We start from the raw sequence: 136,314 nt of genomic DNA, 5'->3' as shown, positions 1-136,314 counted from the left end.
TAACATGAAATTGATAAGTATTATTCATGTAATCCACTTTTACTGCCTTGGTTATGTTCTTGCCTCCATCTCTGTTCATTGCACATATAATGTACGTGTATATTTACTATATACGCAACCATGAATACAGAAATAAAGTGATGTATCCAAGTATGCAGGATTGAACCACATTTCCGGACTGAGGATCAAACATGCAACCATGAAGTTACAGATCTAACTCGTTAACCACTGTATAGTTAACATCTGGGTACTGTGACTAAGTGCTTAATTTTCTTCTTTATAAAATGCGAACTATTATTTAGATTCTGTGAACTTATTGACCCCAGCTTGTTTTGATAATAGATGATATCGACTTTTCAACTTTGTATATACTTCTGTTAAGGCACGAACTGGCTATGATCTAATTAAACATGTAATTAATCCCATATGTAATTTACAAACTATATATTATTATGATCTGTGTACAAGGTCGGGATAACTTCAAAGGAATACGCATTGGTCTGTAAGCATATCATGGCGTGATAAATAGACAATTGCATGTATTATCATGAGTCTTATCTATTTTCCATATTGTCGCAGGCTATATAACCAGGAGTTTGCTGACAGACGAAAGACAAGAGGGGGAAAGGAGCAGAGACCGGCGTATGAACTCACCCGAGCTCATCCGCTGTCGTGCCAGGACGGAATAGTTGTCTTAATGTACCATGTTAATTTTATTGTATATATTCCCGTTGTAGTTTAGTTCCGGTTGTATTTATGTAGCTGTTTTATATACCCGATGTACTACACGAAGAAGCCTATCAAATTGTAACACTTTCCAATAATTATACTATTAGAAAAAAACAACCCTTATAGACTTGCTGGACGACCTATCTTTCTTCCACTCAGTATTGAAACAACAGAAACTAGTCTGTCTACATGCTTTATTGCAAGTAATTACACAAGTCCGCAGTGATGACATGACTTTTGTCAACCACTAAAGGGGGGGGGGGGCGCAATGGTTCTTTGAGTAAGACGCTGGATCGCAAATCAGGAGGTCTCGGGTTTGCTGTTGGTGTTGGCCGAGAAGGTTCCTCGGTATCTTCCGTTGCGCAGGACAATGTCTAGTTATTCGGGTGGGACAAAAACCGAAGTCTCATGTACACACTGGAGTGTATGTAACAGATCCTTAGCAGTAGGAATTCGATATAAGATTTTTATTTCATTTCTGTAACGTCGGGTACTTTTCAGAAAAGATATAAAAGCAGTAGAAGACGTGTAGCACCATGGGCCTTCTGTCTGACGTGGAGAGCGAGTGTTGCAGGCCGGTCGCCACATCCTACGTACGACCCATGCATCTTTTCTTACTACATATTTCTGTAGCTTTGTGATCGTCTAGAATTTGTCTCTAGCTGTCTTTGCTTCTCCTTCACGTTGTGTGTTTGCTTCTTACTGGTTTCTTAAGACGTTTGTCTTCTCAGTTATAACAATGCAACAGTTCGTTTTTACATTTTATATAGCATTGCCGGATACATGGTTACAAGCATAGTAAATATTACAATATTAACTAAAGTCATTCTCCACCCTAGCCAGCCAAGCGGCTGTCTAGGAACTCAGAGGGAACCTCTCTGGAATCTAATGGAAGTCTGCTTGAAAGTTTCAAATAGATATCTTATATAGCACTCACGTATATCACGCATAACAGAGCGTGTTCATGGCCCCGAACTTGTGTAATTAACAAATTGATTGGTTAAATTAAACCCAATGACGCAATAGTACTTTTCCTTGCACATGTGCTCTCTGTGGTATTTTATAGACACATGTTTTGGCTAAATAACTCTCTTTTTATATAACAATATGTCATTTATACCCTAAGTTGATTTAAGTACACACTATATATAATATATATGTGAATATGTGTGAAACTATTAATTTGCCAAATACATTAATTAATGAAATATAAAGTCATCTTATTTCTCTATTCTTTGTCTATAAATTTAAAAACAATGTCGCCACGACTATATTGCTACATTTCTTCCCCCTTTAAGAATATATATAAAATATAGATATTCTAACTAACTATTCACGCATCAGGCAAATATAAATGATTGCTATACTATAAAACAAAGCTGTGAAAGAAAACACAAATAATCAAAAGTCAAGAATCAAAAACTTTTTGAATTTAACTTAAAGTTTTTTTTATAGTTAAACTAAAGTGAACTTAGGACTTTGTAAGACAGCTGTGCTGAATTTTTATCATATGGAAATATTTGTATGCATGATATTATATTATGTTGATGTAATCTTATTTTCCTTTGACAGGTTTCCTCGTTCTCCAGTTTTCATTCACTCCCCGTAACACATATATTTTTTTTGCCATGCTGTTACTATAGTATCAACATGTCTTAGCAATGGGAGGAATGTAACACTTTGGACCTTGAGACAATTTTGGGTCTTTATAAAATTGTCTCTTCAATTTTGTCTATAACGTCAAATCACACGTACTTAATGAACGTGGGTATAGTTATACACAAATAAAAACCCAGTGATATTTTGGTCAAATTATAATCATTGTCAAAATAGTCATCAAATTCTGGCTGTTTATTGACCTATGGTTGTTAGACCAAACAGTGGTGGGAAATAAGCAAGTTTATTACGAATTTAAATGGAAAAGTACCAAGGACCTGCCAAAATGAGAGGGGTATAAATTGAAGGCTTAAAGTGAGTTTTAACTAGACTCTAACCAGATTATTCCAAGAAGCCATTATATATTTAAGAACGAGGAACCTGCAAAGTTATTCCAATTTACCAATAAAGCTGTGAAACTATTAATTTGCCAAATATGTTAATTAATGAAATATAAAGTCATCTTATTTCTCTATTCTTTGTCTATTAATTCAAAAACAATGTCGCCACGACTATATTGCTACAGATGACAAAACGTTCGTAAGGTGAGGTCTTGGATAGCTGGATACTAGTGATCGGAGGACATCTATACTGGGATCTCTGCGATCCATAAGGCGTCCAGGAAGAACACGATATATAACGAGACGCAACCCCTGTAACCATTGTAGATTAGACGAAGGACACCTTTTGTCCGAAACATCTAATCAATAAAGCTGTTTATTCTAACCATGGAGTTCGTCTAATCTACACTGGTTACAGGGGTTGCATCTCGTTATAAAATATATAAAATTGAGAAGGAAAAGAAAAGACTTGTTATAAATAGTATCATGTGGAGAAACCCGAAAACAGATTGAAAAAACTTCAATATTGACACGAAAAACAGCGTTATTTACTTGTTCTCTTCACGACCACCAGTTGGAAGTCGAAATAAGAGTAGGGCCTGATGCCGCTGCCAGGGCAAAATGTCCCCATAACACGCTGTATGGCGTAAACCCAGCTTCGTTAGCCCAGTCGGCACAGAAAAGTGGTAGGTTAAATTTCATTTAACGTGAACCACTAGAATAATAACCAAACTCTATGATAAAAACTTTAAAATGTAGGCAATAAGATTAAATCTTTATCTATTTTTTCAATTTCCAGTCTAAATTTATTAGTTTCGTGCAATTTTTCCAAATAAAAACCCCGATCTTTGAACTTAACTAGCCTTCCTTCAAACTTCCCAATTTTCAAATTATTTTCCCGAACTTCGTCACTGTGCCCAAAGACAGCTTTTGATCCGCGAGGGGTTTTCTAATCGTTGTTTTTAATTTTTCGCCTGCATCTGCAACGGTACACCACTCCTAATAACGTGCTCATGGTATTCTCCGCTGGGTTGATGGGGTCTTCATTACCAACTTATTAAGGAAGTGATCAGAAAATGTAACGTTAGCCAAGTCTTCAAAATAACTACATGTATTTACAATGCCACAAGCACTACTGGACATTGGTTTGATTACCGCTTTATTATGATCCATAGTTTGTTCCAGCTGCTGGTTAATTTCACTTTCCACATCACCAATATTTTGTAAGGTATGACCTTGGTGACCTGTTATAAAACATTTATAACAAAGTTTAAGGTTACAGTTCTTGCAAAATAAATCGTTCTCCTTCTTGTGTTGTGGGCAAACAGAAACAGGCTCTTGCCGGACTTCTTCTGTTTTGTGTTGTTGACACCGCGAACCATCTTCTGGCAGTTGTTGCTCATCTATATAAAAATTCACTGGAAATTTGCTCACTCCACCAACAGGAAGTTTGATGGCCCTTCTACACAGTGGACACGGGAACTGGTTGTTCGTGACTGTAGTTTTGACATAATTATCCAGACAGGTTGCACAGAATGTGTGATGACAATCGATTATTTTAGGGTTTGTATAGTAATTTAAGCAGATACAACATTCATTTTTGTTCATTTTTACCGCCATTATTTTTTTTTTAAAAAGTAAACAGTTTCTTTAAACAAATTTATATAATCTTGTTTATGATTGTTATCTTGATGATAGGTAACACGCCATTGTTCCGTCTTCATTAGCCCAGTCGGAGCAAAACAGTAGGATGTTAAACCCCATTTCATTTCATTTCACACGCCATTGTACACTCCTTCAAATACAATAAATATCCACACGATCAGGATTCAGGACACAACACATACCATGGTTGTTATACGTATTGTTGTTGCTATAGGTGTAACTGTCTATATATATACGAGACCCTATGTATTATGGAATATCGCTTCTCTATACAAAGGCGTTTATTGATAATAATCCGTATATAGTCATTGGTCAGGTACACGGGTTTTAAAGTACCTGTAAGGTATTATGTGATATATACCCTTTTAACGAAAACCAATTTCCGAACACAAATACCCAACTTCTCTACCAAGCATGCACAATATAATCATTTCTTTGTCCTTGTAAATGTACGGTCGGATGTTGTCGTAATCTGAACCAATGTACATAACCTTTAGTCACATCACATGATCCATTTTCCACGAAACGCGTATTATACGGTGGCTTATCGTGACCATGCACAATCTCGGTCCCTTTTAATTTCATAACACGTCATCACGAAAATATTAGGGCGAACATATATGACATAACCTTTTGTCACATGATCCATTTTCCACGAAACGGGTATTATACGGTGGCTTATCGTGAACATGCACAATCTCAGTCCCTATTAATTTCATAACAAGTCATCACGACATTATTAGGGCGAACATATGACATGTCTTTTAATTTATCAGTTGAAATTCAAATTACTTTGGTTTCATATTTTAGAAGGGGTTTCCTAGAAACATCATCTAATGTTATAAAATTAAAAAAAAAACAACAACACCTATACTCCGTTTTCCGTATTATCCGAACGACTGGGCACCCTGTTCTGCAGCACTGACATGGGGGAAGCACACCAAAGATAAGCGTAGAAACTTTCAGGGCCATCACTCACCGAGCAACTGGGGTTCCCGCAAGGCAGTCTGGGGTAAATATAAATATAGACAAAATAGACATCTCCAAATCTCATATAACAACTCTGGTTTTCAACAAAATTATCAGTGAAAATCGACTATGTATTTGGTATTGCTCTCTACATGAATTATAACTGTTTTCCTTTCTTCGTCACTCCCGGATTCTGCATTTCGTCTGGAGTGCAAGTAAGTAAACGAACTCTTGACAGTTGGAATTCAAAATAAGGGTAGACCTTAGCGTCGCTGTCCCAGCAACATTGTCTGCATAACAAACTGCATCACGTATGTCCCTCTTCGTTGGCTCAGCGGAGCAGAACAGTAGGACGTTAAACCCCATTTCATTGCATTGCAATAACCAATATCAAAGTCTTATAATCCTTAATATGGCATACACACAAACACTAAATAACACTTTTGTTTTTACAAAATTTGTGCATAAGCTAGGATAAATTACGGAAAACATTATTTACGGTCAGTCGCTTTCAAAAGCAAGGAGTGAACCCAACCGGACCCCAAATACAGTGGGAACCCCTCGCGAGGCGAAATACAGGGACACTCGGTTCCCTGGCGCCCCTTGCTTATGATAAACCGTACTACTGTGGCAATCAGAAATGAACCCGTGTTAACCTTCGGTCTTGATGCTACCTAGAACAGACCCGGGGTCGAGGTTTTTTAAACCCTGATGTTCCACGTATTTCGGATAGACAATGATCTACCCTGTAGTTCAGATTGACTCTCGAAACCATGATATGTCCTGTAGTTCGGATAGAGAGTCTCTCCAAACAATCATGTACCCTGTAGTTTCTAAACCATGAAGTACCCTCTAAACAATCACACTTTTGTAAATAGAAGGTCGATCGTCAAATGAATATGAATTTTACGATATGTTAATCCCGAAATGACATATCTTTTCTTAAATGAATATATTGTTAACGCGCTTTAAATATTTGGCTACAATAGACTTGGTGTCGAAAATTATAGGTACATTAAAATGTTGGCAACAATAGTTTTTAGTTATACACTGTTAACCACCTATAGCTGTTGTAATGACAATAAATCAGATACTTTATTCAGTTCGAAGTAAGACTTAAAATAAATAGATACAGTTGGTTAAATTTGAATATAGATATTTTAATAAAATCATCTACTAAACATTAAAAAAAACGTCAGTATGATTTCAAAACCAGAGAGGCACTTTAATCAAATCATTCTAAAAAACGACTTACTAAATGGATCAAAGCAATTATTTGTGAACAGTATGTTGACACATTACTGATTAATTCATCACAATTCCAAGACATTTCGAGACGGTTTAGAGTCTGTACACAGTCTATACATCAGTATCTGGTGTGTTCACCGCGAGTGTCAACAACAGCAGCAAAGCGTCTGAATATGGAGTGGACCAGACGATTGATGAACGCCATTGGCACCTGGAACCATACTCTCAGAAAAACCATCGGCTGTGTTTGGTCTCGGTACGACGTTATTAAATCTCCTCAGAAATTTATCCCAAAGATGTTCAATCGGGTTTAAGTCAGGACTAAGGGCTGGCCAGTGCATAACGTTGACACCGTTCTGGCGGTGTGGGCACGGGTATTGTCATGCTGGAAAACGTTGTTTCGATGACGTGCGAAATGTGGTATGACGTGGGGTCTGAGAGCTTGATCGATGTAGCGCACTGCTGTGATGCCGCCTCCTCTCCCTGGGCCAAGAATTTGGAACACCACAGGAACCACTCTCTGGTTCAGGCCGATTCCACCCCAAACCATTATGCTTGGACCTCCCCATGAGTCTCGTTCCATAAACACATTGGTCAGAATAACGCTGGCCACGTCGACGCCATATTCTGGTCCTGCCATCTGCAGTTGATACGCAATACCGACTCTCATGTGTGAACAGTACTGCATTGCAATGCGAAGGGTGAAGATCGGTCCACGGTAAGGTCTACGGCAATGGATGTTCTCTCTGGTGAGACGTCGGCGCACTGTATCGGTACTGATGGGTCTTCTGTGTGTTCCCATTGTCTGACGTGCTGTCTCAGATGCCTGTGTGAAGGGAATCTGCACGTGCTGTCGCACACCATGGCAGTCTTGTCGCCTTGTGGAAACCCTTGGTCTACCATTTCAGGGGCGATCATCCGTGGTGTTGGTGGTCCGAAAGCGTTGCTGAAGCCTGTAGATGGTCCGAACATTGACCTGGAAGTAATTGGCAACGGCTTGGGCAGTGTGACCAGCGTTGAGTCTTCCAAGCGCCTGGTTCCTCTGAGATGTCGTTTGTCGTGGCATGCTGCTGACGTTGTAGTGTGAATGATTCAACCAGGTATGGGTCTGCATTTTATAGGGCTGGTCCCGGTGAACAGCACGTGCAGCATGAGTTACATGAAAATCATGGAGAACACATTACCATCTCAGAAGCCAGGTTGCGTTTTTAAGAACATTTCCTGGGTTCAATTCTGTGTTTGGTAAGGAGCCTTATTGCCCAGGTAAAGTTGGAGATGTGGTCACAATATACAATATTCATAGTAACATACCAACCTGACGTTTCTTTTGCTGCTTAGTATATATCACATTTCAGTTGAATCACATTATATATTTTATCAGTTGATATTGATATCATCTTACGTATTTGTCAACATCAAGGTGAACTTGTTCTATCGCCCCATGTAGCCTACTCAGATTTTTTCAGATGAATTTACTCACTCCACCCACCCATAGTTATAAATATTCTTGTTTCACTTGACTAAAGAACATTTTCTAGGAACGTATGATATCATAGAATGAACACGTGTTCGCAATATGATTGTCGGTAGAAACGGGACCTATACCTACAGAATGAACAAATAGCGGAAATGTGGTTTCAGCCGGCTTCTGTAAAGTATTTCTTTAAAGCAGCTAAGTCTCTAACTCAATACCATCCAAAATCTTCGACAATGAAAACACGAATTATTTGTCAATTTTAATCAACATTGATGTTGTGATCTTACCGGAAAAAGATGGGCTTCTGATATCCAATATTTAAGACAAAATAAACATTTTACGATTGGTACACGAATCGTGTACCATAATGCGTTTCAGCGCAATTTCTGACAAGCGACTCGAACAACGAGGTTAGACATATTCCACAAGTCATGTCTAACGGTGACCCCATATTCTTATCTGGAGAACATGCGCAATAAATACTATCGGTGTAGACTGGAATAACCAGACGCTAGAGATTGCCATTCGATTGAGAATTCTGGCGTATTTCGCCGAACATAACTGCTTTGAAATGATAGTAAAAACTGAAACGATTGAATGTAAATCAGTTTATTTACATTCATATTACATTATTGTATGCGTTGCGACCCATTTGTGTTAATTTGTAGGTCCCAAATATTACCGATTTAGCCCCTTTAAACATCGTAAAAGTTCAAAAATTCGTTTTTCACTCTTTAGTATGCTTTTGTAATCAAGTCTTTATTGTAGATTCGGTGACGTATTCCCAAATAAGCGTTAGAAGAAAAAAAAGATATATACCCTTGTGAACATGCTAGAGGCGAATAATTGTAACAAATCTCAGGCACGATATATGTTTGATATCAGCATCAGAACAACATGATTGCTTTCATTGGAAATGGCGCAAATAATAAAATGAGTTGGCCAAATCCCCCCACCCTTCACTGGGCCCTTTCAGTGGGATCCTTTCTGTCTGCCTGTGGATTAATTTTATTATTTACACATAGGCGGAAGGTGATAATGTCTTACCCCAAACAAATTGCAAAAGAAATCAGGAAGTTTCGGAGAGCGATATCTCGTAATCAGTGTGTTTTAGTGGTGAGGAAATAAATAATTCATGTTTAAATTCTTCAAACAGAAACCGGCTATAGAGGCGAAATATGCCGGATATTGAATTTCACAGAAATTCAAAATATGACTTTTACTTTGTTTTTTTAAATGGCTTTCGATGTCTCTTAATTAAAGGTCACCGTCATCGAGTGACGAAGTCGTGAAACGCGCCGTCGGATTTGAGGGAGCATTCCAACTCTTGACTGTGTCAAAAACTGTATTGACACAGTCGATTGGATGACAATTCATTTTCTGGAGCTAAATCCGGAAAAAATTGAATTCTTAATCATTGGTACCAAACAGCAACAAACGAAGTTCCGATCTGAAAATATTACCCTTAACTTTGACAATAAGGAGATCATTCAATCAGCAAAGGTCAAAAATATTGGAGTGGTTATTGATTCCAACTTCAGTTAAAACAACAGAACATGTTCAGATAGTCTGCTCCTCATCCTTCTTCCATCTCCATAATATCAGCAAGATCAAAAAGTATTTAAACAGAGATAATCTAGAAAGATTTGTACATGTTTTCATAACATCTAAACTCAACTACCACAATGCTCTCCTGTATCAACACCCAATAAAACCTCATACAAAAGCTACAATAACTTTTAAAGCTCTACATTCACAATCACCTACCTACATCCAAGACATGGTAACACTTGAGGCTGGAAAACGTGCATATTCATACTCAGCGCCGTTTCTGTGGAATCAGCTCCCATAACACTTACGTCTAGAGTCATATCTTTCTGTTTTTGTAAAAATAAACTGAAAACTTCCATTTTTGAAGGTCCTTTGTGATACTGGCATCGAGAACAAATCTAGTGAACTCGAAGCGCATTAGAAACTGTGGAAGCAGTGTTTATGCACTATACAAATACTGATATTATTATTATTATTATCAAGAACCAAAAAATGTTTTAAAAAATCTACAGAATACTAATGGGAAAGATGGTTTGAAAATTATTTTTAATACCAATAGGTTCAAGAGTTTTAATCCAAAATGTTTCTTTATTTAAAAGTGAATGTGTGGTGGCATTATGGAGCTGGTGAAAGGCGGTGACTCGGAGACGGTATATACTATGAGAGGAGTTGGAATGTCTGGCGATCGGGCAGTATGGTTGTTGATATCTGAGTTATGTCCATATATCCGCTCTTTTGTTCAGTTTCTCCGACGTATTGTTGGTTGCATTTGGTACAGGTAATCAGATAAATAATATTACATGAATTGTTTCTTGGTGCAGTTACTCATAATAGTGTTAGTTTCTTCGGAGTGCCGAGTACATGTAATACATTTCTTACTGCATGTGTAAAATCCTGGTGTCTCTAGGGCTTTAGTTTAGACCTGTCCAATTTATCGCCCAAGTTGCGAGGTCTTTAATACGCTATGACAGGAGGGTTGGGAATAGGCATAGCAGACTTACAATGATGAGATTTGTGACGAATAGGCATGTACATGTATCTTTGTAAACTTTCTCCAATGAATCCTTGGATTGAAGAGTATAACAAATGGGATTCTGTTATCTTTGTTCTACTGGGGTTGTTTTAGAGTATCCGAACGTGGGATTCTAGTAGCTTTCTTGATAGCATAAGTTATAACATTACTTTTGTAACCACGTTTGCGCAAATAGGTGCGTAGTTCATCTAAACGTTTGTTAAGCAATACGGGTAATAATATCTGACGATGAAAACAATGTTAGTGTCGCTTTTGTTTAACTACTTTAATAAACTCCCTCAAAAATAAACGATGAGGAAATATGTGTAACATTGGATATCTGTAGTCTCTATAGCGATATCGCACACAATTTGTACCTGGAGGCAGTCAGTTATTGGATAGATAGATTTACCCCGCTTCGAAATCCCCGTTTTTCAAAAAAAATTATTTTAAAAGCTATCGATATTATTCTCAGGAATAATACTTTCGAATTTGGAAAACGTAATTCTATACAAATTAAAGGCTATGCTATGGGTTCCATGTGTTCACCAGACCTTTTTTTTAGTAACCTCGTTATGCGCTTTTTAGAAGAAAGATTTATATAAAATAACTGAAAACACGTTTGGTACTAACTATAGAAACTACATCGAAGAGAAATTTAAAAGATATTTAGACGATATATTCTTTATATTTTAACTTTTAATTGACCTAGATATTAATAATAAATTCACTATTGAAACTAGTTATAAGTAAATTTTTTTTTAGATGTACTCGTTAAGAGACTTAACAATCGAATCGTATGAAATTTAGTCATGTCACCCTCGTCATGTTAAAAATGATATACCCCTTTCTCTTGCCAGAATACTATGCATTATAATTTTAGACGAAGATCTCAGAATTCGGCGACATGATGAATTGAGATCCAATTTGTTGAAATTTTTTTTATCCACTTGGGGTTATTATTGAAAAAGGTAGGGGCCTAACTACTGAAGCATTAGGAATGTCAAAAGAGAAGAATATCTCTACTTTATTTCGACATACTCCTCGACAAAATAATTTTACATATTTATAATGTTGTTCTTTCTAATGATAATCTTAATAATCAATTTCATGGCATAGAATTGAATAATAGTAAACGTTCCCCCCCCCCTACCCTTAAAGAATTACTCACAATCTCAAGCTTCTACTCTAGTAATGGACCTTTTTCTACTTCTAAGCGCCATAGCCCACTTTGTAAATGTTGCCACCATACGAGAGAGAGAAATGGGGTTTAACGTCCACTTGACACAAACTATGTCATTTCGGGACTAACACATATTTCAATTTTATTTCTATGCGCGTAGGGGTCTTTAGCAATGAGAGGAAACCAAAGGACCCGGAGAAAACCCACGAGATTGGACAGGAGACCCTACTTCTTGTCACGTAGAACCGAGAAACGAAACCACGCTAGTTGACTCAATGACAGACCTTATGATACAGCGCGCACGCTCTAACCATTCGACCATCCAACACCCCGTGCCACCATATGATTATTAATACTAAATTCGCTTTTTCTAATACCAATTATACCTTCAGAATCAATGATAAAATGAACTGTAGCACTAAAATTTAATTTATGTTATTTGTGCAACCAATGTAAAAAAGATTACATAAGGGAATGCGGTACTGAACTACGCGCACGCATCAGAGTACGTGTACATGGGCAACAGAATTTATAAACTAATCCTTTTTTGAAAGTCTCTACACACTTAAATACTTGTGCTAAGAATTTAAATATTAAATTTAGTATTTTTCCTTTTTATAGAGACGGAATATGGAAACATTGACCGGTTCTTACCAGACTTAAATGCTTAATTTGCCCCCTTCCCACCGTCTTAATACTCAAATGATATTTAAATAAATCTATCTTAATATATGTTTTACACGATTTCTTCGACACTGTATAAGGAGATTTTAAACCCTAATTCTTTAGTTTTCTATTATCGTTTTATTAGAGAATAAAATTGATATAAATTCTAATGAAAAGTTAAGTTTTTAGCCAAATAACATTTATTGATCTATTGACATTCAATTCATCTCAATACTTCTGTATTGTACTATTGTCAGATTATACCAGCAACACTTCTGTATTTTACCATTGTCAAATTATACCAGGAAGACTATGTGAATAAATGAAAGGTGAAGTTTTATAGACACGGCCATGAGTTCAATAACAAGCTTGTGAGTGTCGATGAGATAGATAGCCTGTCGTGTCAAGGACTCTTTTACGTGCACGCCAATGTGTATTTTTGTTTAATTTAATTGTATTTTAATATAATGACTAGACACTGTAATGGGTTCGATCACAAGCTTGAAAGTGATGATGAAAAAAATAGCCTGCCAAAGACTCTTTTACGTGCACGCCAATGTGTATCTTTGTTTAATTTAATTTTATTTTAATACAATGATAAAAAAAAAAAAAATACATTTACATTTTATATGAAACATACAACGAAAAACAAATCTCGATCAAGAAATTTCGAAATGCAAATCTCCAAACACCAATCTTGCAAAACCAATGTTAAAGAACATTTCTCTGGCGATTTTACAAATGTGAAAGAACTGCTTTTAAAAACACATTCAAAATATAATTTTATCATAAAGATCCTTGCTATGGTTGAAGACTCGAGGTTAATGCCACTAATTATTTCTCCATTGATCTCAATGTTAATTACACGTCATATCGGACCTGTAACATATCCTGGACATTCCAATTTTTCTAGCACCAAAGAGCCTAATATATCCCGATTATCTTATCAAAATTTTGAAGCGTGGTGACTGGTTCGATTTTTTAGTGCGCGCGGTCTAATGGACATCTACTGGAAACTTTATTTTTTATATAGGATATATTACCCAAGTAGACTTTTGTTTACCGTTGATTAAACCACATTTCATCATTGGGAGTTGGGGGGGGGGGGGGGGTCACGGTGGCTAAGTAGGTAGGAAGGTGGCTCGCTAGCCTGGAGGTCGGGTGTTCGATCCCTGCAATGGTCGAGAAAGTTCATCCAGATTTTCCATTGTGTTCCTCCCTTGTCCGTGATGCAGGAAGGACGCCCTGACAAGGACAGCTGTCTAATCGTTCGAATGAGACAAAAAAAAATACGAGGTCCCGTGTAGACATTGGCATGTAGGTAAAAGATCCCTTGACAGTTGGAATTCGATATACGTAGTGCCGCTGCCCAGGTAAAATTTCCCTCATAGCACACTGTATGGCGTATGCCCGTCTTCATTAGCCCAGTTCGGGGCAGGACAGTAGGACGTTAAACCCCATTTCATTTCATTTCATTTCATCATATTTTGAAATGTTGTGTATTACTATTAGAGTGGTTTCCCTTTAATTACTTCAGGTTTCGTACTTGACTCTCCACACTTTACCATATTGTGTAATATTCATTATACTTAGGAAGTCCACTTTCTATCATTTGTCTAAGGTTAATGCTGCAGTTTGTTTATGTTCATGCTTGATCGGGAGGACGAGGTTATCTTTAATTGCAGAATTATGTTAGTTTTGGATAATAATAAGGTAATATGTGATTGAATTGTTAGATATTTGGTCATATTTGGCTAGACTTTCAGACGCCTGAGCTATCGGGTACTGATACTATAAATAGACTTTTCAAGTTTATCGTAAAAAAATTGCTACTTCCGCGAATTATTTCATTTTTATGTATATATAATTGAAGTATTATGTTAGTTTTTCACAATAATAAGTTAGTTTGTGGTGGTATTGACAGTATGTAATTAGTATTGGGTAGTGTGGGGTAGTATTGGGTAAATCGTGCTGTCGATCTTTAACAGGGAAGTGTTCGATCATTCGACCATTCAACCACCCCTCGTTGTCGGTTGATTCGAAGGGATTGTTTCTGGCGAAGATATGATAAGGAAATGAAATGAAATGAATTTGTGTTTAACGTCCTACTGGATATGATAAGGAAGATTCATAGACGTATTTTAACCGTTCTAGATGGTGACACACCTTTTTGGTGGTTGAATTCACCAATATAATGATAGTTGGACAAGTCTGGTCTTTTACTTTGTAATTTGTGATTTTTACTATAGATCGCATTTGTCCGTGTTAAACGGACCTGTATTCCGTTCTTACATACGTTTTTGATAACCAGGATTAACTAGTGTTTTCAGACGGCGCGAAAATACGCAGATAGTAGCTAAAAAGCTTCTTTCAGTCATCGCATGTCAGACTAGAAATTATTCCGGGCATTTTTCAGACAATCACCGGACCAGTGATTTCCCGCTTAAATCACGCTACACTGTCGATAGATGACGTGTTTATTGCCTGCTGATGTGAAATATTATAACCTCCGACCTCTGTTATAAACTGCATGGCACCACAATCAACGCAAATACGAAATTCTGTAATGCCAGTATGATTTGATTCCATCTCAGAAGCTAGTTTATTGACGTCTGCAGAATCTTCAACCCCAATCATTCTGATGTTCACAGCCAGTCAAAGATATATAAAAACCAATACAGTCTTTATTATCTCAGTCGGAGCATATCAGTAGGACGTTAAACCCCATCTCATTTCATTTAAAAACCAACAATGTCGATAGAAAAAAGCGAATCACACACACACGGGCTTAAATTAAATTGCAAAATTGCATGTACAACGTGTTTGTTTGTTTTTTTTTTGTTTTTTTTTGGGGGGGGGGAGGGATTTGGAACTGAAATGTTTATTTTGATTCGATTTGGGGGCTCAAATATAGAATGACAACTATTGTAACTGGTCGAGCAGGATGTCAGAATGTTCAGGGAAGTTACTCCAATTCTTTTATATCATTTGCTGAACTCATAAACACGACCCTAAGCTTGGGCAAAATAAAAGTGGGGGCGGGGGACAATTTTACAATTCTCATTGGATAATATTATTACGCACTTGCTTAAACTGGTCCAGATCGCAAAAAAGAAATCCCCACCCCACCCCACCCCAATATTCCTAAGACTTCATTATGTCTTGAATAAAAAGAGAAACCAGGAAAGAAACATGAATTTTATTTATATACAAAAGTGCAAGCAATAATAATACATATTCCATGACACTCATTAATATTCATCCGTCTTCATAAATATTCATTAACCTAACTGTAATTAAGTTTGCCACTTATCAACTAATAAAAAACAAAACAACGTGAGAAATATTTGTAATTTTGATACAGTAAATCTGGGGACATGTGACGCAAACACATTTAGTTCTGAAGATAGGGCGCGTTTGATTAATCCGCATCCAAATCTGGTGGTCGGTGGCTTTAATTTTAATAAACTAGCAGACATATTTAAGAAATTTCATTACAATAGAATATTTACACTAGTTACAAAAGAAAATTGACACCATTACCGGCTGTGTGATTATATTGTATTTCGCGGGTGTTGTTTTCACGTGCTGCATATATATAATAATATATAATTAAACTATTATAAACATATATACATGTACAAATAAATCACAGTAAATCACTAAAATATATCATATCATAAAATAAGTTGAACAAAATACGCCTTGTTTTACGATAACCTTATGTTAACCATAAGATAAAGATGCAAGTATATACAGTGTTAATAATTTATAACAATAACATATTTATGCATAATGTCTAACCATAACGATACGAGGGGTATATCTAATCATAACGTTACGAGGAGTATATCGAATCATAAAGTTACGAGGAGTATATCTAACCATGACGTTGCGGGGAGTATATCTAACTATAACGTTTCCAGAAGCATATCTAACCATAAGAGTACGCTTAACATTATGAGGAGTACCCTTCACGTTACACGGAGTATATCTAACCATAACGTTACTAGGAGTACATGTATATCTAATCATAACGTTACTAGGAGTATATTTGATCATAACGCTACGAGGAGCATACCTAACCATAACCTTACGAGCAAAATATCTAACATTAACGTTACGAGGAGTATACGAGAAGTATATAGAAATTAATGTTACGAGGAGTACCGCTAATGTTCCGAGAAGATAACAATAACGTTACGATTAGCATATAACGAGTAGCAGACCTAACCATACATTTACGAGGAGTACTCATACCCTTAACGTTTCAAGAAATCTCATAAAGTTACGAGGATTATATCTATTCATAATGTTTCGAGGTTTATATAACAACATGGTATGTCTTTATGATGTTCATATCAAATAATAACGTTACGATGTTTATACCTAACCATAATGTTACGATTTTCCTATATTTACTGTATATACATGTCTTGCAATAAGTTACGATGACCCTACTTAACCTTTTAATTGATATCCAGTGTCTATGTTTTACCATACCTATGCGGTTTTTATAACCTTTACGATGTTTAAATCTAACCACAATGTTACGCTGGTTGTAACTTCCCATAGCGTTACGACTTTATACCGAATCATATTGCAATAAAGTCTATGCCTTACCATAACGTCAGCATGTTCATAAATAACGATAAATTTTATGTTTAACCATATTATTACAGTGTCTCTGTCATACCATAACGTTACGATGCTTACAATTAACCATGACATAACGATGTTTACATTTAACCATAACATAGCGATGTTTACATTTAACCATAATGTAAAATATAAGATAGCGATGTTTACATTTAACCGTAAGGTAAACCATAACGTAGCGATATTTACATCTATAATAATAAGGTATCGATGTTTACATTTAACCATAAGATAAAATATAAGATAGCAATGTTTACATCTAACCGTAAGGTAAACCATAACGTAGCCATGTTTAATCTAAACATAATGTGGCAACTCTATCGAATTATATAGTTTTACGGCATCGGTACCTTAACATAATTCCACAATGTTTATATCTAACTATAACCTTACGCTGTTTAAACATAACTATAACCCTATGCTGTTTAATACATAACCACACATAAAGGTAGGATGTTTAAACATAAGATTATTTTACGCTGGCTGGTGACGTTATAACATATCACAGTGTTTCATTTCATCATTTCAAATTCACTACGGTTTCCATTGCGACAGTTTTCAAATATTGCCAAAATCACAACTCAATGAGAAACAGAATATACTGCCCCTTTCTACCACCAGGAGTGGGTTATGTTTAATCTTTGCTTTGAACATCTGATAACGTTGTTATAATGAAAATATCGACTTTTGCACCGGATTTCAAATTATCCGCGCCCCGTCCATATCACCCCATTTGTTTATTACATTCTACATTTGGGCTACCGTTGGAGGTCGATTGAATTTCTCTTAAATATTAACCAGAATCGTCCAAGACTTTAACTACTGTGTTCTCCAAAATTTACTTTGTATATTTTTACTGCAAGGGAATCATTTTGTATGTCTTTCGTCCACCATGATCCGTTTTGTGGGTGTTTTGATAATTTCCGCCCCGACCCGTTTATCTCCCCTGACCCGAGCCGTTTTGCTGATGTAGAGCATAATTATATACATGCCAACCTCGTTTTTCCGAACTAAGGAATTAAAATTATGTGTACACAATAAGGATAGATTCACTCAAACTAATTATAATATGTGCCTAAATTCCATATGTACAATCAAAATACTGATAGTAAATTTCACATCACATAAGCAACTTTGTCTTTAGGTGTGTTTTCTTTTCTCGCATTTCGATTTACACACGAATTCTAAATTATAGAGTTCCCTCCCCTGCTTAATTACAATAACATTAATTTGTGTTCCATATGTGGCCCGATCCCACGAAACCAGGCGCTTATCGCCCAACTTCATTTTAGACTACGGGCACAAAAGCATAAACTGTATGCCTTCTTGTTGCTGTGAACGAGCCGAACTCAACTCCAGATGATACGACAAATTAAAAACAATTGCATTTTTGGAAAGCTTAGTCTGCGGACTATTCAAATAAGCTGCCAGCTCTTTTTTTTTTTTTTTATAAAAATGACCAAGAGCCTGGTTTTGTGGGAGCACTCACATATTACCACGCAAATATGTACGCACGTGTGTCTTTTTGTGCAAAGCATACAACTTGTACAAAACACAACTATCTTCTCACTTAAACAAGAAACAAATATTGTATCTTAGAATGAGGATTTAATACACAAAGCTAGTCGAAACTTTCAATCCTGATTTAGCATACAATGTTAATATTCAATTATTTTCCTCCAAATATAATTAGATTATCTATTCTACTAACATTGCATATTGTCATCTGGAGATATACTATTTTACTGGGCTGGAAAATTAAAATTAAAGAACTAAATGACATAATAAGCGGCATTCCTCCAATTTATTTATTTATTTATTTATTTATTTTTCCAAGAGGCATATCATACATGACAATATAGATGATCATATGAAGCTACATGATAATAAGATGAGAAAGTTTTGATGAGAGAAAAAGTAATGATGTCATGGATGACCAGCCTCTTGAGGATAACCCATAAAAACCTGCTTAAAATAAAACTAGGTTTTATTTATAAACAGTTTATTAGGTGATCTGTTCATTATATCTCAAGGTATACTATGTTTAATGGGCATGATAAATAACATAAAGAACTAGATGATACAATAAGCGATCGGCTATTAAATAACACTACACTGAATATGCGCACGTAGTAAATCCGGTGGTGGTGGTGTGTGTGTGTGTGTGGGGGGGGGGGGGGGTCAAAGACGAACAGTCCAGAAAGGGAAAGGCAGAGTCGTTGACTATCTAAATAATAGTGAAATAGCATCAACCGTCAGTGAAAGAGTAAGCATTCATAATGTCAGACACTATAGGATTTTATAATGAAAGAAGTTGGGCCTCGTCAAGTATTTCTCGAGGTATATGCTTTTTAGAATCTAATTATCGAAGATATATATCTCTAAATCTTTAGATTTATACTAATCTGTAGGAGTAAGGTCTGACCAACGTCGTAGATTTTCTCTGGGTCCCCAGGTTTCCTCACTCTGCTAAAGATCCCTACACGCAACAAATTATTGATAGTACATGTATGTGTCATGTGGACGTTAACCTCTCTCTAACCCACGATCGCTCACGCCAGGAATGGTGCCCACGACCAAAAGATGAAGGTGGCCCATCAGCTAAAGCTTATCTTGTCTGTTCTGTTCTATAGCGGACTGAAAGGATAGTCATTGGTTAAATTTAAATCCACTAATGTCAGTTCAACTGAAAGCGAACAGTCTGTGGGGATAGGCTTAAGGCATGCATGCATGAATGGAATGGGGTTTAACGTCCTAACTTTCGGTACCAGCCGCCCTAATGAAGAAGGGTATGATAATGGACAGTGCTTATACTGGTATGAAGTTACTCTATGTGATATAGCGAGCCCAAAGATTTGTTATTGGTTATTGGTTAATGTCAGTTCAACTGAGGATAGGGTTAGGGTTAGGGGGGGTATGATAATGGAAATACTTAATACTGTTATGAAGTTGCTCTATGTTATATAGCGAGCCTAAAGATTTGTTATTGGTTAAAGCCACTAATGTCCGTTCAACTGAACGCGAGCTGTCTGTGAGGATAGGGGAGTATGATAATGGACAGTGCCAATACTGGTATGAAGTTGTTCTATGTGATATAGCGAGCCTAAAGATTTGTTATTGGTTAAATCTACTAATGTCAGTTCAACTGAATGCGAGCTGTCTGTGGGGATGGGGGGGGGGGGGGTACGATAATGGACAATACTTAAACTGTTATGAAGTTGCTCTATGTTATGTCTGTATTATTAACTAACAATTTAGGGTACAGTATGATGCTAGATCTAATTTATGCTTTGTAAGGGTAGTGTCATTCATAAAGATATAATATAACTATATGCTACAATAAACAAGAAAGCCATATTTAACCCCATTTACAGGTGCAGTAATTGACATTTAATGTGACACCAATCTTCATAAATTATGCAATAAATTGTGATTAAATATTCACTTGTTCATATATTAGTATAGTTCATAATATTCATTGTGTTGATCTTCACCACATCTTAGACGGCCATGTTGGGTCGTGAGATACCAGCGATATGATCTCTGTAAAACACGCTGGTATTAGTTCTTTTATATAATATATAGTTTACTTTGTTCGTCGGTTTTGGCAACAAGAAAAAAACAAATGGTTAACATTCATCATTTTGAACGGCAGCCTACATCAGTTCAGGAAACCATTATAGGGGGACTGGTTACATTAGACATTGAATAATAATAACTAATAAAAAAAACCATTCACGTTTTGAACCCTGCATCGGCTTAGGATACCATTATTGGTTATTGGTAACTGGATTTAATAATAATAATAATAATAATATCTTTCCTTGAAGTTTCTGTGTGCTCTTTAATAAAAATCAGCTGGTGCTTATTCATATCACTCACATAAAAAAGGGGTTAATCTATACACAATTATTTAATAAGTTATTTCAATGCATATTAGTAGTATTCCAGTAGTATTGTAGATGTAAATACCGTACTGTCATTGTCATCACATTCTAGAAGGCCTGGTACTACCTCAGTTTTGCTTCGGGAGTTCGTATACAGGTAGCTAACATATATCCAATTTATCAATGGTAGTCCATTATCATTATAAAAGTTCTTATTCTTATAAGCAAAGATGTCGTACCACTACATATATTCACAATACGGGGAAACGCCCCCACCCACCCTCTCTGTGCATTTGATATCTGTACGCTTGTATAAAAAAGTAAACATTTTATATCACTATTTTTATACTCCAAGAAAATGTTTCTTCTCCAATCCTCCAACAACCGCAACTATAATTACCAGGCCTACATATAATCATTAGGCCTACATATAATTACTAGGCCTACATATAATCACTAGGCCAAAATATAATCACTAGGCCTACATATAATCATTGGGCCTACATATAATTACTAGGCCAAAATATAATCACTAGGCCTACATATAATTACCAGGCCTACATTTAATCATTAGGCCTATATATAATCACTAGGCCTACATATATTCACCAGACCTACATATCATCACTGTGATTTCCAGCATATAGTAATTTGTTCTTTTTCATCACGTCATTATATTATTCTAGGAGACGTTTCTGAACCCAGCGAATCATCTTTAAATAATACCACTACGAAACGCCTCACCCCCCCCACCCCCCGTTACAGCAGGATCGTTTTGTCAGTAAATATAGTCAAAATGAAATGTTCCATTCCCACCCGCTTACAACATCATCGTAAGTCTGTAAATAGAGTCATTATCAACCGCTTCATCACATCTATAGTTGGTGTTATTGCATAATATAATAAGCCCAGTAACAGATGATGAACAGTATAAATATGGCGGGAAATAGGATGCGTGATGCCACATCCAAATACATAGCATATACAACGCCTCTTTTGATTGGTTTAGGTGTAGAATATGGATCACGTGGTTCCAATGGTAGGCTAACCTATAATAAAGAGATAAATGAATTTTAAAGTCGGTCAGAGTTATTAACAGATTTTAGATAGAAGGTAGACAGACTGTATACACGCTTTCAGATATCTAAAATCCTTTCAACATAATCTTTCACGGCTATGTCTGACAACCAGATGGCAATCATAGTGTTCTAATAATGTGTAATGGTAATGGATGGTAATGGCCATGTAATGAGTAACTGAAGGTTTCAAAATTGAAGAGGAATGGAAAATGTACAAAATTTGTAATTTCGTAAATTTACAAAACTTGAAATTTCGGAAATTTACAAAACTTGAAATCTCGTAAATTTACAAAACTTGAAATTTCGAAAAAAAATTTGAAAAAAACCCCCCAACCCCTAAGCGAATCGGAAATGTACCAAACTTGAAATTTCGTAAATGTACCAAAATTAAAATTTCGTAAATGTACCAAAATTGAAATTTCGTAAATGTACAAAAAATGAAATTTCATAATGTACAAAAATAAAAATCGTAAATGTACAAAAATTGAAATTTCATAAATGTGGATTTAAGATTGTACGAGTATGTAACTAAAACGCCCCGAGGCTCTATACAGCTGAGGGAAGTACCGCATATCCAAATTATTGCCTTACCTCACCATTCTCAATATCCTTTGGAATTGAAAAAACACCCCTAAGCGAAAACTCGTTTAGGTCATCCTTTCTACTTATAACATTCACTACCGCGAACTCAAGAAGCGCTGCAAACACAAATACAAGGCAAGTCGACATCCACACGTCGATCGCCTTGGTATACGAAACACGTGGTAAGGAGTTGTTGACACCTGTACTCTGTGTCGTCATAGTTAGAACGGTTAAAACACCCAATGAGATTCGACCAGGAACCGAGTTGACTGTTAACCAGAATGAGATCCAAGAAAGCATCACAATTAAAACGCTGGGTATATACATCTGTACCACATAGTATCCTATATTCCGCTCAAGGTAAACATTAGCTTGTAGACAACTCTGATTACCTGCAAATATAAATTATTTATCATGCTTAAAGATGCATTATGTAAAATTTAAATAAAGAGCTGTCCGTTCTTTGTATAATATTTAAAAAAACGGATAAAGAAAAATGAATATAAAGAAAATTTCATTCAAATTACTTTATACAGAGCGAAGTTATCAGTGTTTGAAGATGTAGCGTAAATTGTTTATTTTAGTAGTAACGCCATCGACAATCGAGATTATGCCAAGATTATTAATTTTTAAATTAAATTATTAAATGACAATATAAGTCGCGGCCATCCGATGATCTAGAGAGTTGATTACGCTTGTCATGTTAAATAATAAAGACTTGCAATAAGCACATTTAGCTCTTACATCTTGCTTATTTAAGCACAACACATGGGAAACTATATCCATAGAGTTAGAAGCGTCAATCTGGTTATTTCAAGACAACCATCTTACTTCAAAACAAATTTATTACATTGGTACACATCCGAACTTCGTATGGAAGATACTTACCAGTGCGATGGTAAGTGCGACGACATCTTTCAGGTCCACTATCAATAACTTCAAACTGAGGTAATTCCACGCGTTTATTTATAGAAACAGCTTCAGTATTGGTATTTGATTGGTTCATCCATTCTAACTGTAATTTATCTACCGTGTATCCAACTAAAAGAGATAAAAAAAAAATATCTACAATCCTTCATAATACGTAATGCCCTTTAAATTAGGAAAACTTGGCTATGGCAGTGGTCGGTTAGCTCTAATGACTTCCATTAAGGTAATTCCGCATTTTATATTACTTTTGGCTACACGCTACTTTCAATTGGCAAGTTAACTAACACAGTAATAAGGCTAAACTGAGACTTGACATAATAGTGTGTGAGAGTCAACAAAACGAGAATCAGTGCCTACGATTCATGATTCTCAGTTTTGAAATGAAATAAAATGTGGTTTAACGTTGTACGTTTCTTAAAAGACCGATCAATGAAGACGGAAAACTCCATGCAGTGGACTATGATGGACAGTTTCCTTCTACTCTTCATCAGATTCCATCTGCTAAAGGTTATTTTACGTGCAAGCTTACGTGTACGCAGGAATGTGGTTTGTCGATCCACCCGAACGACTAGACAGTTGTTCTTTGCTAGGTCCTACGCCCTGCACCTCTGACAAGAGAAAACCAGGCTGGAAAATCCAGAGGAACCTGGATGCGAAGAACCTAGAATGAATACTTACAGCTCATTATTTCCACACTACAAGTTTGTTTATCAAAAGGATAATTTCTGAGGTTCATTGGACAACTTAATGTCATCGATAATCTGAAATTAAAAAATACATATACTGTATTATATTATTTTCTTTGGCTTTGAGAATCAGAACAAAGGGACGCATTTATATTATTTTGTCGACACAGCCTTTTAAGTTTGGAACTTTTCGGTGATAGGGTTCTGTTGTTAAAGCAAAGAGGATGTTGACGATTGCACAAAGGACAAAGGGAGACGTTTCAATATGGTGTCATATTAGAGTGGTGTAGTGGTGCTTTAAGGAAATTCTCTAATGCAGTGAAATTGTTAATTTTCACCTTCAAATTACAAATTAATTTCGTTTGCTTCTACTAAGGTAATGTTATAAAAAAAGACTGATTAACGGTTTCATTTATTTTTGCTGTTATTTCTAGACTGATTATAATATTATTGTGGACGGAATCCGAGGTAAGACAGGAGAATTAAAGCCGTGTTACCGATCATCGCCTATAGCTTTACCCGATATATATCTATGTATGAAACGTGACCAATATAAATGATTTGCCTCTTTAATTGACTATTAATTCACATTTAGTTCATTTCTAGAGTCTCTAGTTAATTGATTAGTAAGCTTGAATACATCAGACCTAATAATGGCTGCTTACACAAACTTGGTCTGTTTGTTCTGGGATACTTGCCATAGAAATAGACACATAGTGTTTGTAAAGGCAATGTTGACGTGACAGAAGCTGAAAATGTCCATTTCACGATAATCTCCACAGGGACGATCGTTTACTATCAGTAATATGTTCGGTAATCATAATAATCTGAAAGGTGTACATCTTGGCGAAAATAAAAGTAGCAAATATATGCTCGTTCACAATGCTCAGATGTCGTGTTCTTGAAACCGTATCATTTCGAGACCAATGAGAGTGGAACTGTTCACAATGCAATGCCAATGAAATGTGGTTTAACGTCCTTCTTTTCTGCACCAACCGGGATAACGAAGATAGGCGTGCGTCATGCAGTGTACTATGACGGAAAATATGCTCGGACAGCAATTGAATTATATCTGTCAAGTTTAGTGTCCTATTTATGTGTACTCCAAACTGTATAACTGACCCCAGTTTTCCGTCCGATTCGAACGACTAGACAATATCCATTGTCAAACCCTCTGTCCTGTGTCTCTGACAAGGGTAAGCCAAGCTGTATAATCACGGGGCTCTTTCTCGGCCAACACCGAAATCGAACCTTAGAGGCCCTGGTTACTCACTGAGCTACCGTGACTTTCGAATCGTGATATATACAATATTTACTTACCGTGATATATACAGTATTTACTCACCGTGATATATACAATATTTTGCCTGAGGGATAAAGACGCATCATTTGATTAGCCATCATTACGTCATGGAAAGAAGCTTTCTTTTCATTGGGGAAGAAAATATCTGGAACCCATATTCGTTTACTATTGGTTGAATCTATTTCCAGGAAGGAAAGGTTTCCGAAGAGTTGCTGGAAGTTGTATGGAACTAACCTACTGTCCGTCCATTGTAGATGCAACAGTATGCTCACGGTAAAATCCTGGAATATAAGAAAAACCTAGTGAAATAGAAACCCCAAATATATGTAGTTTACCAGACAACGAAGCACAGTCCACAACCACTGCACCAGCACTGTACTTGTAGAGCGATTATAACGTAGGAAATTCATTGGGTCTTGATTTTGTTTCAGTCATGGTGTTCCGTATTGTCTGAACACCTATTTCAAGACCTACTTCAGGTAATTAATTGGTTTCAGCAGGTGTTAGGTTATTAATCGTTGGCTTCATTCACAGGCGACATTTTTGTAGGAACCAAACCAATTAGATCTAATTATTTTACAGCAGAGGGACCGGTTATTTGTTAATATGAAAAGCGTTTGAAAAATATATGAATGTAGCTATATGGGTGCATTAAATACAAAGTTAGGACACAAGTTCTCTTTTTAAAAAAAACCCCCAAAAAACCCTTTGCACTGAATATAAGAAAGAATTAATGCAAATGATGCGATCGGTCTGCCGGATGAGATATTAAAAAGCATAAACTATCAGCGTCGTCCATTGGGAGTTTCATTAATTGAAAGTTGAAAGAAAAAAAATCCGAGTAATCAGAAAATGTAATCAACAATTAATTGTATGCTTTTATCCTGTATACATCTGAACTACCCACGATCCGCAACAAATTGTATTAGCTAATTATCAACTCCCTGAAGGGCCCAATTGTATGAAAGGTCGTGCATGTCACCATCTTCTAGATTAATGGTGACGGCATGCGGCGTGTAAAATAGAACTCTTGCTTCTGAAAACAGCTAGTCGTTACATGAGAAGATATCTCTAGGGACAGTCGTTAAGGAGTGGGTGTCCGATCAACTAGCCGCTCCTCATACATCTTTATTTCTATTAAAGAAACCGTACCCATACATTTTATATGTGTGTGTATGGCCCGGTGTGGGGAATGGGGCCAACTATCGATTCAAATGTCGTGGATTCGATCTCAAGTGACAAGAGTCGCCGTGTTCTCCAATCTGCATGTATCTATTTGATACATACAGCAATACTACAAACTTTTGTTAGCTTTGCGAAATCATCAATCTAGAATTGGTATCAAAAGTTTTAAGCTCACCCAGCCTCGTATACGATACCCGTTACTACTTATAGCTAACCAGAAGAATAGTTTGGATCTGGATTGACCAGGGGTCAAAGTCCACGAGCAGACTCACCACTAGATTGGCTTAAATACAACGGTATATCGATTGGACATATATAATTACAATACATTTTAGTGCTTCGAAAGCCAGCGATAAGTGGTATAAAGTGTTTCAGAAAGAGTAAGCATGTCGTGCCGAATGTACAACACCCGTCACTACTTAAGGTTAACCGAAAAATGGCTGGAATCTAGATTTCAGATTACATCCTGTCTACTCTTGTGATAGCTCCTTTAAAACCGATTACATCCTGGCAACTTATTGATTTTCAATTTGGGACAGTTCCTTAAAAACAATTACTTCATCGGTGCAGGACGGAGGGCTGACAAGGACATCAGTTGGGATTCGATATAAGATTATGCCATAGTGCCGCTGCCCGGGCAACATTTCCCCTCATCGCACCCCTTTTTATTTCAATCCATTTAAAAACCTATTACATCATACCCACTTATGGATTTTGGAACAGCTCCTTAAAAACCGCTTTACATCCTATACACTTGCTGATTTTGGGACAACTCCTTTAAAACCGAGTTTCTTTAATAATGTTAAGTGAATAACACTTTGTGTCAATTAATTCAGATATATTCTCCAGTGAATTGTGATATAATCATTTCTCTTCGTAATATAAGGGTTCAAGTTGCGTTTAATAATAATATCGTGTAGTCGAAGGGTGTAAATAACTAAAGTAGAAGGACTGAGTAACAGTTGAACTTGCTTTCATATTTGGCTATATCTTTAAACTGCTACCAGAAAACATTGTATTATGACTAAGTAAACTTTATATAGATAATATCGAGATCGTTATACGTTTCTAAACACATACAGTTAACTTTTCAAGTAAAGCGTCTTCATTAGCAGCGAAAGAGCAGAAAACCAAGACGTTAAAGGGCGTATAGCTCTATTATTTGGAACCACAAAATAGACGAAAATGGGCCCGCAAGCACATATTATTGTAATATGAAGTGATTTAAATATATATTCATTTAAAAAAAAATATTGTAAATACTAATCTGATCAAAACACAGATCCTATTTCGTTTCGTTTTTTTATAGTTCAAAATTTCGTTTTACTTGTCTTTACTACACTAGGATCTGGAAGACTTGTTATATTACTGGCGTTCTGGTTGAAGTGAGGGATTAGCCAATGAAACAGTCTGTTACGGCGATTCTTTGTGTGCGATGCACGGAACTGTGGGTAAACCACTAGTAACGTCAACGCTGATTGATTAATCTATGCCTTCGTCATAAGGTCAAAAGTCGCTTGTACGACCCCTGACGCGACCTTCCAGAACAACCGACCAGATCTTCATGTAGTGTAGGCCATCGAAAGTATAAAAAAAACGAAACGAAATATAGATCTGTATTTTAATCAGATTGGTGAAATACGTGAACGGTCAAAATTGAGCGGCAGTCGTTTACGCCTGCCTAGTCCATTTTATACATTTTTAAAAATTATTATTTTTAAGCCGTTACTAAAAACTTCCTCGTCTTGTAGGATATGTTCTTCTTTGTTCATTACAAATGGCTCTCGAAACCAAAGAATACACGACTTGTGTCCTAAATGTTAAATATTAGGATCATTTATTTTCACGACAATATTGATTGAAATGGAACAATAGTGAATTCTAATTGGTGTTATTACGTGTGCTAATATAGTATATATACGACTCGTATGTAATTATTTATAATTTAAACACTCGGAGACGTAGCATGTAAATCTCTTCATGCAATGGGGTCTGGTCGCCCCTATCGTGTACATATGCTTAAACTGTCAGAACGTGCCGTGGAAGATAACTCAAAATTCACGATCCAAAATGTTTGTAATCCGACAATGATCTTGCTTATAATAGGCAACTTCACTGAGTCTTAAAAATCGCTAAGTGGGTGGAAACATTCTTAATTTCGAATGTGTTCTTTTTAAAACTCTAATCAACAATCGCTGTAAGTTCGACGGACCAACATGACAATGAAATGAAATAGGGTTTAACGCCCTACTGTTCTGCCACGATTCGGCTATTGAAGACGGACATAAGCCCTACAGTGTACCATGAGGGAAACTTTGCTCGGATAGCGGCACTACGGCCTACTCTTATATTGAATTCCAATTGCCAATGGTTAGTTTACGTGCAGGCCAATGTGTTCACATGACCTCGGTTTTTCGCTCCATCCGAAAGACTATACACTGGCCCTTAACAGGTCCTCCGTCCTACACCACTGACACGGGGGGGGGGGGGCACGCCGGAAATACCCGATGAACTTCTCGACAAACACCATTATCGATCACGGGACCTCCAGGTTAGCGAGCCAACCCCGCGGCTCTATCATGTTTGGTTGAAATATAAATAATCGTAAATAATAGATATACTAACACATACAAACAAAAGCACATTTCTAGAAAAATAATTAAATAATACAATCCTTGTTTGTATTATCTAGGGGCATCACAGAATAGGTTATTACAATCTGACATTTCAATGTTTTATATAAAAATACATAGTGTTTTGTATATTAAAAAAAATGATTTATGGTGTTCTAACAATAATTCAAAGGATGTCTATCAATACAGCACAACTGTTCAATTAGACATAAAGCAAACATTGCATGAATGCGACAGCTTGAATAGCGAAATAACATATTTTATTGAATTGCGCGAATATATAACATAACTGATGTTGTTAAATTCATTCCATTGATTTCCCTGTAAGACGAATAACTATACAAACAAATTAACTATTGTCTAGAAGAATTCAATAAACTTGTATGAAGGTGTAACGCAGTGAAGAAAACTTTATATAAATTTCAATAGTATGCTTTGGGTGCCTCAAGGGATATATTTCACAATACTCCAACACAATGTCTTCCAATAAATTATAATCTTTCAATAGATATAATAGTGTATGGGTTATCCAATACTAAGAACCATAATGTTGCAATCTATCACTGGCAAGGGCTAATTGTTGTCGTCCGTTTGGCATTGCTATATTATGTACCTTCTGACATTACCACACTTGCGAATTTGACCCTTCAGCACTTAAACGCAGGCTGATATCATTATTCACCAATGCAAGTTTCGCTATCCAACGTTAGTGTGAACTGCACGGGAAGACACCTATGGTATAACGTCCATTCGACACAAACTAGGTCATTTCGGGACCAACATATGGTTCCAACATAATTCGGTTCAATTTTTTATTAAATAATTCACGAGGTTAGACAGGCGACCCTACTGTTAGTCACGTACAAGCGTTGCACTTGAATAAACGAAAAACAAGACAGCCATAGACAGCGTTCAAGCTTATCCAAAAGTAAATCTTGTGGCAAATAAGCTAAATTACGCTTAGTAAAGGGCCATACTTCAGGAGCAAAAATAGCGATTGGGCTTAAATTCAATCCCAATTGTCTACTGAAAAGTTTCTTTATTCGAAGGTATGAAATAGATTCGTCAAAAATGATGACGTCTAGAGAGCCGACAAGCAAAATTACGCTAATGAAAGGTCAAGAACTCGAAAAAAGCGACCGCGCTCAAATCCCAGATGTCGTAGACTCATAAGAATTATCCTAAAGTTTAAAAAAGATTCGCCAAAAATTGCGGCCTCTAATAGTAAGTGCAGGAGGACTGAACTACACGTAAAACAAAAATCTACAAGATAAACCTGTGGACAAGACAGAAAATAGACATTGCACTAATAAACAAATATCAAATCAAGTGAATGGATCCGGACAAGACAGGACAGGACAAGCAAACACGACGGACTGACGGACAGGGCAATTGCATTATACGCCTATATTATGTGTGAGCGTAGAAGAGGGCACTATTGTGATGCCAACAGCGTCTCTGATACGGATCTTATTTATCTTGGACCTTTACATAAGATTGTAAATAGCTAGTATTCTCTACCTTTACATAAGATTGTAAATAGCTAGTATTCTCTACCTGGAGCAATTTAGCTATTTTCTTATTTCCCACTTTCATGTGGTCCAGTAAGCAGGGCTTGACAAGAAAAACAGTTGAAAATTGAAATTGTTCCATAACACGCTGTCTTCATTACTGAGCTGGTCTGTATAGATTATACCACGTTAAATTATATCTGTTTAAAATCATATTAAGTAACAGAACAAGAAGCGCCGAAGGTCGCCATTTTCCGTGCGGCGGGTGATTTCTGTTGTTTAGGCTATTTATTACTTTTGTGCTCATAAATTTCCCGAATAAAATACAAAACTCGGCATTTGAAGGCACAATGGTGTCGAATGATCGTATGTTGCGTAATTTCAATGCCTTACAATACCGCGACAAGAGAACTTGAACTGGGTGTCTGGAACTAAATAACGCAGATAATTTTCATCATAATAACTCGGCAATCCGTGTAGATCCAGCAGCAGTCAGTAAAAAAGAAAACCAATATAGATAATTAATTTGAATTTTTTCAGAGAAACCGTTAGAAGCATACATATATTGGCTCTATAATAAATATTGACGGGTTGGGAATTTGGGACATTTAATTTCCGGCCTGGCTTCACCTCACTTCACGAATTGTAACACATTTAATACTTTTACCTAATGAAGCACCCTGGGGAATGGCTCATCCATTTACACAAGAATGCAAGAGTTTAGGGGGATAATTTTCTTTTTATAACGAAGATCTGAATCGATAAAACTGATATACGAGTAACATATTTTAAGGAACGGTTAGAGAATGATACGGTGTAACAATATTAACGATATCGCCTTGAAATATTTTTCCGCCTTCCCTAAATGGCGACTCAATGTACTCGATAATAAGAAGGATAAATGATAAAAAAAATCTCCTGAAAAAATATAACTGCAGTAGGTAGACCAAGTTCTCGAGTTCCCAGCCCATATTCAGTGATCTGTGGACGTTAACAAAATCAAATCTTATTTATCTTCTCTCTCCGATATAAGTATATAACGTATAATAAAATTTATCTAACAATTGCATCATGAGTTGAATTTTAATTAATATTATTTCGTGATTTTCCGAGCTAATTTTGTATCTGCTCAGAAATCGCGTTTTAAATTCTACATCGTTTACGTCCTTTACGTTTTTATTTGTTCTGTTACTATCTTGAATTGTCGATTAGAGGCCACGTTGATACCGTGACGTCGCTACATTACCGGGGTTTCCTTTGGAATGAAATTCTGTTTGCATTGAGTAAACATAGGACAGACCATAGTTCAAAAACAAACACGAAAGCATATTTTTGATGTAAATAAATCACATTAATTTGGAAATTACTATCGAAATGGGCTTTCTGGTTTCGTGCAGTCTGATAGTGTCAGGGTGCTCTTTTCTATACCGCGGATATATTCAAACACTACCCGATTGGAAGATATGTGGCTAAGTGGATCTGTGTTTGTTTCCTTTTAGAATGGACTCAATCTCATTAAGGGAAAACATTTATCTTCAAACAATAATTTCATCTGAAGATCACCGCGTTTATTGGGAGTTCATTCAAATTTCTAGACTTCGTTCAGAAATTTTGGTCTAGGCGAATTGTTGAATGACTGTAACACTGATCTTACCATGGTGGCTTCATTAATGGAATCAATACTATCCACATACAGCAACACTTCAATATTTGTAGATTTGTCTGAAACGAAACGAAAATATTTACCTATACATGGCATGGCCGTTAAACCAAGTTATAAATGTACAGTCTGAAATTTAACAGGAACGAAAATAGTTATAACTAACTATGTGACGGTTTAATTAAATTATCCCTTTCATAGGCGGACATTTTCAGCTTAGATTCAATTACATAAAAACATAAATGTTGTTTTGTGTCCAATTATACCTGTCATTCGGGACTCTTCGGTCGTAAACATCACTTTAATGACGTGCTGGGATTAAGAACGAGAAATGAATGAAACTATTTGGTGTCAAACTGAGATATCTCTGGAGTTCTCTCAACATGGTTTTAACTGGAATGGTCTTTATAGGTATTTTATTCTTTGTGTGTAGTAGATGTAATTTCGGGGGAATAATAATTCGTTTTATTTTGTTTTCATGCATGCCAGAAATAGGGAGAACTCCAAAGGATTTTTTTTTGTTGGGGGGGGGGGGGGGGGTAGCCGTGGTGGCTTGTCGAGTAAGGCGTTTGCTCACTAACTATTGAAATTTCAACGTGGCTTTCCTTGCCAATGGTGCTGGATGGGTGGCCGGGCAACTAACAGAGGCAAGTGGTTCGGACAAAGTGTAAGTAAGCGGAAACGCCACTATCCGGGCAAAGTTTCACTCATAGCCCACTGTTTGTCGTATACCCGTCCTCATAGTCCACTGCTTGTCGTGTACCCGTCCTCGTAGCCCACTGTCTGTCGTATGCCCGTACTCATAGCCCATGCCTGCCGTATGCCCATTCTCATTATCCCACTGCCTGTCCGTATGCCCAGTGCCTGTCGTATGCTGGTCCTTATAGCCCACTGCCTGCCACATGCCCATCCTCATACATGTAGTTCACTGACTGCCATATCCCCATCCTCGTAGCCCATGTCTGCCGTATGCCCCTCCTCATTATCCCAGTTGGTGCAGAAATGTAAGACATTAAACCCAATTTCATTCCATTTAAACATTTTTCTGTGATCTGAACGACGTTTATTTATTTCATTAACGTGGCTACAGCAATTGAATTTATATCTGCTATCTAGCCCCAGAGAGTTTTGTAGTGATGAAAGGATGAAATATCAAATAATACAGCCGATTTTGACATATCAGTTAGGTTAAGATGGTTGATGTCTATTTATAGTCCTTACTCGACTGTAAATGTAATTTATTTAAAACAGGAATCGGAGATTTTATTTCAACTTATCTAAAAGTTCTGGTTTACTAATATATGATAAAAAATATACACATATCGACAATCTAGATAAAAAAAATGCCTCTAACATCTGGTTGTCATGGTATCGCGGTGTAAATCAAATGCACTAAGTTTCAATATTAGAAACAGTTATTGGTACAGTTAACCCGCGAGTTGTGTTTCGTGTCAATCCAGGTAGTAAATCTTGCATGCATGCTAGTACCCGGGAGAAGGCAAGTATGAGCCTCCGTCGATCGTAAGCAGTCCCTTATTACCTTTCACCAACTCAGTATTGACCTCCGGTATTGAACCCCTGACCCCACAGGAAAGTGCACATGCATTGTATTTTAAAAAAAAATACCGAATTACCGAATTAATTTCAGAAAAGTGTATTTAAAGCTAATACGCTTATGTTAAAGGTATTTAAAGTCGTGTGGTCTTATAGAAGGGACGGCTATATATTATTGCTAATTTATTTTTGTTTTCTTTTAAAATCGTGTGCCTTTAAGAATTTCGCGCCATCTTTAAAGACTTTGCATAAGACTGAGAAACAACCTATCCACATCGAGAGCAAGATTGTATCTAATCTGTGGTATTTGTGTTCTTCATCCAAGTTACCATCTAAAGAACACTTTATAGCGTTGAGTTTTGTTAAATTTAAGGAAAATGATCATTGCATGGACTTGTGGCTCAGTGTGGCCTTAAAAAGCTGAAAACCGTATTAGAGATTGGAAAAACATAACTCTATTTACCCGAATTGAATTCTGGTGGTGTTCTTTTAACATCTTCGTTGCTATTGGTAGCCTGGTTTAATAACAGATCTAATAGTTCCGACCTAAAAAATACAGAGAATTCCGGCGTTAAATAGGAGAATAAATTATATAACTAATACCACCATCCCTTTATCATATAGATCGCAAATGTCCGCCACAATGATTTAGAACTTTGTCCCATTTCACCAGCATGGATGTTTCTGGATTTTACGTATATAGTATCATAGTTGTAGCGGGTGTGGCACACGAGGCAGAGCATGTATACTCTTTATGAACACGGTACGTCCATATATTATTCCAGTAATTGTATATCGGACTTTCTGGATTATAACATTTGCTTCAGTTTAAAATATTATAAAAAGCTTTTTCAATGTATGTATATCGTTTTATTAACCAAATCAGTCTAGAGAACGGTTTAAAATTATCAAATGAATATTAGACTGTTATAAAAAAAAATATTCGTTTATAACACTAACTAACAAGTTAATGTAATCCAATTATATAGCAATTTGGCTAAAATACTTATCCAAATTTCGTTTCGTTTTTTTAATAACACCGCTTACCTTCGTGGATAAAAACGGAACGAAATAGATTCTATGTTTTAATCAGATAAATTATAATGACTCTTACAGACGGACTAAAATCCGAGATTGGTTCTACATAATAAATTTAATATTGTGAGGTAAATTGACCATATTGTTAAGTGGTTTATGACACCAAGTTTCCTAACCATTCGACAAAATACCGATTTTACATTAGTAGAGGTGAATCATATACAGTGGAGGTGGTAATAGATTTTCAAAAGGTGTAAACATGATTGTTAATCTTCTTTGAGCGGCACGAATATTAGTATACATATATGAAACCATAACGCCCAACTAGTTATAACCCATTATGTAGGAACAACCAATTTAGTCATAACTCATTTAGCTATTTTCTATGCTGATGCAGCGACAACCCTTTTAGTCATAACTCATTTAGCTACAACCCATTCTTATGTAACTGATTTAGCTACAACCCGTTTAGTCATAACTCATTTAGCTACTTAGCTACAACCCATTCTGATGTAACCGATTTAGCTACAACCCGTTTAGTCATAACTCATTTAGCTACTTAGCTACAACCCATTCTGATGTAACCGATTTAGCTACAACCCTTTAGTCATAACTCATTTAGCTACAACCCATTCTGATGTAACCGATTTAGCTACAACCCATTCTGATGTAACCGATTTAGCTACAACCCATTCGTATGTAACCGATTTAGCTACAACCCTTTAGTTATAACTCATTTAGCTACAACCCATTCTGGTGTAACCGATTTAGCTACAACCCTTTCAGCTATAAACCATTTAAGTATAACCCATTTAGTTAAAACCATTCAGTTACAAGGTACAAAATTTCTCTTTTTAAACACCCAATACCACTTCTCGCTTATCCATGGAAGTCACATAGCTAACAATTTATGTTGTTGTATTGTATAAAAGGTAAAGTTAGCACTGGTTTGACGTAGAAATAATACCAAGGTCAAGATAACTGTTAAAACCCAATGAACCCACCTTCTTGATACGCAATACATTGTTTTAATTATGGATGAAGATTCACAAAATTATCTAATCATGTACCCCCTCAGTCAGTAGGTTCAAATGCTTGTAATAATGAGTAATAATCTTAAAAGAAAAAAAAATTCAACTCCATGAATAAATTTCAGATGTTGTGAAGTACAGTTAGAGTATGGGGAAAATTGTTGAATTATTAACTACAAGAAATCTACAGATACTTGTAGTTGTGGAGAAAAGAAGGCAATTTGGTCTGTCCACTGTTCTATCTATTGCTCTATCCATTGTTCCATCAATTGTTATACCCACTGTTCCATCAAGTGTTCTACCATTTTTTTCTATCAAGTGTTCTATCCATTGTTCTACCAATTGTTATATCCATTGTCCTACCAATTGTTTTATAAATTGTTGTATCCGTTGTTCTATTAGTCGTTTTATTTGTTGTTCCATCCAATGTTCTATACTCTTGTTCTATTAACCGTTCTATTAATGGTTTATCTGATTGCTATATCAATAGTTCCCTCCATTGTTCTATCAATCAATGATGAATATTCCATCAGAGTTTTAACACAACAATAGTCCCTGAATAATCTTGACCTTATCGTAATTCCTGTTTTAACTGACACTAAAGATTTTTAATCTGCATGCAGCAAACCAGTTTTACAATTTATTTTAAAACAATGCTTGTTTTATTATGTGTAGTTAACGTTCACTAATATTTGTGTTTTAAAAGCATTAAGAGCTGACTCAGTCTGAAGTGGGTGCTCGTGGAAGGAATCGACATGCTAATTCACGCTTTTCAAATGAAATCCCCACTGATTCCATTTGAGAAAATCCATTCTAAACTTGATTAACATCCTGTCACCATTCAGGATGTAAAGAGACACATCACTGGGATGAACTGACAGTTAAAAATAGATCTGAATTGTTTCCAAGCACAATTCTATGAAAAAAAAACAAAAATAAAAAGATGATAAAATAAAACACTTTTAAAAATGTTCATGTTTAAAATCCACTTAAATCTGACTGTTAGACAGGTACAAATAATTAATCTGTTACTTAAATATTCGCGACTTGTTCTTAAGTGAAGTGTTTTAAAGAAAATGCGTTCAAGTAGCCCTTGGTGGCTGTTAAGTTGACGTCTCCTCGAAAATCAGAATGTGAAAAAGTCTGTAGCTTGTGTACGGTGGCTCGACGAGCATCATAGAAAACTAATAAAATCCCTAACACATTGAATATGGAAATGTGGCCAGTCGATTTAAGATGATTACAATTTCCGAGTTACCCCGCCTTGTCTACGAAACCGTGGTAACACTCCGATATGATCCAGCTTTAAGTATTGGGTAAACATACTGACCTAAGAAAAAGTTCATATTATCATAGAGATCTGGAACCGCGCTTGCCCAGTTCGTTAAGCTGGAGATACCGTGTTCCACTGTGGCGTTGGCCGAGAAGGTCCCCTCTTGCAGTGATGCATGACGGAGCCCCTGGCAAAGGTCAAGGTATAGTCGTTTGGATGGGACGAAAAATCGAAATCCTGTGTACACATTGGCGTGTACGTAAAAGATCCGCTTTCCGGGCAACGTTTCCCTCGTAGCACACTGAACAACGGGACGTTAAATCCCACTTCATTTTATATAAATCTGGCCTTAAGTTTGAGGCGTAAATACTGACACAACAAATACACAACAAATAAGTCATATTATCAAAAAATTCTATGTTCAAATATAAGGCGTGAATAAATGCAATAATAACCAGGCAATGTCGACAGATATGATGATAATGGATGTGTTTAAAGGGTTAATAGACTGTCAGTATAAATTATAAAATGATGAATAACTTCCACCAGTCAGATTATATTTACAAGTAAGTCTGCTATTAATTAGTTAACACAATAAGCACCAGGCGTGCCATGATTTATCTGAGTTGAAACTAATAACAACCCACAAAACTTACACAACAGGTTGTGTTGACATTCTACTGTTATAAGTATTTGATCAAAATGGTCCGTGGCTCAGTGAGATAGGCGCTTGCTTACTAAAATAGTGTTGGCCGAGAAAGTCCATCGGAATTTTCTAGCATGGTTTCCTCTTTTACTATTATGCTTTAGTTTTATCCTTAGATGATAATATTTTCATATCTAATTTATATTAATTGACGCGTAAATTATGGGTATTTCATTTCGGCTATAAACTCATTTATTGTTTGACCTCATCCTTGACCCCCGTATTTATGTGTATAACGTTTATATACAGATCATAAATAAACACCTGATTGACGGCTCATCAAATTAACCTCGTTATGGTTTTTTTTTTCTCATCAATGTATTAGTTTATAGTGGTCTAGAGTGTCACACTTCGAGCTCTAAATCATCGGCCAGCTCAGGCTTCCGGCCGCGGTTTACATGCCTGGTGTGAGTGTATGTGGCTTCGAGATAGGGTCGTCTTTTCAACCTTGTGGGTTTACTCCGAGTACTTCGGTTTCCGCCAGTTTAGCGTACGCTCAGATAATAAAACAAGACAACTTGTCTGCGATATCTCCCTCGTTGGAAGCGGGTGTTAAACACCAATAGAAGAAGAAAACGGCACGGTGATTCAGCGAGTAAGACGCTAGCTCAATAACCAGGGCATCCGGCAATCGATCACGTTGTTAACCGAGAAAGTTTTCCGAGAATATCTAGCTTGATTTTTCTTTGTCAGTGGTGCAGGACAGATGTCCTGATGAGGAGTAGTGTCTTGTCGTTCGAATGGGACAGACAATCGTGCATGTACAAGAACCCTTGATATTTGGAAATTGACATAAGAGTAGGACGTAATATTACCCTCATAGTACGCACGATGTATAGCGTATGGCCGTTTTCCTTAACCCAGTCGGTGCTGAAAGGGCAAGACGTTAAACCCCATTTCATTTCATTTTATTAGTTTCTATCCGGAGATAAACTATTAATTCACATAAATGTAACTATATTATTTTAAAACAAATGATTTAGATAAAAGATATCTTAATTAATATCATATGCTCATGAGCAATAACTTAAACACTGATGTACAAAATTGTTGATAGAAATAATTTAAATATTTTAGATATCTTAATCAATATCATATGTCCAAGTTTCCAGAATAAACGGCAAAATAATATTGACTTTCCTATCATAAACAACAAATAATTCCAATATCATATATCTTAATTATTAGCATATGTCCAATCTTCCACAAAAAAATCCCCAAAAAGTAGGACGTTTAACCCCATTTCATTTCTTGCACATTCCTTTCCGTTTCATATAGGGGACTTTTACGGTAGATTCCCATTCAGTATGTTCCAAGCATGCATTCTTGCTGCTCCCCAACCTTATTAAAATCCGATGCTATTTTAACCACTAAAGACATGTTTCTAAAAACGGCTCTGGACCTGTGACTCTAACATAATAATGCTTCTGGCCTTAATAACACCACCAATCAAGTGTCTGGATAATCAAAGCATTTGGAAAGTTTTCGCGAAAGTTCTGTTTGAATAGTAGTTAGACTGGAGTGTTTGTTAAATTGACATTTTTATATACAATAACTTTGTGTTCGTGTTTTTAACCATGTCTTTTTATTACTCTTTCATATGTAAATAATCCTAATTAAATCAAACTAACCATACTATGTATAATGTATTGGACGTTAAATTGAAATAAACAACAATTAGGAAACCGAACAAATGGGAGCAGAGCGTTGGCATAATCTTAATTAGAAAGCGACGCGAGAGGATTTATCACATATGGGAAAACAATATTCATGATTCGTCTGGTGTGGTACATTTGGGTCTTTCTTAATCCAATATTGATTCTTTACGAGGTCGTTTTTTTGTAATTAATAACGCTTGTATTGTGGTCATTGATCAACGGACTGACACCAAACGTTACACAATGTAATTAGTACGAACATATCTGTCAAGTCACTGTACTATAAACCAAAGAATGCAATTTTCCAACCAGGAGCAATATCGTCAATGAATATTACCCCTTTCAATACATATTGCTCCCTAAATTTGTTATATGAACCCATTCGATACACATTGCCCACTTAGTCTGTCATGTAAACCTTTCGATACATATGGCTCACCAAGTTTGTTATATGAACCCATTCATTCGATACACATTGCTCACTAAGTTTGTTATGGGAACCATTTCGATACATATTGCTCACCAAGTTTGTTATATGAACCCCTTCAATACATATTGCTCCCTAAGTTTGTTGAGGGGTTGGATGGCCGAATGGTTAGCACGTGCGTGCTATATCATAAGGCCTGTCATTGAGTCAACTGGCGTGGTTTCGAATCCACGGTTGTACGTGACAAGGAGTAGGGTCACCTGTCCAGCCTCGTGGGTTTTCTCCGGGTCCTCCCGTTTCCTCCCACAGCTAAAGACACCTACGCGCAAGCGAAATATTGAAATAAAAAATTAAACCATATGTTAGTCCCGAAATGACCTAGTTTGTGTCGAGTGGACGTTAAACCCCATTTCTCTCTCCCTAAGTTTGTTGTATGAATCTCTTCGATACATGTCTGTCACTACGTTTGTTATATAAATCCCATCGATACATGCTGCTGACTAAGTTTTTTTTATATGAACCCCTTCGATACATATTGCTCCCTAAGTTTGTTATATATATGAACCACTTCGATACATATTGCCCATTAAGTGTTTTGTTATATGAACCCCCTTCGATACATATTGCTAGCTAGTAAGTTTGTTACACCAACCCTTTCAAAATATATTGCTCCCTAAGTTACTTATATGAAACCCTTCAATACATATTGCTCACCTAGTTTGTTATATGGACCTCTTCAAAACATATTGCTCATTAAGTCTGTTATATGAACCCTTTCAATACATATTCTCCACTAAGTTTCTTACATGAACCCTTTCAATACATATTGGTCCCGAAGTTTGCACTTTCAACAAATATTGCCCGCTAACGTTGTTATATGAACCCTTTCAATACAAATTGCTCGCTAAGTTTGTTAGTCACTGAGTTGTTATAGGCACCCCTTCAACGAATATTCCCCAGTAAGGTTGAAACATAATAAGGTAATTAATTGACCAGAGTTGTTTTTATTACTACCGCCTTTTGTTTAGTTTTTTTTCCTAGAAAGTTGTCTTGTTGACCATACAACCGACCTTTATCTTGCATGTATTGGCAAACTATCTTTGAGATAAAAGTGCAACACCCGCGGAACAAGGTTACAGCTGCTTCTTTTACAGATAACCCATTCGTTCATACACCAAACATTTATATTAGAAAAATAAGAATGATTGACAATATAATAGACAAGTTCCGATGTCGTTGCTCACCCCATTTAATCAAATAAGTAAAAATGTAGAAAAAGAAAATAATGTCTTTAACAAGAAACCAGTCTAAATCAAGCAAACTTTTAGTTTATAAAAACAACTTGTCCAATATAGTTGTCAGTCAAAAAAGTGGAATTTGTTTTAAAAAAATATTTAGAGAAGATAATTTAATATTTGATTAAACCGTAACTGATGAAGTTTAAATAAGATATCATTATTTCCTTGCAGATTACAAAAACTGTGTTGAAAGGGACGCAGTGTGGCAAAGTACTCTATAACTTTCATCAAATTTAACGGTCATTTAGGTGCTTAGAACTGTATGGCCTCAGTTGTTTTTTGATAATATTGTCTTCGAAAAGAGTAGGGGATATTGAAATGCAAATACCTATGCAGGTTGCGATATGATTCATAGTCATGGATATTTGACATGCTTTGAGAGTATGTTCACAGATGAAGAACTTTTCGCCCCAACAGAACCACTGAGCTGCATGTGCAACACGGAATAGCGCCATAAACGTGGCAGGGGCCCATTGTCAAATTTTACACTTCAAGGAAGAGTTGATGAAAATTGCCGCGTGCTGGTTTATCTATCCATGTTTGCTTTCCTATGGGTTCTTGCATAATATTTACTGTTTAACGTATCTTTGCTTTAGTGTGTTACGTTTAATTTAATCGGGAGACGTGGTCGTCAACGTCAACCGACAACACTGCAAGAATTGGCCGTGGTACTGCAAGAGGAGTGGGTCAGATTGTCCCAAATTGTGATTGGACGGCTGATTAGGAGCATGCCATGACGAATTGCTGAATGTCTGAGGATTGGTGGAGCAATTACTCATTATAAAGACAAAAATCAAAAACGTCCATTTTCACTTTTGACGGTGTATGTCTTTGCGAGTGAAATGGGGCCGCCAGATAAGCCGCCCATATGAACTGTTGATGTTCACGTGTAGGCAATTGGCCTGTTATTAACATACACTGGTTACCTCTAATAAAAACAGTAGTGCATTTCCCAAGTTTTGTATTGTTTCTGAATATCCCCTACTTGTTTGGAAGAGTATATATGATATTGACTTTTCAACTCTGTATAAACTTCTCTTAAGGCACGGACTGGCTATGATCTAATTAAACATGTAATTAATCCCATATGTTATCTCTGTTATCACTAAAATAGTATTACAGCAGGAAATGACTATAACTAATAAATTTCAGAGATATCGCGTTCTTGCAGATTACAAAATATTGTAAACTGTTTCCAGTGTGATAAAGGAAATGACTGTGAAGGAGATGGACTATGGAATAATAATATCTCTTCTTTCAGATAACAAAACGACTCTGACCGTGTCGAAAATGATTCTAAGGCTGACTTTGAAGGAATCAAGGATATAATGTAACCGCTGGCAAGTAATATATATAAAATACAGATAGTATAAAAATACTATTAAATTTATTTATTTTCCCGCGTTGAAATAGTAAGCATTGTGTCATATGTTTACCACCTAAACCAACCCTGATCGATTCCTTTATTGGAATTGTAACAACTTCGAGGTATATTCATCACCCGCTTCCTATGAGGTGATATCGTAAACAAATCCCTCCATATATGACCATCTGATTCACAATATCCGTTCCAACTGATTTGCTCTGGTATCACCATTTGGAATGGATTTCCGCCTCCACTGTCAAACAGTTACGTATTTTGTATTGCGTCTATGCCGTTCACACAATAACTACTGTGAATTGTTGTCTCAATCCGCAGTTAACAATGTATTCGATACAATTTAAAAGCAAATTGACGACAATTGGTTCCCTTAATCAGTGGTAAGATTACTTTAATCGCCTTATTACCTCTGACAAGGATATCAATATTTGTTGAGGTTGCAAGTGGGGACATTTTTGGTTGGAAAGATCGAGTCTACCGACTGACCAATAAAATGGCCACAGATCACTAATTATTCCCCCATTGACTTTAATGTTAATCCTCGTCCCTTAGACCGGCTCTAACTTTTTCCCAAATTTTCTTTGGGTAGAACGCCTTCTGCCACAGATGAAGCAACATGTGACAAACTCTTGCCAAAAAGCATGTATGAGGTTCACCATGAAAAACTTGAGATACACAAGCTGGAAGTAGAGACAAGTAAACATGCAATTTCCGTCCCTACATTTCAACGTAACCAACCTCACAACTCTTGTATCCTTCCGCATCAAAATCATGAATATTCACCAAAACCTGGCAGAAAATATATTTTCAAATCCGTTTTTTCGATTCTACACCAAAAAGTCAACAAAAATCGCCTTGAAAAAGGGAAAGAGAGACTAAAGATAACTTTGGCCCTTGTTTGGTGATCTGTGTCCAAATAATATACATGTTACCTCACCTTATCTTAGAATCGACTTCTCAAGTTTCCTTTTTTTTCACTAGATAAAACCTTCAGCTACCACCAGGCAATGTAAATTAGTATGTATAGTCGTTTCATATCATTACAGAGATATCGCACATGGATGCCAAAATATGATTATTTTCAGTGAAATCGACATATTAGATAATTACATTAAAATGTTACCTAACTTAGAATCGACTTCTCAAGTTTCGTTTATTTTCACTGGATAAAACCTTCAGTTACCACCAGACAATGTAAATTAGTATGTTTAGTCATATATCGCACATGGATGCCAAAATGTGATTATTTTCAATGAAATCGAAGTATTAGATAATTACATTAAAAAATCTAAAGCTATGATATTTTGTTTGTTAATCTTTAGATAAAGAAAATATGTTATGTAAATTATCATTTTATGTAAAGTGTGATTTTCTGGTATGTATTTCATTTAATAGATGTGATTTCTCGACCAATCAGATTACAGTACAGAATATGACTGGTTTTATCAATGCTATCTTAGTCTACCATATATATATTTCTCTAGGTGTAAGGTCAAGCAGATTTCCGTGTTACTGTCTGGCTCCTAATGGAAGAAAACATTCATGCTGATGTCACGCAAAACGCGGAAACACAACTTCTGTTTCAGGTAACGTTGTCTTGAATAAATGAAATGAAATGAACTGGGGTTTAGGGTCCTACTGTTGTCTTGAATAATGGCACCCTATCCTTGTAGCAGACAGTATGGAATATGTTTAACCTTTGTTGATGCCCAGACAATGTTGTGAGTAAAATTTCAGTAGGGTAAGGGCGGAGGCTTACCCATGTTTAAATAACTGACATTTGTATGCTTGATATAGAAACCATGCAGAGAGCGAGGTGATTATTTCTAAACATTATTTAAAATTTATTGAAAACTTGTTGAAAATCGTTGTCGTTCTCCTTTAATACAAGGGTGACTGTGGATATCGATTGTTGCTCTTTTGTGCTATTTATTAAATAGAAATAAGGAATTGTCTATTGGCGGACTAATAAACGCGGTTTCAATTTTTAAAAAAAATAATCTACACCAATATTCATAATAAAACCAAAAGCTGAAAGATATAAATCATATCTGTAAAATGTTGTTTATAATAAAAACAACAAATCTAACACAGGTGAAATCTATGTTTTCAGTATTGTATAGTCCATGATTTAAATTGAGCAGCCAGACCGTGTCATTCATCTACATCACATCTCACTCTCTTGTTTCTATAGTCTTATTTATATACATGGGTTGTCTTATTTATATACATGTTATTTTAATACTTGACCAATATAAAACCATGTTTCGTTCAGACTCATTATAATTGAAACCAGATTAATTGTTCTGAAAGCCACGGTCAGGGCTTATAGTTAATACTTGTTGAAATCGCATATGTCTACAAAAACTAACAAAAAGCGAGCCCAGTGCTTCAATTTTAAGCGGACGTCATTCGAATGACCACAATATCGACGTTTAAACATATTTTATACATTTTGTACTTTTCCGCACTCATGTGTATTTCTTACGGGATTTAAGAATGATCGGATGCTTTGGATGGACTGGTAATTGCCCTGTCGAACTCCGGTGTAAAGGTCCTTGGATTTTCGATAATCCTTCAAAATTAGTTTCTTGGTGGACGTAAGGCGTTGACTCACTAGGTTTACGTGTTCCATCTAGCTTAACCATCGCTGGCGTCTTTAAACGCATCTGAAAGGTATAATGACATTTGGAACCAAGCCCATTTAATATACCTAGGTTTTCGAGACAATTGTAGCCAACTTTCACATCAAACTCTGTTGTCGATTACCTCTGTAGACACATCCATTGATTTGGGTTACAAAATTCATATCATTTTAACATGAAGCTTGAACCGCCTATATCATTTCAACAAAATTTAATCCCAAAGTTAGACACTGGGTTATGCAATGACGGATCCTGTACAAAATGTCGGGTTTCCTAATGTATATAGATGTTTATTAAATCCAGTTATTGTAACCCATGCGGAATATTCCGCAGTATTTATAGAAGCTTGTCTCGCTGGAGTACTTTAGTCTATAGATTCTATTAACTAGTCATTTTATATTCATAGGCGCCACAATAATCATATTACACGGTTTGAAATCCTGACGGATGAAGTCCACGTCACTCAAATATAGAATTACTGACAGTTATTTATCGAAGCCTTTATATTCCACATCAAAAATAAAATGAAAGTAATGTTGACCGAGATGCTCGTGTAACTTCTGCTCATAGTCATCGGTTATAGATTTATAATGATTATAGTCTTTCCGCTTAAATAACTTTGCACGCAAGTACGTAATTATCCCACGGCCTCAAAGTGCATAACTCATCTTAAATTGTCGACTGCAAGCGTCACGATCGGAGACAAAGACTGTTATTAATAGTAACCAATCAACAGTGTTGTATCATCTATTCTACTTACACTTTCCACTTGAATGTTTAACAACTTAATCTTTAATTGGTTAGTGCTAATTAATTCTGAATTCTTGTACGAGGATTTGAAGTTAATTGAAAATTTGCAATACTTTATTGTGGAAGCGGGCGTTAAATACCAACCAGGAAACAAGCATGCAATACGTTTACTCAACCCCAACAGCAGCTACAGTGTTTCAAATTCCTTACAGGCTGACCAAATGTTGTAACGCGATTTCAGAATGTTCACATCGAAAGCGTCACTGGGATCTCTTTTTATTTGGTCCAGGTCATCCAGGTATATTTTACTTCAACCCTCTTTTCAAATGCTTAATGGCTACACAAATGCACGACATGTTTTTCTTTTTTAGATATTTGAACTTTATTCGCTGCGCAATGAAGTGTTTTCAGTACAATTTGGTGGCTTTAGTCACCTTGTTTGGCATACTAATCAGTGACACAATCAGAACAAGCTGTTCAGATTGATGGTAGAGTTTATGAAGTGTACCAGGCTCATCACTAACCGTAATAATATTTTTTATCGTCAACCATGAGCTGAACCTAATATATAGATGGTTTGTCCCAAATCTAATAAAATGGAATTAACTCACTTATAGCTCAAAATATACCACATGACAGGGAGTTTACTCTCCTCTTATAAATACCATTTTAAAAACATGTTCCCTTGATATGTGATCTGTTTCACTCTCTAAACTTACTTTTATCTTACAGTATGATATTGTAATGGCCTTGATCAGTCAAATATTTGATCCAAATGGTGTAATAAGATAACCATAATACAATACACAGATTAATGTATTAATTTATTACAGATGTCAACCACTGTGTCTGTCGCTGTTAACGTAGCGCATGCCCAGTAGCACCAGTTTTTTTTACGTACAAATAGTTACGAACAGGCGCCATGCAGTGTGCTATGAGAGACAATGTGTTCGGACTACAGCCTACTCTTATTTCGAATTCCAACTGTCAAGTGGTTCTTTTATGTGCACGCCAATGTGTACACGGGACCTTGTTTGTTCGTACCATCCGAATAACTAGGCGAAGTTTCTTATGCCGTCCTGCGTCATGCACCACAGACGATGGGAAAACGTTGAGGAACTTTCCCGGGACTTCGGAAAATTGTTCGGTACTAAACAGCCCTTTCGATGTAGTTTAGATACATGAATTTGAGACTCAGACCACCGAGTTAATATATCTTTAAAGATATTAAAGTCGCATGGTTAAAGCTTTCGTTCATCACCTGGATTCAGTTACTTGATTGAATCATTCTTTAAAGTCCGTCATTTGTCTCGTGTGCCTGATGTCACGTGAACTTATGTTATTTTTCCATTCCCCTATGTTTGTTTTCATGTATGGCACCCCCTCCACTTGCTTTCATGTATGGTGCAGTCCCCTGCACGTGCTCTTATATTTTGCGATGTCATTTTGACGCAAAGATAAATATGTGAAATTACGATGATACATTCTGATCTTACACAAAGTTAAACTCCAAATAGCGACGTTTCTTAAGCAAGAGCTAAATCTGTCTATTGCATATATTCCTGTTTGCCTTTGAACGGATTGAAACACGACCGCCATTTAATAATTTAAGTTAATACTGGATAATCGAGACTGTTTTTTATCGTAAGAACAGTATGAATGAAAATCAAGACTATTCTATTATTCAAACAATCATAACTTAACTCAGAATGAAGTAATTTGACTGAAATATTTAACATACTCCCATTTCATTATCTATGTTTAAATTGCCAGCACTTTCTTTAAATCTTACATAATGCATCTAAAAACGAGAGACTAAAAGATAAAAACGGAAGTTACGATGGCAAACTAAGCAGAGTGGTTTCTTTTACTATACCAATACTTAAATCAGCCAAAGTTAAAGTATCTTACCTAAATATAAAGTCATGATGGATTTAACAGGCATGCAATTCTTAAAACCAAACAGAATTATTTATGTAACATTATTTCCGTGTTTTAACCACCATTTAAAACACTTTATATCTTTCATTAACCTCACTAAGAAGTTTTAACATACTAGGTATCTGGAATGCTGAAAAATTACCTAATGCAAGTTATTGAAGACATTTCTGATTGTAAAAAAGGAATACCGCATTATTTTAAACTGTAATAACTCATGGTTGTCTTTTAATTTAAAAAATGAGTCAGATGAAAAATATAATGAGTGTTTCAGTACAATTTCGATGTTGAATCCAATATCATTTTGGTATTTATTGTTGACAATGTCATTTAACTTATGTTCACTACCATCCACGTAGCCACAGTACACAATTAATTTTTGCATTGACTCTTAATTTTAATTCTCTTCTCTTTGACCGGCTCTAACTTTTCCCCAAATTTTCGTTGGGCTGAATACTCTCTACTACAGATGGCGCAACATGCACTTACTATTAGCCGCCATACGTAAATTCAGTTGATGTGTACAATATAATGAAAGAAATGAAATGAAATGAAATGGGTTTTAACGTCCTACTGTTGAAGACGGGCATATGCTATACAGTGGGCTATGAGGGAAATTTTGCCAGACTAGCGGCGCTACGGCCAACTCTTATAGCGAATTCCAACTGTCAAGGGTTCTTTTACGTGCACGCCAATGTGTACACGGGACCTCGGTTTTTCGTCCCATCCGATATACTATACACTGTCCCCCCTCTTTTCCTGCACCACTGACAAGGTGAAACCACGGCGGAAATATCCGATGAACATTCTCGCTCAACACAGGGATTGAACACGGGACCTCCAGATTAGCACGCCATCGTCTTACTCACTGAATCACCGTGGCATAATATATAATGAAGGAATTAGGAATCTTAGAGCTTAATGAACCGTAAATGTTGATAGAAGAAGTGACTGGGATTAAAAAAAAATAAATCATAAACTTTTTCTATTGTTTGATTCTAATTGACTACCCAGTAAATATAACGACCCCTTTTGTCTAACGAACCATAAAACTGGTTAGAAATGTTCAGCTAAGAAAATTAGTCAGGGAGTTTTTGCAATAAAAATGTACTCACTCCGAAACTAATTTATGTTTTAACTGTTAAATTTGTTCCATTATTGTTGTCATATCCAAGTGTAAAATTGGTGAGTTAATTAGATAAACTTGGCAAAGAAATCGTCATGCGTTATATTGTTGAAATTGGGTTAGTAAACTACGGAGTATCCATTACAAAGCTTTCAATAATTTAATGTTACGTTAGTCTATTTATCACATGAATGCGGATTATGTCCAATCAATCATAAACATTTCTCCAATCATTTTATTGATTCACACAAAGCTTTTAAGGGGGAGTTGGGAGGTCGAAAGCAGTAAAAACCGAGGTATTACCAATGCGATCTCAATAACAGGATCTCGTCAACTGGTTTCCAGCGGTAAACTAACTATTGAAATAACCGTGGGTTATTCTGAATGGAAGATAGGTCTTGACATATTGTGGCTCTTGAAGCGTTACTGCCAACTGGCACACAACCCCAAGGTAAATCAGCCCTTTTCTTGAAGGGAGCTATGGTGGCTAAGTGAAAAAGATGCCATCACCCCAGTGTTCCTAATCTGGCGTTATTTAACCTACTTGTAGCCAGGAGCAAAGCCTTTGAAATGCTCTATGAATGGTCCCTAACGGCACTATTGGACACTGTATCTCCAAAGGTACGATTGGGCATTTAATCAAGGAAAGTGGGGTGGTAAAACTTTCCTTGTACTGCATCTATCTCTAACTGATGCTAGACTAATCTCTCATTTACGACTGGCTCTTCTTGTAAGTTTTCAAGGTAAACGCTGGTCTGCGATAATACCCTTAGCGGAAGCGGACGTTAAACCCCACAAACGAACAAATGATTGGGCCTCACAATAAATCTAACTTAGTACCGGGAGCTAAAATAATTATACCTCCACAAGCTGCGGTGTGGCCCGGTACAGTTGGCGATGATGTGAATGCATCACAAAAACATGACTCACGATGATAAACGTTGACGTCAGCTACTAGGCCAGTCTACGGCATGTGGAACGCTCACCTACCAAGGGTTACCTTAAATGCACGCCAGTATACATGTACACACCCGGGTACCTCGGGTTTTCGTTGAATACGAAATACCAGACACATTTTACTTGTCAGCCCCACAGGCGCCATTATCTCTGACAGGTAATTCCGAAGCTTCTTTTCGGCCCACACCGGAATTCGATGCCGGGGCATTAACGGAGATTATCGATTATTCCCGGGTGTATTGAACAGATCAGAGTATTCAGAGAAATGTTATTATAATACAATGATTATATAACTAGAGTGAATTACTTTGCCTTCAAGCTTCAAGGTCTAATGTGGGAGGTAATGTCGCGAATCGAATTTGAAAAGGAGAGAGAGAGAGAGAGAGAGAGAGAGAGTTTGTGTCCCAATAGGCCATATTGGGACTAACATTTGGTACATTGTTATTTCAATAATTCGGTTTTGCGTAGATGTCTTTATTAGTGGGAGGATGGCTTACAGACCTGGAGAATAAACCACGAGATTGTGCAAGCAACTCTAATCCTTGTCACGAACAAGTGTGGGATCGAAACCACGCCACTGGACTCAATGGCATACCTTATGATCTAAAGCGCACACGTTAGACCCCCTGGTCACCCTAAACAGTTTCTGAATCACGAGATCCTCATAATGTTATTGGGAAGGAACTTACTCCATGCATGGTTTATGGAAGTAATGACCGAAGAATAACTCTTTCTGTTGCGCATGTATCATTAAATTAGCCATAAATTAAAACGTTGATTGTTATTGTGAAATTTATCGTGGTGTTGTGTGAAATTACCTGGGCATAATGCTAATCACGACACGGTGATCAAATCGATTCTTGAAGGCATCGATCTGAGATCAGGTTATTAAAGTTAAAATGATTTATAGCGTAATAAAACCTTCCTTAATTAATTGACGTGTCATTGATCACGGTAGCATGTCAATACTATAGTGGCGTACATATGGTATATCGTTCTGGATCTGTTTACAACACCACAGTGGCGGACATATCGAAGATGTATCGGTGATGATGGGGGGGGGGGGGGTGGATGGATGGATGGTTAGCACGCGCGGGCTGTATCATAAAGTCTGTCATTGAGTCAACTGGCGGGGTTTCGATTCCCCGGTTGTACGTGACAAGGAGTAGGGTCGCCTGTCCAACCTCGTGGGTTTTCTCCGGGTCCTCCGGTTTCCTCCTACTGCTAAAGACCCATACGCGCAAGCGAATTAGGGAAATAAAATTGAACCATATGTTAGTCCCGAAATGACCTAGTATGTGTCGAGTGTACGTTAAACTCCATTTCTCTCTCTCTCTCTCTGTATCGGTGATGATATGTTTACAATATGACAGTAGTGGTGTAGGCGACATGTGACAGAGTGTTATTGGTGCGGATCTGTTTACAATATGAACTTCAAGTAACAATACATACGCAAATAATACATTATGTGACCATTTAAGCAAATGAGAAACGGTACGAGTATAAACTGCCTCGTCCATGATACCTAATAGTCCGCCAGTTCCAGACCCGAAGGCCTTAGTCCGACTCCGACATACATTAGTCCTACTCCTTGGTAGAATGAGAGTCATTTGATCCAACAAACAGTAACAATAATAATCGAATAGTGCATAAGTCCCATGGTTTGAGAAACCTACTTCTCCATATGCCAAAAGTTCAATTTTTCGATTTCGATAACCATAGTAATCGAATAGTGCAAAAGTTCCATGGTTTGAAAAAACTGGAGTCCCACTCCCCCATAGGCCAAAAGTTCCACTTTTCGATTTCGATAAACTTGACTTTACCCGATTCGAACAACGTCAGCACCTCAACGTTTTCGTCAATGTCTTCGTTTGTTAAATTATTGAAATTTCAACTATATTCAAAATTGATTTAAACAGCAAGCCAATGCAAACCACTAACCTAGAGAAAGCTGCTGTTAGGAATTGTACACGCAACGCATCGAATCCATACAGCTCTATTGATGAACCATCGGAAAATACACCGTCGATGTGAGCAGAAGAAATGTGGATTCGAGTCAGTTCATGATAATCCTCTCCTCCCTAGATATACAACCAAATCTTTGCAGCCCCAAATATACAAACTAGTCAAGGAGTTCGCAGATATACAAGCCAATTTAAGGTTTCGTAGATATACAAGCTAATCTAGGCGTTCGCAGATATACAAACAAGTCCATGTGTTCCCAGATATACAAAACAATCTACACATTTCCAGATATACAAACCAATCTAGATGTTCGAAGATATACAAATCTAGGTGTTCCCACATAATATACAATATTGGTGTTCGCAATCTAAGCTAGGTGTTCCTACCTAGATACAGAAATCTTGGTGTCCCCTGATATACAAACACAATCACACAGTACATTAACAGTTCTGTTAGATAATCATGGATGCGTAACAAATTAAAACAAATATTCCCCAGTGGCATACTAATACATTACTTTGTTTATATAAAACAGTCAATGAACTCAATGATATGGATTATCTAGAAAATCCACATTTTTTTTATTTGACCTGCATTTAGCAAATGAAACACGTTATAATAAAACAGAAAAATATGGAACACAATTACCATTTGCTTGATAACGTTGATAACAGTTAAAATAGTTATTGTGTTCCATATTATGTTTTTGTGTTTGAATATATAATTGTTAATTTTAAATCTAAAATAATAATGTTATCGAGGTACTAATTGTTAGCAACTTATTGAACCCAATTTTATTATAACAGCAGTATACAATCGTTTCAGATAGAAAGGGGATGTGAGCTTCCTAGCGTCACGTTTTCATTAAAGGATAAAATTGGTGTCAGTCCTTATCACATATGTGATAGAACTGGTGAAACACGTTCCAAATATAATTTTTACACAGAGATTTGAAGAAACGGAAGTGACGAAAGCAAAAGGAAAACACGTGTTATCCTTCTATATGGAGGCAGACCACCATTAAATCTCCGTACATTGTAGTTCGTCTATTTATAGCAATTCTCTCTCTGTCTCTTTTCTCCCCTTTTGAATGCCCATTTTTGTTGATTTTTTGGTCTAGAATGGACGAAGAGGGTTTGAATTAACATTTTATGCCAGGTTTTGGTAAATATTCATGATTTTGAGGCGGAAGGATAATAGGGTTATCATGTTGGCTGCGGTGATATGTACGGCAACTAGTTACATGTTTTTAGTATGCTTCTTCAAGTTTGTGTATCTCAAAATTTTGGTGGTCAACCTCATAAAAATTTTAGTGCAAAGACATGACCATTTGTTCGTCTGTCTGTAGTGAAAAGCATTCAGCCCAACGAAAATTTGGGGAAAAGTTGGAGGTGGGCAAAGAGGCCAGGATTAACATTGAAGTCAATGGGGAAATTAATGGTGGTCTGCCTCCATATAACTGACCGAAGTAACGAGCAATAACTGATACACACCAATATTGTCCTTTAAGCTACTATAAATTGTAGCCCATCAAGCTACAATGTAGAATGTGTTTTTACAGAATGAACCTTGCTGCCGAACTGTGTTGACCACCCGGGGCTGTGCGAAGATAAAGTGAGTGATTAATAACATAGTGTGTATATTAATAGCAGCTGGAATAAGACTTCAGGGTTTGTTATGTATGGCTTTGTCTCTTGTACAGCAATTAATAGATCTACGTTAACAGAATTGTAAAATCTCTTTTACCAACACTGCTGCAAGACCTATAAATGCTTTAAATTAAACCATTAATAAGTCTTTATCATACAAATATATCTTTGTGTTTTTTCTTTCTCATCATGTGTTTAAAGTGAAATTTTTGTAAAACGTTTAGAAATGACTCTGAGGCATAATGTAGCGCTATAGATGACAATCAATCAATATTTTTATTATTAATGCTCAATGCCAATGACCCCCGAGCGCACTTATTATATGCCCCATTTAGTCGCTAATGCCTTTGTATATAAATGAAATGGTTAGGTCAAAATATGATATGCTTTCTACTTGTATATGGTTATTTGTTTCAGTGAGAGGGGAAGCAATCTTGTTGCCTTTTCTACTCTCAGCTACAACAAGCCTGGGAAGTAATGTTTTTTGGACTACACTAATTCTAGTCCTAAACATGTTCCTGACATGTGTGAACCACACTTGGTGTATATCTAAAGTTGTTGGTGAAAATTGCAATCCGACAACAAAGTTACTAAGTCTGTTAGTTTTTCATTTTGAGTAAAGCCTGTATCACCACATGCCCGAAACTATACAGTACGGTGCACACTAACAGCTAGCCCCCCCTCCCCCTAATCCATTCACATGAATCGATGTGAGCGTTTGTTGTTTGTTGTGTCTGTGTATATTGTGTCTTGTCCGTAGGTTTGTCTGGTGTAATTGCTTGTGTGTGGATCAGTCCCCTGCACTTACTATAGCTAATCATATTTGAGAACCACGCACTTTACTTATGTTACTTGGAGTATCGAACCCTCCAGGATGCTGGGTAAGCCATTCATAGAGTGGGTTGTTTGGGGAGGGGGTGTCTTTTAGTAAGTGCATATAGCCAACCCTAACCCTGTTCCCAACCATTTAGTTCATATAAGCACCAGTTGCTAGCTATTAAACCTCATAGGGTCTGTGGTTTCGATTCCTCGCATGTATGGTCGACTATCCAATCTCGTGGATTTTCTCCGTTTGCTCCGGTTTCCCACAACTAAAGACCCCTACGCACATGAAATAAAATTAAAATTGAAGCATATGTTAGTCTCGACATTACCTAGTTTGTGTCGACTGGACGTTACCTCCCCCCCTCTCTCTCTCTGGTGAAAACGTCCATCTATTCATACTTTCTATGTAGATTGTTTTGTCTATATTTTAGCCACAGTTCTCTTTCATTTTTTACTAAATCATTTTCACAATATACTTTTATTTAATATTTAAAAAAAAATATTTTAACGTAGTTATAGATTTACTTCAAGATTCTTGTGTTGATAATATAAACTTTATTTAGTATTTTCACAATAAACTTTATTTAGTATTTTCACAATAAACTTCATAATTTAGAATATACATAAACTTTACTTCAACATAGATATAGATTTATTTTACGATTCTTGTGTTGATAATATAATCGTGAAGATATTTATAGTGTAACCAGATGGTCTATTGGTAAACATTCTCAACCAATCTCCATACAGTTATTATCTTCATTTCCATGGAACCCTGATTTATCAGCTCTCTTTCATCATATAAATCAGCTGCTATAAGAGCAATAACAGAGTTCTTTCTCTTAATATATAACATGGGAACAGGATAGTCAAGACAGGGGAGCCACGATGACTCACCGAGTAAGGATGAGGAGGAGGAGGAGAGAGAGAGAGAGAGAGAGGGGGAGAGAGAGAGGGGGTAAACGTCCACTAGGTCATTTCGGGACTAACATATGGTTCAATCGTATTTCAAATAATTCACTTGGGCTTAGTGATCTTTAGGTGTTGGAGGCAACGGGGGACCCAGGGAAACCCACAAGGTTTGACAGGCAATCATAGCTATATCACGTACAAGTGGGGCATCGAAACCACTCCATTTGACCCAATCAGACCTGATGATCTAACGAGTGTTACCCCCTCCTCCCCCCTACTGAGTAAGGCCTGGGATTTTCCAGCGGGGTTTCCCCTTGTCAGTGCTGCAGGGCGGAGGGCCTAGAGAGGGTAGTGTATAGTCGTTTGGTTGGGCGGAAAACCGTTGCCTCGGGTACACGTTGGCGTGGACGTAAATTAACCCTTAATAGACTGGAATTTAAAACAAGAGTAGGCTGTAGCACCGCTGTCCGGACAAAATTTCCCTTATGACACACTGCATGGCGTATACTAGTCTTCGAATAAAATTGATAACATCAAAATCACATCAGTTAGTAAATATATTTCGCTTTAATTCACTTGTATTCTGTTATTATGCAATATAACGAAATTATCAAAATAAGCCAAAATTATAGCTATCCATGTGGGGTGCATAAACTGTTATTTAGTTTACTCAAGATCGCCCGCAAGACTTCCATGGCTCAAATAATACTTTTTATATTAAAGTATGTAAAATGAGATATTATTTCACTGATATTTATATAACATTTCCTTATAATTTATACAAATTACTGGAGGCCTAAAGGCAGGTGCTCGTTATCTTGATTATCCAGTCCCGAATACACAGTTACTGTTCCATAAATACCATATCAGATAATTTATAAAATAGAAAGCCAATGTATAAAAGAAAAAAAATCGATACCGTTAACAATTATGTACACAAGAAAAGTTCAAATTTAGTTTACACATCAAATATTTTATCAGATTTCCCGTTAGATGTAAACAGCGAAGCAGAAACCAAGATTATATTTCAAGACTAAGTTATAACATGCAGTTGGTCCGTAATCTCAAACCAGCTTCATTTTTATCCAATCAGACGTAATGAAAGATTTGGCGCCTTTCAACATCTATCATGTCACGTGAAGGGAAAGTTTGTTCCAAGAGAAAGGATTTACGACATGTGATCAACCAGGCGGGAAGAACTTAAAGATATGAGGATAATGAGAGTTAAAAAAACACTCCAATAAATTTCCCAGAAAATTTAAAAAATTGTAATTGATTTTATCGTAGTAAAGACAAGCGGTTTACTGTATTAGTGTATAAAATATAGGAACCATCGCTGACTCGGTAACCTGGGGGTTCCATGTTCGATCACTGCGTTTGCCGAAAAAATTCATCGGATGGGACACATTGTCGTGCATGTAAAAGAGCCTTTGGCAGTTGGAATTTGATATAAGAGTAGGCCATAGCACACTGTATGGCATATGGCCGCCTTCATTAGCCCGGTCCGAGCAGAACAGTAGAAAATAAATCCCTACAATGTCCAACATTTCAATTCCTACAACAGTAAGTTTAATTTGAGACTGTTGAGAAGTATTTATCCTGCTTCCATTGTCATATTTAACGAAATTTACTCTTTAGAGCCGTACAGCAAAATAGTATAAATTTCAACTTGTCGGTGATTCAGGGCGGAGATCTATAGGTCACTGTCAATAAGTCAAGTGGTGTAGTTTCGATTCCCCGCTTGTAGGCCTACATGGCAAGGAATAGGGTCGTCAGTCCAATCTCGTGGGTTTTCTCCGAACACTTCTCCTCTCAGCTAAAGACCCCTACGCGCAAGAAAATAAATTGAACCATACATGTACATTAGTACCGATATTAGTCTCTCTCTCTCTCCCTCTCTCTCTCTCTCTCTCTCTCTTTGTGTTACAGTTTATAAATGATGTATGTAATGATGTATATTAAGTGTGGTCCTAACGCCAATAGTATGGGAAATCTGATCAGAATGGTAAACGGTTGGGAATCATTCGACCTTAATTATATCATCACTATCATCAGAACACTATCTTATATCAGGTAGATTTCTTCATACTGGATTTACCTTTTACTGGTATAATATCGGACCCGTGTATAGCCATCACATCTAAACACGTGCAGAAAAGGTTAACGCCTCCTGAGTGTAAATATACGTACATATACTTTATAATCACAACTGATCACCCCAACAGGTGTTATCTTATAATTGTTTAAACTTTAAATTTTGTATGCTGTCCCCGGTGGATGATGTCATTATTCAATAAAATATTATCTTATCAACTGGAAACAGGAATGATGAAATGAGGTTTAACGTCATACTGCTTTACTCCGACTGGGCTAATGAAGACTGGCCTATGTCATTCAGTGTGCTATGATTAAAATCTTGCCCGGACAGCGGCTTACTCTTATATCGAGTTCCAATCACCAGGGCTCTTTTACGTGCATGACAGCATGTACACAGGACCGCGGTTATTCGTCTCATCCGGAGGTCTATAGAACTAGAACTAAAATTCACAACTAAAAACAGAATCCAATTTTTAAAACGATGTATAGATGCTTATGTTGTAATACGCCCAGTGTCTACTACGTCATCAGAATCGTCGGAACACTGGCTTTTTACCTAGGGATTTATTAATTTGCAATCTACTTTTTACTAGAACATTCTTGTAATCGAATTAGTTTACAACCCGCACATTGTATACAACGTCATCAGAATCGACGTACCACTTACCAGGGAGGTTGGTGGGTGTGGGTGTATTCTTTCGGAATATACTTTTTTGTTAGAATATTATCGTGATCGTGAGTCAACCATCAGATAACTAACCCTATTTATGAATGTTCTCACGGACTCCAAACAAATAAACATAATGTACATATTGTTTACATCATCATCGGAGGCATCAGACCACTATTTATGGTGATTTGTTTACATCTTGTATTTTTATGTAAAAACTTTCAAATAAACTCGGGCGTCAACTAGATAAATGTCTAAAAAATCACCTCAAATTAATGAGGAAAGATACCACATTGTTGATAAGACATGCCATAATACGTGTTATCACAGACTGGATTTACAATCTGTGTTTTACTATAACATACATGTTACTCGCCATATAAATTGTTTATGTAATTGCCATGGTAATTTAAAGTTGAAGGGAAATCTATGACGTGTACCAAAGTTAATGACACGTGCTCTGTGATACTGTTACGCAATAATCTGGTCTATGTATGACGTGTTTGTTTCGCGAATAAAATATTAAATTTATAAGGCGCATAACTCTTTCTCAACAGTTCCCATAATATTCGACATTAAACACGCGAATTTGAATTTAACGTTGATATATTTCAATCAATAACGTAAAGATATGGTTCCTGGTATCCAGCATACTGGTCAAAATTTGTTATATTTATGCGCACCATTATAAGGGAGTCACGGGATGTTTCAGCTTACTTTTCCTCTTGTCAATGGTGCAGGACCAAGGGCCTGGCAAGTATCAGCGTCTAGCCGTACGGATGACATAAAAACCCTAGGTCCCGCATACACGCTGACTTCCAAGTAATAAACCCTTAGCAAACATTGCCCATGGTACACTGCATTAGCCCGGCGGGTACAAAATATCCTACGCTAAAACCCATTTCATTTAGACCAGTATCAAAAATAATTTGGAAATTTAACAATGGATTTCTGCTTTCTTTGAAAATGGGATATCTGTAGTTTGTAGACAAATCGACGCAATAAATTCTCCCGCGAATCTAACCAGCCATCACTTACAGAGCTAATCAACAACCAATCATATAATGCCCGGAGTTGTAAATTGACCTGCACCCAATGTTATCGCTCTCTGCTATCTGATTATAGAACCAGTAGTGCTTTCTATTTTCAACATGGATGAGGTATTGTAAAAGTCTATTTGATTGCACTTCCTTACCCCGAATTATTAATCTCGGGAATCAGCGAATTCTGCGTTGAATCTGATTAAATAAAATCCCCACGAATCCAATAAAATCTCCACTAAGGTGTAATAATATTATTTGCGTTCCGCAAAATTTCCACTAGTGAATATGTGAATAACTTTATTGCGTTACGTCGCGGGTCATAGGCTTGTCATCTATGCAGCTCGTGAGATTGATCCCATGATTATACCATGTGACAAGGAACATGTTTTCATCTGGTCCTTTGGTTTCCTCCCACGACTAAAAGAATGATCCCAATGTACGCATTAATGAAATAAAAGTATACCATATGTTCCAAATTGTCAAGGGGGGTTGGATGGCTGAATGGTGCGCGTGTGCGCGTTGTATCATAAAGTCTGTCATTGAGTCAACTGGCGTGGTTTCGAATCCCCGGTTGAACGTGACAAGGAGTAGGGTCGCCTGTCCAACCTCGTGGGTTTTCTCCGGGTCCTCTGGTTTTCTCCCACTGCTAAAGACCCCTACGCGCAAGCGAATTATTGAATTAAATTAAACCATATGTTAGTCCCGAAATGACCTAGTTTGTGTCGAGCGGACGTTAAACTCCATTTCTCTCTCTCTCTCTCTCTCCAAATTGTCAATTAGAGCGATAGCCCCTATATCTGGCTCACTTGACTCATTGACAGGCCCTATATGATCTAAAGCGCACGAGTTAGATCATTCGACCCACCCCCACCCGTGATAAAACTCAAGGTGGGCCTTTAAGATTAAAATGCATACCCACCTTAAAACCTTAGTAAAATTAAAAACATACACATATGTTTTGAAGCCGAAAATAATTTATAAACATATACTACATAATAAACAAATTTCCTGTTTTTCAATCTAATGTCAAGTCGTATAATTGTCTGGATACAAAAAAAAAATCATAATCTAAATATGTTTTATATAATCATCTAAACCCACATCTTTGACTTAAGTGCCAATTTTGATACAAAGTGGTTTTCTGGTGTTATGATGTAGTTAAATAGGAGGGTATCGAGTTTAAATATACATCGTTTTTTTTATAATCAATTGATTTCAAAACATGAAAATCGTGCTGAAAACATTCGAGCTTTGCCAAATCTGTATTAGAAATTAAACCAATTATTTTAAACGATTCTTTTTTTTAGATCTTTTGGCAATATTTCTAAAATATGCATCCCACTCCCACCTACGAGCTAGAAGACTTCTTGTCCAACCATCTGGCGCCGAGAATTATTTACGATGTTGAATCAATTTGAGAAGGAAATGATACTTTTATTCGCATCAGTAATTTGCTTAGTGATAGGAAATGAAATGAAATGGGGTTTAACGTCCTACTATTCTGCATCTATTGGGCTACTGAAGACGGGCATAAGCCATACTGCGATCTGCTTTTAAATGAACTTCGAACTATCTATGTTTTTTTTACGTGCACGCCAATGTGTACACAGGGCCTCAGGTCTTCGATCGATCCGAACGACAACACATTGTCCTTAGTCAGGCCTCTATACCGCAACAGTGACAAGGTGGAAAAAATCCGATGAACTTTCTCGGTCAAGAGACCTCCCGAGAGAGAGAGAGGGGGGGGAGGTAGCGCCCGTTCGACACAAACTAGGTCATGTCGGGACTAACATATAATTCACTTTTATTGCAATAATTCGCCTGTGCGTAGGGGTATTAGCAGTGGGAGGAAATCGAAGGACCCGGAGAAAACCCACAAGGTTGGACAGGCGACCCTACTTCTTGTCACGAGTCATTTCCCGTTAACTATACGCCCCTTTAATCATTACTTCAAAGATAAAGAAAAGAAAACTCTGTTCATATTACACCACCCGTTATTTAAACAATTTTTTTTAAAAAAGGACCCCCCCCCCCCCCCACGCCCTTTAGCTTTGCCCAATTTATAAATATATAATTAAAACTGGAGAACAAATATGTCCCGTTCCCTTCAATGACTTCCCCTTTAATTTCACCCGAACCTTAATCATAGCCTTAAAGATAAAGAGCAAAAATTCCCCTTTAACTTCGCCATTTAACTCCAACGACTTCCACAACCCTTTAATCAAACCTTTGAAGATAAACAAAACTTCCCTTTTAACTCGATCTTCTCTATCCACACTCATAACTTTAAAATTCAGAATAAATTTTCCCTTTAACTACACCCCTTTATATATCTTCAAAGATTAAGAAAACCCTTTAATAAAAAAAGGTTCGACGATAAACAGAATTCCCCTTTAACTTTACTTTTAAAATTAAGAACAAAATCTGCCCTATAACTACGCATCCTTTGTATAACTTCAAAGATTAAGAAGACCCTTTAACTTTAACCAAAACAAATAGAAATCCTTAATCATAACTTTACAGACAACCCTATAATCAAAGGTTCGAAGATAAATAGAATTCCCCTTTAACATCACCCGAATCTAAATCATATCTTCACAGATTAAGGCAAAAATCTTCTATAACTTTGAAGATTGCCCTTTAACTTCGCCCCACTCTTACATCATAGATTAAATTTAAAGACACCGTGTAAATTGAAAGATATAGAGTAAATGAATCGTAGGGATATGTTGAGATTAGGTTTTGGCATGAACAACCTTTTTTTCAATGTTAAACTGATAACAATAACAAGCTGTCTAGATCATCTTTCATAAGTTCATGTTCACAGAACAGTCTCTAACATTTCAAAACCAGCAGCGCTTTGATAAAACTGTGACGTCATGGCTTCTTTGATATATGACACGGTTGCGGAATATTTAGGTTTTAAAATGTTTAAAAACGGCTGCCAGGAAGGTGGAATAATTCTAAAGGGTGGAGGTTTTGCTGATTAATAAGCTTAATTGGGTTCAAAAACCGCTACGACAGTTATGATAACTTCTAAAAGTTGTAGCCTATGCGCAATAGGAGAACGACCTTCCGCCGGCTACTTATTTAAGCTAAGCAATACCTTAATTAAATATATACCAAAACAACAATGTTGTCTTCTGATATAAATCAAAATCAGAACCATGTGCTTTAGAAAAAACACGAATACCCTGCTCGTGCACGACACCGGACATGTTGATTATGTATTGACAGATGATTAAATAGCAACAAATTGTCTTCATGGAATAGACATGTCCACTAAAAATAGAAATGACGAATTCAGATTATACTTTTCGAAAAACGAGTGCACATTTAACTATTTGAAAAAATCGACAATTTATTCCACAGATTCCTGACATGTCAAACCCAGAATTAGATCTACTTAAACAGAAACATTTAAACGCTACAACCAGATTTCTTGTGGTTACAAGAGAACAGATATAGGATTACCAAATACATTCTGTAGTTGAAGGGTATTTTAATTAAGAAAACGACTACAGTTTATTAAGAGACGTTTCTGAGGAAATGAACAAATTACTATATATTTATATATCACATCCTATCCATGCGGTAAAGGTAAACCATATGTAAAATTTAAAGAGAAGTGATGATGTTCACCGCGAAAATAAATAATGAATGAAATGGGGTTTAATGTCCTACTGTTCTGCTCCGGTCGATCTAATGAAGATGGGTATAACGTGTGCTAGAAATTCCAACTATAAAGGGTTCTTTAACGTTAAAGTCTATTTGTACGAAGAATAAAAGTAGTAATATAACAGTACAATACAAAAGACCAGCTGTGTGAGCTTAAGAATGAAAAGTTGGATCCCGTGTTATAGAAAGCGTAGTCATAGGGAAAGTTTGCCTGGACAACAACTGAATTCGAACTGGCAAAGATTATTTTCAGTGCACGTCAACGTGGGAGATGAAGCACTGTCAGAATAGTTTGCAGTATATCTTGTTGGGCACCACGATAAAATCTCTACAATTCGTACACTTCAACTCAAAATATATGTATCTCGGCAATAGATTGGCAGATATTCAAAGACATGTTCGTCTTGGTGATGGTTTATGTCACTTCCACTCTCCCCCATTCACTCCAAGCAGAAAAGAAACATCATATCAGATCGTCTTGAATTTTAAAAAAACACATGGGTATCCGTTTCCCAATCTTGCAGGTGTTACGTCTATTCGCAAAATAATCGTAAAAGAAAATCGGCGAACTATACAACCTTCTTGGTATCACAACTATAGCGGTAACATACCGATAATCAGCAGGACAATCTGCATCTTCACCTGCATCTAAACGAAAGCAAGACCCCGGCTCCCACTGCGAAATTATCAGCAGTGCAATACCCTATTCCACCTGCCTCTAAACGTATGTACGACACCCACACCCCTATACACACATATTGTTAGCTCCTACTAGCAACAGCTAGCACTCACCCCCTTGAAAAGCCATCCGACCCCATTAAAAATTAACAATACGATCACGAGTTAGTACATGCGACATTAGTGCATTCCGTTGCTTCCGCCGCATATAATTCGACATTCAAGTATCTGCATGATCTGAACGAGAGAGCCATCCCGTCAATCGATAGGATAATACACATCTGCAGTTCGGGTCACCAGAAGGTTTTCGTATTATAATATAAAGCATTGTGGGTGGTATCCAATTGATGAAACCTCGACAGAACCAGGTAAATACAATCCAAGATAAAACACACAATACACTGATTACAGGGTAAAAAAATACACTCAAACAAATAAACACCTGCAATACAAACCATCAAATCACTGAACAAACCGATACTAACACGTTTGTATAGAAAAGAAAAAAAAAGCTATGTACATTGATTCGCAAGTTTAACTCAGATAAAAAAGCAAAATATCCACCGAATACAAGGAATGTAAGCAATTGAAACAAAAATGGATTTACGGGGAGCAGAAATACTGTAAATATTAAGAACACAATTCGCATCAGGTATAGCTTATAAGATGTACATTAAAATGGCCTAACGATTCGTTCGATACGATGAAACAACTAGCCAAAAATTTATTTTTTAGTGTTTTTCTCTAACATTTGAATTTTACTTATATGTTTAACTGAGAGATAGATCGTTTTATATAATTTTTCTTATATATATGTTTATGTGTGGTGCAGTCCCCCTGCACTTACCAATAAGGTATCGAAAAAAAAGGCGGAACGGACGCAGTCCTTTTCAAAATCCCTCTATGGAAACACAAAATATCTTAACTCAGATAAATTTGTAAATAGTAAATGGCGGAACTACTATCATAATTTTTTGTGTGTACAAAGTGTTATAAATATACAGAAGGGTTTGTGAGATAAGCCGTGGAAACAAGTCCGTACCGGACGGACGCACTTATGGAGCTCATTTCAATAAGGCTAAGAAAAGGACTGGTATTAATTCTGACAGAACCTTGAAATGTCATCAGATCATTAGCGCGGTGTATATTAAGATAAATCGACTATTAACGAATGACCTTAATCTGCACCTTTCATATGCAAATTTAACTTTCTAGTCCTACTTAGGAGACAGAATATTAACCTTGATCAATTCCGTGCTGGAAGAACCATTAAAGTCTAAGGCTGGGTTGGCGGTGAAAATCAAACTTTAAACCGGAATACTATATAATATTCATTTTATAAAAAAATCATTAACCCCATCAGTCTTACCGAGACTTTTGGATCTAGGAATTGAATGGGTGTGTTAACAATTCTGATCTTAAGCAGGATTATAATGGAAATGGGAGTGGGATCATTGTTGGAGAAACTTAGGTTTTGACCTATTGAATTTCATGCGTAATATAATTTTGAAATCATGCAGTGCACATCATTTACCTGTATGCATTTCAAAATTACATCCCCACCCCCGGGCCGGTAAGGTTTAAACAAAACATTGAAGACAAATGAATTTATGTCTGGGTATGTTAGCAATAAATATAAGGGGTGGGGGTCTAACGCGTGCACTTTAGATCATACGACCTTTTACTGAGTCAACTGGCTTGATTTCGATTCCCAGCTTGTACGTGACAAGCAGTAGGGTTTTCTCCGGGCTCTCTAGTTTTCTCCCACTGCTAAAAAACCCTGGCGCGCAAACAAATTATCGTAATAAAATTAAACCACATTGTGTTAGTCCCCAAATTACCAAGCGTGTGTCAAGTAGACGTTAAACTCTCTACCCCTCCCTTCATCTGTCTGCCCCTGTCTCTTTCTCTCCATCTGTCTTTCTTTCTCTCCATCTGTCTGTCTGTCTCTCTTTAGTTATTATGTCAGTCACCAAGCATGATTAGCGTGGGTTAACTTATTATTAATATAGTAAATGAGTAACATGTAAATATAGGATTTGTTATACCAGAGTAATGATGATTTATAGGCTGCTCATTAATGATGTTTATTTTAACATGGAGATACTACTGACACGAGAGAGTGAGTTTGGCGCTAAATAAAATAAAATGGGGTTTAGCGTCCTACTGTTGTGCTAACCAGCAGCTTCTGGTATTGGCAAAGAACGTGCCCCCAGGATTTGATTTTCTAGTCTGGGATTTACCAGTGTCATTGATGCGGGACAAAGTGTGTCTAGTGGGACAAAATGTCCCTCATGGCACACTTCATAGCGTATGAGCGTATGACCGTCTTCGTTAGCCCTATTGATACAGGTAAATTTCATTTCGGGCAAACTTTCCCTCATTGCACACTGCCGTAGTCCTGTTGGTTCAGGACGTAATATAATTCTATTTCATTTGCTCGATGTCTTGAAATACACAAGAAATTTATCCAACATTCCAAATCTATCGATTTCTGTTATTAAAACTCTGTCACTCGTTTTTTGTTTAAAGATTTATCAAATATCTGTTCATGGTAGAATGTTTTATCCGTATCTATATTATAACGTGAGAGATATAGAGTTGTACATGGGATCGTCTAGACACACAAACGTTATTCAATAACATTAGAAAGCTTCTCTTTACTTTAATGTTAACCCTGATCAATTTAAGTCGATCTATTAGTCCATTCACACAGACCCATAAATCTCGTTGTATCAATATAGACCAATGGGTTTACATGGTGAACAAATTATAACACCTTTTATTGAACTGATTAATAACATTTTTTCTCTGTGTACAAATGTTCTTATGTAGTTAACAACGCATTTTGGTCCAGCTATAACCATAACCAAATGATAAGCTTTTTTTAAATTAGAAAAACGTTGTTTTTTTTGGTTGAAAGTTTAAGCATCAATGGAGTAGCCATAACCATTACCAAATGATCAGGGTTTCTTTTTAAACATAAAAAAATCTATTAAGAAACAGCCTTTGACAACGTTTTTCAATTTAACTTGAGTAAAAGGGTATCAACTTTGTGTACCGGTTTCCTGAAGTAACGGTTCTAAAAGACAACAAGTTGAAAGGCTTAAAAAGTGTTTTCGATGTTATCATCAAATACAACCATTGGTAGCCGATCAGACACAAGTCTTTGAGTACATTTTCATTAATTACAACTCATGTGGGATAAAGTCGTTGCACTATTTCAATAAACGAGCTACAAAAAACACGGACCTCTAAAGAAACTCACTCAAGTTTCTCTATCTTCAGATATTCTCCGATCCTCGCGCTTCGGGAATTTTGAATTGCGCAACGGAACTCGTTGATAGATCGGATGCCAAATGCCAGGAACCAACATAAGAGTCTGGTCTGTAAATAGTCGTTCTCAAAGGCCTCTTTTATTAACGATGGAACATGGGGGTTTGTCTTCACAGACGACCTAATCTTAGGGCGATCGATTCATTCTGTTTCATTGAATATCAACTCCGCAACATAAAGAGGACTCGATCACTTTCTTCTGTTGATTATTATAGACAATTATTACTAGTTCCATAAATAGAATTTCAAAATGTCCGTTTTGAAAAGCGGTGAATCACATCTTCCACTGATCAGAATTTGTTTTTAATTTAAAGTGAAAGGGGGGAATATCCTACGATGAAAATCAAATATAGTGTTTAAGACCGTGTGTTAATTAAAATCACTCGTACCAAACAACATATCGGTCTAACACTGATTAAAATCGATTAATTCTGACGTAATTTACTATTTACGTTAATTGCTACTGATTTAAGGCCGCCATCTTGTTAAATGTATTAAGAAAATAATTCGGGTTGTATTTATATAGTGAGTCAATTGTTGAGTCATCGATATATAGTACTGAGATTGGACGATAATGCAGGTGTTTCTTTTGAGGTTAGTGATATAGATTGTAGGTGTATCTATTTTTAAAGATATAGTATTAACGATGCATACCTCCGTTAAAACAAGATAGCCCCTGTGCTCTCCCGGTAAACTTTTAAGCGGGCATCACACTGTCCCCAAATTAACATCAGATAGACACACGATAGATTAAATGTTAAAATTCGGCTCTGATCGTGAGGGCATTTTAAGCCATCGTATGACGACCCGCTGTGGAGTTTCTCCGGCTCCGGCAGTTCTTTGGCGCTGGGAAAAAATTGCGAAAATTTATTTTCGTTTTGAATTCGTGTGTCCATTTTGTCCTTCGCAAAGTCCTTTGGCAATTTTGTGCTGTCGGAGCCTGAAAAACGTCAAAAGCGGTCATACGATGGCTTAAGGTGTCCTCACGAATGGCCCGATGATTTTAAGATCTGAGCCGAATTTACTTTATAATGTGACTATCTGGTCTATCAATTTCGAGAGATTGTGACGCCCGATAAAGCATTCCCCTGTCAGTCATGAGTAACTCTACAGAGCGGTCATACGATGGCTTAAGATGTCCTCACGAATGGTCCGATGATTTTAAGATCTGAGCCGAATTTACTTTATAATGTGACTATCTGGTCTGTCAATTTCGAGAGATTGTGACGCCCGATAAAGCATTCCCCTGTCAGTCATGAGTAACTCTACAGAGCCATCGTGTGGCCTTCGGGTATAAACTACTATACAAAATTCACATCTTTTTAATACCTTCGCGTGCGGTTCGGGTGCCATCATGTGATGTTCGGTAGGCATCGGACTTACTTCGACCGTTGATTGGTTTTTGACCAAGTTCGGGGCCATCTTCGCGCGAAATCCAAAATTCTATATTCGTATGAACATCTGGAGTTAATTTCGAGACAGTGTGACACCAGCATTACGGAAAGTTTACAAGATAGCAATGCATAGATAAATATTATGATTTATACATTAGTATAAAATACTTTCAATCATAACTCAGGGACAATAAACATATGGAAGTGCTCAAAAGTATCAGTCCTGGGCAATAACTTAGGAACTACTTTTAATGAAAGTATTGAGATAGTACTACTTTTCGAAAAGAGCCAAAACATTGATGGACCAGCTTTACTCCAATATTATCTAATCCCGAGAAAGTATTGAGATAGTACTACTTTTCGAAAAGAGCCAAAACATTGATGGACCAGCTTTACTCCAATATTATCTAATCCCGAGAATTTAACCGTTAGTACAAGAAAGTATGGCCGATGAGGTATGACAATGCGACTGAATAAAAATTGATTGACATTTGTGAGTTTAACGCCCAGTAGAAGACTTTTAAAGTTCATATGTTAAAACAATGGAATTTTTCTAGAATTTATAGGAACTCTTCATTGCGTTTCTGCAAATCAAGTCCAAACTAGAACTCCATTATATTGACGAGAGGATCAGCTTGGGGAATGCTCACTAGTCTGCGGGTTCATTAGTCCACCGATATCTATTACTAGGGGTTGGGGTTAAGGTGCACTAGTAAGCGGGTTCATTAGCCCACCGACATCTATTATTAGGGTTAGGGTTCGGATAAGGTTTTTTGATACCCATTTTTGTAGGATATGTTTGCGTGTAATAATGACAAAACCACTACAGTTCTTTCTGAAAATGAGTTAGTTTGTGAAAGTAATAAATTTGCAGAGAATTTTGAGCAGATTCGATATTTTTTGGTTAACAAAATAACGACAAGAAAACTGTTAGACCACACTGAAATTAGCTTCGTGCATTGTTATTTTCATTTTGTGATTAAATTAGCCAAGAAACAGACACATGATAAGGCAGGAAAGAAATGAATATTTAATGTAAGATTTTCGATAGGAAAAGCAACAACTAAAAACATAACCCGTTTGTATACTGGCAAACTTCCCAGGCTACTAGTGTTTGTGTAAAACTAAGTGACACAAACATTACTCTGATGCCAGCCAGCCGCGGTAGCCCAGTGCGTAAGACGTTGGTGTTCGATCCCGGTGTTGACCGAGAAAGTTAACGGGATTTTCTGGCGCAGTTTCTTCCTAGCAGGACAGAAGGTCGCGAAAGGGAACGTATAGTCGTTCGGATGGGACACATGTGGCAGTTGCAGTTCGATGTAAGGTGTATGCTCGTCTTCATTAGTGGAAGCAGAACAGTAGGACCTTAAGACTCATTTCATTTCATTTCAATTTCGCTGATGGATAAGTCAATTAAACCTGCATTAAGTACTCAAACTGGTGATATTTCCGTTTATTTGCCCTCGAATGTGTACATGTTGTGTGAATCGTGTTTTCGGAACCATCCATATGTCCGACCTCTGATACGCGTTGCCTTGACAAGGCAATTCTGTCTTAAACTAGCAAGAATACAGTTCTCGGAGATTCATAGTTTTAATGTTTGGAAAATCTGTTGTTACAAGATTAAGTTTCTTTGAAACAAAACTCTATTCAATTGGTATTTCCTTCTTTCCCAGTGTAACGCATAATCTGATTAATACACCGATCGTATTTCGTTTTTTCTAATTCTAAATTTCGCTCTACTCCTTCACTACGTATAAGTGGAGGTCATCGAAAGTACACAAAAAAGAAACGAAATATATACATATGTATTTTAATGCGATTGTGTAATTGATCAAATATTATTATTAAAACTCGTATATTCATAGCTAATGCGACAGCAAAGTGTTTATTCTGACTTTTGACGGTACGTGGTCTACCCACCAGTTATTCTTTTCATCGTGTTCCTTTCATGTGTCACGTGGGTATTGATGAAAACAAACATGTAATTGATTGAATTAACATTTGTATATATATATACTTATATCACAAGCCAATACGCCAATACTTGTACCCATCCCTCAACTGATTCAAGGAAGATTCTGTCCCTCGAGACAGAAAACCAATATATATTATTATACCAGCAATATTAAAACAGTATCTGAATTCGCTTTGTGATCTTTTGCCGGGAATGGTAGACATCGTTGTTTTCGCCACAGAGAAGACCATAAAAGAGAATTGCTTAACCAAGCCTCGAGACAATAAAACAATTATTGCAGACATCACTGAGGAATACATTCAAAGCAAAGTTATCGCCCTTATCGCAAGAGTTCATTCATATCCAAATACTGGATTTTTTCAAATAAAGGGTGTTTTTGTTTCTAAATCTTTGGGGAATATAATAATACAAATAAATATATATCAGCGCGCAACAAATAAGCTTAATTATTTTTGTGGTCATAATTAAGTGACGAGGAGTAAGGTCGCCTGTCTAACCCCGTGGGTTTTCTACGGGTCCTTCAGTATCCTCCAATTGAACAATATGTTATTTCCGAGATGATTTATTTTTGTCGAGAGGACGTTAAACCTCATTTCTCCCGCTCTCTATATATTCTAATATTCTTGTTACTTTGGTTATAAGGCGGAGTCACGGTGATTTCCCCTTGTCAGTGGTGCAGGAGGGAGTGCCTGACAAGGACAGCTGTCTAGTCGTTCGGATGGGACAAAATACCGAGGTCCCGTGTACACATTGACGTGCGCGTAACAGATCCATGGTCAGTTGGAATTTGATATAAGAGTAGGCCGTAGTGCCGCTGTCCGGCCAAATTTTTCTCAAAGCACACTGTATGGCGTATGTCCGTCTTCTTTAGGCCAATCGGAGCAAAACAGTAGGACGTTAAACCCCATTTCATTTCATTTTGATTATAAGAAGTCGTGTATATCCTAATATTCTTGCGTTTAAAAAGCGTGAGACCGAGAAGCCGATGAGAACCTTTGGGATTTTTCAAACCGGGAAGAACTTGTTAGGGCTACGCCTGTGACGCTGACAAGGAACGTTTTTCTGTGTCGTTCCGATGGTACGGAATTTCGAGATTCAGCTATGTACGCATTGTCCAATACCACAGAAAACATTGTGTTGACGAGACAATAAACCTATCAGATAAAAATTCAGTTTTTTTTTGAAGCCGGGTATCACCTGTAGTATTCAAAATGTTCATAATAAAAACTTCCAGGAATTATTACAATTGTTTATTTAGATGTGTCTTCGGATATATCTGTGCTGCCTTCAGTAGTTGATGAATTCAAAACAAACAACATGACTACCGTGTTATTCTTGAAATGGATCCGGTTAACGGCACTACCAAAACAAGTGTAAATGCGTACATCAACATCAAAACAAACACGTGCATCAAATGAAAGAAAATATATATAAGTATTTGCACATCATGTTTTATATGACAGAAACGCCTATATTTCCAAATTGATCAATAGGGTGGGGGAGGGAGGGTGAGAGGTTAGACGTCTACCAAACACGAAGTGGGTAGTATCTGGACTAAATATGGTACGTTGTTTTTATTTCAATAATTCGCTTGCGCGTAGGATGAAACCAGAGAACGTGGAACCAAAACCACGAGGTTAAAACGGTGACAATATTCCTTATCACGTAGAAGTATGGGACCGAAACCACATCAGTTGACTCCATGAATTAAAGCGAACGCGTTAGACCATTCGGTGACGCAACCAAATCAAGATTAACCGATTGCTATATTAGCTATCTGTCCGTGCAAAATTTTCTTCACTGCACTCTGTATGGCGTATGCCCGCCTTCGTTAGCCCAGTCGGCACAGAACAGTAGGACTTTAAACCCCATTTCATTTCATTTGTTACGCTATCGAAAGGGAGGCCAAAGTTAGTAAACTTACACACTCTCGATTCTATAGAATACAATTACTGCTTAATACTTAGGTCACAATTCTATGAAATACAATTACTGCTTATTACTGAGCGATGCTCCGACTAGGCGCTTTACCTTGACATTTCGACTAAGCTTCTCTAGTCTTTATCAAGTTGTGACCAAGGAATAAGCAGTAATTATATTCCATGTTGTGACCCAATGAATAAGCAGTAATTTTATTCCATAGAATTGTGACCCAAGGAATAAGCAGTAATTATATTTCACAGAATTGTGAATAAGCAGTAATTATATTCCATAGAATTGTGACCCATGGAATAAGCTGTAATTATATTCCATAGAATTCCGTAGAATTGTCACCCAAGGAATAAGCAGTAATTATATTCCATGTTGTGACCCAATGAATAAGCAGTAATTTTATTCCATAGAATTGTGACCCAAGGAATAAGCAGTAATTATATTTCATAGAATTGTGAATAAGCAGTAATTATATTCCATAGAATTGTGACCCATGGAATAAGCTGTAATTATATTCCATAGAATTCCGTAGAATTGTCACCCATGGAATAAGCAGTAATTATATTCCATAGAGTTGTGACCCAAGGAATAAGCAGTAATTATATTCCATAGAGTTCTGACCCAAGGAATAAGCAGTAATTATATTCCAAGGAATAAGCAGTAATTATATTCCATAGAATTGTGACCCATGGAATAAGCTGTAATTATATTCCATAGAATTCCGTAGAATTGTCACCCATGGAATAAGCAGTAATTATATTCCATAGAGTTGTGACCCAAGGAATAAGCAGTAATTATATTCCATAGAGTTCTGACCCAAGGAATAAGCAGTAATTATATTCCATGGAATAAGCAGTAATTATATTCCATAGAGTTGTGACCCGTGCTTCTAGATCAATTACTAAATGCCACTGGAACAATTCATATAGAGATCGCTTCACCAGATCAACCTAAGATAATACTTTATGACGTCCTTAATCATCGAGATCAATCTCCTATAGAAATGTTTCATCAATATCAAAAATAGTTTGGCTCAATCTCAACGATGGTAAAATTAAATTAATTCAACTAACCCCATCTCACCTGCTACATGTAAATATTGACTACCTCGCTTGCCTTGAAACGTTAGAAAAGGGTGGTCTTTTTTACACTGAGATTAGTAGCTCATTTTCGAAGCAGGTGGAAACTGCTGCTCAAGGCACGGAACTGGTTTCTGGCTGTCAAATGCTAAAGGGTTTAGAAAGAGAGAAATGGGGTTTAATGTCCACTCAGCACAACCTATGTCATGTCAGGACTACAATATGGTTAAATTTTATTTTATAAATTCGCTTGCATCACATAGGATCGGAATTTTCCGGCGTGGTTTCTCCTTGTCAGGGGATAAGGATGGAGGGCCCAGCAAGGGCAGTTGTCTAGTCATTGGGGTGAGACGAAAAGACGAGGTCCCGTGTATACATTGGCGTGCACGTAAAAGATCCCTTCGCAGTTGGAATTGGATATAAGAGTAGTCCGATCGCCGCTGTCCGGGAAAAATTTCCCTCATTCAACATTGTATGGGGTAAGTCCGTCTTCAATGGCCCAGTCGGAGCAGAAAAATTTCACTTCATTTCTTTGTTAATTAGTGATGAGGATGAGAAATTATCCAGCATTATGTTGTTAATCAGTGAGTTGATCCCCACAGACAAACTTACACCAAGTAAATCTGTGGTGCCTTATATTGTCAACCGAAGATTAACTTGCTAACCAGATCAATAGCTGCTGAGATGTAAGACATTTCGTAAACTGGAGACTCCGGTAAGCCATTCTGGCATTAACAACTGAGAGCCATATTCCAGCACACTGTTTATTGAGATTACACCGATTCACATGTTTTATTATAACAGACAGAATCTACCGCAGAACACATTACATATAAGGCCAGGTCTAAATATTAAGGCAAACTGCAGATTTTGTCATGGTCGCAAGATGTAAATAAGGTTAGGGTCCGTGATTGTTGACGAGATTGTGGGCAAGGGTTAGGGTTAGCGCTAGCCCTGTTTACATCTCGTGACCTTGACGAAATCTGCAGGTGGCCTTAATAATTAGACTTAACCTTACATATAAATACAACTCACAATGAAACTTCTTTAAGTGACATTTAGTAATTGAACAGTAACACACTAACACTATTCATGGAAGAACAATTACTGGTTTATTACCATGCAACGTTTCGACAATGATACTTTCCTCTTTATCTAACAAATGATAATCAAATGAGTGCGATTTAATTGCTCGTCGGCAGTATCCTTTGGTCCATTTGAGATAGTTGAATTTAGCCCGGACAACTGTGTTACCGCCTGTTCTTCTTTGATTTCCAGCTATCATTGGTTCTTTAGTGTGCTGTCCGGGCAAAATTCCCTTTCCTCATAGCACACTAGAGACAAAATGAACGTTAAACTCCCATTTATGTCATATTAGACTGAACACAAGCCGTATTATTGATCGTAATTACCTTACAATCTTTTAGAAAAGTAAACGACAGCTCTGGAAATTATTGTCAACAACAATAAGGTCCATTCCGTTACAAATGACTTAAAAAAAACCAATCAGGATTGTTTGGATCTCTAAAAAAGAGTCTGCTTACTAAATGGTAAAAAAGCTTCAACTTCAGACACTAATTTCCATCAACCATCTAACGAAGATGTATCAGTTATTTAACCACGGCTATCAATGTCAATAACATTATTAGTAATTACGTAGGAATCCGAGAACTGATGCAAGTCCAAATACTTAATTCTACAACCCAGAATGTTTACGAAATAACGTCTAATGAATCGAAAGCTGTCTTAATGAATCGAGAATTGGGGAAATGTTTTGCGATCCTAAATGAGTTAGCCTCGTCTCTAGATACCAACCAATTGATCAAAACGACGGAATATAGCTGAACAGGTGTAGAGAGGTCGTCTCAAATCGCAATTTGTATTTGCCCCTAAAGTGTTATCAAATCTTAGAACCATGACCGAAATGAAGTACTTAAGCTTAATATCTTAGCCAACGTAAGCAAGGGGAATCAGTTAATACAGATTTTATATCAGTTATAAAAAGATTTGCACTGATAATTTATATATTGCCGTGTATTGGTGACGCCATGGGGGCGATGATTGGCTCTTCATATCCGTACAGTTCCTTCAAAACAGTGAATCAAATCCAATAAAATATTATTTTTGTTCTATCTTATTAGCAGTTTCTTTAAATTTGGTTCGGCTGATCTCATGAATATTGTGTTTTATTTTTTATCAAAGTTATTAGATTTTATGATACGTTTCATTATTTCTCTTGACAACATATTATGTTTTGTTAGTTAGATTAAAATTATACCAACAGTTCGTTCTGTTTACATTATAAGGTGCGCCCAGTAATGTGCAGGTTGTGATTGGGTGATTAACTTACAAATCTAAAATGGCGATTCATTAAAACAGTAAAATATAAAAAAGGACTGTTATTAGAGTTCATAAACAATACAATATAAAAAAGGGCTTTGGTTCATTATAGCAATAAAATATATAACAAGAACTGTTATTGGGGTTCATTAAAACGGTAAAATATAAAAAAAAAATGTTATTAGGATTCATTAAAACTGTAAAATATAAAAAAGACTGTTCATAAACAATAAAATATAAAAATGAACTGTTATTAGGATTCATTAAAACTGTAAAATATAAAACAGATACTGCTGTAAAAAAAAAAATATATATATATATAAAGGGCTGTTATTAGGGTTCATTAAAACGGTAAAATAATAAAAGGACAGTTGTAAGGTTTCAATAAAACAGTAAAATATAAAAACGGACTTTTATTAGGGTTTGTTATAACAGTCAAATATACCAAGGTGGTTTAATAGGGTTCATTAAAAACGATAAAATATAAAAAAGCACTGTTATTAGGGTTCATATAAACAGTAAAATTTAAAACAAATACTGCATTAAAAATGTAAAACATATTGGGATTCATTAAAACATAAACTATAATAAAGGACTGTTATTAGGGTTCATTAAAACAATAAAATATAAACAAATACTGCATTAAAACTGTAAAACATAAAAAGGACTGTTATGTGGATTCATTAAAACATTAAATTATAATAAAGGACTGTTATTAGGGTTCATTAAAACAATAAAATATAGAAAAGGGCAGTTATTGGGGTTCATTAAAACAGTAAAATATAAAAACTGACTGTTTTTAGGGCTCGTTATAACAGTCAAATATATATATAAAAAAGGACTGCTGTTAGGGTTCATTACAACAATAAAATATAGAAATGACTGTTATTACGTAATCATTAAAACAGTACTGGTTGGCAATTCGATCTCTCCGTGAAAAACATTACATTCGATTGGCGATATAATGGAAATGTAGAAAGGCAACAAGTCTGCAAGAATGCATCTTTAATACAATTAATGATGAATAAATAGGTGCCGCATATCAATCACACAAAACAATTTTTAATTAGAAAGTTAAATAAAACCATACATTGAATTTACAAGACGTATTTATTTGATATAAAAACTGATAAAATATTAAATACATACAATGAATAACTTGGTTTTAATTGACAGTGCTATGGATAAGACAGATCATTCTAACAATCCAACATGTCATTTCATTACATATTATAGTGCAGCAAAGTATTAATATAGCTCTGGCTTGGAAAGACCCGTCTTCGTTAGCCCAGTAGGAGCAGAAAGGTAGGACGTTAAACCCCATGAAATAAAACGATATGGGGTAATTCTTTAACGCACACCCCAATGTGTATACGGAACTTCTGTTGTTCGTCCCATCTGAACGACTAGACATTATTCCTCCATTCTGAACCGCTTACTAGGGGAAAGTACAATGTACAATACAAAAAAATCCCGAGGAACTGCCCCGGCCCATACTGGCATCGCATCTTTGGTGAGCCTTCACCTTACTCACTGAGCCACCGTGGCCCCCGTGTAAATTGGACATCAGGAGTGGTTTTTTATACACGCGCTGTATACGCATATTTAGGAATATTCTAACTAACTAGTCTGGTTAATATTCACGACGATACTAGTGTAATAAAATACTCTTATTCCTGCTATAACATAGTGGATAAGTGCGAGTTATCATAAAACCTATTTTTATTTCTCTGACCATCAAAAGCGAACCAAGTCATAAAACCCTCCGTTAAACTATCAACTCTATTAATTGGCTACTATCATCTAGTTGATGTGACTTGGACCCTGAATCTACACATATCGTCTTTGGCCAGTTTCTTATATTTTGGATTATTGAAATAAAATTAAACCATATGTTAGTCCCGACATTTTAAATATTTGGGTTGATGAGAGTTTTCTTACTTTGTTCATGACATTTTTGGTTAATTGTAGTTTTTCAAGTTTGTAGATGAAAGTTTATTTCTGTTTTCGATGGTGAAGAATTTTCTATTTTATTTGTAAACATTATTTTACTTTATTGATAAAAGAAAACCCTTTAAATTTTGTTGATGAACTTTTCCCCATTATTGTTGATAAACGGTTCCTCTTTTTTGTTTATAAGCCGTTTCCATATAGTTGTTGATGAAATTCTTAAAGACTACGGAACAAGAATTGGTACCATGTATTCTATAAGGAGTAAGAATAGTCTTGTCAATCATAATGGCTACTGTCGAAATAGGGACAGAGCCAGGAATGTTTGAGACTAAGCTAAGTTTCAAGAAACCGAAAGTCCCATTTGTTTATTTCAGAAATCACCTTCGCACTTCTGCATTTGGTGGATTAAACTTAGTTTTAAACGGCGCTATAATTAACACCCGTGTCACCCTTTGTACAGTTACTTTATATTTCTGTTTTATGGCATACAGTATGACTTCATGAATAAACATAATGTATAATAATTATTTAATTTGGCGTCATGGCAACAAACATGATAACTATTTAAACAAAATGTCTTTGATAATTGGGAAAATGTACATACTCGCATAGAGAGATGTAATCATACACAGAGAAACTAATACTATAATAACTCATTAAATAATTTGTCAGAATTGCATTTCAAACAAACTTGGTTACATTGTAAGAATATTCATGCTGGGCAGATTAGCTAATGAAATAATTTCATACATTCTATGTTCGCGTTTATATTCCAGCGCCATATTTGTTTTAGTTTCGCATTCCATGAAAGCAAAACAAGATTTTTCGCAATGCTCCTATTAATTTAGATCAGAATCACTGTATGTTCTGACTAAAGTTTCGTTGGCGTATTTATTTTAGCTTTATATTGCTGCAAACTTTAGCACTAATCCATTAAATACTCTTTCATAATATTGCGTTTGATTCAGTCCTAGTTGAATATATGCCCCAAAGATAATATTTGATCGCCCTTTCAATGTTTGATATCGCGTTCTCTCAGTTTCAAATTCACGCTATTGTGCCACACAATGGTAATTTATCATTTTGCATTTTGTTAAAATCACATGGGATTAATAAGAGCACATGCTGAAATATAACATTAACGTATAAAATAATTATTATATATAAAATGAAAGTAAACTTTAGTTGTTAATTTATAGTGAGGTATTTTCAGAATATTTGGACGGATGGGACGAGAGATTGGGTGTGTGTGTGTGTGGGGGGGGGGGGGTGTAGGAACCCCCAAAGTGTATCTGGACGGACTGGGTGAGTGGGGCGGGTCAAGTACAATCCGTACCGTGTTATGATACAACGAGAACCTGATAGCGGAACGAAAAGTATACGAAACGAAGTATTAATAATCCACGAACACTGTGTACCACTTCTTATTTGACACGATTATCAAACATATGTTGTACACTTGTATTGGCTCAGTGAGTAAGACGTTGGCTCGCTAACCTGGAGGTCCCGTGTTCTATCCCGGTGTCGGCTGAAATAGTTTACCTGGATTATCCGGAGTGGTTAACCCCGGAATTACCTAGTTTGCGTCGAGTGGATGTCCCCCCCCCCTCTCTCTCTCTCATTAGAAAAGCCAGGACAGAACAGTCAGGTGTTAAACCCCATTTCCTTTATTCCCCCCGTAAATTTCCTTTTATCCAATATGTATCCATTTATATAACGCGGCCTATTATGTGGAATCCATATTAGTAACTGATGAACATTAAATATTTAGGTTTACAATAAACGCGTAGGTGTTTAGAACACCGTGTAAAGTTACCAATATTTATTATATAGAGCAAACCAGTAACCTATTAACACTATAATTTTTTATAGATTACAATGTTTTATTAAAGCCTGTTACAAAAAGGACGGTAAACCCTATTTCATTTAATTTCAATTTACAGATTACAATATTCTATTAAAGCTTTAATGCGCAAAACGTCTAGTAATCATTCCACTATTTCAATACAAAACAAATTAGGACTGAAAGATGATCTTTTAGTAGCAATCGAGACCTCGATGTTCATGGATAATTACGAGTTATCCACCAGAAGTTAGCTGACGTTTTAAGACATGGAATCAATGGATACTAATGCAAACTATAATCGGTCAGAACTTGGTGTGAGTTAGTAGCGTTGATCGAGTTTAATAGCCATTGACCAATCTATTTTTTATAAGGCTCCATTTATTTTGTCTCCGAGTCCATGGTTAGGGCCATACGTCTCAGTCTGAAATATTGGTCTTATAACGTCAAATTTCGAGTGCAAACAGATAACAAGTGTCGATACTATATTAGTAATATCTTGGCGATTCGTTTGATACTGAGCCTTACAGAGATGAATTCAGCTTATACTTCGTGGTTTCTTTGAACCACCCACCACAATATGCACCGGAAGTGGACAAGGATGTGAAACTGTAAGTTCGGTTTTTTCGCGTATTTATTGATATTGTAAATGGTTTTGTTCATGTGTAAAAGTAAACAGTGGTTGCTCAATGGATAGGACGTTGCCTCCTAATTTAGAGGTTTCGGGTGCGAAAGTTCATAGGGATTTTTCTGTGTGATTCCGTATAGTCTCGTGTACACATTGACGTGTACGTAACGTATCTCTTGGCAGGTGGAATAAGAGCACACTGTATGGCATATGTTCGTCTTTATTAGCCCAGTCGGCACAGTTTCAAGATAAAAGACGTGGTCTAAATGTCACGAACCTTTAATAATTTACTACGCGTAATTAAACACGACAGTGGTCATGTCTTTTTTAAAACAAATGATGGATGGCTTAAATTAGCCTCTAATAAGTCAATTCTGTAGCTAGGTTTATTTCTATTTCTGTATTGATTGCCGTGTAGTCGTCAAAGACGTTTCAAATAATCAACTGGCAAGTATTAATTTCTGATGTCAGGTCCACAATGGGAGAGAAAGAGAAAAATGGGGTTTAACGTCAACTCGACACAAACTCGGTCATATTGGGATTTGCATAATGATTCATTTTTTTAGTTCAATTACTCTCTTGCGTGTATGGGACCCGGAGAAAACCCTCGAGGTACAAGTGGGGAATTGAAACCACACTTGAATCAATGTCAGACTATATGATCTGAAGCACTCCACCTCACCATCTCGAACCATGCTGGCTCACTTAAAAGACGCTATGGCACACAAACCAAGAAAGTTCCCCGGGATTTGTCACCTTACTACCATCATGGCAGTGGTTCAGCAAGGGGACTCTCTAAAATAAGTGAGAATAGTATACACCACCCCGTGCACGAAGCTCGTCATAATTGTTTAAAACGATAGTCAAAGCTATTTTGATATTCAATAATTCCCAGGTTCTAACTATTTTCGTAGATTAGTTAAAGGCTGGCGTTACAGCGAGTTGTATATAAACTTAACCATCGATTACAGGAGTTCGGGGCAACCGACTTCTGGCTTCTAGGATTGTAAGTTTTATTACAATGTTTATAAAATCGACATTTTGTAGAATAAATCTGATAAACACATCAACCAGTCTAGACATAGACGATATCATTCCTCTTCACTCCATATATGATGAAATTCCATTTAAATTCTGATATAATAACTAAACTTTCAAATTACAACAGAAACAGTTAAAGATGGGTTATGTAAGAGCTAAATCAGTCTATTCAACCTATTGCAGGCCTATATTTTGACTTCAAATGTTATATAAACTTTTAATTAGACATATACTAATATAATCAACTATCTATGGATAATCGAGGTTTAGTCTCTTCTGTCCAGTACCGTAATTGCTACGATGATTAACAATCTATGAAACGTCTTCAAGTACTTCAATAACTATAAGACAAACTTAAAAACATATTTATTTCAAAAATGTTTTTGAACTGTTTTGGTGTGAAAGCTTTTAGAAACACTCACATGTAATGAAGTGCTATATAAATCGAACAACAATAATAATAATTTTGAATTCATTTTTCATTATCTATTTTGAACTGTTATTTTAGAAACAGACAAATTTGTATCTAAATCTTACATAGTGCATCTTAAAATAGAGAGGAAAACGCGTGTTTAATGTTTAAAGGCTGTTCAAAGATCATGTTGAGGTCTAAAATATCCACATTTAGGACAACTGTGAAATGTTTTGCTCGGATAGTTGAGTTTCTGGTTATCCTCACATTTCAATTGTCCAGCGATTTTGTACGTGAACTTCTACTTCCCAGTACACAATGTCAATCATTTAACAGAGTTTTCACAATTCCCCTTTGCTTCCGTTTATGGTAAAATTCTGTGTTTCATTTTCCAGTGAACACGTGTCTCTTGAAATGGATATTCTGACGAATTTTAAGTGGATTCAACTGTTAGCCTACATCTGATTTTCAGATATTTAAATAAGGGTCCTACGCGATACCGATTCTCCTATTATAGTTATGTTTTAGTCATTGAGTGCGAACCCCGATGGGATATTTTCGTGTTTAGTTTAAGCGACACTGATGCTTTCATTCTAGTTTTGTTTAAGTCTTTGCGTTCAAACCCCGATGGGATATTTTCGTGTTTAATTCAAACGACGACAATGGCGGATCACGAAAATATTTATCTGAAAAAATCCAACCAGAGATGCCTTAAAGAAACTAGAATAGTAAACAAACTGTGGATGATGTTAAGTTTGGTGCTCATCTGGTTTCTTGGTGCTTTGTTATTATACTTGTAAACCTTTAGTGCTCATCTGGTTTCTCTGTGTATTGTTATTATGTTCTTAACCCTTTGAACTACCGAACCAGTTAATCAGGCGATAAGATCTGGTAACATAAATTAAAATCACATACGAAAGTTAGGCTGTTAGTCTACAATTAGTTCCCATAGAGAACATTTTTGTTTTTTACTCTTTTTAGGAAAAAGGACAAATTCTACAGAATTAAAGTTGCAATTTCATGTTTTTAAGTTATATTTTTAAAATTTATTAAAATAAAGCCTTAAAATAGATGGTATCTATAAACAGTCCTACCTTGTTAACTATTAACTATTGCCAGTTGAGAAATTGGCAAAAATATCATTTTCATTTTCAAATTCAAACGTTTGAAGATAACTACTCCATGGTGGAGAATAGAAAACAAGGGAGGTAATTGTGTTATTATTTCCGGTGTTAATGAGTTTTAAGTGTGAGAATGACACCTATGATCGTATAATAGTGAGTTGACAACCTATTGAGCAAAAGACATAGAAATAATTATGTTTTGACTTTCTTAGAAAATATGAAATTGTAACTTTAAACTCTATTCCATCGGGAAGGTATAATCATAACTAAAACGTATCTTAGAAATATAATGAGGACGGGCATACACCATACAGTGTGCTAAGGGGGGGGGGGATGATGGCCGGACAGCGGCTCTACGGCATGCTCTAATATCGAAATTATAATGAAGTTTAAGGTCCTATTGTTCTACTCCGACCGGGCTAATGAGGACGGGCGCATACACCATACAGTGTGCTATGGGGGAAATGATGGCCGGACAGCGGCGCTACGGCATGCTCTTATATCGAATTCCAACGTGCACGCCAATTTGTACACAGGACCTCGGTTTTTCGCCCATCCGAAGTATACGTTGTCCCTTGCCAGGTGATCCGTCATGCACCACTGACAAGGAGGACCACGTCGGAAAATACCGATGAATTTTCTCGGCCAACACCGGAAGCGAACCCGAGACCTCCAGGTTAGCGAGCCAACCAACGTCTTACTCACTGAGCCACCGGGATCACATATCTTCCAGCTTAAACTGGCGGATTAAAATTGCCACTCTTAATTTTTGGAGAATCATCCCGCCCAGTACCCAATTCCTGAAATTATCTTCGTCATAGGGAACGTGAACTCCGTTTTCTTTTTAAAAACGGTCGAATTGACTCGAATGCAAAAGCTATCAAAATTCACCTCGGTGTATAAAAATTTCAATCTAGTAATTCCTCCCCACGTGAAATTTCCATTGCATAAAATAAGAATGATTTTATTATCAGTCATGTCATCATTTTGACCCAGATAAAAAAAAAAGTATAAAGCCATAAAGAGTAGAACAGGCATCTAACGTCATAAATAACGGTTTACAGCACACTCGGGTGCTTTCAAGCCTTTCAATGAGGGAGCAGTAATTGTTTCACTGTTTATTAGCTGGTTTATAGGAAGTCGTCAAGATGACGTACCGGAAGTGAGAAAAATATTGATGTTATAGAGTAACAATAGCCTAGTAAGGGAATGACGTCATTTAACAATGCGTTCTCGATTAACCCGAACGTCAATGAGCTGCTTTGTGAATTTTAACCAAACATCAAGCGAGGCAGATTAACCATTGGGAACAATAAATGCTAGAATAATGGAATTTATGTGAACAATCAGGTCTCTAGATGAGATAGAGAACTACAATAAAACTATTCTATTGAGCTATTTGTAACATATTTTAGTAGAGGAAGGGGGTCACTATCACTCGTTGTGTTTTATGGCAGAACATTTTCTGGTTGTCGAACAAAATGAGAGCAATTAATAACAAACAGGGGCGCGTTCAATTAAGCAATAAGGGCGTTTCTTTTTATTGTACAGTGTGATGATCGTTAATAGATGACATATACCTTGTTAATCAAGCATTACTTTGACAAAATAAAAATCCAAAATCTGTCGGGTAGTCTGACAACAGGACACCTATTCAAGGCATTGCGTACAGGATTGACAACAAACCTAGTATTATGCCACTGCAGCCATCTTGGAATAGTGACGTCATATCGAAGCTGCAATCAATGATCAATTGCCCAAAGAACATGCATGTCAAGTGTCATGTCGTTTGTACATGCATTGGCGGAGTCTTAGGCCTTTTTTTCTGAAGGTCATCACCCACACCCAGGAGAACAACAAGAAGATCAAGATGTGTAGCGTTTGGGTCTGATAATTTACTGATAGAATATTCTTCTCGTCATAATTGCGAAAAGTCAATACTTCCAAGCTCAATCAACTCTGATTTCGGCGACGAATATCTTTGGTTTTCGGTTATCTAAGCAACCAGCGATTTATCAAAAAATATATTTAGTGTTTGTGTTTGAAAGACATAAATCCTTTAGAATACCTAAAGCATATCAAGCATATCCCATTTCCAGCATAAAATGTTTACTTTTGATGCAGATCAAATCTCTTTGTTGATCCCAATAATCGGTGTAAAATACGTGATGTACTATTATTTCATATTTGAAGGACAGGAGGAGTGAATATGGACAAATCGTGACTATAATAGTGTTTACTTGAATTTATTTTATCTCATTTCAGGCTCATTCAAGGCCAGATCCGACCTAAAATTAGATTTCATCAACTAATAATGTATCGATCTGTTTGATATGAAAGGTGAATTTGTTTATTATTGGTAATTCTCATCTTAAAGTAGGTGTACTTTCCTGGTCATCGTGCATGTGACAGTGTGTAGGCATTGTTAATAGAACACCTGATACCACTTATGATATTAGAAACGTATACTTACTTATAACACCCCTTGGCCGTTTGCAGAATTTGTATCAAACAAGTATTCTCGATTGGTGTTTGCGTTCAGTTGCTAGTTGAAACCCATACTAGTATTGTGGTCGAAAGCGTGTGCTGTAGATATCGTACACATGGCAATGCTTATCAATTGCTTGTACGCGACAAGGAGTCCGATTAAATCTTTATGCGTGACAAGGAGTAGGACACGTAAAATAACCCTTGGCAGTTGGAATTCAATTTTTGCTTGGATAAAATTTCCCTCGCAGCACACTAGTTGGAAGGTAGGACGTTCAACCCCATTTCATTCATACGACTTCCATTCATTGTCAAAATGAATAAAATGTACGAAGGAAATCCCCGAATGTTGTCGATTGATTAGTTGTAGAATCATCTGTGGGTTAAGTATGCAATAAATATAAAATATTCCGACATTAATGTCAGCTCCGACCACAAATAGATGAGACATAAAATCGCGTATTTACACTAACTAGGTTTTATAGACAAACATTGAAACACTTGAATACTGTTATAGCCTATAATATGACGTTGTTCATTCTTTAGATGTACTTCTATTTATATTTTCAGATCTTAAATTAGATTCCACAAAGCTTTAACATTTTATACTCACAAATAAAATATTTTAAGAGAACAGCTTTTTAAAAGACAAGGCAGCGAACGTTGATTTAATTGTGTACTTCAGAATGTGCGATTGTGTGTGTGAATGAGTTCTATGCACCGTTCACTTAAATATTAGAAGCCACGATGGATAAGTGAGTAAGTCGGGCGATCGCTATCCTGGAGATACCGTGTATGATACCTGCGTTAGCCGAGAAAGTTCGTCGGGATTCTCGGCGAGACCAGCCCCCCACCCCCTTGTCAGTGGTGTAGGACGGAGGACCCAGTAAGGGACACCGCATGGTCGTTCGGATCAGACTAGAATCGCGCTTAAAATAACGAAATGAAATGGGGTTTAACGTCCTACTGTTCTGCTCCTATACTGGGCTAATGAAGACGGGGCTTAAAATAACCATTTACAGTTTTGAATTCGTAATGGTTTCCTCATAGAACAATGTATAGCGCATGCCGGTCTTCATTAATCCAGCCTGTACAGAAAAGCAGTGTGTTAAACCTCGTTTCATTTCGCTTCAATGTTGAAGTGATAAAACAGAAATGTGTATTGCGAACTACATTAAAAATACATGCACATATGTGAGCTACCGATAACTAAATGTACCAAATCGACCGTTTAAACATGGAGTCATTTGTTATATTTTCGTCACTTGATTTCATCCATTAAATATATATTTGATCAACCTGCTTTACCTTTCGTTTATTATTGATCATAGTGCTGATATGGAGTGAAATGGATTCTCTGGGTTTTCTCCCACTTATCTGAGTTGTCGAAGATGATGAGACGTACACGTTTTAAGAAATAGTTGAAATCCTGATTTACCACATGCTTTTCTGTTAGTAGTTTTGATAGTACGTGTTTCAAAATTAACCAAGCTAGTTGTTTTTCTTTTGTAATTTTGTGTCACTGCCTACAGAAATAACCCAGATGTTGTTGTGTGTAGTTTGATAGCACCCAGTCCCGAAATAACCCAGTTGTAGAACCTCTGAAATAACCTAATTGTTGTCTTTAGTAGTTTTGTAGTACTATTTCCCGAAATAACCCAGTTATAGTCTTCAGTTATCTCAAAAAATAACCGAACTGTAGCTTTGAAGCACTATCTCCAGAAGTAACCCAGATATAGAATGTAATGCTATCTCCAGAAATAACTTAGCTGTTTCTTTATAGTACTATCTCTAAAATAACTTAGGTTTGTGGTACTGTCTCCAGAAATAACTCCACTGTAGCTTTGTGGTACTGTCTCCAGAAATAACTTAGTTGTACTTTTGTTTTATTTCTGAAATAACCTAGTTTTAGGTATGTAGTACTTCTGGAATAACCGATGTATAGCTCTGTTGTATTTCTGGAATAACCTATGTATAGTTCTGTTGTATTTCTGGAATAACCTATGTATAGTTCTGTTGTATTTCCGGAATAACCTGTGTATAGTTCTGGAATAACCTATTTATAGCTTTGTTGTATTTCTGAAATAACATAGTTCTAGTTTTTTTTTGTATTCTGAAATAACATAGTTCTGTTGTATTTCTGGAATAACCTATGTATAGTTCTGTTGTATTTCTGGAATAACCTATTTATAGTTTTGTTGTATTTCTAAAATAACGTATTTGTTTTGTAGTATTATATCTTCTATTCAATTCTATTCTATTCTTTTTTTATTGCAAATTAGAATTAATAAAAAGAAACAAACATCAATGGTACACATAGTAAACATCAATATAGATATAAAGTATGATGGAGCAGGTCAAAGGGTTTATTCTCATTTGTTGGCTGCACCTGACTTGTAAGTATCAAATTAAATTCGCCCTATGGTGTTATATTCGTGTTTCAGATTCACTCATGTGATTCACGTAAAGCAGAACCCATGAATCATTCTCTTACAAAATTAAACCCGTATAAAGTTGAAACACCTACCATTCTTTTATAGAGTTATACCCTGCCTAAAGTTGAAACACCTACCATTCATTTATAGAGTTAAACCCTGTCTAAAGTTGGAGGACCTAGGATTCTATTATAAGGTTAACCCTGTCTAATGTTGACAGTCCTGGTGGGGAATGATAAACAGAATCAAACCTACAAAATTTATATACATGGGATCGGGGTGGGGGATAAGTAGCGCGCTTCGGTTCATAGGGTCTATCATTGAAACAAGTGAATTGAGTTCGATCCACTGCTTGAACAGAATAGGATCTCCGTACAAAACCCCATTGGTTTTCTGTGGGTTTATTTGTTGCTCCATCTGATATAGACCCCTGCGCGGAAGCGAATACAATACTTGTGTAGAGTTGGATCTGTGTTTTGTTCGGGATTTCTTGACCCCGACTATCATAGACTACTGCGCGGAAGCAAAATATCTCCTCTCTCAGCCATCCAATATCCCTCTCCCCACCCACCCCCCACCCCGGGTGCTCATGTACTCAATTAGTACTTTTGTACTGATATATAGCAACGCTATCTTTTCAAACAACGATACGGTTCGGTTTCTCCGTTATCAACAGAAAACTGTGGATGTAATTCAAGAGATAAAATAATAACTTTATGTTTCTCTGTTACTATAATCCCTGTGTTTTATCAGCATCTGTTCTGAAATATATCAATCTTTTGCCGGTTTATCAACTTTTTCTCGATTTATTAACTTATAAAATTTATTCCAATGAAAACAGAAAGCTTTAAATAGACATTTCATGCTGAGCTGGAGTCCACTTGTGGCAAAATCCCGATTAGCTTTTGACTATATAGTACTACGGAAGGGTATTTTACTGACGATTAAATGATTACACAAACCTGCTGCTCAAACTCAAATTTAAGTAATCTCTTTAACGCAAGAGATAACATTATTTTAATAGAACGTTATACCGTTACAATCGTCACAAGTGAGTATTAATCGACAGTTATTCCCCATTAAAACTACTTCTCTTTACGTCATAAATAAAAATGGAAAGACATCATGTTCCCAGCATCATTTTTGAAATTACCATGAATAAAGAATCAAAACGACACAAGCAGATGAAATCAGCAGGCAATTTACAAATACAAATGTACAACGCCAGTTGGTCTATTTATATAAACTTTAAAGCTGTGGCGGTTTTCTAGTTTTCAGAAGATATCTTAATTCTAAGTACCTAACATCATGAAACACTAATTGTGGGCGGGTTGCGGTGGCTCGGTGAGTCAGACGCCGATTCGTTAACCAGATGAACTCCGGGTGCAGGCTGAGAAATTCCCTCGGGATTTTGCAACCATGAGTGTCCCATGTACACGTTTGCATGTCTGGTAAACTTTACGTCAAAGCGCACTGTTTGGCTTTTGTACGTCTTCGTGTAGCCCGTCAGCAGTTGAACTTAGACCCCCCATTTCATTTCAAATAAATATGGATTGTCCAATTAGGTGCACACCTCGGGGAAAGTGAAAATCAACCAAGTACCTACTACAATTAAAGCCAAGTCCAGATAGACGATCTTGTGAGCGCGAATTGGCAGCTCTTTATCTAAATCTTACATAATGCATCTTTAAACACAACCGAACTTTGGACGGGGACCTGGGCCCGGTTCCTAGAAAATTCTTAAAGAAATCACAAAGTCATGCTTCACTTTTTCTTACGTAAGAAACTTATAAAAATACCGTCCCTAGAAAATTCTCAAGACCATTCTTACGTAAGCACAAGTCAAGTATAAGTCTAAGCACATTATGACTGGTAAAGTTTACGATAAACTGAGACTACGATGCTCTTTAACGTCATAAAAACAACTTTGGTATGCGAATTACGTCATAAATTTGTCGTCTTCTTCATTGATGTCATATAGAGCCAATATATGGTTGATTAATAGACCGGGAGCCCAGGGGGTCAACCTAGTTGAAAAGTGTACCAATTTTCTCCTATATGGTATCAATGTATGTATATCTGGTATCATCAGAATGTAAGTCTGTCGGGTTTCTGGTGGTGGGTGTGGTATTCCACGCCCTAAATGTCATGATCCCCAACTAGACTAGATTAGCTCAAAAGTGTACCACAAGAAAATCATACAGCAGTGTACCGTACATCTTCAGGTATTACAAAAACACCCTGACGAACATTTCTAGTGGTGGGGTACCCCTGGCAGAGCTATGTAATTGCCAGACATTTGTAGTGGTGGAGTATCCCTAGGTTAACCCCCTGGGCTCCTGCTCTATAAGATGCATTTGACATGTCCCCTATACGCATATAAAATGTGTCACAAGATAAAAAAAACGCAGACACATACAAACTAACTGAATAATTGTGATAGCGCCTGTTCTTAATAATTTTCTGGGAACACAAGATAAGGTAAGTTTACTTAAATGCAAAGTCTACTTAAAATCTAAGCACAAGAACGTGCTTAAGAATTTTCTAGGAATCGGGCCCTGGCAAGGGACGTGTAGTCGTTCAGATATGACGAAAAATCGAGGTTCCGTGTACACATTGGCGTGCACGTAAAAGAACCCTTAACAGTTGGAATTCGATGTAAGAGTAGGCCGTAGCGCCGCTGTTGAGGCAAAATTTCCCTCATTGCACACTGCATGGCGTATGCCCGTTTTCATCAACTCGTCGGAGCAGAACAGTAGGACGTTAAACCCAATTTCATTTCTAAACCATGTTACTGACAAGATATTCAGAGTACACGAAGAAATATAAATAACAATGGTATTCTCCAGCGAGAATTAACAATATTAATTGGACAACTCCCCATCCGTCATTGCAGACAAAATACACAAGTTTTTTATTTCATCTATTAATCAACTCTTGATTAAAACAAACATAACACTTCCTTGAAAATGTCAGATGATGAATCTCACCATGTTCCTGTCTGGGCAGGATGAACAAACCTAATAATTTTCTTTCCTGTATGTCCCACTTGATACGGCAATATTAATCCTCCTAGTCCTAAGCATGTAGAAAGAAATTGACCTGTATTATTGTATACCTAATCATGTTCTTAATGTGGGATCTTCTTCGGGAACCGGGCGCATCCCACGTATGGTGTTACGATTTAATTAATACAGCCTCTTCGGAATTTCAACTCGCAATGTCTAAGATAAAACTGTTCCGACTGAAATGAACGATGTCCGTTTAAGTAATGGGAAGAATTAATTGCAACATAGATTTTATGGACATTTTGATTGGTTTCCCCGATAAACAGAAGACCAATGGAAGAATCGTCCGTAATGTCAATGGCCAATGAGCTCATAATAATACTCGTTACAAATGCTTCGGAAATATTGGTTCATTCCGTAAGTTGTCAAACTTGTATATAGCACAAACACCCTTATTATCTCTACCTCCAGTTAGTTCAATAGGTGCGAAAGTCTAAAAGAATTGAACATATATACTGTTCTATTATATAGATGTTTTCTCTGGTAAGCTAACGCTTGAGGCACCAATAACGTCTCGAGCTCATTAATTCATACAATCTTTCGTTCTCTTTTTTATTTTCAAAATATTTACCATGTCTATCCCTACGTGGATCTATTGTTGTTTTTTAGTTGCTTTCAAACTAAAGAAAGAGATCAAAGCGGAAGCACTCTCTTGAAGATTACTTTGTATAGAACAAAATTATAAAGATACTACGAACATATAAATAAATTAAGGTAAAATCATAGATTAGCGGTCGAACCAGACAGAATAATTTTTAAGAAACAAACAAGAAGGACAATAGTGGAGCATACAGGATATCGACAAAATACTATTTACACAACACGCAATCGATGGTGAGCTATTAGGAAGAGTTTTTCAGTTGTCGTTCCTATGTTGACATAAGGACTTGCTATATGGTCAATGTTTGTTCAACCAATTGGTCAGTATTTGCTGATTGTTGATGTCTATTGAACACTACTCATAATAAAACAAGAATTGTCACGTTTAGTATTATTAGCTTATTATAATTATGGTAGAAATAAAATGACGGTAAAATAAAACGAACTAGGCGGCCACTTAAAATTACTGTAGTCAATGGATATTTTATCAACGGCTTCTACACACTGAAATCTGAAGATAAACATTAGCAAATTCCTATCCAATAATGAGATTAAATTTTATGTTTCACCAATGAACAAGCCGATGGGATGAACCCTAAGTTCATAGAGTCGTTTATTAAAAGAGTTTTTATTTCATAAAGAAATGTACGTTTATTGGGGCCACCGCCGCTCACTAACCTGGAGTTTTTCCAGTCTACGTTATCAATTTCACGTGTGCAAGACGAAGGGCATACTGAAAAGAGGACGAGTAGGTCCTGCGGTCGTTGCCGAGTAAAATGTCCCTCATAGCATACTGCATGCCCTATGTTTGTCTTCATTAACCCAGTCGGTGAAGCAAAATAGAAAGTTAAACTCCATTGCCTAATCAGTTCTAGTTAGAATTATATCAATGTTCTTTACATTTGTATTTAAAATATAAACCCATTGTGGCTGAACTGTCAGTTCGTATATTTTCTTAACCGTTAATATTTATTATTCCCAGTCAGATGATATGATTGAACATCTCCCGTTTCATGTATAATGCTGGTTAGTACTTTTAAATAACTTCTAGAAAGATGTTCAATTTTTTTTCTTTAATTTACAAAGGGCAACTTGTTCCAACCTGAACCAATACTGGCAATAAACCAAACTCATTTCTCACTTTATATTTAAGGTAAAATAGACACTAAATACCCGCCTTCTCAAATATACGGTTATTTCGACATTAGTACTCAGAAACATAATAGTAACAGCTACTTCGACTTGCCAGTCAGACGAAAAATAGTTACGGCTACTTCGAGATTAACAGAACGATCAAGTGACGGCTACTGCAACATTGGTGGTCAAAAGATTACTGTGACGGCTACTTCGACATTGGTACTCAGAAAAATATAGTTACGACTACGTCGCCATTAGCAGAACAATCGAGTGATGGTTACTGCTACATGGGCAGTCAGAAAAATATACTGTAGTTAGAGATTAGCAGAACGATATAGTTAGATTACTTCGACGTTAGCTAAACACTATAGTTACGGCTACTTCAACACTGGCACGTAGGAAAATATACTTACGCCTAGATTGACACTGAGAAAAATAGGAATGTTTTGTTTATTGTTTTATTTGTTGGCAATCGATCTTGAAGTTGATTGCACACCAAAAAGAGGGAAAATCTCCAACAAACACAGTCTGGGAGATATATATCCGATTATCGACATAAATGATTTAATAATTAATTACCCCTCAAAATGTTAGAGGTAAAATATCTACTCTTACAGCGGTAGAAATTAAATTAGATCCTATTTTCGTTGTTTTTTTTATAATTTGTATGGTCTACTGTATTATTATAAAAACTGAAACTAAATGATCAAATTTTAATTAGCTTGACTATAGATGCCTTAAAGTTATATTAAAGAATAGTTTATTTAAGTGTCTTAATGTTTTTTAATGTGCAATACGTGATAATATTATGGTAACATGATTCTATAATTAGATGGTTTTAAGAGTAGAATAAGTGGAAACATTTCCGCTATATAACGCACCCCCATTCTTTCTTAAATATTTAAGTGTAGATAAGTGATGTTGATGGTCGTGGTGGTGCTGTTGTTGATGTTTGTAGTGGTGATGCTGCTGCTGTCGATGGTTGTGGTGCTGCTGCTGCTGATACTGCTGCTGACGATGGGGGATGCTGCTGCCGGTGATGATGCTGTTGATGTTGCTTATAGTGGTGATGCTGCAGCAGTGCTGAATGTTTTGTTTTTACTTATGGCTTCCGACTTTCATCTTCCTTATATAGACAATGGTTAAAGATACCACACAACGGATTGAGTCTAGTTATCACCAGCAATTGGCGAATGTCGACTTTCTACTTTGCATTCAGAACGTCTTTATTGACGACTGCCTACAAAAACGCTGGCCAGTTTCGAACGATACCTACAAATTGTGATGGCTGTCATGCACGGTGTATGTACTCTCCATAGAACAAAAACTGTACTTCAAGAAGAAACAATAAATGGTATTTACATAGTGACATAGCTAGAAACTTTGCCGCTCGGGGTCGTCTTTGTGCTCTCCAAAGAAAAGGGACACTGAACTCGCTACTAGAATATTCTGGGTTTCAAGCCCAATTCCCTCCTATTAGGGACATGTCCTGCGGAGCTATCAAGTAAAAAAATGCCTTAATCGTTCGGATTATACGAACAAACAAGTTGTCGTGCTCGCAAAACAACCCTTGATAGTTTGAATGCGACGAAGATCAGGCGAAAACGCTACGAATCCAGGCCCTATTCTACTCTCTGACAATGCGCATTTGGTCATAGAAAGAAATAACCTGTGTTAGTCTCAACATGACCGCAGTGCCATGTTGACGATACGTTAAATTCCTTTGCTCTCATTGATTTAAAGAACTACAACGAACATAACGCGTCTATGTGAGAAACGAACATTCATCTCAAACAACCTCTCAAGCGCTGGACAGGTATTTCCACTTGAAAGTTGAGTGCCATTTTTTTTCCTTCAGACTCTATGATTTAAACGTTTCTACTTATAACATTTGGTAATGTTTTTTTATACTTTCGTCAATTTAAAGCTGGTTATCTCATTTTGGAAGTTTCTATACATAACTGAAAAAAGAACCCAACTTATTAAGTTTCTTATTAAATTTGATGACGTCAATGGAATGGGGGTGGTGAAAAAAGGAATATTTGACTTAACTGGGTCAGTGATTAATGACGGCTTGGTTCAGCAATTTATCAATTCACTCAACTTTTAATTTATAACCTCGCTGGACTAAAAATAACTTTTAACATAATCATTAGTGTTTCGTTTAACACATTAAAGCACATATATTAGACATAGTCTTTAAACATTTAAGAGAGAAAAAAGTTTAATCATAATACATTCTTTTGACGTTAATATGATACGCGTACTCGTTAATTACCTTGTAAATCTATTTACACGAAAATCTATGAAAAAAAACCACAACTAACTTTAAACAGCCTTTTACCGTTCTTGGAAGGAAGCCGCGGTGACTCAGCGATTAAGGCGCTGGCTTGCTAACTGGTGTTGGCCGAGATGGTTACTCGGGATTTTCCGGTGTGGTTTTCTGGGGCGGGAGGGCCTGACAAGCAACAGAGTCTACCCATTCGGATGAAACGAAAAAAAACGAGGTCATGTGTACACATTGTCGCGCACGTAAAGGAACCCCTGATAGATGGAATTCGATATAATAGTAGTCCGTAGTGCCGCTTTCCGGGCAAAATTGACCTCATAGCACACTACATGGCGTACGCCTGTCTTCATTAGCCCAGTCGGTGCGAAAATGTAGGACCTTTGGCCTTGCATCATTGACAAAGAGAGGCTGGTAAAATCTCGGGGAAGTTTCCTGACCAACGCCAGAATCCTTCCCAGACCAGGGCCCGGTTCCTAGAAAATTCTTAAAGTAAGCACAAAGTTATGCTTGACTTTTTCTCACGTAAGAAACTTATAAAAATACCGTCCCTAGAAAATTATCAAGACCATTCTTACGTAAGCACAAGTCGAGTATAAGTCTAAGCACATTGTGACTAGTAAAGTTTACCATAAACTGAGGTTACGATGCTCTTTAACGTCATAAAAACAACTTTGGTATGCGAATTACTTCATAAATTTGTCGTCTGCTTCATTGGCGTCATATATATATAGTTGATGTAGATGCATTTGACATGTCCCTTATACACGTATAAAATGTGCCACAAGATAAAAAACGTAGACACGTACAAACTAACTGAATAATTGTGAGAGCGCCTGATCTTAAAGTAGCCTGTATATTTGTAGCCTATTGGCAAATAAATAAAATGGTTTCAGGGTAGAAGCGAAATTTTCTATAGCATTCTTAATTTCTTTAGGAGAAGGATTTTCTCTGTTTATTGTCTCTTTGGTATCAAAAGGTGTCGGAAATGCCGTCGAATAACTCTACGGTCAGCCATCTTTTTGAAGCAGAAACAGATTTAAGGTTGGTATGCAAGCCGTATACCTTGCTTGGGACTTGTGCTAGATTGACTATGTTAAGAACGAAGTTGTGCTTAAGTTTTTTCTTGGAACGCATAATAACGTTTTTGTGCTTACAATGAAGTCTACTTAAAATCTAAGCACAAGAACGTTCTTAAGAATTTTCTGGGAACACAAAATAAGGTAAGTTTACTTAAATGCAAAGTCTACTTGAAATCTAAGCACAAGAACGTGCTTAAGAATTTTCTAGGAATCGGGCCCAGAGCCTTACTCACTTGGCCACAGTGTACTAGTACAAACTATATAGTTGATATGCCACGTTGTTAGACACACAAAACAATAAAAGTATAATGGAGGCTTATTTGCACTTCGAGACGAAGCACGTTTTGTTTTTTTTATTAAAAAATATAAGACTTTTTCCTATATAAGAAGATAAATCGTTCTAAAACATTAAAGCTTTTTATCAATATAAAAATGACAAATCGCTCAAAAGATAAACTATTTTTATCTCCATAAAATCTGATACTTCCCTAATTCTATAAACGTGATGGATGTAGAAAGATGTATTCTAAATTAAATTCTCTATTGCACCTCGATCTCCTCGTGTCTAATTCATTACTGTAAACTCGATTTACGTGCAATTTACCCAAATGAGCGGCTTTTCTGTCTATCTGAGATGAATTGTATAAAAATCTATCATATTTTACCAATATTATAGACTCATAATCACTACCACGCTTCTCCCTTTACTCGCTGACGTAATTACCTTATCCAACCAAAATGGCGGACGGTGAACATTCTTTGCATGTTCGTACAATTAAGCGCTTGTTAATCTTTTTATAAAGCTTTCGATTTGGTTTATAATTGTGTTAAGTTTAAGTATATGGTTTTATTCCCAGACATGGAGTTAGTAGGATTCCAGGCATGTTAATTAGCCGAATAAATAAAGGCAATTTTATAACACGCAATTTCTAGTTAAAATCAATTTGTGTAAATAGACTTCACACTAATTTAAAGATGGACAATGATCTTTGATACAGTTTGTATAGAAAGGCGATTGACTAAGGTTTAAAGTCTCGTCAAAAATTATTAAATTGGACGATTTTGAGAATAACATGGTTTTCAATATTGATTTGCAAAGCGAAGCGGGGATAGGGGGCTGTGACCTACTCTTATTTCAAATTCAACCTGCCAATGTTTCTTTTACGTGAGCTCAAATTGTCGTCACATCCAAACGACTAAAAGCTGGTTCTTGACAGGTCTTCTACACCACTGACAAGGGGAAACCACACTGGAAAATCACAAGGAACTTTCTCGGCAAACTCCGGGATCGAACCCCAGATTCCCGGGTTACTACGCCAGCACATTTCACACTGAGCCCCACATGACAAGATTAAAACACGGGGCTACTACACGTTTTATTCTGTATACATTCCAGGTCCTTCAACATTCCAGGGTTGAACTCTAATAGAGAATCATATAGGTCATTCAACTTTAGTCAGGGTTTAACTCTATAAAAGAATGGTTGGTGTTTCAACTTTAGACAGGTTTAACTCTATAAAAGAATGGTTGGTGTTTCAATTTTCGGCAGGGTTTAACTCTATAAAATAATGGTTGGTGTTTCAACTTCAGACAGGTTTAACTCTATAAAAGAATGGTTGGTGTTTCAACTTTAGGCAGGGTATAACTCTATAAAAGAATGGTAGGTGTTTCAACTTTAGACAGGTTTAACTCTATAAGAGAATGATTCATAGGTTCTGATTTACCTGAATCACATGAGTGAATCTGAAACACGAATATCATACGAGAGGGAGGATTTAATTTGATAGTTACAAGTCAGGTGCAGCAAACAAATGAGAATAAACTGTTTGACCTGCTCCATCATACTTTATATCTGTACTGATGTTTACGCTTTGTACATTTTATATAGGTTTCTTTTTATTGTTTGTAACAATAAACACCACATAATACTGGACTGGGATTGGAGTTTATGGTCTCTTGAATTAAACAGTGTGCTCATCCCAACGTTAAGCGGGATAAAGCGGGATGTAGTGCAACGCCTACTCGTTATCATGGCCCCAACCAGTGAGGGTGAAAATGTCCTCAAAAGTCAGTGGAAAAGACCTTCACAACACCAGGAGCATTGTCAAAGCCTGGTCTAGGCCAGTTCACCAGCTACCACGACCCTCAATCCTACCCTTAAAATATACCATGGACCAGTCAAGTTAAAGGCACTTTGCGATCAGCCACGATAAGGTGTAAGGCAGATAGCAAAAACTAATCGCGTGTGTCAAATTTTCGATAAAAACGCTATAAAAATACCATTGTCTGTAGAAGTCCGCATTAAAACACACTCAGCCCGTACCTTATTAGCCCAATTAAACTCTGTCGGATTCAACAACACATACCTGTTTAATCAGTGTCTGCATTCAAGTAGTTATCAAGTAATATAATAAAAACAGCTTAACTCGGACAAACTAGCCACTTTATCATAATGAGTTAAACACACCAGTAGATGCTGAGTTAATTTGTAAAGATGAACAGCCCAGACGTACTCGTTAACATGTTTGAATCTGTAACACGTGGTGCACCCCGACCGCCATATTGCAACATTTAATAATATCGACGCGATATGAAAATGCTTTATGGAGTTTACTTGATAATCACTATTTTCTTTATAATAATAACGACATTTAGATTAACGGAGACCAGTGGCGTGCAGAGGTTTGGCGATACCCGGAGGCCGGAGCCAACGTCTTGGTTGTATCATATATATTCATTCCCCCAAGGGGTGTCTAGCATTCAGAAGTGTGAGAAAGAAAGATATTTAAAATAAGTTAAAACAGTCGATATAAACTCTTTAAAACAGCTGGTTCATCAAAATTAACAACGGTAATGTTGCAAATTTTTTACTCTTTGAATAATATGAGGACTCCCCACCCCACCCCAGAAATGGATGTCCGGGACGCCCCCCTCTGCCTGGAGACTTTACTGCTAAAGATATTATTATTACAGATATATTCTGTCGAAATTAAGAAGGCCACACACACGGCCTCTAAAATAAGTTATTAAATGAAATTATTTACTTGAATATCAATAATAACGACATTTATTAATGGAGACTTTATTGAACGGGAATTCTCATTGTTAAAGATATGTTCCGTCCAGGTTTACAAGGCCACATACACGACCCCTAAAATGATAGTCAAGGGCACAAGGCCAGGTCAAGAGACGGTTGAACTGCTACAATATCCCGAACTTGCAAACCATTGAGCATTCTCAACAATCTGAACGACAGACCCACCCTACCTGGAAAGAAAGCTAGCTACCATTTAGTTTTCGACCGTTAGTTACGTATGCATTCCCTGCTAATATGTTTGGCACTTTATATACCCTTTTCTTCGTTTCATTATAAAGGTCTTTGACCGCGTAGCTGAATCAGTTTACTAATGGCGGACATTATTACTTTTAGACACTAACACGCTCTTACAACGTTTTTAATTATAGCTTCCTTTGAAAAAAATCATCTCTTATTAAGAAAAATGTTACTAGGAAACATGTGATTTGTTAAAGCGAGAACATTCGACACTTGCCTATTAAACTAATCATCTTTCCAATCGACCGACGGTAAAAAGAAAACCTAAATAATTCCCACAGAAGCAATAATATATTTATTAGAGACACAATTATCGTGTTAAATGTATGATTCTATATTTAGACCGGGCAATTATAGAATTATATATTTATTGCCGTTAGAATATTCTAGTTTAGTGATATTAGTGGAACTTCCTGTTCTACTTTTCAGTATGATTAGTACTGTTTTATCTGGACGCATTATAAACTGGGCACCACGATAGGAGTTTTTACTGTTCCCATATATATGTAATTAAAAATATAAACCACAAAAACAATGGAAACCTGATTCATTTTTAAATTAAATTTGGCATCTAACAAAGCAGACATCCTGTGGTGCCCCCCTCCCCCATTACTATGATACCCTAAGCCAGTGGTTCTCAACCAGTGTGCCGTGAGATCTTCCTAAATGTGCCGCGGAATTTTGAACGGCACACCAAGAAAATGCGAAAAACCACATGATCCCAATTGAGTACTCACTGGTGTCCACTGATAAGTTCATAGCTGTGTTTTTCTTTATTTAGTTCGAGTCAGTCTATGTGTCTATGACTAGTCTCTGTCTACGGTTGTATGCCGTCTGACATGCCATGTTTTTATTTTGCGAAATTCCGATATTTTTCATATGTATTTAGCCAGGTGTGCCGCGATGTTTTCTTGTGTTTCAAGGTGTGCCGTTGGCAAAAAAAGGTTGAGAACCACTGCTAAGCAGTACTTTTTTTTGCTTAATGGCCAATTCGGCACTGGATGCGTCCGTGATACATTTTTAGAAACCTCTTTTAGTTCTAAATTTTCTCTGAGAATATTTATCTAATAATTGCAGGCCCTACTAGGAGCTCGGGTAGGGGTGTCCAATAGTGTCGGCTGTCTAGCCTCGTGGGGTTTCTCCGGGTCCTCGAGTGTTCTCCTACTGCTAATCCTCCTACGCACGATGGAAATTATAAAAATAAAATTGTACCATATATTAGCCCTGATATGGCCTAGTTTGTCCTGAGTGGACGTGAAATCTCATTTCGTTCTCTCTTTTGTGTAGTCCTGAATTGTTTGTTTTGTCTACCCGCAATCGCCTTTGGCGTACCGTTAGGACTAGGTCAGCTGCACGGGATGTAAACAGGGCTAGCGCTAACCCAAAACCTAAGCCTAACCCACAATCTCGTCAACAATCACGTGCCCTAACCCTATTTACATCTCGAGACCATGACGAAATCTGCAGTTGACCTTAATATATAGACCTGACCTTTGGCGTACACGTAAAAGTTGGAATTCGGTGAAGGGTGGATGCAAACGCAGCTGTACAAGCAAATCCTGTTTCGTCACATTGAATATATTTTGAAAAATCGGGGTGTCAATAATGTTTTGTGACGCATATCTGGACCCGAATATCACATTTAAATTCATCACCAACAAAAAGTTCAAATTTACATGTTTCAGAAAAACGTACTAATAAGTGAAGAAGTCTGTTTTAAACTATCATGTAGGGGGCCCAGACCCATCCGACACCGACGGCTTTAGTCCGTACTGGATCTAACCTACATCTGTAGTCTGGATTATTTACTAAAAAAAATAGAAAGTTAGGACATTGCCTTCTTGTAAGATAAATATAGACTGATTGATCGAGTCTAATATTCAAAGCATAAAGCTTATAATACAAGCTTGTGTCAAATATGTTTCAAACACTGGCATTTATATTTTTTTTATTTTTTGAAGAGTGTTTAGATTATCGATCCAAAACCCTCCAAACCTAAATCTTTGGATAACTTCTCAGAGGAGTTTCAACTCTTAAAAAAACAACCTGAATTGATTTATGCAGTTGCGACCGTGATAACCACTGTCTTAGATTGAATGATACAAACTAGAAGAAGATTGGCAACACTGATAAACCCATCACTCAGCCACAAGCTACATTCATAATACACAAAGTAAAAAAAATACTGTGTATGTTGGACGAAACACTCAAGCACCGAAATTTTTCTCATAAGGCTATGTGATTGTCTCTGTGAGGAAAACAACCGCGTGGATTCTTCGGCTCACTGGCCTTATAAGTAATCAATTTGGTGACAAACAGTAGTTTCTTTCAAAATGAATTGAAATGGGGTTTACCGTCATAAAGTGTACTATGGGGGAAATTTTGTACTGGCCGAGGCACACCACGGTCTACTATTAATCGAATTCAAACTGCCAAGTGTTCTTTTATCTATAGGCCAATATGGGCACCCGAAAGGCCAATATACGTTGTCCTGATGGGACGAGAAATCGAGGACCCGTGTACAAGCTGGCGTGCACGTAAAATAACCCTTGGCAATATATTTCACGTGAACATATAATATAAACACTATACAATATACAATTTACCACCATACGATATTTGTGTTTTTTTCTGGTTTGTTTGATGGGGGGGGGGGGTCTTACATCTTCTACCACATAGCTTCCGCCAATGATATGAAGGTTCACACTACCCCCGCCCCTCTCCCCGCAACGTCTGGTGCCATTTACGTTTGTCTAGTTGGTTTTGTTTATATATGTGATATATCGTGGTTCACACTATCGCCCCCCCCCCACACACTCCTCTGGTGTCATTTACGTTTGTCTTGTTGGTTTTGTTTATATATGTGATATATCGTGGTTCACACGATCGCCCCCCCCCCCACTCCTCTGGTGTCATTTACGTTTGTTTTGTTTATATATGTGATATATTGTGGTTCACACTATCGACCCCCCCCCCCCCCCACACACACACACTCCTCTGGTGTCATTTACGTTTGTCTTGTTGGTTTTGTTATGTGATATCGAGGTTCACCCCACCCCATACACACACACACTCCACCGGTGTCATTTACGTTTGTCTTGTTGGTTTTGTTTTTGTGTGGTGCGGTCCTCCTGCACTTACTATTAGTTATAAACACATTGGACCAGTTCCCATCTGTTTTGGAATGGAGTATCTAATGCAGTCGGATGTACTGCTGTATTGTGAGTTTAATTTGACTGGAAAGTGGAATCTCTACACTCTAACAATCTCCAACTCTCTTGCTGTTGTTAATTTCCGGAAATATCAAAGAGTATTAAGGTTATGATGACATTCTGACGTCTTACCGCTTTCAATGAGATTTATTCAGTAAAAGATGCATTACGTAAAAGCTAAATCTACCAAGTGCAGGTCTTTCTTTGGGTCTCAAATGTTATATAAATTATTAATTAGATATTTATTCACACGATAAACCAATAATCAACTCTCTAGACCATCGGATGGTCACGATTTATTTATTCGATTGAAACACGATCGATATTTAATGATTATAAACAGTCATAACTTCGATAAGAATAAAGTAATTTGACTGAACTTTTCAATATATTACCTTTTCATTATCTATTTTAGCTTGAACTGCCAACTATTTATCTAAATCTTGCAAAATGCATCTTTAACGAATTAAGGTATTTTACACGAGTGTTCATGTGAAAAGCACAAAAAGCGTGTAAGACTCGCAAATACACTCTTAAAATATCTTTATTTCAACGATGTTTCGGGAGGTTTGTTTGAAATTTGAAATTGAAATCACGGCAAACTGTTACTGTTTTACCAACCAAAACCAACAAGGACTCCAAAGCACTCGTGCCGCTTTAATTATGGATGAATTCCGACTGTGGGTACAGTGTTAAATACCACACAAACTCCCATAATTACCGCACAGTCTGTTCCGCGTCTGTATAGTCAGCTTCAAAGCGCAATTACCAGAGTTTTACAATTAAGAAGGATGGCTGTTTAATAACCAACAGATTCTTGTATAATTTACTATAAGGTTTGGTCTGAATATACAACATGTATCAACTATATACAATATATAACCCGTGTAGACAGATTTAACAGGTTTAACGTAACTTCATGTATATAATTACTGAAACATGTGCGTAGTGCTAAATATATTGTAGTTAGAGGTTTCCCATTACGCCGGGAAAAGGCGTCCGGGTATCGCTTTCAGTCCGTTAACATTAGCTGGTCGCAAGCGTCATATGGATTCGGAGTCTTGGATAAACTCGATATTTGATTGACCGCAGACCGGAAGTATTACAAGAGATTGTTGTGACTGTTACCAAGGGTGGATAATCGTATCTGACCGATGAGAATCCCAAAGACGACAAAAGGGGATCCACCTCTCGATAACATTGAATTCAGATCCACAGGCATTAGGTTCCCGGAACGAACTCCTTTGTTAGCGAAATACTGGCTACGCCGCTGAAGACAATACTGTCTTATTTTTAAAACAAAAAAACAAAAAACAGACACGGTCATTAACCTTGGTTTTTATATGTAATGGCGGTGTTAATGTAGTAATAACAGTTACTAACAGATTTCAAAGCATGAGATCGTATTTACTGTAATTACGTGTTTTAGACTTCAACATTTTGATCAGATCAGGTTGCAACTTACAAGTCATAATTTCTAGTTTCAAACGATATTATCACGAGTTTGTAAGCAGAAAAAATAACTTGTAATCCGATTTTCAAGTCAAAGTCAATTGAAGTAAACACGACGTGAATCGAACGTAATATTACAGCAACTATTTACTTAAGTATCTGCGATTACCCAGACCAACATAACCTTATACCTGTTTATCACAATTAGAGCAGAATTGATAACCATTCGAGTTTAAAGAAAAAAAAACCCACTAACATTGAAAAAGATATTAAGCGTAGGCGGGAAGGGGGGGGGCAGCCCACACAAACAAGTCATGTATTCCCAATACCTAAAGTATAATAGTATGCCCAGGTGGACCGCACCACACACAAACACAAGACAAACCTACAAGAAGGACACAATATACACAGATACCCCAAATCAACAAAAGCACATATCAGATGAAGTGAATGGATCCGGGGGCTAGCCGTAAGCGTCTTGGTATGAAATCAAATGGGATTTGACGTCTTACTTTTCTGCACCAACTAATGGAAATGGGGATACACCATGCAATGTATTATGAGGAAAACTTTGTCCGTATGGAGACTTTCCGCTTCCTTTTTTGGGTCACAGCACCACTGAAAAGGGGAAAACAGACCGGAAAATCCCGCAGAAACTTCCCGGGCAACACTGTTATACACCGTACCTCAGTGTTTCTTCCCGGCAACGGGACGACTGGAAGCTATTCCCGACCAGTTCCTCCGTCCTCAATAATATCTAAGAAATATGTTCTACTTCTCTCGAGGGACTGGATAATGTGAATGACCGCCTTAGTAGTAAACATCTTCCAGAGATGTGCACAGATTACCATCATCGACTATTATTAATTGACAGTACTGTTGATCTACTGATCCCATGTAATACATCAAATCATGTTTCTGTATACATAAACAGTCACACAGCTAACTAACCTCATCAATTCCATCACCAAGACAACTCATGATTACCCTGACAACAACGTCACCCTAACAACAACAGATATAAAATAGCTCTCCGTATTTTGACAGGTTCCATATTGCAACAAATAGATTTTTTTTCTTTTATCCAAACTTCTTCCGAATATAAAAGCTTTTCCTTCCGTCGGATGCCATCAAATAGAACAGTTTGTCTAAGTGGGACTTTATGAAGCCCGATTGATCAATGTTTCAACTCTAGTTTCGAGTTTATCATCTTCCGAATTCATAATTTGATTGTATTACCCCATTATTACACAAATTTCACTGGTTTCCCATAAAATCCCGAACTGAACACAAAACTCGCCTATACAGCCAAAATTATTTTTACGGCATGGTCCCACGTTACCTTTGTCAAATATTACATAAATATACACCATCCAGAACTCGAGGATCTCAAAATAAGCGCCCTCCTGTAAATACATCAACATTTGTCAAACGGTCCTTTGCTCATAATGATGCTACCTTTCGGAACAATTAACCAACCAATATTAAATCAGCTAAAACCTTACATAAGTTTAAAATTTGCTCAAAGGAGCTAAGTCTCTAACTCAATATTTTTCATAATATTCGAAATTAAAAACACGAATTAGAATTCAATACGGATCAATTTCAATGAATGTGGATGTTTTCTTGGTGTGTACCCCATGGTTTCGGGTGCCATTTGGTAATTAACAAATAAAAACATATCCTACAACACAATGCTAAAGTAATAAGTAAAGACTGATTCACAAATGGCAAAATAATAACTTTAAAAATATGTAGAATGCACTAAGCAGGCGTAAACGAACGCCCAACAATTTGAACTGTTCACGTATTTCACCGAACATAATTGATTAGAAATTACAATATTTTTAAAAAAATAAAATTGAATATAAACCACTTTACATACATTCATATTACATTAATATGTGCTTTTAGAACCATTGTTGTCTATTTCAAGGTTACCCCCCCCCCGAGTCATACCCCCTTTAAGCAAAGCTTATCAAGAAACGATTCCAGTGTTAGGACAGGTCTCACACGAACATAGATCAGACTTTACATTGAAATATTGCGCCATATAAATGCAATAATTATTATTATTAACCAAAAGGAAAAGAAGTGTATAACGGTCAATGTGGTGATAAATGGTTATGAGATCCCAACTATCGAATTCATTTATGACAAGTGGCTTGGGTTCATGGAATCCACATTCAAACTGTCGATTAAATTAAAATAATGGAGCGCACGAGTGGGTCGGTTCTTTCCATTCGCATATAGGCCCATATTGAGGTATACAAAGAATAAATATATCAGCGATTCCTGTTCCCTGCAATTTAAAAAGAAAATGGACCTAAACGGGCCCACTATAGGTTCATATTACATGTAATACATGTTTAATCACAAACGTTTATAAACTATTCAAAAAAAAGTAGGGGATATTTGATTTTTAAGTGTTATTAAAGTCACCTAATGAAACTGACGAAGAAACAAATGACAAAATGAAATGAAGTTCACAGACTGACCATTATAAGGGTAAAATGATACCCGGGGTCAAACAGCAAAGTTACCACAGCATCACAACCAAGTCAGTAACGGGTAAATCCTCCTCTGTTTGCCAAACAAGCATTGATCCGACGTGGCATACTCCTAATGAGACGTCTAAGGTCATTTTGGTCCAGATTGTCCCATTCCTGTTGCAAGTTCTTGGACATTGGCAGGACGTTGTTGACGTTGACGTAACCTCTGTCCAAGCATGTCCCAGACATGCTCGATGGGGGAGAGGTCGGGACTCAGTGCTGGCCAAGGTAATGTGGTGATGTTCTGTTGTTGGAGGTAACCTGTAACGATCCTGGCCCTGTGACATCTTGCGTTGTCATCCTGGAAGATGAAACGGCGGCCATGACGTCGTGCGAACGGCACAACATGGACTGCCAAGATGTTGTCCCGGTAGTACTGGCCTGTAACACGCCCTGCAACAACATGTAAAGCCGTTCTTCCAGCAACAGTGATGCCTCCCCACACCATAACAGAACCACCCCCAAATCGATCATGTCTGATGACGTTAACGTCTTGGAAGCGCTCGTTTCGACGACGCCACACCCTCCTACGTCTGTCCAAAAAATCAACAGTGAACCTTGACTCATCTGAAAACATCACATTGCTCCAGCGTCGATTATCCCAGTGTTGACGATCCCTACACCAACGACGTCTTGCCTGAATGTGATGATCTCTCAAACAAGGGATCACGCGAGGACGTCGGGCGCGAAGGTGACCCCTATGCAGTCGATTCCGAATCGTCTGGCCACTCACTCTCACACCAGTGTCTGTTTGAAGACGAGCGCTGATCTGATTTGCTGTGATGACACGATTTCTCAAGGCCAAGGTACGGATAAATCGATCCTGGACTTGAGTTGTCGCCCTTGGTCGACCTGAGCGTGGTCTGTCCTGTACAGATTGTGTATCACGGTATCTGGACCATAGCCTGCTTATGACAGACTGAGAAACATTCATCGTCCGCGCCACAACCGCCTGAGTTGTGCCGATCTGTAGCATGCCAAAGGGCACGTAACCTTTCATTTTGGGTAAGCCGACGCATATCAAAATTTGTTTTCTGGTCACTAAAACAATTAAACTGATGTTTCCGGCCTGGAATTCAATGCCACAATGACTGTAACATTCAAAGTCAGAGTCGTGCAAATCTTGGGTTGGACCCCCATGATGATCCCAAGCATCACCTGCATTCCATGCGGTAGCTATTGGTGCGTTTGGGCGTCACATGTAACTGGAAATGTTTCTTCTGTTAGGTTCTATAGTGACTTTTTTCGTAGTCATTTGCATATTTTAGTATTATGCCCCCAAAATCAAATATCCCCTACTTTTTTTGAATAGTATATTTAAAAAAAACCGGTGCATCATTTGAATTGAGCGCTTTTGTGGTTTTCTGTGAAATATTTAGTTCGTACTATGTGTCGTGCCATGTCCTACATATATTTATTGGACTAAGTTGACCAAAATGTTTCGTCACGGAGCCTCGTCTCGCGGGATTTCGAAATACGGTAGGTGATCAAATATTTTCACAATAGTACTATTAGCGATGTTAGTCCTATAATCCCTGAGGATGATAGCGATCCAGAGAAGTACTCATTGAACCACCGCGGCTCCCATAATAGTAGTAGAAAGGTATATTTAAAGTACTACCAGTTGATAAGTATCAGTATGTGGAAATAAAAATTACCAAATGATACAGCACCAATTTGATAGTGTCGCTTGTTTTCATATGACAGAAGTTCTACCAGATCTGGACCAAAGCGGTAAAATTTCTACCAGATCGTTGCAGTACGTCCCACCACTGCGCAAATGGTACAGTTATTAACGAGGTATCAAACAGTGAGAAGATAAAAAAAAAACGAGATGAAGATTCCATAATATATGTAAGGTAACAGATACATTGATATAGTCTTCGTCGATTTTCGGGGAATTCCGTTGAGTTCAGAATAACACCTTGACCATCATGAATGGGTTAAAGCTATCTGGAGACAAAAAAAGATGTGGTATAGAAACAAATTTTTATTAGTCTCGTTTGAACAACTGCATCAAACTTATTATAAAGGGGCTGAAATCTAGTTAATCGAAAATCATAGGACTCACACTCCTTTCTTCGCCGGGGGTCACCGTGGCTAAGTGGGTGAGACGCTGGCTCGCTAGCCTGGAGGTCGGGTGTTCGGTCGCTGCATTGGCCGAGAAAGTTCATCCAGATTTCCCGGCGTGGTTCCCCCTTGTCATTGATGCAGGACGGAGGACCTGACAAGGACAGATGTCTAGTCGTTCGGATGGGACGAAAACCCGAGGTTCCGTGTGCACATTGGTTTGCACGTAAAATATCCCTTGACAGATAAGAGTAGGCCGTAGTGCCGCTGTCTGGGCAAAATTTCCTTCATAGCACGCTGTATGGCGTATGCCGGTCTTAATTAGCCCAGTTCGGAGCAGTACCGTAGGACGTTAAACCCCATTTCATTTCATTTCAGGGGGTTTGGATGGCCGATTGGTTAGAAAGTGCGCGCTGTATCACAAGGTCAGACATTGAGTCAACTGGCGTGGTTTCGATTTCCCGGTTGTACGTGACAAGGAGTAGAGTAGCTAATTCAACCCCGTAGGGTTTTCTACGTGTTCTCCGGTTTCCTCCCACTGCTAAAGACCCCAAGCGAAATACTGAAATAAAATTGAACAATATATACGTTATTCCCGAATTGGCCTAGTTTTTGTCAAGTGGATGTTAAACCCTATCCCCCCCCCTCTCTCTCTCTCTCTCTCTCTTCACGAAGTGAACTGCATGACTTCCGGTAGTCAGAACCGACGACGCGACCAGTGCAATAAAGATGGTCAGATTGCTTTCCATTATCAGTATGATCAGACTGTTCAAACTTTGCTGGAAGCATGCGTTCGAAAAACCTGCCAGATGAGAGTGATTCTCATTTTAAAAAAATCCGACTGGATATACAGACAAGACAAGTGGCTCTGTTTATTTATTTATAAAAGTGTCCGCCAGGATTTATGAAGTACAATCAACTGTTATTGTACCGGAGACAAACACATGAGATATCTTATATTTTATTGTTCAATGTGAGACAGCCTACTATTCTCTAGAGACACACATTAGATCAAATATTGAACAAAATGAAATGTATTTTTCATTTATTGATTTCTTTAATATATGAAACTAGACACGCAAATTGAATTGGTCGAGAAGAAATCTCTATTGAGAATATTCCGTCTATTGATTAAACCCAGTAGTTAATGCACACGCATATAAATGGGGTTTAACGTCCTACTGTTCTGCGTCAACTGGGAAAATGAAAACGGACATACGCCATGCAATGGGCTATGGGTGATATTTTTCCCGGACAGCGGCACGATGGTCTATTCTTATTTCGAATTCTAACTTTCAAGACTTCGTTTACGTGCACGCCGATGTGTATACCGGACCTCAAATTATAGTCCTATCGGAACGACTAGACACTACCATCAATCCTGCACCACTGACATGGATAAGCCGTGCCGGAAAATACCGAGGAACATTCTTCGCCAACACCGGTGGCGAACTCGAGACATCCTGGTTAGCGAGCCTTTGTCTTACTCACTGAGCCACCGCGGCTCCCTAATTAAGCTGTTAGGTAGATGATCCATTCACACGATAAACCCTTACAGGTGTGTCAGTTACATGTGGTACAATGTACGTACAAGGTATAATTATCTTGTTTAGTGACCGAATCGGTATTAATCGGTATTCTGGCCATAACGCGTAAAGATTGATTGGCCAATAAAAATGATGTTTTCTAACCATTTAGTATTAGAGACTGCCGCTTGGTGGAATATTCCTTTGGTTCTGTAGTCTATATTTGACAATCTGGGCCCAAAGAGAGACTCTCCACTCTTAACGATCATGTGACTAGCTTCGGTAGTTGTCTAAGCCTCGATCACTTACGGAAAATGTGATCCCTTATATCTCGCGCACAACTCCGCAGTTTCAACACAAGACGCATCACTTACGGTGTATAGGGAATTTAAAGAATAAATTGTACTTCATACAACTCAATTTAAAAAATAAATCCATGTTATCTGTTATATTATCCGATATTAAATATAACTACGTGTGGATATATTATCCGATATTAAATGTTACTGCATGTGGATATATAGCCTGGTATTAAATGTAACTGTATGTGGATACATATTATCCGATATTAAATGTGACTGCAGGTGGATATATTATCCGATATTAATTGTAACTCTATCCTGATATATAATCCGATAGTAAATGTAACTGCATATGGATATATAGTCTGGTATTGAATGTAACTGTATGTGGATATATAGTTTGGTATTAAATGTAACTGCAGGTGGATAATATTATCGGATATTAAATGCAACTCCTTGTGGATATATTAATATTATCCCATATTAAATGCAACTCCTTGTGGATATATTATCCCATATTAATCGTAACTGCATGTGGATATATAGTCTGATATTAAATTAACTTCATGTGGATATATTATCCGATATTAAATATATCTTCATGTGGATATAGTATCAGATATTAAATGTAACGGCATGTTGATATATACATTCTCTAGGGATAGAAACATGTAAATACCAATACAAAACTTCCTGGAACGATTATGCCAATTAACAACAATATATACACGTTTTGATGCAATCTGTTTCACAGAGGTAATGCCAAAGCCTTCTTATAACTCTGTGTTGACCTTTCTAAATTACAAGTTCATGTGATTTCTCCGTGTGACGTCACATCACCTGTCGTCGATCATTGGCTTCGATAGCGTGTGTATTGCTTAGATAAGACGTGGTAACGTAAACTAGTCCGGGCAGAATGGTGCCTTTTACTCATTTTACGTCGTCGCGTATTATTGTATTTACACTAAATAGGAAATCTATTTTTATCGAGATACACATCAAACACCTTTATTGATTTTTTTAATACTTCAAAAAATGTTTAAGAATCTAATTTGCAGATGGATACCAGTTAATGTTGTGAGCTAATTAACTCAATGATTGTAGTAGAGGCCTAACGAATATTCACTGCTAATCAGTTTGGTTTTTAAAATGCTGTAATACAAGCTGAATGTAAAACATACGTATAGAGCTACATTTTCGTAGAGCTGTTTTTCTTCGTGTTTACATTTTAAAATTAATTCCATACAAAACAACATTTGGCTAGTTATTTGTCTAATATTTACATTAGTCGTATTTCCGATAGAGTAAACCGCAAATTTATACAGTGTTTAAGGGGGCGTTCCAGATTCACAGGGCACCAAAACTATAATTGAATTGTTGTCTGTAAATCAAACGTCAAATGTGACATTTAGCTTGTATCAACTTTCAAAATAAAATAGTGAGTCGTTCGGGATAAAGCACAAGTTTTGCTAAACCAATCTGATTAAAATATAGATCTATTTTTCGTTTGTTTTTTTTTTATTATTTACTTTCGATGGCCTACACTACGTGAAAATCTGATCAGTTGTACTCGAAGGTCGCGTCAGGGGTCGTACAAGCGGCTGTTGACCGTATGACGTCAGTCATTGATTAATCAATCAGCGTTGACGTTTCTAGGGGGTTAACCCACAGTTCCGCGCATGGCACGCCAAGAACTCGCCGTAACAGATGGTTTCATTGGCTTATCCCTCACGTCATCCAGAACGCCTGTTATATAACAACTCTTCCAGATCCTAGTGTAGTACAGACAAATAAAACGAAATTTTGAACTATAAAAAACGAAACGAAATAGGGTCTGTTTTAGTCAGATTGTTGGTAAACATGAGTGGTTGATATTCGGGAAGGTCTCGCTATAATAGTTAAAAATAGATAATGAAAAGGGAATATGTTGAATATTTCAGACAAATTACTTCATTCGTTTGCATAACATTGTTGTCTCGATTGTAACAGCTACCGTTGTTACGATAATAAAAAAGTCTCGATTGTCCATTTTAAAATTAAATCTTTAACTGCCAATCGTATTTAAATCTTTTGAAACTCAAAACCATCCGAAGTTCCAGAGGGTTGATCAGGGGACTGGCATGTAAATAAATGTCTTATTAATGATATATATAATATTTGAGTACAAACGAAGATCTGCATTAGGCAGATTTAGCTCTTACATAATATCTGTAAATGTAATTTTTATCCCCGCCATCACACAATTTAGAACGTACTATCACAGACGCGTCTTTAAGCAGTTGATTTAAGTAAAATATATGTGGGACTCCCCCAAAAAAGTGGCGGACAGATACTAATACCGCTCAGGGGTTATTCCTGCGAGAAACAAGTGGAATTACATTAAAGGGCCAATCCTGATAATATTTTGGAGAATAAAACTGATTAATTTTGAGTTAAAATCCGTTAAAATCCACTACCTTAGGGCCGAGCAACCAACTCAACATATGTGATGCGTTTTGAAACACCTTAAACCCGTCAGTCTTTATCTGACAATGGAGACCGGTGTATCAGACTATATTATGCAGTGTCTGGATAAAAGCAGACTTTTATTTTATAAAAATAATGTGTAGGTGAAATTTACCTTTCGTTATCTAGTACAGCACATGGGCCATTCATTGTATGTACCTCTAAAGGAACGGGAATCGATTATCAGGTCACCCAACGAAAAAACTGACCCGAAATCTTAAAGGTTAAGTGTCCAGATAAGCAGTTTTGACGTTCACGTCCAAACGACTCAATATTTTGAGCTGAAAATTTGAGACAAGCTAAATACACCATTCCTCTATATTTGGCGCTTAAATTTCATACGTACTCAGACTTTTATTTTTGATACTGTTCAAATCGGGATAGTCCCTTTAATGATAAATAGAAGTCCAGCGTATATAATCACCGCAAATTCAGCGACATCCTGAAGTGCTTTGATAGCCATGTCTACACACATGCTAACTAATCGTCGCAATTACTGGTTCATTCATACTATTGAACAACGGAATTCCTTAAATAAGTTATGTAGCCCCCGTTCAATCAATTTAGTGATCACTTCCGAACAGCTTAACCATTGGAACTGAATCCTACTGATAAACTATTTGATCATATTTAATTTGCATAATCATTAGCAGTCTGATTCCATGATGGTATACTTATAAACTAACTCTTATCTACGGGTACCCTGTCCAAACTGGGACGTCGACTTTAATAACAAATAATTTGAACTTGCTAATATAAAAAGAAAACAATAATTTCAAAATAACGCCATCTAGAGATTGTATTATTAATTATTTATGAAACTATATCAAACTATTTTTAAATGAGTACATATTTGTGTAGCCTTTATTAAAGAAATACATCGACCGACATTCCGATAAAATAAAAGTATCCAGGCTTCATTTTAAGATATTTGGACATTTTACAATTATTTGTTCATTTATTTACCCCCGTCTTCACAGGTCGATACTTTAGCCTGTGTTGGAGGCGCAACACCTGCCACAGAATTCGGTACACGTTTCTGAGGGCAGTTATGAAGACCATACTGATATTTATTTATCCACTTTCATATCGCTCGACTCAGAAAGAATACAAAACTTGCGGGGAAGTTGAGCGCTCTACCAAAATATACAAATTAAGGAATACGGCGAATATGTAAACATTCTACTTACCTTTTCTTGCCTTTTGTCTCGAAGGTTTGAACTAATGAAAAAGTTAACATTATACATATTGTAAGTTTATAAATCCAATCCATTGGTCCAGAACACATTGTAGAAGATTTTTAAAAGCAGAATATCGTGGTTAATAAATACAGGGGTAGATATCGCTCGTTTTGACTTGGATTTACCGAAACGTTTAGTTCTAGTAACTTTTAAGTAACATTGCAAGATACGCAAAAATTGAATTTAAATCTTGTGAAACTCAAGTCATTCAAATTATTTCCAAGCTAAACCAAAATAGACGCAGTTCGGAATTTTTAAAGTAAAAGTAATGAGCGTTTAATTTGAATCTGTAAACATCCGAGCAATAATTAAAACGTAAGTATCACATAACACAACTTGGTCAATAAGCCATTACGTTAGCATCATTTAATTGTCGGCACCATGTTAAGCTTATTCCGATGGTCTAGGTAGTTTATACAGAAGTTCCATGTATAGGAAACTAGTTTCCTATCTCTCTATTGGTAATTCCGCCTCTACACATTTACCTCGTGCTTCTATATATCCCGACATTCTTTTCACCTAAAACCGTCAATAATTACAACACAGCTTCGCCACACATCTAACTGTCAATCATAATGAACTGCACGTGCCAACAAGCCCCGCCTCTAATTGCTTGAAGTGAGTTGTTCGTTTGAAAGCACATTGTAAACCTGTTTCTCTGATTGATCTAATCCGACCAGTGCCAATTGTCAGGCGAGTTTTTTTTTATTAATGATCTTAAAGAGACGGGGCTATTAGCGGAGCTAAATGGCAATACAAATTCGTATAAATGTTTATAAAATGATAATTTCATTTAAAAGTTGAATTGATAGTAACTACCGTGTAAAAAGAACGGGAAAAAAATAAGCAAAGATCGTTTGAATGGGAATGGGACGCGGTACTTGATTATTTTGAGACTAACCCTTCAAATAATTCGAATTTTGGTTATTTCACATGCCCGTTAATGTGAACACGGGAGGACATCGGTTTTTTGTCCCACCCGAACGACTACGTAAATTGTCCTTGTTAGGCCGCGGGTGCCAGACCTGATAACGTTTGACGGGGAGGACAGAAGAATTTGAACGAATAAAAACAAAATATATACTCTTCCAAAAAAGATGGGGATATTCAGAAACAATACAAAACTACGGGAATGCACTGCTGTTTTTATTAGAGGTAACCAGTGTATGTTAATAACAGGCCAATTGCCTACACATGAACATAAACAGTTCATATGGGCGGCTTATCTGACGGTCCCATTTCACACCGTAAAGAGTGAAAATTGACGTTTTTGATTTTTGTCTTAATAATGAATAATTGCTCCACCAATCCTCCGACATTCGGCAATTCGTCGTGGCATGATCCTAATCAACCGCCCAATCACGATTTGGGGCAATCTGACCCACCCCTCTTGCGGTGCCACGGCCAATTCTTGCAGTGTTGTCGGTTGACGTTGACGATCAAATTAAACGTAACACACTAAAGCAAAGATACGCTAAACAGTAAATCTTATCCAAGAACCGATAGGAAAGCAAACATGGATAGATAAACCATTACGCGGCAGTTTTCATCAACCCTTCCTTGAGGTGTCAAATTTGACAGTGAACCCCTACCACGTGTATGGTGCTATTGCGTGTCGCATGTGCAGCTCAGTGGTTCTGTTGGGGCGATAAGTTCTTCATCTGTGAACATACTCTCAAAGCATGTCAAGTGTCCATGACTATTTATCATATCACAACCTGCATAGGTATTCGCATTTCAATATCCCCTACTTTTTGTAAGAGTATATATTGCGTTAGTATAGTATGTCGATGATACGACTAGATTGTGTATTTAAGAGAGATGCAATCCTCGTAGAAGGCTACTGTTATACAGCTTTGTGTATTTAAGGAGATAAATGCTATTAGAAGACTACTGTTATTCATGATTATCTGTTTGTGTTTAATATAGATATTGCGCCACACAGTTTTGATTATACTCTGTTTGTTTTATAAAGACTATTTTCTTCACGCGTTTGAAGTTTACTTGTTGGTGTTGTTGGTCAATTTAACCAAATCTATTCAATGGACTTTGTATTGGAACCCGTTGTTAGTATCTATTATCATACAATTACTGTAACATTTGTATGCTTGTGGCGAGTGAGGAGGCGAGGAATTAGTGACTGCAAAGGCGTTAACAAATAAAGGGAGCACACTCCAGCATCTCTTGTTAAATCCGTGGGTCTTTATTGATGATAGGGGGTGGGGTGGATGGCCAAATGGTTAGCACGTGCGCGCTGTATCATAAGGTCTGTCATTGAGTTAACTGACGTGGTTTCGATTCCGCGGTTGTACGTGACAAGGAGTAGGGTCGCCTGTCCAACCTCGTGGGTTTTCTCAATGTCCTCCAGTTTCCTCCCACTGCTAAAGACCCCTCGTGCAAGCGAATCATTGAAATAAAATTGAACCATATGTTAGCCCCACACCCCACATCCCACTGTTTAGATATGGTAGCCATTCAGTGTAGAGAACTATTCTCGGAGCAGATAGTTCCCAGTACACAGAATGGGTCCAAACGTGTTGACGCCCTGTTATAATTAATTTATTACATTAAATTGGATATTTCCGTTACACTCTTTGAAACGCGATAACTTTATTTCTAATGTATAGAATTTAATAAAACTTGGTACACGCCTTCCTCATCACGTTCAACGCTATCCTGCATATTGAACAACCTACTACAATCTGATTGGTTGACCTTTTGAAACACAAATTCAATTGACTTGGGTAAGTTGGAACATTAACGTCATCCAAAGTGTGAGTGTATCGGGCTTAACGTCTGCTTCTACCTAGAGTGATATCGTAGACATTTGTTTACTATGAGGGAGATTTTGCCCAGGCAGCTGTGCTACAGCCTACTCGTATTTCAAATTCCAACTGTCAAGGATTCTTTTACATTGGACGATGTACCTTGCCCGGCTCCCTTTCCTGGAACGCTGAGTAGGGGAAACCACGCCGTAAATTCTTGAGAAACTTTCTCGGACAACACTTGGATAGAACCCCCGACCTTCTGGTTAGAAAGCCAGCCCCATACCGATTGAGGCATCCCTGTAGATTGTTGCTTTAAGAAAGAACGCTGCTAATCGATGTCACGTCGATAAAGTCAAGTGTGTCACGCCAACAAGTTATCTGATATCAATAATTAACTAGTGATTTCACTAACAATATAAATTGATCACTGCTTTAAATAGATTGAACAAATTTAAAAGATCTTTTGTTTCCACAAGAAGTTAATTGATAAAAGTTGAAAAACATTATTTTTTGCAAAGAGGGAAAATTTTAATTATTAAGAAGCATTGACGCTTTTCAAATTGGTAAATAAAATGATCGATTTATTTTACACTTATATTCTGGATGCAAATAATACGATTGCCCCAAAAAGAAAAAAATGTTTGCTTTCGGATTTGTCAAATAGTGATGTCGAATGTCGAGACGACTTGTTTGTGGTATTGTACAAGTGCACTTTTCGTGTATTTTCTGGAATCTTCGTTGTTGATTAAAAGAAGACAAGACTGTTGATGGTTGTTAATAGTTCTCTATATTCTTTGGTAAACAGTAATCAACAAATATCACAACAGACAATTAATATAACAATTATTGGTCCAATGCTTAATAGTAAATAAGCTCCAATGTGGATATGGGAATTGACATAAACTTATGTCTCCAAATACAGGTAAATAAGGTCTGTCCTTAGGTATGTGATCTAAGTTGATCTCCCAAGATCTCCCAAATTCTGTCATTTTGGGTCTATATATCCCCATGCATCGCCTAAGGCATTAATCCTATAAATCTACAAACAATATACCCTGGTAACTAAACGCTATAGCCCGTTGACGTTAATTATAATTTATAAGCTCAATTTAAAGTTTAAAACAAAGAATACTGGAGACAGGTGATTAATGAAATATATAAGACAATATGAAGTAGATATAAATGGTGGGTAATTAAGGTGGATTAAGATCCATTAAAATATAATTGACTGAATTATGTAATACTGTGCGGATTAGCATGACGTATTAAACATTTACTATTGAGTCCAAATTCACCCTACTATAGTATCACTATTGTAGAATTACACTTTATAGCTCTGTCACACTATTGCATAACGTACTAGCGTATGCCAGCGTGTGAAAAATATCACGCATACGCTGGTCTACGGTGACATACGCTAGGGGTACGTATGGTATAGATTGTATACGGTTTTAGCACGGTCGCATATGGTGACATACGGTAGCATAAGGCGGGGTAGAAATATATTTTTAAGCATGCTTATAAAATTCTGAGCGTATTCGGTGTATGCGTTAAGTATGTAGGCCTACGCTAAGCATACGCTGAATACGCGAGAGTTGCGCTAGAGGTACGTTACTTATAGGTCAAGTACGCTGGTAATACGCTGGCCAGCGTATCACCGGCTTATTTCCAGCGTTTTGGGAAAGTGTATATATTATAGACTCCCATTTCGGACGGAGGGTCCCCCACAACAGCCAGTCACTCTTTCCGAGAAAGGCCATTGCTTATTTGACCACTTTGTCACGTGATGGCGGTACGCTGGACATGCGCAGTGCATACGCTACTTTATAGGTTCAATACGGTAAGATACGAACATTTCTGTATTTCTAATTTTCATACGCAACTCATAAGTTTCTATTATTCACAACAGTGTGGCAGGTCCATTAAACGATTACTGTACTACTACTAATACATCAGACGACTTCGCTTCGAATAACAATTCGCATGGCACCACAATGTCATCATAGTGCCTATAACCGCTCTACACTTTTATTCCAGCAAATCGTCATGGCATGTTGCATGTTCGTCAGCTCCACAATGAAATTTAACCATTGGCGTTTTGAATCATACGCCTGAAACACAGTGATCATAAGTTGATTTGAATGCTGCTGACACATTACCATACTGGTAAAATCCCAGTTTGTCTATAAGTAAAATATTATACTACTCATACTAGGTGATATTATAACTCATTAACTGACAGTGACCTATTATTAAAAAAAAATAGACTGATCCCTGGGTTGGTAGAGAAAGTACCTCAGATTATATCAGCGTGGTTTCCTCTTGTTAGTAGTGCAAGGCAGTAGCCATGACAGGACAGAGCAGCTAGTCGTTCGAATAGGATGAATAACTACAACCCGTGCACACATTGGTGGGCATGTAAATCAAAACCAGGCAGCCGAAATTCGATATAGAGTACCGGAAACGTCGCTCACCGGGCAAGATTTCCCTCATAAGCATGAGGCTTATGCCCGTCTTCATTGGTCCAGTAGGAGGAGACGTAGGAGGTTAAACCCCAATTCATTTCATTTCATTTCATTTTAGGTCTTCATTAGCCCGCTTGTCACAGAAAAGTGGGACATTTAACTTCATTTCAGACGATAACAGGTAAAAAAACCCTCGTACTCGTGGAGTTCTGTTTAATGGTACCGATGACAAGGGCGCCATTGCATATAGGTTTCATCATAACTCTGCAATTAATTGATTAGGGACAGTTAATTTCGATAGCGTTGATATACGTATTACTATTCCACACAAATCCACAAGAACTCTAAATCCACAGATAAAAAATTTCTGCATCAACCATCAGTGAATCTTTAAATTTTCAAAAAGACCTTTCTCATCCTCTGCTCCTTTCTTATTGAATTCATTACTATACAACACTAGAAACGTTAATTACCCCTTGAGTAAATAGGTTTAAACATCGAGGCCGTAGGCCGAGGTGTTAAACCTGTTAAGGAATGAAGCGTGCTATAAATGACTTGTACCATTGACACCTGTTCAACATGCTTGTTGTTATTGCACAGAAAACCCACCCCACTTCTTTATATGATTTTTACTAAAACTAGTTTAAACCAGCAAAAGCGTGCAATAACATTGAACATGTCTAGTTATTGCACGGTTAAGCTCCACCCAATCTACTAGAGGGAAAACAATCTGCTTATTTAACGAAAAGAACAAAGGAAGATTTCCCGTCCATGTTACAAATGCATTTAAAGCCCAGCCACAAATTTCTTCCCAACAGAGGCGTGTTCCGTAGTTTAATATGGAAAACTTGAAAAAGCACACTAGAAACTCCTGTTTAGTATTATCGCGCTATACAAATAGAAGATTATTATTATTCAAACAATTCCGGCATGTTCGCAAAGAAATTCTCACAAATCCTTACCTATAGAGGGGTGAACTTCAAGAACCGTCTACGATTTATATACGAATCGGAAAAATTTGAATTCGTGGCATTTGTAGCTCACATGATAGAAGGGCATTACGCGTGCAATGCTAGGAAGGATTTCACTCAACACATTATGCGGAAACGCAAAGCTTCGTGTGGATTCGCGGGGTTGGGTGACCGAATGGTTAACATGTGCGTGTTGTATTGTAAGGTGAAAGGTCTGTCATTGAGTCAAGTTGCGTGGTTTCGATTCCCCGCTTGTACGCGACAATGTGTATGGCCACTTGTCCAACATTGCGTGTTTTCTCCTGATCCTCCCGTCTTATCCCACACCTAAAGTCCCTACGCACAGGGGAATTAATGAAATAAAATGAAATATGTTAGTCTCGAAATGAGATAGTTTATCTCTCTATCTCTCCACCCCTCTCTCTCTCTCTCTCTCTCTCTCTCTCCCATGTGGAGTCGTTGTCATGGTCTATTTGTCAACCTGTAAACTTAGTCACCGAGGCGTTAGTTTCCAACATCACAATATTGGAAATGAAATGAAATGTGGTATAATGCTCTACTTTTATGTTTGGATTGGGTTAATGGAGACGGGTATATGTCATGCAGTGTGAGGATAACTTTGCCGGGACAGCGGTGAAGGTTCCCACCTGCACCACTGACAAGGGGAGACTACGCCGGAATATCCAGATGAAATTTCTCGGCCCACTCCGGAAGGAAACAAGAGACCTACAGGTTAGCGAGCAAACGTCTTACAGTGGCCCCCTTACATTATTGGTGACAAACGGTTATTCCCCATCGTGCACAAGTTGCTGAATGAAAAAACAATATACAATCTAAAATCCGTTTCTATACTTTATCCAGGATCATTGTCTCCATTGTGGAATTGAACGAAAACGATAAATGTCGCAGGAGATAATGTAATTTGAGTATCATCAAAGTTTCACACTGCGGATGGGGACTGAATAAATTGACAACACAATCTGAGTCTTCTCACAACACAGATACGTACATCAAAGAAATTGTCGAAAGAACACCAATCTGCGTTACGTTATCAAATAAATAAAATTAAATGAGGAATTTCTTTGACTTCTTTAGTATACATTTCTCCAAGCTTACTACAGTTTGTGTAATAAATGAGCGTCTTTGATGTTTTACCGAAGATAATAATAAATGTTCAAGAGAAGGTAAACGAAGTGTTATTTGTGTTAGAGAAGTAAGTTCTTGAATCACTGGGATGTGTAAATCTTCCGTAATTGGCATTATGAAGATTTACTTAAAATCTGGTAACGCGTTAAGACGATGGAAATATCCGAGCGTGTAACCTTGATACTAATACAATTTGTAAATACAAACTAATATAAAACCTGTGTCTTGAACGTTTAAAAAAGTGTCTAATTGATTACAAATTAATTAGAATATCGTGATGCCAAACATTAATTTTAAAAGATAGTCAAAGATAATGATCGGTCGCCATCTTCAATATAGTTCTAAACTGGATGACGTATTATGTACACACCCTTCAAGCGAAATGAAATGAAATGAAATGGGTTTAACGTCCTACTGTTCTGCTCCTATACTGGGCTAATGCAGACGGGCATACGCCATACAGTGTGCTATGAGGGAAATTTTGCCCGGGCAGCGGCACTATCGTCTACTCTTATATCGAATTACAACTGCCAGGGGATCTTTTACGTGCATTCCAATATATAGACGGGACCTCGGTTTTTCGTCTCATCCGAAGGACTAGACAGCTGTCCTTGTCAGGCCCTTGTCAGGGAAAACCACGTCGGACGGAAAATCTGGATGAACTTTCTCGGCCAATCCAGGGATCGAACACCCGGCCTCCAGGCTAGCGAGCCAGCGTCTTAACCACCTAGCCACCGTGGCTCCCACCCTTCAAGCAGTAAATAGAATAAATGAGTGTGAACACACTACACATATTAACAAACTTCGTTGTTTTTAGATTTTACTTTTAAAGATAAATATGTTATTGCGACGTTTATGAATGAAATGAATTAAATTTGATTTAACGCCCGAAGTTTCGCGAAGCTTATGACGCAACTGTTGATTAATGTAGACCCTTTGGTTGGTTGCCTGGCAGATCGTCCTTGCCGACAGTAACAAACAAATGTCAATGATTTATCAAAAGTCGGTTTCACATGAAATCAATATGCCTGGATAGATTTTGTATTTTAACTGCTGGCTATAATCGATTGAGTTTGGTTCATCGATAAAATCGATTGGAACTAATCGATATAGAGTCTGCGGGGTATTTATAAATGAAAACCATTACGATATGCTCTTTCAATCACCCTTCATTTTAAAAACACCTTCGGAAGATGGTTTTACGGATTGGCTTCCGGTACGGAATATGCCGCTAAACAGGACCGCACAACCGGAAGTATGGCGGATATCATTAAGTGACTATTGTTGATTTAAGAGTGATTGTTGGGATATTGAGCATCATACGACATGAAATGGGGCGGAAGTCAGCAAATGATAAATAACACTTTCGGAGATATTTACATATTCGTATTGATTTTTTTTATCTGACTTTATCAAGATATAAAATAGTCTTGGGTTATTACCTAAATAAAGTTTATTTGTTTTCTTATATATTTGCTCTTGAGAACAAAAACTTACACCCGTAGATTTAGTCAAAATACAAATTGGACCACGTATTCAAAATGATCTTGTATGGATGGTTCTTTTCCGTAAACAAACCCCAAATCAATTGATTGATTTTCTGTTGCTGTGGTTGAAGGGGGGGTGGGGGATGGTCGAATGGTTAGCACGTGCGCGCTGTATCATAAGGCCTTTTATTGAGTCAACTGGCGTGGTTTCGAATCCCCGGTTGTACGTGACAAGGAGTAGGGTCGCCTGTCCACCCTCGTGGGTTTTCTCTGGGTTCCTCCGGTTTTCTCCCACTGCTAAAGACCCCTACGCGCAAGCGAATTATTGAAATAAAATTACACCATATGTTTTGTCCCGAAATGACCTAGTTTGTGTCGAGTGGACGTCAAACCTCATTTCTCTCTCTCTCTCTCTCTGTATCTCTGTATCTCTCTCTCTCTCTTGAAAAAAAGCAATTAATGTGGGTATTTAAATGTTTGAAGTGTAAAAATATCGCTGTTAGAAATAAGATCGACTCATTCTCCAGAAATGCACGCTCAAGCTAAATATTTCGAGCGAAATTACATCCCACCAGGGTAATGAGCATCCGCCACAGCAAAACGTTTGCAGTGCCAGAAAGTGTAAGCATGCCCAGTTTGTTGGCTGTAATTTCTAACCCCGGGACAAACTGTCAGTGGTATCACGTGTTTTTGAATAAGAAAACAAGACTAGCATGGAGCGACCCTTCAAAACATGATTTTGGCAGGTCCGCGGATGAACCCTACTTTCTATTAAAGATGCATTATGTAAGATTTAGATGAAGAGCTGGCCGTTCTTGCTATATTAATTCACAAATAGATAATATAAAATTGATGATTAAAATTTCATTCAAATTACTTTATTTTGAGCGAAGTTATCACCGTTTGAAGTTTTGACAAGATGTGGTATAGATTGTTTATTATCGTAACAACGGTACATGTTATTCGAGACTTAACCATCGCTTCACATTTTTTCAATTAAATCTTTGCCTCCGTGCCGTTTAAATGTTTTAAAGAGTTGATTATAGGCTTGTAATGTTAATAAATGTCTAAATAATAGTTTATATAACCTTGGAAGCCAAAATAAAGACCTGTGATGGGCAGATTTAGCTCTTACATAATGCATCTTTAAATTAATTCATATATTCTCCTTGATGGACTTTTATTACTGCAATGATTTTTTAAAAGTAGATATCGTGGGTGGTGATTATTACGTGTTTATAAGTCATGTGACGGGCTAGACAGGTAAATTTGTCTTCGCGATGAATAACCCGTCGTTTGCATCGTGATTATACAAAAATTGTTATATCAATAATAGATTCAAGAGATATACAATCGAAAAATAATTAATGGTATCAACCCTTAAAGGGACATTAGGTATGATTAGATAAAGAAATGGCCGTTCTCGCTATAACAGTTAAAATAGATAATGAAAAGGGAATATATAGAAAATATCAGTCAAATTATTTCACTCTGCGCATAGATATCGCCGATACAATAACACCGTAGCCTCGATTGTCATTGTTACCGTTGTTAAGATAATAAACACAGTTATGTGCCGTTAATATAAGACTTGATTTTGGAGTTTGAGGTCATTTACGGCAGTATCTCGATATATTTCAGCCCCGGTTCCTACCTGTCAGCGTAGAGCTTGTGGAACTTAGAAGTAAAGTATTGCCGTGTTCGGAATGGTACGATAAACGAGGCCCAATCATCAACAGATTATCGTGCATGTTTAAGAACCCTTGGCTGTTGGAATTTAATAAAGAGCAGTCAGAAACGTCACTGTCCGGGCGAAATTCACCTTTCGTGCAATTGTGCAACTGTGTGTTATTCTGAAAATGACCACAGTAGTTAACGAGGCGTTAAACTCCCTTGTCCCCCCCCCCCTTCCCCTAAAAAAACACAGCACCTTTAATACAATAAATAGGCCAAGGAACATTGCTCTAGACGATTTATAAAGATCAACTACAATCCATTGTATGTATATATTCAAACCAGGACTGTCTTGTTGATAAATTGAACATTAATAGCTAAAATTGGACACTTTTTTCTGCACTTAACGGTTATTTTTTAATATTGAGATACATCATACTGGATATGTCTTAGAATATTAATAATAGTATATATGAGTGATTACTGTCCTAGACAGAATTGTATATTAAATTATGTCTGTTTCTTCCTGTACAATACGACTATTTGACGTTTAACTACTGCACTTTAACGCTTTTATAGAAAACGTTATCAATCGTAAAGGGACATTAAAACTTTTAATAGAAGGGTTGATTAATTCTAAAGTGGCATTGGTACTTTTAATACAAACCACGAATAATCTTAAAGACTCATTGGTACTTCTAGAGAAAAGAGCATAAGCGGCATTGTTAATTTAATAGAAAAAATTATCAATCTTAAAGATAAATTATGGGAGATAAGATAAAGAGACGGCAGTTCTCGCTATAATAGTTAAAAACTAGATAGTGTAAAGGTAATTTGCTGAAGATTTCAGTCAAATTGACCCACTATGAGCCGAGAACGAAGCGGGTGAAATTTTCGCATAGTCTCGGTCATCATTACTAAAATCATTAATATAAACAGCATAGTCTCGATTATCCACTGTTTTGATTTAATTATCAATGGCCGTTAAGCGGCATATAGGAATCTAATCCAGCAAACATCGAAGGCTAGCCTTGACATCGAGAGTTTATTATGGTCTGGATAAGTTAATTAATGTCTAATTGATAATTTAGATAACATTTCAGGCCTAAAGAAAGACTTGTAATAAGCAGATTTTGCTCTTGCATAATGCATGTTTAATGAGTCATTATAAACACGCTTAATAATCTTAAAGATGCATTAGCATTATCATACACATGTTTAGTAATCTTAAATAACGATCGACACATTTATAGAAAAGATTTATAATTTTAAAGAGAGATGGCACTTTTATTAAAAAGTATAATAATCTTAAAGGGGGGATAGGACTTTTATAGAAGTAATCTTTGGGAAAGAGCACTTTTATACACGTAATTTTAAATGAGAAAAATCACTTTTATAGAGGCACTCTTAAAGAGGGGTTATCACTTTTATAGAAAAGCTCATCATTCCTTAAGTGACATTAACACTTTTGGAGACGGCAAAATTTAATTTTCCGTGTTTTGATTACAATTTGTATCTGACCACCCACTGCTGGCATACAGCCGGAATCATCCTAAGCCATAGGAAACTCGTGCAATGTTTTGTACTAAATATATGGATTTTCTGTAATTGGGCAAGTCTCAGACAGAGCAGAATGTGAATGTGATGTTATATTATATATTAAATTATTTTCATTTTCTTGATGGAACTGATTATTCCTCTTTTCCAGTTTAAAAAACAACATTTGAAGCTTCTCTGTCGGAAATCTAGAAGACAAATTAACTGAATACTAAATTTTACAGATATGATCCCACAAAGTTAATTAGTGCAGCCTGAAAACTACGAAAGACCATTAGACACTGTAAAAATATGTTTTTTTATCTTTCAAAACAATATTTGATTCTGATATGTAAAGGGGTGGGGGGTACATGGCCTATATAATGACCTCTCTTCTAAATAAAAGAAGGAATACCGAATACGTAATAACAACTGACGTATATATACATATTTACACAAACAGTCATTCTGTGTTGTCCGCGTTTTAATTATGACTCAGTATCATCGATATTATTCAAATTTTAAAAAAAAAACGAATTAGAATTCAATCAATATCTTACTGTGAAAATATGGGATCCTAATATCCAATTTCTTATACACAATGAGCATCAGTACACGACTCGTGTAATCTATGGTTTCGAGTGCCATTTGTAATTTATAAAGAAAGACATATCTCAACAGACAATGCAGAAGTAATTGAAAGTGAGTGATTCACAAACGACAAAATAATTTTTGAAAAACGTGGCGAATGAACTAACCAGGCGCAAACTACTGACATGCAAGTTGGACTAATTACGCATTTCAACGAACATAATTGATCAGAAATACAACTTTAAACAGCACTGAATGTAAATCATTCTATCTACACTCGTGTTATATTCATATGTGCTTTTAGACCGTTATCGTTTATTTTAATGTTCTAAAGCATAGAGCTATACGATCTTTGAAACCATCCGTTGATGTTGATGGCTAAAAGCAAGTGAAGCTTCTCATGGTTGGTGCTAACATAGATAGAGAAATAGAGTTTAACGTTCACTCAACATGAACTAGGTCAGTTTGGGACTAACATATGGTACATTTTTATTTCAATAATTCGCCCGCGCGTAGGTGTCTTAAGCAGTTGGGTAAAACGAGGGTTGAGCAAGCGAGTCACACCACTTGTCTGGATGATAGACTTTCAACAAAAGTGTCCGCCTCTGGTGTTTATTTAGGATCGATCTATTTGTCGCTCTATTGCCACCTCATATCTTTAACTGTTTCATTTGTGACTTGCGTCGTTTTGCTGTCGAATAGAGAATGTACACCTTTAAATACAACACATGGAGTTGTGCATTGCAATATATTAAGTTATGATACTCAATACATTGAGTTGCGTGTCTCAATAAATTGAATTATGTAGATCAATATTTTGAGTTTTGTGTTTCAATATATCGAAATATATTTAATTGCGCGTTTCCATATGTCTGGTTGTGAGTCTCATCTCATTATATTGAGTTGTGCGTCTCAATATATCGGATTGCGCATCTAAATATATCGAATTGTGCGTCTCAATATAATGCGTTGTGCGTCTCAGCATATTGAGTTGTGCATATCAACATATTAAGCTGTGAACATCAATATATGGTGATATGCATTTCAAAAAGAAAGTAAAAATCCAAATGAATCTAGTCGAGTGGGATTTTTATATTCATTTGACTAGAACTGTATTAACCGAATTTCTAACCAAAATAATTTACATGAAAAAAAGACAGTCTTTTCAATTATATCTTATCCACTTTTTGCTCTAAGATCGATAAGGATAAGACGACCCTGATCAAAAGGCTATGTCACTGTGGCCGAAACGAAATGAGAAATTCAAGTATCTTTTTTATAATCCAGATAAAATGATCTATTGATAAACCAGAAAGCTTTGCGGCAAATTGGCAGCCCTCTTAATTCTGACCGGGGCCCTTTTCATTTCACAGAATTCAATGAATCGGGGCGATTTACAGATGAATTGATTAATAATATTCTATTTAAGAAGACGCTGGTCTAGTCCATTAAGCCCTTGGATAGGTCATTTAGTTTGAAGAATAAAACGTGGCATTTATTAGTTAATATGCGATATTGTCACTAAAACTATATATTATCAGTGAAGAAACTGGCTCCTCTTCTGGGATTCAGTTACCCAAAGTAACCCTTGTAGTAGGCAGTTCCAATTTCAATATGTTAAAAGAAAATGAAATGAATTGGAGTTTAACATTCCACTTTTCTGAACCAAGGGTTCTTTTACGTGCAAGAGGATATAGCGCCAAGAAATCCCAATGAATGTTCTCGGGTTTGCTCGACACCTTCAGGATAGCGAACCACCGCCGTTGCCTCTTTATATTAAAATCTTACCACCTGTGTTTGTGCCTTGTCTGTATCTCGTGTTATATTATGCATAATGCAACCTGTTTTGCACCGAGTGATCGATTGAAAATATTTATAATGTTATCACCCAAATGTCTTCGATAAACTTTCTGAACTAACCGAGTAAATAGCAGTAACCATAGCAGTGTGCCATGTGGGAAATGTTGGTCAGATAGCGGAGTTTAGTTTTAATCTTCATCCAAACTTTCAATGTTTACTTTACGCACACGCCAACGTGTAAACGGGAACTCGTTTTATTTGGTCTCACCCGCAATGAAAGACGCTGTTCCTTGCCAGGCAGACCATTCTGCCCCAAAGGGGAAAACCACGTTGAAAGTCCTTGGGAAATGTCTTGGAGATCTACGGGTTCGAGACCCCCTAGCTATTGAGTACCCCAATACTCACCGACGTCACCGAGCCGCCGTTTGAATAATAAAATGAAGTGAAATGAGGGTTAACGTCCTACTGTTGAGTGCTATGACACACCTACTAATCAAGGTGTGTTTCACTGCCCAGAAACTATTCTTGCTCGCTGTAACAAACAAAAAAAATCAATGATTTATGAAAAGTCGGTTTCACATGAAATCAATATGTCAGATTTTGTATTTTAACTACTGGTTAGGATCGATTGAGTTTGGTTTTATCGATAAAATCGATCAATTCTCATCGATATAGGGTCTATGGGAAATATATGACAGTCCATTACGAAATACACTTTCAATCGCTTGTCATTTTTAATCCGTCATCGGAAGTTGTGTATTCACGCATTGACTTCCGGTACGGAAATATACTGCTGAATAGGTCGTAAAACCGGAAGTATTGAGGATATCATTAAGTGACAGATGATTTAAGATCGTTTGTTATGTGATGCAGTGGGGTCGCGGTGGTTCAGTGATAAGGACGCTGGCTCGCTAAAATGAAGTTAACGTGTTCGATCCCGGTGTTAACCTAGAAAGTTCGTTATGATTTTCTAGCGTGCTACCCCCTTTTAAATGATGAAGGGCAGAAGACCCGACAAGGGACAATGTATAGTTGCTCGACTGAGACGAAGAACCGAGGTTCGGAAAAAATTTCCCTTGTTATTTTATTTGAGAGTTTGTATACTGAATAGGAAACATATTTAAAACCTGGTTGCCTGTTTAATATACATTCAATGTATTTTCTGCCAAAAAGTGTTCTTCCTCTCTTCTATGCTAGTTTGTTTTCTTAGACTATCTAACATAATTATGTATTTTATAAACTTAATTTTCTCATTTATAACACATATTGTAATTTTGTATGTTACCAAAAAAGGTGTTCTTGTGAAGGAATCGAATCTTTCGAATATCATATTATGTCCCGTTGTAATATCGCCTATGTTCTAGAGTTTATTAAGTGTCAACTCGACACCAGCCAGGTCATTTCGGAACTAACTTGCATAATTCGCTTTAAATTTTAAACATTCCACTTGGGCAGGCATACGTACAACCAGTGGTTTGGGTCTTTTTCGAATATTTCAAATTTTCATAAACATGGTTCCCCCTTGTCAGTGATGCAGGATGGAGGGCCTGACAAGGACAGCTGTCTAGTCGTTCGGATGGGACGAAAAACCGAGGTCCCGTGTACACATTGGCGTGCACGTAAAAGATCCCTTGGCAGTTGGAATTCGATATAAGAGTAGGCCGTAGCGCCGCTGCCCGGGCAAAATTTCCCTCATAGCACACTGTATGGGATATGCCCGTCTTCATTGGCCCAGGTTAGGAGCAGAACAGTAGGACGTTAAACCTCATTTGATTTCATTTCAGAATAGCTTGTATGATCTGGCTAGTAATTTCCAGGAATAAATCTATAGGCCATTGTTTAAAACTAAATTGGATGAAAAGTTGATATAATTACACGCACATTGTAAATCATTGATTAAACTAAAGGGCGTAATATTTAATTGACTTATTAATCCAATATTAATCTTAACAATACTGGCCTATAACAAGCTTCTTAGAATGGCAAGTAAGGCGTCAATTGTGGACCGCAACCTCACGAAGACGATGCTAAAGGGAAACCAACGGATTGTTCTGGGCGGACTTATATTGTTATTACAGGCGCGCAGAGGTGATCCCCATCGTCAGAAAATTTAAAAGGTAGCGGATATTTCTGATTGATGTTCAAGATTGGATTGTCAGAAACTTTATGTCAAATTCTTCCCTTTAGACGGTGTTGATAAGGATCGTTTTTTTTCTTGTAAGATTGACGTATGCGTGTATTTTATAGAAACTCGCATTGCTTTCCTATGTGATTATTTTATTTCCCGTGACAAATTCTTTCTCTTTCATAACTATTTTCTCTTCATTCCCAGACGTTTTGTACGGTCTATTTTATAATCTCATCAACCACTCGTCTCCACTCAAATTATTTCCTAGCTTTCCAACACTCCACATTCTCAATTTGGTCGATTCGCTAGAAACTTGGAACTAAATTTAATCAGCAAAACGACTTTAATTCAATAGACATCAATTTTTATTCAAATCTATCCCCATGATGTTTACATATCGTGTTGTTTCAAGATTTTACACTCTTGAGACTGAAACAATACTAATTACATTACTCCTTACAGTTCATTGAAATCTGATTCTAAAACAGTAGCGGCCAAATAAATCATTGCTTGCCAGGCATCGAAACATATACAAATCTGTGTCTTCTATACAAAGTATCATCGCATGGGACTCAATATTGATAGGGTGGAGATGATTTTAAATAAAATTATTGGTTAATGCATTATTCGTCCTATCCGAAGGATTAGAAATTTTGCTTGCCAGTTCTCCGCCGTGTACCACTGACAAGGGGCACCAAGCTGGAAAATCCCCAGGAATGGAAATCGGGACCTCATATTAGTGGGCGGGTGGGGGCTTTACTGAGGCTTAAGCGTTTTACTTAATTTCATCCATACTATTCGAATTTAAAAACACGAATTAAAGATATTGTTAAATGGTCCATTTCGATCAATATATTTTTTTTTAAATCTTACCGTGAAAACTTGAGATCCTAATATCCAATACGTACGACGTCGTGTACTCTATGGAAATAATGTTTTCAAGTGCCATTTGTAGTGAACAAAGAAAAACACAATACAGCAGACAATGCCGAAATAATTAAAATTGACTGATTTACAAACGATAGAATGATAAAAAACAAAACGTATAGAATGGACTAAACAGGCGCAAACGACTGCTGGTCAGTTTGGATTGTTCACGTATTTCACCGAACATAATTCATTATAAATTACAATAACATAATTAAAAATTAAATGTAAATTACTTTATATACTAATATGTGTGCTTTTAGACACATTGTCGTCTATTTGTAGGTTCCAAAAAATAGCTATATAACCCTTTAAGAGATATATTATAAATATAGCGTAAATACAGCTTTGAATATTCCTCTGATCTTACCATGTACGTGCACTGCAACACAAAAACAGAACCTGGGTTTTTGTACTATACGAAGGACTAGAAGTTGTTCTTTGTCAGGTCCACCGACCTGCACCACTAACAGGTGGATCGATACTGAAAATCCCTAGGAACCGTCTCGGCCAACACTGAGATTGTACCCGGGTCCTCCAAGTTAGTGTGCCGGCGTCATACTCACTGAAACACTGGGTGGCCCCATTACTGATTATTCATTTGCTCTTACCATTTAAGGTTTTTTTATGTCTGAGAAAAAGAGTTAGTTTATTTTCGATACAAATGTAGACGGTTTTTCTTATGTAAATGTCGAATGAATGATGATAATATGCTATTCAGCCCTTGCTGTGTATTTAGAAATCGTCATTAGTCCACACGTCGATAACAGATCAAACAGAACTTCATATATAATAACATTTGATTATAGTTCATCATCATTCTATACAAAGTATCATCGCATGGGACTCAATATTGATAGGGTGGAGATGATTTTAAATAAAATTATTGGTTAATGCATTATTCGTCCTATCCGAAGGATTAGAAATTTTGCTTGCCAGTTCTCCGCCGTGTACCACTGACAAGGGGCACCAAGCTGGAAAATCCCCAGGAATGGAAATCGGGACCTCATATTAGTGGGCGGGTGGGGGCTTTACTGAGGCTTAAGCGTTTTACTTAATTTCATCCATACTATTCGAATTTAAAAACACGAATTAAAGATATTGTTAAATGGTCCATTTCGATCAATATATTTTTTTTTAAATCTTACCGTGAAAACTTGAGATCCTAATATCCAATACGTACGACGTCGTGTACTCTATGGAAATAATGTTTTCAAGTGCCATTTGTAGTGAACAAAGAAAAACACAATACAGCAGACAATGCCGAAATAATTAAAATTGACTGATTTACAAACGATAGAATGATAAAAAACAAAACGTATAGAATGGACTAAACAGGCGCAAACGACTGCTGGTCAGTTTGGATTGTTCACGTATTTCACCGAACATAATTCATTATAAATTACAATAACATAATTAAAAATTAAATGTAAATTACTTTATATACTAATATGTGTGCTTTTAGACCCATTGTTGTCTATTTGTAGGTTCCAAAAAATAGCTATATAACCCTTTAAGAGATATATTATACATATAGCGTAAATACAGCTTTGAATATTCCTCTGATCTTACCATGTACGTGCACTGCAACACAAAAACAGAACCTGGGTTTTTGTACTATACGAAGGACTAGAAGTTGTTCTTTGTCAGGTCCACCGACCTGCACCACTAACAGGTGGATCGATACTGAAAATCCCTAGGAACCGTCTCGGCAAACACTGAGATTGTACCCGGGTCCTCCAAGTTAGTGTGCCGGCGTCATACTCACTGAAACACTGGGTGGCCCCATTACTGATTTTTCATTTGCTCTTACCATTTAAGTTTTTTTTATGTCTGAGAAAAAGAGTTAGTTTATTTTCGATACAAATGTAGACGGTTTTTCTTATGTAAATGTCGAATGAATGATGATAATATGCTATTCAGCCCTTGCTGTGTATTTAGAACTCGTCATTAGTCCACACGTCGATAACAGATCAAACAGAACTTCATATATAATAACATTTGATTATAGTTCATCATCATTCTCAGTTTACAGACTAAATCCAACTCGTTATTGTCATCGTTGCAGATTAACACTTATATCAAATATGTTTAATGGGTTAGTATCACTTTGAACACGATTCGATTTCGATAGTTATAAAACTGGGCATGCCTGTTCACTAGACCATTGCGCATCCGTATTCCAACATACCGGATTTATATAGAAATATACTCTTAAAAAAAGTAGGGGATATTCAGAAACAATACAAAACTGCGAAAATGCACTGCTGTTTTTATTAGAGGTAACCAGTGTATGTTAATAACAGGCCAATTGCCTACACATGAACATAAACGGTTCATATGGGCGGCTTATCTGACGGCCCCATTTCACTTGCAAAGAGATACACTGTCAAAAGTGAAAATGGACGTTTTTGATTTTTGTCTTAATAATGAGTAATTGCTCTACCAATCCTCAGACATTCAGCAATTCGTCGTGGCATGTTCCTAATCAACCGTCCATTCACGATTTGGGGCAATCTGACCCACTCCTCTTGCAGTGCCACGGCCAATTCTTGCAGTGTTGTCGGTTGACGTTGACGAACACGTCTCCCGATCATGTCCCAGACATGCTCCATATAGGGGTAGGGCCAGGACGCATGGCTGGCCAGAAAAAGAACAATATGGTGACGCTGAAGGTAGTCATTCACGACACGAGCGCGGTGGGCACGGGTATTATCATCTTGAAAGATGAAAAGTCGACCTGCACGATGAGCAAAGGGCAGAACTATCGGTGCCAGGATGTGGTCACGGTAGTACACCCCAGTGACCCTTCCTTGAACAATATGCAAGTCCGTTCTGCCAGTCATGGCGATTCCTCCCCACACCATAACAGACCCACGCCCGAATCTGTCATGCTGTCTGACGTTAACGTTAACATGACGCTCATTTACACGCCTCCAAACGCGAGCACGCCTATCGGTGAAATCCAGAGTAAATCTGGACTCATCTGAGAACATTACACGCGACCATCGACGATTACCCCAATTTCTACGCTGCCTATACCATTGGCGCCTGTTTGTCAAGTGCTGGCTAGTTAATGGAGGCACAACACGTGGTCGTCGCGCATGCAAATAGGCTGCATGTAGCCGATTTCTAATCGTTTGGAGTGTAACTCGAATTCCTGTAACTTGGTACAAGTTTACAGAAAGCTGATTGGCCGTTTGTCCTCGATTTTGCAGGACCTGTGTACGAATGTATCGATCCTGGGCTTGTGTGACGAGGTCTATCATCAGCATTGTGTGTTTGTTGGTACCGGTTCCACAGTCTGCTGATCACAGACTGTGACACATTAAGCATGCTGGATACTTCTAGCTGTGTAGAACCCATTTGAAGCATGCCAATAGCACGTAGACGGTTATCATGTTTAAGACGTCTCATTGTAAATAACACAGAACACACTAAAACAAAGATACGCTAAACAGTAAATCTTATGCAAGAACCGATAGGAAAGCAAACATGGGTAGGATAAACCAGCAAGCGGCAGTTTTCATCAACCCTTCCTTGAAGTGTCAAATTTGACAATGAACCCCTCCCACGTGTATGGAGCTATTGCGTGTCGCAAGTGCTGCTCAGTGGTTCTGTTGGGGCGATAAGGTCTTCATCTGTGAACATACTCCCAAGGCATGTCAAGTGTCCATGACTATTTATCACATCACAACCTGCATAGGTATTTGCATTTCAATATCCCCTACTTTTTGAATAGTATATTTACTGCTCTATCACAATTATAGAACACACTGTTGGTAAGATTTCACTTAAATTGACTAAACAGTGCAAGTCCATTTTGATCAAAATTAAAAATTGATGATTGCCTTTGTAGGGGTTTTCGAGGAGTTTAGTAAGCGAATGTTTTGATTCCTAACTGGAGATAAATTAAATGATTATTTGCCGAGATATAGACGTTTCAAGATTTAATTCACGAGTCTTCCACATTTTACATAGAGTTCCGCAAACCGACTCGAATTACGTCCGTGCTCTATTTTCAATATTATAGAAATTGAAGATTATTTTGAATATGATATTGATTTACTTGATTAAAGTCATAATAACTCTTTAAACAAAAATATAAATACATTTCAACTCGTCGGTTTCTTTCAATAGATGTCGTCAGAATATTGATTTGATTTGTTTCGATGTTAGAAAGTGCGCCGAGGAGTCTTTTAAGTTGATTTTAAAAAATCTGTAATAGCTGGATTCAGACTATAATTACAAAGTAAATATTCGTTTGACGAGATGTATTTTAACAAAATTCCCCACAGAACCATTTACTTTAAAACATCATACCTCTATAGAAAAGGGCAATTTCACTAATTTATCGATTCAAATAAAAATGTTCATTCAGATCGTATTCGGTGCTCTCTATATGTTTGGAATAGCTAGGAATCCCAATGCTGTATAATACATAACGTCTATACTCTGGTGTTCTTTAATACATGTTTCCGTTTAAGTTAAGACGACCCTGATCATAATGCGACGCCATTGGGACTAAATGAATTTAGAAATTCAAATATCTCATTTCCA

The 136,314-nt window shown here is 36.9% G+C and overlaps 1 protein-coding gene across 1 annotated transcript; it reads right to left on the bottom strand.

Annotated features, from left to right (window-relative positions):
* Positions 1-15,680: 15,680 nt before the first annotated feature.
* LOC126829283 (glycine receptor subunit alpha-2) lies at positions 15,681-114,746 on the bottom strand. Its single transcript, XM_050559068.2, has 8 exons — positions 114,211-114,746; positions 34,630-34,712; positions 32,607-32,674; positions 25,666-25,904; positions 24,313-24,395; positions 23,593-23,745; positions 22,714-23,096; positions 15,681-22,092 (listed from the first exon to the last, which is right to left on the bottom strand). Exons 1-8 carry the CDS (start codon positions 114,306-114,308, stop codon positions 21,931-21,933), a joined length of 1,269 nt encoding a protein of 422 aa, XP_050415025.1. The 5' UTR covers positions 114,309-114,746; the 3' UTR covers positions 15,681-21,930.
* Between the last annotated feature and the right edge of the window lie 21,568 nt (positions 114,747-136,314).

This window comes from Patella vulgata, chromosome 8 (genome assembly GCF_932274485.2).
Source record: "Patella vulgata chromosome 8, xgPatVulg1.2, whole genome shotgun sequence".
Classification (NCBI taxonomy): Eukaryota; Metazoa; Mollusca; class Gastropoda; family Patellidae; genus Patella; species Patella vulgata.
The sequence above is the reverse complement of the archived record's forward strand: the minus strand, read 5'-3'. Positions and strand labels throughout refer to the sequence as shown.

Bases quoted from the DNA above. Each gene is read 5' to 3' on its own strand.
- LOC126829283 (XM_050559068.2), bottom strand. From the start codon at position 114,308: ATGTGTTCTGGACCAATGGATTGGATTTATAAACTTACAATATGTATA. The intron at 32,675-34,629 runs GTAAATAGAGTT...GTTTCGTTTCAG, and splicing joins ACCACCAGAATTCAATTCGG to ACAAATCTACAAATATTGAA. The intron at 23,746-24,312 runs GTAAGTATTCAT...TATCTCTTTTAG, and splicing joins TAGTGTGGAAATAATGAGCT to TTGGATACACGGTAGATAAA.